Genomic DNA, 144,179 nt, shown 5'->3' on the forward strand with positions numbered 1-144,179 from the left:
CAGTTTAATTATACCAGATTAGAATAATTTTTTCTAACTTAATTTTATTTGTCCTAATTATACAAAGAAGACCGAACGGGACTATACCACGAAAGGGCTGTAAAGATAATATGAGCTATTAAGCCCATCATGGAATCAAGTCTTCGTGGACCATCGGAGCCCAAAACACCAGCACACTAGTTTCATTAGGGTTCTCTTCAGTCCCGAAGTTATTGCATCGATGGACAGTTATTAAATCGTTCGATCTTTGCCTTTTTCGCCGGTGGTGATCGATCACGAGTGCACGATTATCTCCCTAACACCTCAAATTACTCAAAGCAAGTTTTGCTAGAATGTTTGCCACGGCCATGCGACCCCACTTGCTCACAGAAAGAAAAAAAGAAAAAAAAGAAAACATAAAGGACAGAAGTGAAGAGTATTATATACATAAAGTGCGAGAGATGATGAACCAAACATAAATAAAACAAACCATTCGTGCTCATGCACTTTGATTGATTAGCAAAGTTTACAAACGCACTACACACATCATTATGTTTTTATAAAGGAGCTAAAGCAAAAGGTCACACGCACAGTTCTACACACATCATTACAAGCTGCTTAATTGCTTAAGGGGGCCAATACAAAGCGCTTATTCAACATCAGGGAGACTTCCATCCAAAAAGGAGAAAGGCCCCGTGAAATGACAACGCACCAATATTAGAAAAGGAAAGGTAGCATACTTTATACAACTCAATTGTAGGGCGTAGACTTTCGGTCACATCGTCGTATCTCCTCCACACCTTTTTATTCTTCTACTTTTTCGAGCTGTCACCTCAGAATAACTAAAGTCCAAACTGAACGAAGGCAGGGACAATTAGGCCTCATGAGGTGCGTCCTCCTAGCTACTCCTAGCGACGGAAGCTCCTGACCGGGCGCGGTGCTTCAACCTCGTCGTCCCGGAGCTTGACTGCTGTATAGACTCCTGCACCGGTGAGGGCCCCAAGTGTGGGCGCCAACAGGTATATCCACAATGACTTATAGTTGCCTGCTGCAACTGCCGGGCCCAGAGTTCGCACGGGATTCATTGAACCACCAGTTGATGGCCTGCCACACGTTAAAATCTATCGATTATTGCATTCTCTTTCAATTCGGAGGAATTCTTTTTTTCTTCAATTTTAGGTATAAAAGCTAGTAGTAAAATGCGTGCATGTTAACAAATGTCATGTAAAATGCATGCATGTTTACACTCTTGGCCCTAAAGCACAAAAACAAGTTACTCACCCTGCCACAAGAATGTTGAGCAAAACGGTAGCTCCAACTGCTATACCGGCCAACTCTCCCACCTAGCAAAATGAATCCCGCCATGAGAAAAGAAAGATGATGTGTATATATATAAGTATGTATATACGTACCGCTCGGGTATCAGTGGCGACAGCGGTGACAACAAAAAGGAGATTGAAAGTGATAATGAACTCCAGTGCGAAAGCCTGGCCATTGCTTACGGAAGGAACCGTAACTCCGCCGGACATGTAGGGATGGAAAACACCCTTGAGAGCGAAGGAAGCACAAATGGATCCTGAAACCTGTGCTGCGATGTAGGCTGGCACCTGGAGCCAAGGGAAGTGACGCAGCGCCGCAAACGCAATGGTGAGGGATGGGTTTAGGTGTGCCCCGGATATGTGACCGGTCGACAGAATCACGGCCATCACTGCCAGCCCTGCACAAGCCGCATTCCCGAGCAGTGACTCCGCTCCATTGTACTTTTGGTTCACAATGGGTCCTGCTGTCGCCATAAATATCAGGATGAAAGTTCCCACAAACTCTGCTCCAAGCTGCAAATTAACCCACCAGAATAACTTTAATTTACTAAAAACAAATTGTTCATCTCATTAATTGTCGTGCCTACCAGTTCTGACATACTCTTGAAAAATGTGCCAAAACCTCTCATTAATTGCCAAAATTTCAAAATATGAAAATATTTATTTTTTCAAGCTAAAAATAAATAATGAACACCAAAATCCGTTAACAAACCATATATACAACATGTCAAATTCCGCTTAAGCAAGGAAACGTAAAAAGCATTCTAAACTAAATAAATCTACCCTTAAGATCGACTTTTCTCCGAGAAAAAAACAAAAAACAAGTTCTTAAGGGCATCCTCTCATAGTATGACCAATCTACTTGCGACAATCCATAGACAAAATTTACCAATAAGTTCTCATAACACATTATTGTTTCGCTTTTTTATTTTTATTTTTTTTTCTTTTTTTTCTTGTTAGTGTGTTTTGTTAACCCACTTATTATTATTATTATTATTATTATCAAAAAGTTAAAACATTAACAAAATAACTTTGAACACAAAATACTCATTAAAAAAAGAAACACGAATTATCTTTTACATTTATATAGCATCTTAAAAACACACACAAAAAAAAAAAAAAAAAAAAAAACCTTAAAAAAGAAAGAAAGAAGAAGTTATCAAACACAACCGATGTTGCGATACAATTTTACAGCCCAATCATATCACTTTACGATTATCTGCCGTCAGGCATTGTAATAAATAGATAAATTCTCTGAAATTATGAAAAATCTCTATCCGTACAAGGGTATTCGATAGACTTGGTGAAATCTATCCAATAATTACACAAAAAAATTGTGTAGCGCGCATGTGCTCAGGATTCTTTCTTCAAGTTGACTTTGGAGGCGGCTAATTTGATGGCTCTTTGGAAAGAGAGAGAGAGAAAAAAAATTATCTTCTAACAAGATGATACAATAATACGCCGACCAATAATTATAAGAAAACAAGAGTCGATGAGACGTTTCACTAAAATTGTTATTTTTTAGAAATTAGTTTTTGTCTTTTTGTAATTACTGAGCGTTGGATAAAGAAGGATTAAAATACAGATCTTACCGTAATCAGTGTAGAAAAAGGAGGAATCTCTCTCCCACAAGTTACCATTAAGGTGTTGTTTAATGTTTGGCGTGTACTTTTTAAAAAGTGATTATATATATATTATGTTTTTTTTTTCTTTATTTCTGTCATCTTAATTTCTTAGTGTTTTGATTTTAATACCTACGTTAGTTTCTTATATATTCTCATTTAAAACATGGTAAAACTCATTATAGGGAAAAATTTAGATCGAATAGGTTTCTTTTTTAAAGTGATTCTATTGAAAGTATATTTAATGAACTCATTCTTAAATTACTTCTCGATCGGATGAAGGGAGCCTCACAATAATCAATTTTCTTTAACCAAATATTAATAAAAAGAAGAGAATTATTGATTAGAAACTAAACCAAACATCCCACATATTTAATCTTTCTATAGGGGAATATTTAAAGCGTTTGACCAGGTAATTGACTTAATTCGCCAGCACGCATGCACCTATGGATTATTATTTATTTGTCCAATGGTATTTGGGAACAGGTTAACACCATGACGTACGTATCAAATAAATATACTTTCTTTGTTTTCTTTTTTATATGACCGACTAAAGGGAGGCAGATCGGAAAGGGGGTTCGAATAGATGACATTCGTTTTATGAGATATATTTTTATCAAATAATATACTTAAAAAATAGTATGTATGGGGATATTATATATTTTATAATTACCAAACTATTTAAAATCATTTACAGATTGACGTAATAATTTATAATAAAAAAATAAGCTAAATTCTTTATTTAATATCTCATCAATTATCAATTTGTAAGTGCTAGTTGATCAAGTGGAAACCCCGGCCAAATATAGTTGACTCAAATTGGAATTGGGTCCAACGACTCCAACCATCCAAATTCTGAGGCTGAAGTACAAGACTGTTGACATTCATCCAACAGGGGAAAAAAAAAAAAAAAAAAACACAACAACAAAAGGACCAAACAATCAAGATCATGAAGGAAGTGGGTTTAAACTTTAAGCACGATGTGACCATAGTGTTTGCATATATAATTGTACTCTTTGCCATTTCCAACCAGAATATTAACGAGTTTACAGAACCATTAATCATTATGGGAGGACAAACAAATGCAATTAATAAAGACTCATCTTCATTTTTCCTTTGGTTGAGCTAAGATGGGTCAAAAAATAATAAATATTTGCTTTTGCCTCCAATTCATACCCAACTAAATCAAAAGAAGTAAACAAAATGTAGGTAAAAAAAGTCAGACTTCCGGGGAGGAGAAGAGAGAGAGAGAGAGGTACCTTCCGAGTGAGAGAGACATCGGGTGCTGCAAAGTCGGTGAAGCAGGTGTGAGGTTGACCCCAAGTAGGGGCATTAACAGGCAAGCACTTGCATCGCGGCATTGAATTGCGATCGTAGGATAGGGAGTCCACTCGAAGAGCCGTAAAGAGCGGAGCTGGGGTCCCGGGCGTCGGCGGAGCCGACACCGGTGGGGTACCGGCCTCTGATTCCGGCATTTCCTTTTCTTTCTTCTTTTTCTTTTTTCGCTTTGAACTAACAACAACAACAACCTTGATAAATCTTTTTTTTTTTTTTTTTTTTTTTTTTTGGTTTTGATTGGATTCTGGGAACGAGAAGGATAAAAATTACATGATTCAGTAATTTTTATAAAGGTGTGGCTACACGAGGGTTTGAACCTTGGCCAGGATAGGTTACACTAGAGAATACACAGATAACTCAACAATTGTTATGTGGACATAATGAACTAAAAGAAATCGGATGACAGTAAAATGTTTTTTTTTTTTTTTTTTTGGTTTTTTGGAGAAGAGAGAACACAATTACATGCTTTCTAGGCTTTTATGAATGTATTGCTAAGGGATTTGAGGACTGAAGCGAGCCAGGTTAGAGGAGTAGGATCGAAAGAATGGCAGATTAATTCACATGGGTTTTTTTTTTGGAGTTGTGATCAAGGAAGACTAGTGAAAACTGAGGGAAAAAGAAATATAGAAAAGCCGGGGCCGGGGTGGTATCTGATTGCTGATAGAAATTAACCAGAATTCAGTTCGCCGAAGAAGAAACTGAAATGAATGGAGACAATGGAGGGGAACGTGTATATATAGAAAGCAGGCCAGGGAAGTTCTCATTTTCTTATTTGAAGGAAAAAGTCAATGGCCATCGCATCATCGGTGACAGCTACTTCAACTCACATAATGGTAGAGAGCGCAGCTACTTTACACACGTAATGGTAGAGAGCCACGACGTCTGCACCTAGCCCGAGCGCATATGTGATCACATTATACTCTCTCGCACATGCCCCTTGACGCTTTCATTTTCCTTAAAATAATTCCACCACCCACCCATTTGTCTACTGTTAAACATACCATACAACTTTCTTTTCTTTTTCTTTTTTATTTATTTCTTTCTTTTTTTTTAATAAAAAGTACTTTTACCCTCTTTAACCAACAAAATTACAATATTAAAATTTTTTACAATGTCTTTCTCAATTTATTATTGAGATTATAATGTGTTATATATAAAAGTAGAAGAACACAAAAATACGAAAACGAAATGTTCATGAGGGTACGTGTTACAATGTTGTTTTTTTTAATAAATTATTTGCACTCACCATAAATGATATGCAAAGAGTTATAACAAATATTTCTTCATGATATAATGAAACCCAGAAATCCTTTATTGTTTTGTTACGTTTTACAGAAACAAAAAATAAACTTGAATACCTTTATATTTACTATTATAGTGAGAGAAAAAGACTCAAAATTTTAAAATGCTAATCCAACCGTTATAAACTGCTAATTTAACATCTGCTATTTTAATAAACACTTAATCTGACCATCAGATCAAATAATTATCAATGATTATTTAATAATAATCATTATATCGTAATTATTTAATCTCAACCATTAAATCAAAGTTGATTTGATTTTACCGTTCACTTTAGTGATGGTCCAAAAAATTCACCTACTGGACCTATCTAAAAAGAATCATACGGTCTAGATCAAACCACTAGATCGAATGATCCTGTCTGTCCAAAATTGAAAGGTCTAGCGCCCACTGCCATGAGCGTGCGTGTGCATCCGGTGCTTCGCATCATACTAGTGTATACACATAAGTGCATACATGTAAGCATTACTTTATAACATTCCATTTAAAACATTCTCTAAACGCAAAATAATATATATATATATATATATATATATATATATATATATATATATATATATATATATATATTAATTTTGAAGATGCTTTAACACAATGTTCTACATTTCCATGGAAAATGACAAAAATAGTCCTGATATAAAACGAAAAATAAAAATACATTTTCCTGAATTTTACACTTTTAAATGCATTATTTGTAACGACCTATGGAAAAACGCTATCCGCATCTGTACTATCATCTTATCATCCCAAAATAACTAATTAATTTAGAGTTTCTCTTGAATTTCTTATAAAGCCTAATTTCACCTAATAACTAGGCAATGTGGGACTTAGTACTCATGTCTATTTTTATAAACCACTTACTTTATATGGGCTACTCATCTTTCTAATATGGGATAGGAGTGTTACAAACTCTCCCTCTTAAACTCTTGACATTCTCATTAGGGTTACGTTATGCAGTGCTCTACTACCACATAGCCTGACGTTACTAGGAGACGATTTGTAACGACCCAGAAAATGAGTTAGTTAGCAGTAACCACATCTATCATTCCAAAATGACTAGTTAATTTGGAGTTTCTCTAAAATTTCTTATAAAGCTCAGCTTTACCTAATAATTAGGTAATGTGGGACTTATCACTCATGATTATCTTTATAAACCACCCACTTTATATGAATTACTTTTCCTTTTAACATGAGACTATGGTGTTAGATAAGTACGTACGAGTGTTTATAGCATTTGTAAAGACTCAAAGAAAAGTGCTAGTCACATCTGTGCTATCATTCCAAAAGGACAAGTCAATTTGGAGCTTTCCTATAATCTCTTATAAAGCCCAGTTTCACCTAGTAATTAGACAATATGAGACTTAACATCCATAAGTATCTTTGTAAATCACTCACTCTATGTGAGCTATTTATCTCTTCCTAATATGGGACAGGGTGTTACAAACTCCCTCTCTTAAACCTATGACGTCCTCGTCAGGACTACATCATGCGGTGCTCCAATACTACATGATCTGGTGTTACTAGGTGGCTCTGATACCATTTGTAAAGACCTAAGAAAAAGAATTGGCCACATCTGCGCTATCACTCCAAAAAGACTTTGATACCATTTATAACGACTAAGGAAAAAGCACTAGTCACATTTGCGCTATCACCTCAAAATGACTAGTCAATTTGGAGTTACCCTAAAATTTATTATAAAACCCAGTTTCATCTAATAACTAAGCAATGTGGGACTTAGCACTCATAACTATCTTTATAAACCACTCACTCTATGTGGGCTATTGATTATCTTCTTAATATGGGACCAGGGTGTTACAAACTCATCCTTTTAAACTCTTGACGTCCTCATCAATGCCATGTCATGCAGTGCTCCAGTACCACATGGCCTGACATTACTAAGTGGCTCTGATACCATTTGTAACGAAACCCAAGGAAAAGTGCTAGCCACATCTGAGCTATTACCCCAAAAGGACTAGTTAATTTGGAGCTTTCTTAGAACCCTTTATAAAGCCCAATTCACCTAGTAATTAGATAATGTGTGACTTAACACTCATGAATATCTTTATAAACCACTCACTCTATGTGAGCTATTCATCTCTTTCCAATATGGAATCGGGTGTTACAAACTTCTCCCCTTAAACCTCGTACGTTCTCGTAAGAGCCACGTCATGCGATGTACTAAAACAACATGGCTTGGCATTACTAGGTGGCTTTGATACCATTTGTAAAGACTCAATGAAAAGCGTTAGACACATCTGTGCTATCACTTCGGACTAGTCAATTTGGAGCCTTCCTAGAATTCCTTATAAAGTCCAATTTCACATAGTAATTAAATAGACAATGTGAGACTTAGCACTTATGAGTATCTTTGTAAACCACTAAGAGTGCGTTTGAGATTGCGATTTCGTAGACAATAAATGCGATTATAAACCAGAACATAGATCGTTTGGGAACTGCGTTTTTAAAAATTGCGATTTGAAAAAGCAGAAAATCTACTTTTTTAAATCGCAGATAAAATGATGTTTTTTTTTAAAACGCAGAATTTTAAAGGTAAATTCGCGATTTTAAAGGCTAAATTGCGATTTTGCCAAACGCTTAACTACGTTTTTAAAAATTAATTTTTTCAAATCGCACATTTTAAAATTATTATTTTAAATCGCACTTTTTAAAATCGCAAATCTAAACGGACCCTCACTCTGTGTGAACTATTCATTTTTTTTCAATATAGGACTGAGGTCTTACAACATTTCTCATATAAATTTTTTAAAAAGCGAGTATCAACACACATTTCTCATATCGATTTAATTTGCTTTTTCCTGTTACTTCTCATTTTCCTCTGCGTTTATTATTATTTTTTTCCCCACTCGAAGAATCTACTCGCCGTAGCCAACACAACTTAGGGCCGACACCCTCGGCAATTCTTTTCTTTTTATGGGAATGAGAAAGACACTAAGATAGCGGCCGGTAGAATGATTGATAAAGAATAGTAATACTACAGTACAGACAACTCTCCATTTTAATTTGTTCTCTTCTTCTTTATTTGTTTTTTGGTCCAACGCAATTCCTCCAATCGACGTGTGAAAACGGGCTAATCATTAATTGATTTTCAAGTTGAGAAAAAATCGTGTTTGGCACAAATCAACTCAATAAAGCTGAAATGTACGTATCTTTCAACATAAAAATGAATAAAGCTGTGTCATTCCTGGCTTAGAAAATTGAAAACCGCTTGATAAATTTCTCAAGTCGACTTCCATCTACTTTGAATCTTAAACGGTGAATCCAAGATTTACTTCTTGTTCTGGGTTTTTATCATGTAAATGTTCCATCTCATTTGGACGGAAAGAAGACCCAAAAAGAGAAGGAAAAAGAGAACAATGTTGACGTTTTTATAAAGAATGGTTGAGTCATGAGTACCTCTAAAGAAAATATATTACCAACGCTTGATCACGATAATATGATCAAAAGAACCGTAAAAATGTGTGATTTGAAAAAATAATTTTTAAAAACGCAGTTAAACGTTAAACAAAATTGCAGTTTGACCTTTAAAATTACAACTTAACATTTAAAAATTATGCGTTTTGAAAAAAAAAAACAACACATTGCCTTCGATTTGAAAAAACAGTTTTCTACGTTTATAAATCATAATTTTTTAAAAATACAGTTTTCAGACGATTTAGTTTAAAATTACATTTTTTCTTTACAACATTACAATCCCAAATGCAACCTGAGTCTCTTACTCCCTATAAAAGAAAAATAAAATAAAATAAAATAAAATAAAATTAGACAGAAATGACTTGTCGGGTAAACTCCGATGTCTAATTAAGTTAGAGCATTCCTAGCAGCTTCCCTTCCCTTTCCTTTCATTTTCCCTAAATGTAGGGAATAAAACTACTTTTTACTTCCCTATCAAAAAACACCCCACAGCAGCTTCCCTTCATTTTTCCCTATATTATTAAAATATTATTTTGTTACTTCTACTTTAATTAAAAGTAAGAAAAGAAAGAGATAAAGTAAGAGAATGATTATATTTTTAGAATAAACAATTGAATGTGAGGTGAACAGATAATTGTAGGAAAGCTGCTGTGGGATGGTTTTTTTGACTTTCTTAAAATTTTTCCTAAAATTTAGGGAACAGATCCCTTGTAGGGAAGCTGCTAGTAATTTTTATATTACTTCGAATAATTTCGATCGCATCCATACCTTTTCTGAATGTCCATGACGTACTGCGAGCAAAAGCGTTAAATTCAAAAACTATTATAAATAATATAAAGAATGAATTTTGTTAGGAATAATATATTAATATAAAATTGATGGCTTTATCACTAAGGCGGCTCTCTCTGAGCATATAGAGGCAATGAGTGGAGTTCCTGGCACTTAAAGTGGATTTTGTGAGATTCCTCTACCACTCACTTCCGAGGTTCTTTATATATTAAACATGTAGTTAATTAGCAATTAGCTATTCAGCATATGCGGGAATGAGTGGAATTGATGCCACTTAAACTGGATTACCGACTAGTTACGTTTTGATGAGATTCCTTTTCCACTCACTTCTGACTTAATTAATTCGCTTTTTTATAGCTAATGCAGCTTGCATCAGAGAATACTTGACTCCCAAACCTTCTCCATCTCTTTGATTACCGTGTTTACTAACTTGGCCGCATGAAACAAGTATATTTTATGCAGCCTTCAGTACGTACGTGAAATGCTGTTGTTAAGGAATTTTTTGGGGTTGGCCGATGTATGCTTCCTAATTCGTATACATACTCTTTTGGTCTTTCTACATGATTTCCACTAACCCCAAGTTTTTAAATTGACTGTTCTGACAAACATAAATTTAAATAGAATGATATATATATATTATAAGATTCTTAGTACTGCTCCAATTAATTTTGCTTTTCTATTGATTCTGTTTTGTCGCAGATAGATATATATCCGCATGGGTAACTTTCTTGGTCCCATATTATCAATTATCAACAAACAAGTGTCACAATTAGATGAGGAAATCCCAGTTGAGAAGCAATCAATTATTCCCTAGTACTGTACAAGTGAAAAATCTTCAATAACTCATATATGGTTCACTGATGTAAGTCTAGCTAGCTCTTTCTCTCACTCTCTCACACACACACAGACACATGACACACGCCATTGTTTTCAAGCTAATTTATATATGAGAAATTCATATGTCTTTCTTTTTTCCTAGAGCACTTAATTGGGACAACACCTAGTGGAAGTCCTTTTTGAGAGAGTTCAATGATGAAAGTTGAAAGTACTGATTAACGAAGACGGGGGAGTTCCCTGCCTCATTTCTTTTGTTCTCTATTGGGAACCGGGACCCCTTTTTATTGGTGAAAATTCTGTTGAGTGCCACTTCTTATGCAAGCAAGCAAGCAAACAAAAACCAAATTCCCCTCCCGAAAAATATAATTGGTGATTCGTTTTCCATGTAATTCATAAACAAAAAGTTGTTTTTGGCCTGCATAGTTGTGTCCCGCGTATCTTTGTAATTAAATCAGATCGATCGGAACTATAACGTGGATCGTTGCTTTATATATATGTATTACACCCGCAACCACATTATTGGACTAGCTAACTTTTCGATTGGACTATAATGATTGCGCGTAAGAAAGCCAGACTGTTTTCACCATCAAATATTCATGATCACTCTCTATAAAAAGCTACAATATATATGTTGAAGTTTGTGTTGCAGAAACTTTACGTGTTTGTTGAGTAGAAGATACTCCACATGATTCTTACTCGATCCTCTTTTTGCCCATTTTTCTTTACCTCCATTCTTTTTAAGACAGTGGACATGGCCCTATCAACTTTATACACATTAATGCCAGCCATTATCATATGATGAACCCAGCAACACCTACAGTAGTAGGTCACTAGAAGTTTCTGCTCGCTTCAGTGTGAATTTGTTGGCTTTCATTTTCTTGTTAAACTGCAGCCACACACACCCAAATTAATTTGTATCATATGATCGATAGTTTCTGTAAGTCGTAAAAAAATCTAAAAAGATCTAAGCTTTGGTATAGGCGTGAATATGATGAAAGAGAATCACGCATAAGATTTTAATATTATTTTTTGAATAAGATCGGCACAAAGATCTGAAGAAAACAAAATACTATATGAGAGATCTTCTAACTTATGCTTATGACTGTATTGTCGTACTGATGATATACGCAGGCAATTAATTTATAGGTTAGGTTAGGGACCCTCAAATATGGTAAGTACGGTATTGTTCCTCCCATCAAAGAAACAATATTATTAATTAATTTTAAATCAATTAAACGATTCCATCACGGTAATCTAAATTAATAGAAATTACCATAACCATAATACCGTATATTATATTTATAATAAATATAATAAACACCATATATGCGGCATATATGCTATATATGGAGACAGTATCTTACATACAAAAGTTTTGCTTTGACTCCAAATTTAAGGTTATTTTTCTATTTTTATTTATTACTTTTATTTTCTTCAAGTATTTTGCTTGAAAAGTACTTAAACTTACCATGTATGTTTGTATTATTTTGCAATTCAGCTTTTGAGTATCAATCAATAATACTTTTAGTCTTTAGAGTTATTCTCTGTTTGCTTCTTTGGAGCGATTATGGTATCTCTCTTCCATAATTATTATTTTCTCTCTTCCTGAGTTTTTTTTTTTTTAGTCCTCAATCACTACAAAAAAATAATAATAATAATAATAAATAAATAAATAAAAATTTAGGGTTTTAGTATCGCTTGAATAGTGTCATTTTTAGGCAAAAAAAATGACACTTCATTTATCGTCGTTTGCTAAATGGCGCTAAACACAGGGGTAAAAACTATTTTGATACTTTTGTTACATATTCCATCCAAATATTAACGTTCTGTCACATGTTAACCGCTGAGGTTGACATGTGGTACTATATAAAAAAAAAAAAAAAATTAAATGAAAAAATAACTTTAAAAATTAATTCAAAAAGAAAAAGAAAAAGAGGGGTGGCCCTTGGCCGGTCTGGGGTGGCCGAACCACTTTCCATGGGGTGGTTCGGCCACCCCATGCCAGAAAAAAATAAATAAATAAAATAAATTTTTTTTGATGGTTTTGGCCCTTGGGGGTAGTTCGGCCGCCCCCAAGGGCCAAATCCTTTAAAAAATATTTAGAGGGTTTGCCCATTCGGCCACCCCCATGGGCCACGGCAGTGGTTCGGTTACCCCTAAGAGTCAAAACCCATCAATTTTTATTTTTTTTATTTTTTCTGTCATGGGGTGATGATTGAAAACTTGTAGAGGCAAGTTGCGGAGTTGAACCATCGTCTAGCGGTGCAAAACATGGAGATGCATTGCAATATTGACGATCGCAATCCAAAATTCAATTTCGAGAACTCGTATAACAATCTTGTTCTGGTCCAGGAACAATGTGTTCGGGATGAGCGGCATGGAAAATTAGGCTTCAAAGTTGAGCTTCCTTAATTTTCTAGCACTCTCATGCCTTGACTGTTGTTAACAAGTCTCAAGTCCATCTCATGTGGAGGAGGAAGATGAAATTATTGAGGAATATTTTTCTGTAGATTGGGTCTTGATGAGTACCAAATATTGTGTATTTGGACCCCTTAATTTACATTAGTTAAACCTTTAGCTTTGTTATTTTCTAATGCTTTGGTTAGTTTTAGTGTTTTTATATTTTGTAGGACAATAAGAGAGAAATGATATAATTCAAGCAAAATACAAGGAAATTCGGATGCAGCAGACCACTACATTTAGACTGATCATAACAGGACCAAAAAATATCCTTTTTGGGAGTTTCTTAGATCTAAATTGAATTTCAAGATGTCAGCTTTCCAACGCAACAAGTTTCAGCCAATTTGGAGATGCGTGGAAAAAGATATGGCTGTTTGAATTTCAGTCGACGGATCATCCCGAAAATCCGGAACCATCTCTCTTATTATTTTTCTTTTGCCTCATTCCTTGTCTCCCCAAAGCTAGAGCCAATACACGTTTTTCTCCACATTCTCAGCCACTTAATCACTTTTTTTTTCCACTCAACATCATTCCATAAAACACTCACCACTCATTCCATAAAACACTCACCACTCATTCCATAAAACACTCATCACTCATCTCTCCACTCATACACCCACTCACCCATTCCACACAAACCACTTGGCTATAAAAGGAGACCAAGGCTGAAAATCAAGAGGAGAGAGGAGGCATGAGCCTCTTTGTACATAACTTCTTGCTTCTCTTCTTCTTGTAGCTTATTTCTTTCCTTTTGCAACTCTTTGATTTTTATGCTTTTAATGTTTTAAGTTGTAGTTATTTTATCATGTGTAGCTAATATTTTCGTTTGGGGTTGAGGATGAAACCTCACCATTGAAGAGAAACCGAGTTTCTTGCTTGTTCATGCTATTTGAGTTTATGGGTTTGATTTCTCATTGTTCTACTTCGATTTTCTTGAAATGATGTTTTGATATCTCTTGTGGTTTCCGGATACAAGTGATGATGTGGAATAAGTTTCATTAAATCGGTTGCTTGGTTTTTCATCTATCAAAACATTGGACATTCATTGTGCGTCGTTTGACTAATACATTGTTTTATCGGTTCGAATGAAGATATCCATTGTGATTGAATGATACATTGGATGTTTGGATTTCAATTGGTACTCTTTGTGATTTGTGCTATGAACGAAATCATTGAATGATCTAAATGATTTTTGAAGCAATGTAGAGCATACCTAAGATTTATACGTGACAACCTCGAATAAGTGTGATGAGCATGAGATTAGGTTGATATGATTTGGTGAGTGTGGATTCCAAAACCCTAGACCCCTTTATCTTCATTATTTTTGTTCATGTTTTCTTTTATCAAAAACCCCTAAATTTGGAACTAGGTTAAAATAGGATTAGTTTGAATAGAGATTAATTTTCGCAACACAATTGCCTGTGGGATCGACCTCGCACTTGCATAACGCTATATTGCAAAACGATTCGTGCACTTGCGAGTAACTATTTTAAAACACATCAAGTTTTTGGCGCCGTTGCCGGGGAATTGTTTTGTTTGTGGAAATTGATTTTTGTTTGAATTGATTTTATTTTTCTACTAGTTTAGGTAGATTTTTTGTTTTCTTTTTCTTCTTCCAATTTTTGTTTCTTTTTATTTTTATTTGTTTTTGTTTTATTGTCTAACCCAAAAAAAAAAGCAAGGTTTTCTGTTTTATTGTTATTTCAGGTTGTGCGGAATGTTACGAAGTCGATCGATCGAACCAACACTGGAGGTGTTACGTGGAATAGTTCAGTAGCAGAAAGTCTTGCCAAAAAAATTATTTTTTGGTCCAAATTTGTAAGTTTTAATTCTTGCCTTTCTGGTGTCTTTGGTTGTTTTATGCATTCGTGTTAGTCTTCAATTTTTTTTTTTGTGCTATTTTTTTTTTCTTTTAATCTTCAAAAAAAAAAAAAAAGTATATTTTGCTAGTGTGGTCTTACGGCGCTATCTAAGTGTCGAGGCAAGTTCTGGCTAGGAAAGTCTTGGGATTTAAGTGTGTCCGGTGTGACCCCCCTCACTTTCCTGGGAACGAACCTGGGTTCTTAGAAAATTCTGTCTGCCCCACTTGCAATTTCTTTAAAAAAAAAAAAAAAAAAAAAAAAAATTGGTTCATATCTTTGGTGGGATATCTTCTTGCTATAGGGTGTAAGTGAAGCATGACTTCTTATTTTGATAATTATTGTGATTCTTCTGCACAACATGTTTCACCTAGTGGTAGGACACTTGCTCCAACCAACTACATTTACAGTTTCAACCCACATGAACCATGTTCATATTGCTTTGATCCTTATCATAGTGCTAGTAGTTGTCCCTCCTGGGAACAATTCTGCAATCTGTCTTATGAGCAAATGAACACCAATCTCTATAGTCCGGGATTTGATTCAAATTCCAATTTTTACAACCCGGACTGGAGCGACCATCCTGATTTCTCGTGGCAAGCTCAAGCCATGGGAAATTGTGCTCCCCAATTTCAGGATATGCACTATCCTGATTATCCACATTTTGATAACCAATCTTCCCATCCTTCATCCTACGTTTATCCAGCCTCTTCTTCACAGTCCACTTTGGAAGACACTCTTAAGGTCTTCATGGAGCTCACAGGCCAGGCTATTAGTGACGTGAAGAATGCCACTATGGAAAACACTCAGGCGATTGCCAGAATAGAAGGAAAGCTTGAATATCTGGTTGCTGAAGTCATCAGAATAGAGGAAGAAGAGCTTCAGAGTCAGTCGATGGTTGCAGGGCATTACATGATTGATGAGGATGATGCTAGTCATTCTTGTCATGAGCATGTCCCAACCATCACCATGTTTGAGAATGAGGAAATTGTGGATAGCAATGAGGAAGAAAATGAGGAGCACCTTGAGCAAGCAGCGCCCCCGCCAAATCCAAATAGTCCCAATGACAAGGAAATGAGTACTGAAGCTCATTCCTTCATCACCATCCCTCTTGAGACATTTCATGAGCCCCAAGCTTTAATTCTTACATGTCTCAAAGAGCCATCTTATGCCAAAACTGTCAAGGATCTATGCACACAACCGCGCAAATCTAGGAACCATCGTCCTACAAAGATCCTTCGAAGCAAGCAAGTTAGCTACATAAGATGGCGAAACATTTCTCTCGAGGGACATCAATTCTTTAAGAAGAAAGGGTGGAAGGGATTGGTTGGATATCCACATGATCGGGGAAGGCGCTGTAAATTTTCTTTTATCTTTTTGCACAGTTGTTTTTTTTAATTATTTTTGTTAAATATTTTGTTTCTGTTTTACCTTATTTTGTTGTCTGTTTTTGTTTGTTAGTTTATTTTTAATTTTTCAATGGTGGGATAACTTCTTGCTATAGGGTGTAAGTGAAGCATGGATTCTTATTTTGATAATTATTGTGATTCTTCTGTACAACATGTTTCACCTAGTGGTAGGACACTTGCTCCAACCAACTACCCTTACAGTTTCAACCCACATGAACCATGGAAAGCTTGCTAAATGAGAACATGGAAGCCTCGAAGGAGAGGAAGGTGGGGAATGTGAAGAAAGCAAAGAAGGCGAGGCAAGCAATCCGGAAAGGATATGAGTGCGGTACTCATATCGTAGTGCTCTCTCTCTTCTGTCATAGATCGCCATCACCGGATTGAGGATAGATGTGAGGAGCGTCCAGGTTGACAAGACGGAAGAGAAGGTCTTGCATGATCAAGAATAATCTTGCTTCTGGATAGTATGATCAAGAATAGTCTTGCTTCGTTGTTTGTGAATCTGGTTGTGATGCTGCATTTTTTTCCAACTTTGAAATTGGTTATGAACTACATCTTCCCTTCCAGGAAGCGATGATGAGTTCAGATTAGAAGAAAGATTTGGCTCTCGAAGTGTGAAGGGTAGAGAGCTCATAGGTGTGCTTTGCAAGAGAGAAGACGAGTGAATTTATAGAGAAAATTTGAGAGGGGACGGTGCAAGTGGTGCCGACAGTGAATCGTAATATCTCCATCCCTTTCTCGGAACGCTCATCCAGCTCATTCTCGGGATGCCCCTCTACGACTGCTAGTTGCGGAAAGTGCGGCGATGAATCCGAAAAAGTCATTGGGTAAATTCGGAATTCGAGAAGGTGAAAAGGGTGAAAACTTGAAAAAGAAGAGAACTCGTGATTCGAGGGCGGCTGTCTACTAGTGATAGTGGAGGCTGCGCTCAGAAAGAAGAGAACTCGTGATTCGTGGGCGGCTGTCTACTAGTGATAGTGGAGGCTGCGCTCAGAATGACGTTGATTAGACCGCGTCTCGCCCACTGATTAAGTTCTCTTTCCTTCCCTTCAAATATTTCGAATCACCGCTTCATTTCTATCTTTCTCTCCTTCAGATTCTTTGAGGGATATCATCGTTTCCTAAGTTTTCCAGAAAAATGGCTTCTTCCTCTTCCCAAAATAATCTTGATCTGAATGCTACGCCAGTAGTACAACCCGAAATTTGGCGTCCATTATTCTTAACGCAAAAAGGTCCTCTCATGACCAATGACTCTGTAATGCTGAATGATGCAGCAGCTGCATCCGTGGCTCAAGGCATCATAACTCCTCGAGATGATAAGTTGTTGGCGGATAGGACTGATGCTCAAGCCATCAATGACTCTTTGGCTTTCAGTATTCAGAGTGCTTCTTCAGTTACAAACATGGCTCGACGTCTGCAAGTTCGAGGGAATGAAGTCCAAGCGCTAAAAGCTCAAACTTTGGCTTTGCAGCGAATGTACATGGACTTTAGGCGTAGGAATCGGGTCTTACAGCAAGAAAATAAAAAGCTGAAGAAGGTGGTAGATTCGTATGCGAAAGACTTGGAAAAGAGGTATGCTGAGTTGGAACAGAATACCAATCGTTTGCAAGAACAACACCAGGACCTCTTGCGTGTAGTCCAAAACCTCAGGGTTTTCCGCCCAGAAACTTAGTCAGGTATAAGCATACCGAATACTCTGGGGATGTTGCAGGAAAGGTCCGATTCGCAAGTTTATGTTTTCTTAGAAGTACTTCATTTTGTAAGACAATAATTATATTTTTTATTTTTATTTTTATTTTTATTTTTATTTTATTTCTATTTTTTATTTATTTATGGACTGTAATAAAAATAAAAAAAATAAAAAAAATGGCGCTACGAAGATCCTTCGAAGCAAGCAAGTTGGCCACCTGAGAAGGCGACACATTCTTCCAGAGGGATATCAGATTCTAAAGAAGAAAGGGTGGAAGGGATTGGTTGGACATCCACATGATCGGGGAAGGCGCTGTAAATTTTCTCTTACTTTTTTGTACAGTTGATTTCTTTCATTTTTATTTCTTTTCATTTTATTTTCGTTTCTGACAGCAACTAACATTTTGATGTTTGTGTCTATGAGAAATGTTGCTGTTAAGTTTTTGTTGACAGGTGTTTTGGTGTTTAAGTTTGGGGGACGCCTTGACCTTTCACACTTCGATGTTTCCGTATTTCTGGTAATGTATTTCTACACTACACATTGCGGACAATGTGTAATTCAAGTTTGGGGGTATGGAAAAGCACTCTGTCCATTTGTTTGTTTGTTTATTTCATTTGTTTGTTTGTTTAAATTTTCTGTTTGTTTAAGTTTCCATTTGTGTGTTTATTTAATTTTTCTAATTGTTTTTAGTTATTTTTAGTTGTCTTTTTGTTCTTAAAATGTTTTAATTAAAAAAAAAAAAAATTATGTTGTCAAGTTTGAGTTAAGCCATAGCTGTGGTTTGCATTTCATCGGCTTGCTTAAGTTTTTGAACACATCATGTCTTTAGGAATCTGAGTCTTTTGACTTATTTTTGGGCTAGTAAGATTTCACTTGAGTTGAACTATCACGAGCACGTTAGCATGTAATTTGTGGGGTATGAATTTGTGCTTAATTGTGTATTTTGAGAGTTGTTGGATGACTTATTGATAAATAACCTTGGCTTGCAAGATATATATATATTAAAAAAAAAAAAAAAAAAAAGAAAAAAGAAAAAAGAAGATCATTTTGAGTTTTTCACTGAGTAACCGGGCCTCTTGCCTCACTAAGCATTGAGTGTTCGCGTCAAAAGGTGAGAATTTCAATTTGGTTAATTGTATGACTAGTTTGGCTTCGTAGCCTTTTTGACTTGAGTAATTAAGCCCTTAGGGATGTTTCTACATCTAGTGCCCTAAGACCATTTGGTTTGGGAGCCACTGGCCCAACACTCGTTACATGGGTCAATTAGAAAGCTTAAGGGAGCCGAGCATTGCACAACCAACATATTAAAAAAAAAAAAAAACAAAAAAAAAAAAAACAAAAAACAAAAAACAAAAAAAATATATATATATAAATAAAATAAAATAATTTGCATATCTTGCCTTGGTTGTTTCATTTGATAGGGATTCCAATGATTTTTGAAGTACTTATCTTGAGATTAAAATGAAACCTCATAATTGCATGTTGATTTCACTCTACACTTTTGAGGAAATGTGATGTCTTAACTGTCCATTTATGAGTGATTTGATGATTGGATCCCCTGTTGATGTTTATGATGGGGTTTGTCTTTTTAAGCATGCCAATGACGTATGAACCATGGTCTGGGTAAAACTTTTTCTCGTTGACAACGTAGTGTTTGAATGTTTGTGGGTATCATTTCTGGCAAACCCTCACGAGACTTCACTCGTCCACTAGGGAGTCCTAGGGGTTTAAAAGGCTTATTGCATATGCTAAATGCAATCGTGTCTCCCACGAAAGAGGATTTATGTTTCATGCTTTGATTTTGTTTTTCATTTTGTTTTGCTAAGGGACTAGCAAAATGTAAGTTTGGGGGTATTTGATGAGTACCAAATATTGTGTATTTGGACCCCTTAATTTACATTAGTTAAACCTTTAGCTTTGTTATTTTCTAATGCTTTGGTTAGTTTTAGTGTTTTTATATTTTGTAGGACAATAAGAGAGAAATGATATAATTCAAGCAAAATACAAGGAAATTCGGATGCAGCAGACCACTACATTTAGACTGATCATAACAGGACCAAAAAATATCCTTTTTGGGAGTTTTCTTAGGTCTAAATTGAAGTTCAAGATGTCAGCTTTCGAACGCAACAAGTTTCAGCCAATTTGGAGATGCGTGGAAAAAGATATGGCTGTTTGAATTTCAGTCGACGGATCATCCCGAAAATCCGGAACCATCTCTCTTATTATTTTTCTTTTGCCTCATTCCTTGTCTCCCCAAAGCTAGAGCCAATACACGTTTTTCTCCACATTCTCAGCCACTTAATCACTTTTTTTTTCCACTCAACATCATTCCATAAAACACTCACCACTCATTCCATAAAACACTCACCACTCATTCCATAAAACACTCATCACTCATCTCTCCACTCATACACCCACTCACCCATTCCACACAAACCACTTGGCTATAAAAGGAGACCAAGGCTGAAAATCAAGAGGAGAGAGGAGGCATGAGCCTCTTTGTACATAACTTCTTGCTTCTCTTCTTCTTGTAGCTTATTTCTTTCCTTTTGCAACTCTTTGATTTTTATGCTTTTAATGTTTTAAGTTGTAGTTATTTTATCATGTGTAGCTAATATTTTCGTTTGGGGTTGAGGATGAAACCTCACCATTGAAGAGAAACCGAGTTTCTTGCTTGTTCATGCTATTTGAGTTTATGGGTTTGATTTCTCATTGTTCTACTTCGATTTTCTTGAAATGATGTTTTGATATCTCTTGTGGTTTCCGGATACAAGTGATGATGTGGAATAAGTTTCATTAAATCGGTTGCTTGGTTTTTCATCTATCAAAACATTGGACATTCATTGTGCGTCGTTTGACTAATACATTGTTTTATCGGTTCGAATGAAGATATCCATTGTGATTGAATGATACATTGGATGTTTGGATTTCAATTGGTACTCTTTGTGATTTGTGCTATGAACGAAATCATTGAATGATCTAAATGATTTTTGAAGCAATGTAGAGCATACCTAAGATTTATACGTGACAACCTCGAATAAGTGTGATGAGCATGAGATTAGGTTGATATGATTTGGTGAGTGTGGATTCCAAAACCCTAGACCCCTTTATCTTCATTATTTTTGTTCATGTTTTCTTTTATAAAAAACCCCTAAATTTGGAACTAGGTTAAAATAGGATTAGTTTGAATAGAGATTAATTTTCGCAACACAATTCCCTGTGGGATCGACCTCGCACTTGCATAACGCTATATTGCAAAACGATTCGTGCACTTGCGAGTAACTATTTTAAAACACATCAGGTCTCTCCACCAATCTATGACATTTATCCTGACGAAGATGATCTATTGGAGGAGGTAAATTTATTTCTTGATACCATAAAAATAGTTGAAGAGAATGATGTCCGCCTTGTGTTTGATGAAAGTCCAAAGAGTGAAAATATATTAATGGGGCTTGAGAAAAGTAATTATGTTGATTTGCTTGAGATTGAAAATTTTCTGTCAAATTTTCCTAAGCAAAATCTTGATATTGGTATTGGTTTATTTTATTTAGTTTTCCGTTTCAATATTTATGCATATGTTTTTTAGTTTTCATTTTCAATAAAAATTGGGTTTTTCTTTTTCCTTGTTAAATTAGGAGTATATCTTAGTTTATATGTCTTTCCTTCTTCAGTTTGCTTTCCCTCTGGGGTGCTTTCCAATCTATTGGTGATTGGTTAGAAAAGAGTCTTCCCAGGGTACTATAAAGTAAGAGTAGCGAGGAGAAAGACAGAACGAAATAGATTGGATTGTAGCTTTCTTCCTACTGTAAGGTTAGAGGAATAAATAATAAATTATAACCCATTAGCTCTATCCCTTCTCTTAATAGTAGCTCTTATCGGTTTAGAGAAAGCTAGGATGGGTTCTATAAAATAAGCATTTCTATAAGATAAGGCATGTTCACATGCCTTGTGAACTTTCAACCATCAAGAGTGTAAGGTCAAATAAACAGTCTCTTCTTTTTTCATTTTGAACTCGAGCTAATTCTTTTAGATCTTCTTTGTTCGCTGGTTTATAAGAGATACACAGTACTCAAAAGAACAATTCAGTTTTGAAGTATCAATTAAATTTCAGTCTTTTAGAGTTATTTTTCTGTTTGCTTATTTGGGGCAACGAAAGTCTTTCTCTTCCCTATTTGTTATTTCCTCTCTTTCTAAATTTCTTTCTCAATTTTCAATTCTTAGTTTATGCTGCTATCATACGCTATCAAAACAATTTAAGTTTTGCCTTGCATCAGAATAGTAGAATGATCAAAGGAGAAGATACGTGGCATACTTTTCACTTTCTACTTACCCCTACCTGGTAGATACGGATGGGGGAGATAGTTTGGCAGATAATAGTTTCTATGAAGCAATTAAAAAAAAAAATTATAAATAGGATTTATAGTGATATACAATTGTAGTTGCACACATATGGGAAGTAATGGAGGACGTTTAAGGAAAATGTTTTGGGAATATAAAGGGAGATTACACATATATGTATTATGCTGGGAATGATCTAGTTTAGTCTAGCCCCACTCAAAGGTCATGGGCCTCCGCACAGGCATTGGCCCAAAAAGAAGTATGAGCCTAGACCTATGCGATGTGTCTCCTGAAAAAAGAGCCCATTTGGAAAACGCGCAATAAGCTACTCCTAGAAATGGCTACCTCCAGGGATACGTGATTGGCGCTGTACCTAGATCTAACCTCAGGGATGAGCATGCCCCAAGCCCGGAGTCTGACTTCCCATAATGAGTCTCAGGAAGAATGTGCCTTGGAAATTGAGGTGTCAACCCGGCCACTGAGGAAGGAGGCGGTTAGGTTAGAACTTTGAGTAATCCCATATCGTATACAATCCTGAGAAATTTGGTTAAGATATTGCTCTAAGACGAATAAGGAAAGAATCCCAATTCTAGTCCATTTAATATTCCAAGTCCAAATCAAGCTCTGGCGGCGCGGTTAGGCCATGCTGGGGAAGAAATGAACCTTTACACCAGGTATGAAAACTAGACTGAATTATTGTGTATTGGGTGTTTTGTTTCCTCAGAGTTTGACTTAGGCATTGGAGTGAGACCCGCTGGCCTCCCTCCGACGAGTTCTCTGGACCTTGTTTGTTTTGCAATAACTATAGTTTCACAAAGGAGCATAGAAGAACGTGTTGTTCGTACCATATCGAAAACAATTCTAATATATTAGATTTGAATTATTAATGGGAAAATATCTGGAATAATGATGAGACCATTTTGGAATATTAATAAAGTCACTCCCTTTAATAATTATTTATGCACTCAACTTCTTTTTTTGGTTAATTTTTTCACTTTTATATGCTAAGGCACTCCTTAGATACATTGAGTCATCAATTATCGATTAATCAAAACTTTTTTTATGTTTCAAATTTTCTTTCAAGCCTTTTTTATTACTACGTACAACTACAATGAGGAGGGATCCTTTGGTTCTAAGTCTATCGTCAACTATTAAACATATAAACATATGGGTCCATCACACAAACACACACACACTCTCCATTCTCTTTTATGTGGCTCTTGAAGACCAAATGGTCGCTAGGGCTTAAAAAATATGCTTATATAACACCCCTCTTACTTCTGCAACTTTTTGGACTTATCTAAATCAAACGTAGCCTGTGACTGATAGATCGATGCTCGTGCCATTCGATTGCTAGTATTTTTCAATGTATCCTACGTGACTTCGCGCCTTACCGTTCGATAGGTTACTTTATGCCGATTGAACAGTTACTTTTCTCTCCAACTTGCATGGTACTTTCACATAACTATTCGAATGGTTTAACCATTGATTGGACGGTAGGATTTGCTGACTCATTGTAATACCCTAAACACAAATTAGGATTAAGCACTTAAGCATGCTCTAATTATAACTTAAGGATGCTAGGATTGGTTCTCAATTTGTAAAGTGTGAGATTATGGACTTTTAAGAGTTCTTGTGAAGCCCGAATGTTCGAGTGAGACATCAAACACTCGATGACGAACATTCGAGTTGGATCTCGAACAATCGAGTGGAAACTAGAACATTTGAAGTTGGATAGTCAATGTTCGATAGTACAGCCGAACATTGGACTATAGCTCTATACTAGAACGTTCGATAGTACAGCCGAACGTTCCACTATAGCTCTAGACTAGAACGTTTGATAGTGCAGCCGAGCATTCGCTTAAAACCTTAAGACCATATGTCCGATAATACACCAAACGTTCGATGACTGACAATATTGAAAAATAACACCTCAGTTTTATCCTCTGTGATTCTAACCTATAAGTACCCCCACCCTTGCTCCTTCACCCTATTTCTGCCCCTTAAATCAATTTATTCCTAGAGTGAGAGAGAGCGAGAAAGAGAGAAAGAGTGATTTGGAGAGACAAGGAGCTCTCTTAGTCCTTTGTTCTTCAAATGAGGTAAATTTCCTAGCCTAACTTGTTTTTATTAGTGTTATTAGGTTGTAATCTTACTTCTTATATATTGTTTAGTTATTTTTTGTAGCATAGCTTGAGTTTTGAATCCCTAGCTAGGTTTTGGTTTTAATACAAAATTAGAGATGGATTAGTAGCTTAATGATGTTGGACGTATAATGTTCTAAATGTGAGTGTTATTGTGGTTTAGGACTATGTTACAAATCATATAAGGACCTTAGGTCGTGTCGGAATGAAGTCTGGAAGGGAATTTTGGTTTAGAATGGGTTTTTGCTTAGAACCGAACGTTTGACCTCTCCTGGCCGAGTGTTCAAAATCGAGGCAAAACGTTCAACCCCTTCCGGCCGAACGTTCGATAGAAGACAGTAAGCCTCTTTTGAATAGTTTAGGGCTTAAGGGTCTTCTTAGCTCAAGGTTAGAGGCTAATGTTAGCTCTTCTTACCGATTTGGAGGTTGGAGAGTATTTGGAAGATTCCCAGGTGGAAACCTACTACTCAAGTGAGTAAAACTCACACGGATACTTGTGTAAGATAATTATTTTGGAAAATGTTGTCTAAGTTTAATGACATAACCAGGCCTTTAGATGGACTAATTAACATTTCCTCTCTCTTTTTTTTTTTTTTGTTTTAATAGTATTAATATGTAAAAGTAATATATATATATATATATATATATATATATATATATATATATATATATATATATATATATATATATATATATATATATATATATATATATATTATCGTTTTGATGACTCTGGTTCTTTGCTACGACAATTGCAGATGCTGTATGTATGCATTTATACACGTATATATGCGTCTATATATGAATACATCATTATACATGTAATGTCATGTATGCATACATTGGAATCTGTAGTCTACCCGAAGTAGTCGGTGCATGTATTAGACTTTGTTGAGCTTTTCTAAGTTGTTTAATGTTAAATTACATGTGCTCTCAGTTTGTTACGGTTCGTAATTTTAAAAAGTATGACTAAAGAATAGCAATTTAGGTTTTAGGTTTTTAATTAATGAAACTTTTGAAATAAATTTTCAAAATTTTAATTTTGGTTTAATTTTGGAGAGAGGATTTTTGCAGAATTACGGGAGGGCCAAAAATAAGAGAATCTTGAGAGAGATTTGAGTGAAATTTTAAGAGGGAATTAAATTTTTTATTAGGTGGATTTGGTTAATACAATTCCATATTTACATTTGCCAATATCTTTTATAATTCTAAAATTTTAATTTAATATAAACAAATATTTGAAATCAATAATACATTGTATTTACTTTCAAAATGATAATAATAATAATACATTGTATTTATTTTTACGGAATCAACAATAATTTAATTTGGTTAATGTGAGTTTTACGGAATGTAGAAATGTTTTTAATGACATTAAAGAATACGGTTTTAATTTTGGGACTTTAATTCATGCAAATAAAGAATAGAGATTTAGGTTTTAGGTTTTTAATTAATGACATTTTTTAAATAAATTTTCAAAATTTTAATTTTGGTTCAATTTTCAAATGGTATGTGACTTTTGGAGGGAGGATTTTCTCAAAATTAAAGGAGGGCCAAAAATAGGAGAATTTTGAGAGAGATTTGAGTGAAATTTTAAGAGAGAATTTTTTTTAATTTTTATTTGATGGATTTGGTTAGTACAATTCTCATATTTACATTTTCCAAGATCCTTTATAATTTTAAGATTTCAATTTAATATCAACAAATATATATTTGAAATTAATAATACGTTGTATTTACTTTAAAAAAAAAAAACATTGTATTGATTTTTATGGAATCAACAATAATTAAATTTGATTAATGTGATTTTTCCGGAATGTAGGAATATTTTTAATGCCATTAAAAATAAGGTTTTAATTTTGGGACTTAATTCATGCGATTAAAGAATAGGGATTTAGATTTTTAACTAATGCAATTTTTGAAATAAATTTTCAAAATTTTATTTTTGGTTCAATTTTCAAATGGTCTGTGACTTTTAGATGAAGGATTTTTGCAAAATTAAGGGAGGTCCAAAAATAGGAGAATTTTGAGAGAGATTTGAGTGAAATTTTAAGAGGGAAAATGATGGATTTACAACACCACCACAACAATTACACAACACCCCCTCACATGGGGGTGGGACCTAGTGTGTGGAGCTCACCCCCATGTGAGGTGGTGTTGTGCAATTGTTGTACCGGTGAAGTGTAGGAATCAAACCCCTTTTAAGAGACAATTAAATTTTTATTAGGTGAATTTGGTCGATACAATTCCATATTTGCATTTGCCAATATAAAACATGTGCTTTTCCCTCTCATTCTTCTCTCTCTTTATAGCCAAAAACCTCTTTCCAGGACCTACATGATATATTTTGAGACCTTATGCAAGAAGTTTATGTGAGCTATTTTATTTAAAATTAAATATAAAATTCTACTTCTTTTCTGTTTTTTTTTTTTGTTTTTTTTTGTTTTTTTTTGTTTTTTGTTTTTTTTTTTTTTTTCAGTTTTTCATATATCCTTAAGCATATTTTCTAGTAGACATTTATAACTAAAAGTGTTTACAAATTAAAACACGATTTATAATATATTGACTATAATAAAATAAATTAAAAAAATAGAACGATAAAACCTGATTTGTTAAAGTTCGTATTCTCTTTAATCTTTATGGTAGGACTATTTAACACTAACACTTTTAATTTGCACAAGGAAAGGCAAATTACTGTAAAAATATTTCCTAAAACCGAATAAAAAAATTAATGCAATTGATTGATTGAGTTTTTGGGTACTAACCCTCTTTTCTTTTCTTTTTTATCACCGATCAGAAACGGAATGATTTTAAGGACTTGAATAGTAAGTTATAGGGAAAAAACGAAAATGAAGAAGAAGAGAGAAATTCAAATTCGAATAAGATTGACTTAAATAGGAAAATTGAGATATATATATATATAATAAAGAGTAGAATTTGAAATGAAAACTTAATTAGAGACTTTCCATCTTCTTACTTCTTAGCATTTATTTATTTATTTCATTTTATATTGATTCTTGAATGTTGGACTTTAAGTAACGTTGTGGACAGTTGGAGTTAATATTAAGTCTTATTTTTTGAACGAGACTTTCTATCTTTTTACTTCTTAGCATTTATTTATTTATTTTTCATTCTATATTTTTTTTTTCGTTGACATTCATTCACTTCCATTCACGTACAATTACAGATGGCTCTACTAGCGTGCCAAATTTCAACGTTGGGACAGTTGGACTTAATTAATTTTTTTTTTTAACGAGGCTTTCCATCTTCTTACTTTTTAGCATTTATTTAATTTAATTTATTTTTTATTTTTTATTTCTATATTGATTCTTAAACTTTGGTAAAAGGTGTAAGGCCTTCAATTTTTTATTTTTTAGAAATAAATCTTCATTTATTTTGGGCTCTGCATTATATTAATGCATTTATTAATTTTATTTTTACCATATTTTGGGACTTATTAAAGTGTATTGATGGGAATTAAAACCTTTTTTTTAAAAAAAAAAAAACAATAATTTTTTATTAATATTTTTTATTAGAGGCCTTAGCCAGCCGCCTAATTCGCCTAAGGCTTCAATCTGCCCTGACTCTCTCTCTCTCTCTGTCTATACGTGCTTATAGGTCGTCATCATTCATGAGCTTCGTTCAATTCAGTGTTAGTGCCCCTCTCTCTCCCTCTCTCTCTCTCTATATATATATATAATTATTAATATATTATCATTTTGATGAGTTTGGTTCTTTGCTACGACAATTGCTGATGCTGTATGTATGCATTTATGCACGTATATATGCGTCTATGAATACATGTAGGCGTACATTGCAATCTGTAGTCTACCCGAAGTACGTAATTAATTGGTGAATGTATTAGACTTTGTTGATCGAGCTTTTGTAAGTTGTTTAATGTTAAATTGCATGTGCTCTCTCACTTATTTTACTAATAAAGTTGAGGTCATGCTTTTTCTCTCTTTTCATTTATTTTTTTTTCCTAAGCAAGTTGAGGTCTTGCTTGAATGCCCATTTTTATTGATTTGTAATCTCCATTGCTTGGCATATATATGATGATGTTTGGTTTATGATTTTTAGTTATATATTTTTATGCCACGTCCATGCATGATGATCATATATATATATATATATAGATAATGTTCCTTGGTCCCCATCACTCCTTTTTCTTGCTATTTTTTTTTTTAATACACTACATGTTTTTTAAACATTCTTGTAGGTCTTTTGATGTAAATTAAGGTAGTATATATCTGGGTCGCTATTAATTTTCTCAATCCTATGATTGGCACTTTGCTTGTATGATTGAATACTAAAATAATCTTAATAGCTTTCATAAATCTATTTTTGAATATTTTTCTTCCTCTACGTTTTCTTAATAACCAAATGGAGTGTATGTTTGGCAGTGCCAGAAGAGAGTTTTGGTTTGTGATAGAATTTTCTATGTGGTTAATTCCCCTATAGGTTACAATGTCAATTTATTCTAATTAAGAAGTTACAAGTATGCCATGTTGTTTTTGCTTGGAACTCAGATAAGATGAAAAAAATAAAATAAAATATATATATATGCCCAATAATGCAACAAATTAATCATTTATATATGTCATCAGATTTTTCGTACTGATTAGTTTGTTGTCAAATGAATAGAGAATAAGAGTGCTGGATAATCTTTTTTTTTTCTTCAATAATTTGATTAATTAATATACAAGTTATATTGTATATATTTTACTATTTGGAAGTTTAGTAGTTATGGTTCATAGCATGCAGTACAAACTCCGTATGGGGCTCACTCGATCTTGTAGCTGTCAACAATTAGGGATAAAATCTTGTTTTCTTATTCTTCCATTTGATTGAATACTCTTTAAATAGAGTTACATTTGTCTTACTTTTAGTCTATACGCAATTTATGCCTATAATTACGCCTGTAATCACGGCATGTCTATGTCCTAGATTTTCCTGTCTTCTACTTTTGACTCTTTACAACTCACGCTTGTCTTTTACTTTTGACTTTACAACTCACGCCAACACTCCCCCTCAAGTTGGAGCATATAGATCTTTCATGCACAACTTGTTAAGTGAGTTGTAAAACTCTTTACTTGATACCGCCTTAGTGAGGATATCTGCTAATTGATCTTCAGACTTCACAAATGGGAAGCAGATTATCTTCTCTTCCAAGTTTTCTTTGATGAAGTGTCGATCCACTTCAATATGCTTTGTACGGTCATGTTGGACTGGATCGTGAGATATTGCAATGGCAGATTTATTGTCGCAGAAAAGCTCCATTTCTGAAGTAGGATTAAATCCAAGTTCAGTAAGAAGCCTCCTGATCCACAGTAGCTCACACAATCCCTTCACCATTCCACGAAATTCGGCCTCAGCACTAGAAAGTGCTACTACTTTTTGTTTCTTGCTTCTCCAAGTGACTAGGTTTCCGCCTACAAACATAAAATAACCTGAGGTAGATCTTCTGTCTGAGATACTTCCAGCCCAATCTGCATCTGTATAGCCCTTAATTTTCAAATGGCTATTCCTCGAGAACATTAGTCCCTTTCCTGGTGACCCCTTCAAGTATCTTAGTATCCAGATTACTGCATCCATGTGATCTTCACTAGGATTATGCATAAATTGACTGACTACACTCACGGCATAAGCAATGTCAGGACGAGTATGTGTGTAACGCCCCGCCTTTTACAAAAAAGGCGTAAGTGAAAATTTCAATTTTCACGTGACATTACTACATAATCAGAGTATAAACTGGCAGCGGAAAATATAATTTATCTAATAGTCTTGGATTAAATAACACATTAGAGCCTTTAGAATAAATACCTCTAGATTCTCATTAGAAAATACTTGTAACAATTACAAGGAAATAGGTGTCCATAATGACACGAAAGCATACATATAAATTACTAGTAAGCTTGTCAACATAAAACGCTATAAACATAAAAGACTACAAACAAAATATAAACATGCATCCTTAGCTAGTACCTCTCTTGAGCTTTAATCTTTCGTGCCTGCATAATTGCCTAAACCGCCCATATATAAATATATGGGTCAGTCAACTGCTTTCAATAATAAAAGATTGCTGATTTATTTAAATCTATGCGATGCAACAAAATGCAGTGCAACAATATGATGACAATCTGAAATCCTTATCTTTGCTACGGCCATTCACTGAGGATCCTTTTCTTTAAGGCCATCAGTTCCTGGGTTGTCTATCCCTCTCAGAGTACCAAACCCACCTACTAAGGGTTGTCTATCTCTCACAGGGTTTCAAATCCCACTATGGATGTCTATCTCACGCAGAGTCTCAATCCATCCTCACAGAGTTTCAAACCCACCTGCTGGGTTGTCTGTCACTCTCTCGCGGTTTCCTATCTGTTTCTATGCCCTAAAACTAAAACATGGCCTAATACAAACAATATGCTACAAACAAGATGCATAATTATTAAATAAAGCAGGAAATCAAACATTAATGAAAGCTCTACTTGTATCACCCTGAGTGAGTAAGGAATACTCACAGTTCTTTTGTACTGTTTTTCAGTTCGTCATCTGCATAATTATAAATGCATATACACATAAAGTGTTATTCATCATCATTCAGAAATATTACCTATTATATTCACAATGACACAATTATTGTTTTACTTGGAAAATCGTTTATATTATGATTATTAGTTTATCTCATTTCCTATAAAACAATCTATATTTAATAGCTTAGATTATCAATTTTTATCAACACTTATATAATTATATCACAATTATGTATTTTTCCATTTACATAAATATTATAATAATATTTCTTAATAGACATCATTATAAGTAATTATTATATTTAATATAACTTTGCTCTTTATTTTTAAAATGACAGAATAATCATATATATGTATGTAAAAAGCATAGTATAGTACTTGATATGTATATATATATATACATGCATATGTACTGAATATATTTATATAAATATAAATATAAATATATATATATATATATATATATATATATATATATATATATATATATATATATATATATATAGTATAATAAGCTATTTATATATATGTACTGATTATATATTTTTTCAAAATATAATATACATAAATATGTTATAATAAAAATATTCAATTCTATTTTTACTAAATCACTTAATATTATAATTTAAGAATTACTCATAAAATAATATTATGCAAATATATATTTTCTAAATTGACTAAACTCACAAAACACATTCAGAGAACCCACAAAACACACTCCCACACAATGATCATAATTTCAAAGTACCCATAATCATATTTTAAATAAACACTAAAATACCTAGTTAATTAGCCCAGTCAGAATCCATTCTCTGACACTCCTTCAATCATATCCCCTAAACGAAGTCGTTTTCATCCTTGTCTGAGTTATAGGATCCGAACCCACCAGCTTTCTTCAGCTCCACACTCACACAGTGTTCACAAAGTGCAAGCTTGCAACTTGCCAGCCCCTCTCTTTATTGCTCGTGGCTTTACCCAGTACTCCAACCTCGCGGCCCCACTGTGCTCGGCAGCAAATGGGTCTTCACCATCCTCTACTCTCTTCTCGGCAGGTCTGTTAGTTTTCCTTCTTCCATGCCTTCCGATGCGCCACTCAGATCTCGATTTCTCTACAATCGATTGGGAAATGTTCTAGACTCTACTGGACACCACCCTAGCAATCGGACACTAAACGGTCACTGGGTCTGGTTATGCTTGCTAAGGTTCGGCTGCATGGATTCAAGTCCACGGATTGGTTGGGTCATGGTGGATCACGCATGGGTTCGAGCCATTGCAGGAAATCTGGGTCACGCGTCTTGGGTTCTCGGGGTTGCTGCGGGTTCACGGCTGGTTCTGGGTTCACGGGGGTGCCATGGGTCCACTGGGTCGGCTTGGCTGGGTAGTGGTGCTGGGCTGGCTCACGGGTTGATGGTGGCTGGAATCTGCCGAGGGCCGGGCTGCATGGATTCCAGTGGGTCATGCATGGGCTCATGCACGGGTCTAAGGTCCTGGTTCGTTGGTTTCGAGCTTACGGCAATACTGGGTTCAGCGTTATGGGTCAGCTGGGTCTCGGTGGTTCAGCTACAAGCTTGCTGAGATCGCCGAGCAAGGAGGTTTGGATCATGGTTCGTGTTTCCTGGGCTAAAGGCGTTCGACTCGGCTGGGTCACGGTGTTCCAGCCACGGTTGTACACAGATCTTCCTGGCTTCGATGAGGTTAGATCATGGTTTATGGTTCCGAGCTTCAGATTTGGTGGGTTTCGGTAATTGGATTGCTGCCGAGGTTTGCATGGGATGATTGGGTTGAGCTGGGTGCTACTGGTCACAGTCCACGGGTTCAAGCATGTTCTGGGTTTCAGCCTGCTACGGGTTCAGTTGGTTTGGTGGGTTACGGTCTGAGAGAAGAAGAAGAAAGAACAGAAAAAGGAGAAGGAGAAAGAAAATAAGGAAAAGAGGAGGAGAAACTGATTACCTTCTCTGCTGGTCTCTTTTTCTGTCGGTCTTAAAAAGAAGCAAGAAGGATTAAAGAAAGAAGGAATAAAGAGAGAGGGAATAAAGAAAGAGGGAAAGAAAAGAAGGAATAAATTAAGAGGAAGCAGTGCGCCAATATGCTGCAGAAATTATATAACAAATATAATGGAATCAGGTTGGTGAAGTGGTCTTATTTTAAGCAAAGTGCGGGCGACGGCTGAAGAAGAAAAATGTTAAAAACCAGAGTGAAGGGTTTTAATATACTAAGTGGGAAAACCGGAATAATATGCGGTTGTTGAAAATATTTATAAAACAACTAAAATAATTATTTTTATTCTTTAACGTATTTAAAATATGTCTTAAAATCTGGGGCGTTACAATGTGAGAGGTATATTAGTTTCCCAACTAACCTTTGGTATCTTCCTTTGTCCGTTGGAGTTTGGTCTGGATACTCTCCAAGTCGATGATTCTGAACAATTGGAGTATCTGCTGGCTTGCACTCCAACATCCCTACTTCTGATAATACATCCAGTACATATTTCATTTGGGAAAGGAATATTCCTTCCTTAGACCTTGCGACTTCGATTCCCAGAAAATACTTAAGCCCTCCCAGATTTTTTATTTCAAAATCAGTGGCCAGTTCCTCCTGTAGTCTTAATATCTCTTCTTCATCGTCACCTGTAATAATCATGTCATCCACATAGACTATGTCACGCCCCCATTTAGGAAAATAAGGGAAACGCGAACTAAAAGATAAATAAATAAGTAAATAAAGACAAAGAGTTTCTAAACACAAGTAGTATTACTATTTATACCAACTATGATAGCAGTATCAAAATTCTACACTGGGGCTCGAAGTTATTTACAGCTCAAAAGTGAAGTGGTAAAGCAAAAGCTAGCAATCTACATTGCTAGAAAAACCACTACATAAGTTAAAAGACTGAAATTAGTACAGTTTTCATTAACAAAATAAAACTGTACTATCATGATCTATCAGCTCTACAGTCTTTGTCCACAAAGGAGATCCCAGGTGCCAAACTGCTACTATTTACAGGAATCTACATCCTCTACTAGTCCACTGTACAATAAGTCCAAGTTGCCCATGGATGGGGCCAGATCTGGGGGTCACTGACCACCAGGAGTCCTACAGGCACTCCTCCCCTCAATACTATAATGTACACCTTCATCTGAAAATGGTTATAAGGGAAAGGGGTGAGTTCGACAACTCAGTAAGGAAATATCAACACCAAGAAAATAAAACATGCTATAAAATCATTATTTATGCATAATGACAAAATATCATAATGAGCAATTAAACAGAATTTGTAAGTATAATTAACAGAACTTAAAAATAGATGAACAAGAAATATGAATAATGGCATGAATAATTAAATCAATTCTTTTTTATTTCCTATTTTATCCTTTAACTGTGGTTTAACCCTTTATAGACTCTACACCGCCAGTTACCGTGAGCGGCGCACGTTGGCTTTGTCCAAAGGACCTATAGACTCAGCCTGTCGTCACAGGGGAGAGTCACCGGGTTGGGGATCTTCCCTAGGTGAAGGCCAACCCCGGCCGGTAGCACACACCGTATTTTGGTATGCTTGCCTTGCTACCCTATATGGTACCGATCCTAACTGTAGTAGTGCCTCGGGATTTAAATAATTACTGCACAGTTTTCTGTAATACTGAAGGCTCTACTATAACTGTATACTATGCTTTAAAACTGTAAGAGCCGTTTTTATAACTATAGTCATGTGCAGACTTTTAAACTTTAGATTCTCTTTTTTTCATTCAAAACTATGTAAATCATAAACTTTAGAATTCTCTGTAATCATATCTTTGAAATGCTCTTATCACAACTTTGAAATACTCTTATGCATAATTTCATAATTTAAAAATGCTCTTAATCACAATTGTAAAAATGCATAAAATAGCATGAACGAAACATATTAGAAATAACAACTTGGCATTTAAAATTTCACATAATAATGCTTTGTAAAATTCCCCAACATTTTTCTTTATTTCAAAAGATTTATAGTAAAATCTTGTTGGGGGATTTTTAGGTGTTGTATCCCCTTACCTTGATAGCCCTTTTCGTCAGAGTTGCTTTTACCTAAATAAAATGCAAAGGTAAAATTTTATTTAGAGGATATTCCGAAGTTTAGGTAGCCGTTTATAACAGATAACAATAAACTTTAAAATCTAAATTAAAGCTTATAATTACTCTATCATTTTATTTATACTAAATTTAAAGCCTACTGATCCAGCTAATTAAAAATAACCACTTTAAATCAGCCCATCAATAATAACAATTGAACTAGACCAATCATCCAAAAACTATCAAAACAGAATTTCTCCCGTTCACCACATCAAACCACAGAAAATCAAGACCCCAAGAAAACCACCATCCAATCAGTTCCAACCTCCATGGAACCCAACCAAAACTTTAAACAACAGCACACACACAAGCTCTAATATGCAAATCCAAAACAAGAAATCATCTAAAATTGGTTGCTACCCAAATCCATACGGTTCAACCACCAAAACTCACACCCCACTTCACGGCACACCCACCCCTGCTCAACCAAGACAGAATTTTCCCACAACATCAACCGGTTTACCCAAGAAATCAACTCCCTAAATTGAACCAAAATCAACCCAAAAAAACAAAAGCTCAAGAAATTTAACTTACCCATGGAAAAAAAATGGGTTTTCTAAGACATGGGTGCCGGAAAACATCACCGGAAAAAGGCACCAGGAGACGTCGCCGGCGCGGGACCGTGGCCTGCCGGTCCGGCGGCGTCGTCCGCCCAGTCCGGTGGCCCACCCACCGGCTGGGTCTCCCTCCTTTCTCCCCTGCCTCTCACGGTCAACACCCATTTCTCCCTCACTCACTCTTCTCGTCTCCCTCTCTGATTTTGTAAAGAGAAAAACATGCAGAGAAGAAGAAGAAAAGAGGAAGGAAAAGAAGAAGAAAAAAGAAGAAGCAAAAGAAACAGAGGCGGAAGTGGAAAGAAGAAGGAGAAGAAGAAGAAGAAAGAAAAGAAGAAGAGAGAAAAAGAAAGAAAGAAAGAAAAAACAAAAGCTGCAGGTACCGCACGTTTATAGAAGAAGAGAAAACAAAATAAAGAATAAAATACAAAAAGTAATATACACATGCCAAGATTAAGAAAGGACTAAAGAGCAAAACGTAATGTACTGAAACTGAAGACATTACCTGCTGGTTTTTGCTCTGATTTTGCAACCTTTCTCAGTTCAGTGAAGAGGTGATGAAGAAGAAGTAAGAGTCAAGGGTATATATAACTTAGATAAGTTGCGAACGTGGGACGGTGGGAGATAAGGATTAAACAGAAAAAGAAAGCTTGCAGATCCCAGCATTCACGGACAACCATAGATAATATGAAAAAATCTCATGCTAATGTATATCTCATGCTAAACAGAAATAACACACGTCCATCTGACTGTTTTTCTTTTTCTTTTTTTTTTCTTTTTTTTTTTTCTCAACTAATTATCAAATCTTAAAATATTTTAACAATTATTATTATTATTATCAGGGTGTTATAGACTATTAATATCGTTACCTTCTTTCCATTATGCTTTATGAACAGTGTATGATCTGAGTTGCTTTGCTTGAACCCATATTCCCGCATTGCCAAGCTGAATCGCCCAAACCACGCTCGTGGTGATTGTTTTAGACCATATAGAGCCCGTTGTAGTTTACACACAACTTTGACATCCGTGGAGGCTGTGTATCCCGGGGGAAGGTCCATGTAGACTTCTTCTTCAAGTTTGCCGTGTAAGAATGCATTTTTTACGTCAAATTGATGTAGTGGCCAATCAAGGTTAGCTGCAAGAGATAATAAAATCCTTACAGTGCTGAGCTTCGCTACTGGTGAGAAGGTTTCTTGATAATCAACCCCATACGTTTGTGTATAGCCTTTTGCCACCAATCTTGCTTTATATCTCTCCACTGATCCATCTGCCTTGTGTTTGATGGAAAATACCCATTTGCATCCTACTGTTTTCTTCCCTTCAGGTAGTGGAACGAGAGTCCATGTGTCATTTTTAAGGAGTGCCTCCATTTCTTCCTTTATTGCCTGTGTCCATTTTGGATCAGACAAGGTTTCCTGAATTCCAGCTGGAACTTGGATTGAGGAAAGTACGTGCACAAATCCTCTGAGAGTTTCAGGTAATCTCTTGGTTGACATATAGTTGGCAATTGGATACCTTGATCTTCGCTCTTCATCATCAAGGGAGTATCTTTTCGGTGGCTGGCCACGGTTTGTCCTGAAAGGTAGAACATATCCAGCAGAGGGATTCAGGTTACTGTTATCTAAATGTGTGTCAAGTGTGCTTACCTCAGGAATATTCTCAGGAGAAGAGCTTGTGGGTACTGTGGAAGAGGGGGGGCTTGCAGTGTCCTGTTCTGACCCTGAGTGTGCTTCTTCTTCTTCACCATGTGGTTCTTCTCTCATCACTGTATTGCTATTTGGCCAGTCAAAACGCGTCCAATTCTGTTCTTGATCATAGCATCGATACCCCTTCTGATGCGTAGCGTAACCTAAGGAGAGACATTTGAGGGCACAGGGGTCCAACTTAGTTCGTTGGTTCTTGTGAAGGTGTACGTAAGCCACACACCCAAATACTCGGGGAGGGAGCATAAGGATCGTGGGTAGGGAGACATGGGACGCCAAGACCTGGAGTGGGGTCTGAAATTGCAGGACTTTGGAGGGAAGTCTGTTAAGTAGGTAAACAGCGGTGGATACTGCATCGGGCCAATATCGAGTTGGCACATGATTTCCATGGAGTAGGGCTCGGGCAGTCTCAAGAATGTAACGGTTCTTTCGCTCAGCTACACCATTTTGCTGTGGTGTCTGAGGACACGACGTCTCATGAATAAGTCCATGGTGGTCAAAATAGGCGGGGAAGCGCTGATTAACAAATTCACCGCCATTGTCAGAGCGAATGACTCGGAGTTTGGCAGAGAATTGAGTTTGGATCATTGCATGGAATGATTGAAAAACAGAGAACACCTCATCTTTATTTTTCACCAAGTAAAGCCATGTCATGCGGGTACAATCATCAACAAAGAGGACGAACCAACGAATTCCCGAGACAATAGAAACCGGGGAAGGACCCTGATGTGTTTTAAAAATAGTACTCGCAAGTGCACGAATCGTTTTGCAATATAGTGTTATGCAAGTGCGAGGTCGATCCCACGGGGAATTGTGTTGCGAAAATTAATCTCTATTCAAACTAATCCTACTTTAACCTAGTTCCAAATTTAGGGGTTTTTTGATAAAAGAAAACATGAACAAAAATAATGAAGATAAAGGGGTCTAGGGTTTTGGAATCCACACTCACCAAATCACAATAACCTAATCTCATGCTCATCACATATATTTTGAGGTTGTCACATACAAATCTTAGGTATGCTCTACATTGCTTCAAAAATCATTTGAAACATTCAATGATTCCGTTCATAGCACAAATCACAAAGAGTACCAATTGAAATCAAAACATCCAATGTATCATTCAATCACAATGGATATCATCATTCAAACCGATAAAACAATGTATTAGTCGAACGACGCACAATGAATATCCAATGTTTTGATAGATCAAACACCAAGCAACCAATTTTAATGAGACTTATTCCACATCATCACTTGTATCCGGAAACCACAAGAGATATCAAAACATCATCTCATAAAAATCGAAGTAGAACAATGAGAAATCAAACCCATAAACTCAAATAGCATGAACAAGCAAGAAACTCGGTTTCTCTTCAATGGTGAGGTTTCATCCTCAACCCCAAACGAAAATATTAGCTACACATGATAAAATAACTACAACTTAAAACATTAAATTAAAAGCATAAAAATCAAAAAGTTGCAAAAGGAAAGAAATAAGCTACAAGAAGAAGAGAAGCAAGAAGTTATGTACAAAGAGGCTCATGCCTCCTCTCCCTCTCTCTGATTTTCAGCCTTGGTCTCCTTTTATAGCCAAGTAGTTTGTGTGGAATGGGTGAGTGGGTGTATGAGTGGAGAGATGAGTGATGAGTGTTGGGCCAGTGGCTCCCAAACCAAATGGTCTTAGGGCACTAGATGTAGAAACATCCCTAAGGGCTTAATTACTCAAGTCAAAAAGGCTACGAAGCCAAACTAGCCATACAATTAACCAAATTGAAATTCTCACCTTTTGACGCAAACACTCAATGCTTAGTGAGGCAAGAGACCCGGTTACTCAGTGAAAAACTCAAAATGATCTTTTTTTTTTTTTTTTTTTTTTTTAAATATATATATATCTTGCAAGCCAAGGTTATTTATCAATAAGTCATCCAACCACTCTCAAAATACACAATTAAGCACAAATTCATACCCCACAAATTACATGCTAACGTGCTCGTGATAGTTCAAATCAAGTGAAATCTTACTAGCCCAAAAATAAGTCAAAAGACTCAGATTCCTAAAGACATGATGTGTTCAAAAACTTAAGCAAGCCGATGAAATGCAAACCACAGCTATGGCTTAACTCAAACTTGACAACATAATTTTTTTTTTTTTTTATCAAAACATCTTAAGAACAAAAAGACAACTAAAAATAACTTAAAACAATTAGAAAAATTAAACAAACACACAAATGGAAACTTAAACAAACAGAAAATTTAAACAAACAAACAAATGAAATAAACAAACAATTAGAAAAATTAAACAAACACACAAATGGAAACTTAAACAAACAGAAAATTTAAACAAACAAACAAATGAAATAAACAAACAAACAAATGGACAGAGTGCTTTTCCATACCCCCAAACTTGAATTACACATTGTCCGCAATGTGTAGTGTAGAAATACATTACCAGAAATACGGAAACATCGAGGTGTGAAAGGTCAAGGCGTCCCCCAAACTTAAACACCAAAACACCTGTCAACAAAAACTAACAGCAACATTTCTCATAGACACAAACATCAAAATGTTAGTTGCTGTCAGAAACGAAAATAAAATGAAAAGAAATAAAAATGAAAGAAATCAACTGTACAAAAAGGTAAGAGAAAATTTACAGCGCCTTCCCCGATCATGTGGATGTCCAACCAATCCCTTCCACCCTTTCTTCTTTAGAATCTGATATCCCTCTGGAAGAATGTGTCGCCTTCTCAGGTGGCCAACTTGCTTGCTTCGAAGGATCTTCGTAGCGCCATTTTTTTTATTTATTTATTTTTATTACAGTCCATAAAAATAAAAATAAAAATAAAAATAAAAATAAAAATAAAAATAAAAATAAAAATAAAAATATAATTATTGTCTTACAAAACGAAGTACTTCTAAGAAAACATAAACTTGCGAATCGGACCTTTCCTGCAACATCCCCAGAGTATTCGGTATGCTTATACCTGACTAAGTTTCTGGGCGGAAAACCCTGAGGTTTTGGACTACACGCAAGAGGTCCTGGTGTTGTTCTTGCAGACGATTGGTATTCTGTTCCAACTCAGCATACCTCTTTTCCAAGTCTTTCGCATACGAATCTACCACCTTCTTCATCTTTTTATTTTCTTGCTGTAGGACCCGATTCCTACGCCTAAAGTCCATGTACATTCGCTGCAAAGCCAAAGTTTGAGCTTTTAGCGCTTGGACTTCATTCCCTCGAACTTGCAGACGTCGAGCCATGTTTGTAACTGAAGAAGCACTCTGAATACTGAAAGCCAAAGAGTCATTGATGGCTTGAGCATCAGTCCTATCCGCCAACAACTTATCATCTCGAGGAGTTATGATGCCTTGAGCCACGGATGCAGCTGCTGCATCATTCAGCATTACAGAGTCATTGGTCATGAGAGGACCTTTTTGCGTTAAGAATAATGGACGCCAAATTTCGGGTTGTACTACTGGCGTAGTATTCAGATCAAGATTATTTTGGGAAGAGGAAGAAGCCATTTTTCTGGAAAACTTAGGAAACGATGATATCCCTCAAAGAATCTGAAGGAGAGAAAGATAGAAATGAAGCGGTGATTCGAAATATTTGAAGGGAAGGAAAGAGAACTTAATCAGTGGGCGAGACGCGGTCTAATCAACGTCATTCTGAGCGCAGCCTCCACTATCACTAGTAGACAGCCGCCCACGAATCACGAGTTCTCTTCTTTCTGAGCACAGCCTCCACTATCACTAGTAGACAGCCGCCCTCGAATCACGAGTTCTCTTCTTTTTCAAGTTTTCACCCTTTTCACCTTCTCGAATTCCGAATTTACCCAATGACTTTTTCGGATTCATCGCCGCACTTTCCGCAACTAGCAGTCTTAGAGGGGCATCCCGAGAATGAGCTGGATGAGCGTTCCGAGAAAGGGATGGAGATATTACGATTCACTGTCGGCACCACTTGCACCGTCCCCTCTCAAATTTTCTCTATAAATTCACTCGTCTTCTCTCTTGCAAAGCACACCTATGAGCTCTCTACTCTTCACACTTCGAGAGCCAAATCTTTCTTCTAATCTGAACTCATCATCGCTTCCTGGAAGGGAAGATGTAGTTCATAACCAATTTCAAAGTTGGAAAAAAATGCAGCATCACAACCAGATTCACAAACAACGAAGCAAGATTATTCTTGATCATACTATCCAGAAGCAAGATTATTCTTGATCATGCAAGACCTTCTCTTCCGTCTTGTCAACCTGGACGCTCCTCACATCTATCCTCAATCCGGTGATGGCGATCTATGACAGAAGAGAGAGAGCACTACGATATGAGTACCGCACTCATATCCTTTCCGGATTGCTTGCCTCGCCTTCTTTGCTTTCTTCACATTCCCCACCTTCCTCTCCTTCGAGGCTTCCATGTTCTCATTTAGCAAGCTTTCCATGGTTCATGTGGGTTGAAACTGTAAGGGTAGTTGGTTGGAGCAAGTGTCCTACCACTAGGTGAAACATGTTGTACAGAAGAATCACAATAATTATCAAAATAAGAATCCATGCTTCACTTACACCCTATAGCAAGAAGTTATCCCACCATTGAAAAATTAAAAATAAACTAACAAACAAAAACAGACAACAAAATAAGGTAAAACAGAAACAAAATATTTAACAAAAATAATTAAAAAAAACAACTGTGCAAAAAGGTAAAAGAAAATTTACAGCGCCTTCCCCGATCATGTGGATGTCCAACCAATCCCTTCCACCATTTCTTCTTAAAGAATTGATGTCCCTCGAGAGAAATGTTTCGCCATCTTATGTAGCTAACTTGCTTGCTTCGAAGGATCTTTGTAGGACGATGGTTCCTAGATTTGCGCGGTTGTGTGCATAGATCCTTGACAGTTTTGGCATAAGATGGCTCTTTGAGACATGTAAGAATTAAAGCTTGGGGCTCATGAAATGTCTCAAGAGGGATGGTGATGAAAGAATGAGCTTCAGTACTCATTTCCTTGTCATTGGGTGTATTTGGATTTGGCGGGGGCGCTGCTTGCTCAAGGTGCTCCTCCTTTTCTTCCTCATTGTTACCCACAATTTCCTCATTCTCAAACATGGTGATGGTAGGGACATGCTCATGACAAGAATGACTAGCATCATCCTCATCAATCATGTAGTGCCCTGCAACCATCGACTGACTCTGAAGCTCTTCTTCCTCTATTCTGATGACTTCAGCAACCAGATATTCAAGCTTTCCTTCTATCCTGGCAATCGCCTGAGTGTTTTCCGTAGTAGCATTCTTCACGTCACTAATAGCCTGGCCTGTGAGCTCCATGAAGACCTTAAGAGTGTCTTCCAAAGTGGACTGTGAAGAAGGGGCTGGATAAACGTAGGATGAAGGATGGGAAGATTGGAACTGTGGATAATCAGGATAGTGCAGTTCCTGAAATTGGGGAGCACAATTTCCCATGGCTTGAGTTTGCCATGAGAAATCAGGATGGTCGCTCCAGTCTGGGTTGTAAAAATTGGAATTTGAATTGAACCCCGGGCTGGAGGAGTTTGTGTTCATTTGCTCATATGAAAAATTATAGAATTGTCCCCAAGAGGGACAACTACTAGAACTATGATAAGGATCAGAGCAATATGAACATGGTTCATGTGGGTTGAAACTGTAAGGGTAGTTGGTTGGAGCAAGTGTCCTACCACTAGGTGAAACATGTTGTGCAGAAGAATCACAATAATTATCAAAATAAGAAGCCATGCTTCACTTACACCCTATAGCAAGAAGATATCCCACCAAAGATATGAACCAAATTTTTTTTTTTTTTTTAAAGAAATTGCAAGTGGGGCAGACAGAATTTTCTAAGAACCCAGGTTCGTTCCCAGGAAAGTGAGGGGGGTCACACCGGACACACTTAAATCCCAAGACTTTCCTAACCAGAACTTGCCTCGACACTTAGATAGCGCCGTAAGATCACACTTTGCGAAATATACTTTTTTTTTTTTTTTTGAAGATTAAAAGAAAAAAAAATAGCACAAACAAAATAAATAAATAAAAAAAATTGAAGACTAACACGAATGCATAAAACAACCAACGACACCAGAAAGGCAAGAATTAAAACTTACAAATTTGGACCAAAAAATAATTTTTTTTTTGGCAAGAATTTCTGCTACTGAACTATTCCAGGTAACACCTCCAGTGTTGGTTCGATCGATCGACTTCGTAAAATTCCGCACAACCTGAAATAACAATAAAACAGAAAACCTTGCTTTTTTTTTTTTTTTTTTTTGGGGGTTAGACAATAAAACAAAAACAAATAAAAATAAAAAGAAACAAAAATTGGAAGAAGAAAAAGAAAACAAAAATCTACCTAAACTAGTAGAAAAATAAAATCAATTCAAACAAAAATCAACTTCCACAAACAAAACAATTCCCCGGCAACGGCGCCAAAAACTTGATGTGTTTTAAAAATAGTACTCGCAAGTGCACGAATCGTTTTGCAATATAGTGTTATGCAAGTGCGAGGTCGATCCCACGGGGAATTGTGTTGCGAAAATTCATCTCTATTCAAACTAATCCTACTTTAACCTAGTTCCAAATTTAGGGGTTTTTTGATAAAAGAAAACATGAACAAAAATAATGAAGATAAAGGGGTCTAGGGTTTTGGAATCCACACTCACCAAATCACAATAACCTAATCTCATGCTCATCACATATATTTTGAGGTTGTCACATACAAATCTTAGGTATGCTCTACATTGCTTCAAAAATCATTTGAAACATTCAATGATTCTGTTCATAGCACAAATCACAAAGAGTACCAATTGAAATCAAAACATCCAATGTATCATTCAATCACAATGGATATCATCATTCAAACCGATAAAATAATGTATTAGTCGAACGACGCACAATGAATATCCAATGTTTTGATAGATCAAACACCAAGCAACCAATTTTAATGAGACTTATTCCACATCATCACTTGTATCCGGAAACCACAAGAGATATCAAAACATCATCTCATAAAAATCGAAGTAAAACAATGAGAAATCAAACCCATAAACTCAAATAGCATGAACAAGCAAGAAACTCGGTTTCTCTTCAATGGTGAGGTTTCATCCTCAACCCCAAACGAAAATATTAGCTACACATGATAGAATAACTACAACTTAAAACATTAAATTAAAAGCATAAAAATCAAAGAGTTGCAAAAGGAAAGAAATAAGCTACAAGAAGAAGAGAAGCAAGAAGTTATGTACAAAGAGGCTCATGCCTCCTCTCTCCTCTTGATTTTCAGCCTTGGTCTCCTTTTATAGCCAAGTGGTTTGTGTGGAATGGGTGAGTGGGTGTATGAGTGGAGAGATGAGTGATGAGTGTTTTATGGAATGAGTGGTGAGTGTTTTATGGAATGAGTGGTGAGTGTTTTATGGAATGATGTTGAGTGGAAAAAAAAGTGATTAAGTGGCTGAGAATGTGGAGAAAAACGTGTATTGGCTCTAGCTTTGGGGAGACAAGGGATGAAGCAAAAGAAAAATAATAAGAGAGATGGTTCCGGATTTTCGGGATGATCCGACGACTGAAATTCAAACAGCCATATCTTTTTCCACGCATTTCCAAATTGGCTGAAACTTGTTGCGTTGGAAAGCTGACATCTTGAAATTCAATTTAGATTTAAGAAACTCCCAAAAAGGATATATTTTGGTCCTGTTATGATCAGTCTAAATGTAGCAGTCTGCTGCATCCGAATTTCCTTGTATTTTGCTTGAATTGTATCATTTCTCTCTTATTGTCCTACAAAATATAAAAACACTAAAACTAACCAAAGCATTAGAAAATAACAAAGCTAAAGGTTTAACTAATGTAAATTAAGGGGTCCAAATACACAATATTTGGTACTCATCAGACCCCATACATCAGAGTAAACAAGTGTAAACGGGACAGTACTTTTATTCAAACTTGGCAAATAAGAAGTACGATGACTTTTGGCTATAATGCAAGTAGAGCATTTTAATTCAGATACCACTACATTATTGAAAAGTTCAGGAAATACATGTTTCAGATAGCCAAAATTTGGATGCCCCAAACGTTGATGCCATAACCGGATTTGTCGTTCCCGTCCATCACTGCGTACATGACAAACATGACCCGTGCTTACGTCATCCACATAATATAGGCCCCCCCTTTTAGTACCACGCCCAATTATCTCCTTGGTGAGAATATCCTGAAGAAGACAAAAATGAGAGTAGATTAGAACCACACAATTTAGTTCTTCAGTAACTTGGTCAATAGACAGTAACTTATGTGATAGTGATGGAATAAGTAGTGTATGAGATAGTTGGAGAGATGGGGACAAGGACACGGTGCCAGCCCCTGTAACTGGGGAGACCACCCCATTAGCATTTTCAACACAAGTGCGTCGTGGGGTAGATCTCGTAGTAAAATCTGTTGCATCAAAAGTCATATGATCGGTGGCTGCTGAGTCAAGAAGCCAAGTATCGCGGTTACCATCACTGGAGGATGTGGCAAAACCAGAGCCAATTTTACCTATATTTGAGTCTGGGTCCACATTCAGGGGGTTGACTTGAGGTACTAGAGACAGATGAGGCTCAGCTGACATGGCAGCCATGGCAGCCACAGTCCCGGTATTTGTTTCTGCACCCCCAAGAATCTTTTTCTTCTTTACCTGCAAATCATGCCACCAGTCAGGATACCCATTCTTTTTAAAACAAGTAGCAATCGTGTGGTTCGGCTTTCCACAGTGGGAGCATTTAGTCCCATCCGGGACATTTGCGGAATTGCGTGACCTAGAGGTCACGAGAGGCTTGCTCGGGTTTGGGCTGGAAGTCGCACCACGACCGGAACCCACGCAATGGGTCGGCTGCAATCGCAGCCCCTTGGTGGCCAGAACCGCACCAGAGGTGGTGTGAGGTTCGTCCGGGCTCATGACAGCTTGCCGGAGAGACTCCCGACGGACCAGGGCGTAGGCTTGCTCGATGGAGGGGAAGGGTCGCATTTGGAGCACATCACTCCGGATGTGGTCAAGTCGATCGTCGATCCCGTCGAGGAAGGTGTAGACTCGGTCCTCCTGGAGCATGGAGTTGTAGTGGTGGATGTCGGCAGGGCACTCCATCGGATTCGGCCGCCGGAAATTGATCTCGCGCCAGAGACCTTGCAGATCGGTGTAGAACTTCTCAAGGGAGCCGCCGGCTTGTTTCAGACGAGTAACCCGTCGCCGGAGGTCGTAGACCTGAGAGGTATCACTTCCATCAAAAAATGTTGTAGCAATCGCGTCCCAAACTGCTTTAGCAGTGGGAAATCGGATGAAATTTCCGATGAGCGTCGGGTCCATAGAGTTGATCAGCCATCCTTTGACAATGGCGTTATCGGTTTGCCATTTTCGAAAGGATGGGTCTGTCGTCGGCGGTGGTGGATAGTCACCGTTGATAAATCCCAATTTGTCTTTGCCGGAGATATACATCTCGACAATTTGGGACCAAAGGCCATAGTTGGAACTGTCCAACTTGATACCAATCGGGGCAGCAACATTTTCGGTGGAATAGGTCGGGGTCTGCACCTTAGATAGGGCTTCGGTCATTTGGTTGGTGAAGTTGGTAAGGATAGAGGATATTGGTGGTGGGTTATTATCGGTGACAGAGTCGGCCATAGCAGGAAGAATAGGATTAGGTAAGAGCAGCTAAGTTAACAGCCTTCTCCCCTTCACATCCGGGAAAGTGGAACAAAGTGGGGAACAAAGTGGGGAGGAGGACAAAGTGGGGAACAAAGTGGGAAGAAAAAGACAAAGTGGAAAGTCTTTTTCACTTTTTTTGTCCTCTTTTTTTTTTTTTTTTTTTTCGGTTTCTGATTTCTTCTTCCTCTTTTTCTTGGAAACTCCGGCCGGAAGCGCAGGAGAAAAAAAAAACGAAATCTGAAGACCGATCAGAGGAACCCGATCCTTCCGGGGTCCGGTCAACGGTGGGTTGTGGGTTGCGCGGTGCTGCAACGTCGGAGCCTCAGTGTCCCTGGGCTGAGCGCAGGGACGGAAGTTGGTGGTGGCCTGACGGCGTGTTCTCCAGTAGCGCCGTTCTGGTAGCGGTAGTGTGCGGGAGCGGGAGGCAGCCTTGGGTGTGGTGGAACCCGATCCTTTCGGCAGGTGGGTCGTCGGAGGGTGACGTCGATCAGTTCAAGGAAAGGTGGGTCATCTCCCCCTCCCTCATCTCAATCTCCAGCTCTGCCAGCCAGAGAAAAGAAGAAAAAAAAAAAAAAAAAAAACAAGGCAAGATCACAACCGCTCTGATACCATGTCAACAATTAGGGATAAAAACTTGTTTTCTTATTCTTTCATTTGATTGAATACTCTTTAAATAGAGTTACATTTGTCTTACTTTTAGTCTATACGCAATTTATGCCTAGAATTACACCTGTAATCACGGCATGTCTATCTCCTAGATTTTCCTGTCTTCTACTTTTGACTCTTTACAACTCACGCTTGTCTTTTACTTTTGACTTTACAACTCACGCCAACAGTAGCTATATGCAAACTGATTTTTATATTCTGACAGATTCCATTAAGCACATATATACTATGTTCATAAAAGTGCAAACGCATCAAACACTCTTGGGGAAGAAATTGAAACTAGTTTTGTTTTTTAATATTCTATTAGCTAGTTTCAATGACTGCTCGCTTTAATTATAATTTAGTACCATGCACCTACATTCTTCGAGAGAAATGCCACGTAGACTTCAAACTGGATATTCTTAAACACGCACTTTTTGACGTAGCAGTGAAAATTACCATTAAATTTTTAGATGGATCTAATACTAGTAATTTTCATCAAATAATGATTTTTTACTTTTACGTCAATAAATGTGTACTTGAAAGTATGATGTTATGTACGTAGGATTGCATCTAGCATTCTTATTCTTCAAAGGGATTATGTTTAAAAATTTATTTTATGAATTACATTCAAATTCACTTTGGATGATGTTAATTACATTCAGTTCTTGACAGAATCTGGTTTTGAAAATCTTCTTGGGTATTATTTTTTGTACAGTTTGACCAATGGCAAAGCCCAAAGAAGATTTTTCACTCAAGGAGACCAAGCCGAACATCAGTGGCATGAAGAACACGAGCAGTACTTCGCCACAACCTCGTGGAGCAAATGCAGTTCATGTTTGTGAAGATTTTGAAGGCAAAGGATTTGCCTGGTATCTGTGATCCTTATGTAGAATTGATACTTGGGAACTACAAGGGCACCACTAGGTTCATTGAGAAGAAGTCAAATCCGGAATGGAACCAAGTCTTTGCCTTCAAGAAGGAGACGATTCAGTCATATGTTAATGTTGGGATATTTACCCTTTTGATTTCTTGATTGTTGGTACAGTTTCCGGTATGGTGACGTGTCGCCTAAAGATTCGCTGCTGATTCCTGCCGAATACCTCAACCCTGCAAAAAGGAACAAACAACTCGTCGGGGGTGCCGACTACGCCCACTCCGATGCCTAAGTCAGTCTAAAAAGTTTTCTGCAGAGTATTCTGAATCTTAATCTCAAGAGCTTAGAGAATTCGTAATCGTATACCTGGTGTGACGGTCTTTATTTATAGGCCGGACCTTCTTGACACCTAGTTGGATTAGGAGTTTGAGTCCTAGCCTGTTTGAATTTTAACCAGATTTTTAGGGAATTCGGGTAGGAGTGTGAAGTCCGTAGTTGATTGCGTTTGTACTTCTTTAGACTTGATTCCGTGTCAATAACCATTCTATCCCATAAATTAAGGATCTGTAGACTATCCCTGATCTTCTGGGATTTCATCCTTATCGCACTCTAAGACGAGTGTGGCGCATGGCACCTTTTAGAAGATTGTAGCACATTTCAGCCAACCTCCGAGGTGATGATATCCGAGATGTTTTCGCTCCGACCTGGAGATCTCGGAATATATTCGCATCATAACGGGGTTGTGTAAGTCCGAGATGTTTATACTCCGAGATGTTGACACATCCAATGGGTATCACCCCGAGGGGATATCACACTGACTCGATATCATACCGAGGCGTTATTACTCCGAGACACAAATATCCGAGATATGTTCACTTCGTTTCGGCTAGGAGATCTCGGGATATTATATATACCGTAACCTAGAATGTTAAGACCGAGACATTGTCATATCTCCGAGATGTCTTTGGACCTAAACGACCTTCTCTTCGCTGGGCGGAACTGTGCGGAACAAATGTCCGAGACATAACTCCGAGATGTCATTGGATCCACGTATCTTTAGGGTTGATTTTATCCCTAACATTGATGAATGGTTGTTTTTTACTCGAGTATGTAGATGGCATGGGGGCTTCTTTGTTTGTGGTTGTTGGGGTTTTTTATTTGTGCGTTAAAATTTCTCTCATCGATCATACACCTATATAAAAGCTTGAATTTACTTTAAATAGACTGTTATGTCTCGGTCACCTATGTAACTATGTTGATATCCTTTGATCAACTGTAAATTCTACGGTCGAAAGCAACTAAGAGGTATCGCCAACCTTATTTAAGAATTCCATTATAATAAAATGTTACGGGGCTTAATTTCTTAAGAACGTAAAAGATAGATTATGGGTAGTTCAAGGAACCCTTACACCTCTCAAATTAACTCAACAGCTGAATATTAACTCAACTTTGCTTAATTTTATTAATTAACTTATGGTGTCTTTAAATAGATCGAAGTTTATAATGCATAGTAAAAGTAAAAGACTAACTAGAATAAATCATTCTAATGATAATAATTATCTCTAATATTTAAATTATAATCAATAATCTTAATGTTATCAATAAAAATAACTTATTATCTCTAAGATATTTTAATCCTAAAATACCTCTACTAGATTTGTAACAATCAGGCTGGCTTTGACACTTAATCCTCGATCAACTTCTTAAGTTTTCCATTGTTAATATTTTCATCGTCCCAGAGGTTGAAAATATACGTATATTCAATGGCTGAATATACGTATATTACTGAACAACTTTACTAACTTTTGTGATTCACTAATCAATGAGAGTACTACAGCACAAAAAATCTAAGGAAAATACTTGAGGTATTTCAGTTGTGACTACAATTTTCTTACAAGAGTGAAATGATTTGCTACAGTTTTTATTTTATAATTGATGAAATGATTACGAGTATATGGTTGACAAACCAGGTACTAACTAATCATTTCACCAATTATAAACATGAACCTCAATTTGTAAAGAACTTTATAATAAAAGTTGTAGTATCTCTAGCTAGTATTCCTTTTGATCTAGTCACTGATTACATATATAAAGAGTTGTGCATATGTTCACAGCAATGGTCAAAGTTGCGTTTGGAGCTAGCTAGTCCCAATTTACTAACATTTAGGACGACCTCTTCCAACCTAGCCCACTGGTTGATATCCAGATTGCTACTTGATTGAAAACAATCATCATGTGAATGCCCATCAGACATCCTAAATTTTAATTTAGACCTACTAGTTGAAATGATATTATGTTCAGAGATGCTGCATAAAAACTCCCATATACTTTCTCCACAATGTCAATGAACTCTTGCTAGCTTGTCCTAGGGATCCCAGTTAATCTTGTTATTTCCAGCAATAAGGTCAATCATAATCTTGTTGCTTGATTCCGCTGTAGGGAGCTCAACCCAATCAAGCCTGGCCTGTTGGATCGAAACAATGGTGTGCATGGGAATTGAAGGAAATGCTATTTGCAAACATTTACATGATGGGTGTACGTCTCCTCGGTTGGTCTAGTTTCAAGTTTCTTGCTTTTCATCAAGCTTGCTTAGAACCCTTAGAAAGAAACAAGAATAGAACATAACTCTGCCGTTGGTCTCTTAATGGCACGTTTGAGTGTTCGAATTCAGCTATAATTTACTGTGCAAATTCCAAGGCAAAGTAAAGTTGAAAAAGATGTTTGAATGGTTTTATTTCCTGAGACAAAATTAGAAAATGTTGGATAATATCTCATTTGTTTTTGAAAAATTGCGAATACCAATAGAATTTAATTTTTAAAAACAATGCACCCAAACACCTAGTGCTGAAAACTCATTCGTTTTTTTTTTTTATTATTTTTTTTTATTTTTTTATGAGCAATTGTGCTAATCTTTGAGATAACTTGGAAGAAGTGAAATGGGAATTGAAAATTTGGCCTTTGATTACCAAACAGCTTCGAAGACGGGGAGTTCCTGCCTCATTTCTTTTGTTCTTTTTGGGAACCGGGACCCCTTTTTATTGGTGAAAATTCTGTTGAGTGCCACTTCTTATGCAAGCAAGCAAACAAAAACCAAATTCCCCTCCCGAAAAATATAATTAATTGGTGATTCGTTTTCCATGTAATTCATAAACAAAAAGTTGTTTTTGGCCTGCATAGTTGTGTCCCGCGTATCTTTGTAATTAAATCAGATCGATCGGAACTATAACGTGGATCGTTGCTTTATATATATATATATATATATATATATATATATATATATATATATATATATGTATTACACCCGCAACCACATTATTGGACTAGCTAACTTTTCGATTGGACTATAATGATTGCGCGTAAGAACGCCAGACTGTTTTCACCATCAAATATTCATGATCACTCTCTATAAAAAACTACAATATATATGTTGAAGTTTGTGTTACATAAACTTTACGCGTTTGCATGTTGAGTAGAAGATAGTCCACATGATTCTATGACCATTATTTACTCGATCCTCTTTTTGCCCATTTTTCTTTACCTCCATTTCTTTTTAAGAAAGTGGACATGGCCCTATCAACTTTATACAGATTAATGCCAGCCATTATCATATGATGAACCCAGCAACACCTACAGTAGGTCACTAGAAGTTTCTGCTCGCTTCAGTGTGAATTTGTTGGCTTTCATTTTCTTGTTAAACAGCCACACACACCCAAATTTGTATCATACAATCGATAGTTTCTGTAAGTCGTAAAAAAATCTTAAAAGATCTAAGCTTTGGTGTAGGCGTGAATATGATGAAAGAGAATCACGCACAAGATTTTAATATTATTTTTTTGAATAAAATCTGCACAAAAATGAAAAGAATCATACAAAATATTTGCATATAATATTTTTTTTTTCTTTGTCTACAAAAGTTTTGCTTTGACTCCAAATTTAAGGTTATTTTTCTATTTTTATTTATTTCTTTTATTTTCTTCAAGTATTTTGTTTGAAAAGTTCTCAAACTTACCCTATATAAAAGTATGTTTGTATTATTTTGCAATTCAACTTTTGAGTATCGATAAATAATACTTCAGTCTTTAGAGTTATTCTCTGTTTGCTTCTTTGGAGTGATTAGGGTATCTCTCTTCCATAATTATTATTTTCTCTCTTCCTGAGTTTTTTTTTTTAGTCCTCAATCACTACAAAAAAAAAATGAAAAAATAAAAAAATTAGGGTTTTAGTATCGCTTGAATAGTGTCATTTTTAGGCAAAAACAACACTTCATTTATCGTCATTTGCTAAATAGCACTAAACATAGGGGTAAAACCCATTTTGGTACTTCTGTTACATTTTTCGTCTAAATATTAACGTTCTGTCACGTGTTAACTGCTGAGGTTGACATATGACACTATATAAAAATAAAAATAAAAATAAAAATAAAAATAAAAATGATAAAATAACTTTAAAAATTAATTAAAAAAAATTGTTTGATGGTTTTTGGCCCTTGGGGGTAGTTCGGCCACCCCCAAGAGCCAAACCCTTTAAACAAAATTTAGAGGGCACGGGGGTGGTTCGGCTACCCCTAAGGGCCAAAACCCATCAATTTCTTTTTTCTTTTTCTTTTTTTTTTTCTGCCATGGGGTGGCCGAACCACCCTCATGATGGCCAAGGGACCCCTCTTTTTTTGTTTTTTCTTTGTATAAATTATTTTGTTTTTTATTTTTTTATAAATTTTATTATTTTATTATTTTTAATTAATTTTTAAAGATTTTTATTTTTAATTTTTTCTTACATAGTGCCACATGTTAATTTTTTTTTCGACACATGGAAGACCGTTAATATTTGGACAAAAAATATAACAGAAGTATTAAAGTGGTTTTTACCTTAAACTCAGATACCACTTTATGAAACAAATGAAAATTCAGTTACTAAATTTAAAAAAACTGAAAAATCAGGTACCAATAAGGTATTTAATTAACCCTTATTTTTTTAATAAGATCGGCACAAAAATGGAAATGATCATACAAAATATTTGCAAATAATTTTTTTTTTCTTTGTCTACAAAACTTTTGCTTTGACTCCAAATTTAAGGTTATTTTTCTATTTTTATTTATTTCTTTTATTTTCTTCAAGCATTTTGATTGAAAAGTACTCAAACTTACCCTATATAAAGGTATGTTTGTATAATTTTGCATTCAGCTTTTGAGTATCGATCAATAATACTTCAGTCTTCAGAGTTATTCTTTGTTTACTTCTTTGGAGGGATTAGGGTAGCTCTCTTTCATAATCATTATTTTATCTCTTCCTGAGTTTTTTTTTTTAGTCCTCAATCACTACCAAAAAAAAAAAAATTCAGGGTTTTAGTATCGCTTGAATAATGTCATTTTTAGGCAAAAAACGACACTTCATTTATCGTCGTTTGCTAAATGGCGCTAAACATAGTGATGAGATTCAAAATTAGCGTTATTTACCGTTCAAACGACGCTAATTAAAGTCATTTGGGTTCAAACGACACTATATTGTTAGTGTCTTTTGAACAGTAAACGACAGATAGTGTCGTTTTACTATACAAATGACGTTAATCTAAATAATTAATTAAATTAAAAAAAAAATGATGAAGCTCAGGCTACCCCCTCTCTCTCTCTCCTCTATTTGTTTGTTTGTGTTTCTTGTCGTATGGAGCTTGGACATGAGAGGGGAAGAGAATACGAGAAAAAAAAAAATGAGGCGGGGGGGGGGGGGGGGGGGGGGAGATGCAGTACGTACGTTGGTCATGAGAGGAGGAGAGAATAAGAGAGAAGGAGAAGAAGAAGAGGGGGAAAGATGCAATACATACGTTGGTCATTAGAGGGGCAGAGAATAAAAGAAAAGAAGAAGAGAAGAAAAAAGAAAGAAAGAAGGGGGCCGTTGGTCATGAGAGGGGGAGAGAATAAGAGAAAAGAAGAAGAAGAGAAGAAAAAGGAAGAAGGAAAAAAAAAAAAAAAAAAAAAAGTGGGACGTTGGTCATGAGAGGGGGAGAGAATAAGAAAAAGAAGAAGTAGAAGGGGGATGTAGAATAAATAAAGAAGGGGGAGAGAAAAAGTGAGGATTAATGTTGTTTGAATAATAAATCGTTTATTGTTCAAACGATGATAAGTTTAAATCTAGAGTTGTTTGAATGGTAAATGATGCTAAAATGTTAGTATTGTTTACTGTTCAAACGATGCTAAATTTAAATTAACGTCGTTTGAACAGCAAACGATGCTAATTTTAATTTTAGCGCCATTCGAAGAGTAAACGACGCTAAATAGCGTCATTTTGCGTCGTTTCGTACAAACGACACTATCCCAATCAACACTAAATCTATTTTTTTGTTTTTATTTTTTGGTAGTGAATTCTTAACCTCTGCTACTATCTTACATTGTCAAAACAATTTTAGTTTTGCTTGCCATCAATTGGTATTAGAGGTTAGCGTCTTATTAGAGTAATTTTTTCATCAGTTGTCGTGACTGGTGGTCGTGGTTGGCGTGGACAGGTTCCAAATGAGGAAGTCCGGCCCCTAACATGAATGCAGTGTACAAGACGTGATGATTGAAAACTTGCAGAGGCAAGTTGCGGAATTGAACTATCGTCTAACGGTGCAAAACATGGAGATCCATTGCGATATTGACAATCGCGATCCAGAATCCAATTTCGAGAACTCATATCACAATCTTGTTCTAGTCCGGGAACAATGTGTTCGGGATGAGCGGCATGGAGAATTAGGCTTCAAAGTTGAGCTACCTAAATTTTCTAGCATTCTCACTGCCTTGACTGTTGTTAGCAAGTTTCAAGTCTATCTACCAAATCCATCTCATGTGGAGGAGGAAGATGAAATTATTGAGGAATATTTTTCTGTAGATTGGGTCTCTCCACCAATCTATGACATTTATCCTGACGAAAATGATCTATTGGAGGAGATAAATTTATTTCTTGATACCATAAAAATTATTGAAGAGAATAATGTCCACCTTGTGTTTGATGAACGTTCAAAGAGTGAAAATATATTAATGGGGCTTGAGAAAAGTAATTATGTTGATTTGCTTGGGATTGAAAATTTTCTGTCAAATTTTCCTAAGCAAAATCTTGATATTGATATTGGTTTATTTTATTTAGTTTCCCGTTTCGATATTTATGCATATGTTTTTTAGTTTTCATTTTCAATAAGAATTGGGTTTTTCCTTTTCCTTGTTAAATTAGGAGTGTATCTTAGTTTATATGTCTTTCCTTCTTCAATTTGCTTTCCCTCCGAGGTGCTTTCCAATTTAATGGTGATTGGTTAGAAAAGAGTCTTCCCAGGGTACTATAAAGTAAGAGTAGCGAGGAGAAAGACAGAACAGAATAGATTGGATTGTAGCTTTCTTCCTACCGTAAGGTTAGAGGAATAAATAATGAATTATAACCCATTAGCTCTATCCCTTCTCTTGATAGTAGCTCCTATCGGTTTAGAGAAAGCTAGGATGGGTCCTATCAAATAAGCATTTCTATAAGATAAGTCATGTTCACATGTCTTGTGAACTTTCAACCATCAAAAGTGTAAGGTCAAATGAACAGTCTCTTCTTTTTTCATTTTGAACCCGAGCTTATTCTTTTAGATCTTCTCCGTTCTCTGGTTTATAAGGGATACACACTCAATAGAACAATATCGTTTTGAAGTATCAATTAAATTTCAGTCTTTTAGAGTTATTTTTCTGTTTACTTATTTGGGACAACTATGGTATTTCTCTTCCCTATTTGTTATTTTCTCTCTTTCTGAATTCCCTTCTCAATTTTCAATTCTTAGTTTATGCTGCTATCATACACTATCAAAACAATTTGAGTTTTGCCTTGCAACGGAATAGTAGAATGATCAAAGGAGAAGATACGTGGCATACTTTTCACTTTCTACTTACCCCTACTTGGTAGATATGGATGGGGAGATAGTTTGGCAGATAATCGTTTCTATGAAGCGATTAAAAAAAAAATTAGAAATAGAATTTATAGTGATATACAATTGTAGTAGCACACATATGGAAAGTAATGGAGGACGTTTAAGGAAAATGTTTTGGGAATATAAAGGGAGATTACACATATATGTATTATGTTGGGAATAATCCAGTTTAGTCTGGCCCCACTCAAAGGTCATGGGCCTCCAAACAGGCATCGACCCAGAAAGAAGTATGAGCCCCGGACCCATGCGACGTGTCTCCCGAAAAAGAGCCCATTTGGAAAACGCCCAATAAGCTTGCCCTAGAAATGGCTACCTCCAGGGATACGTGATTGGCAGCGTACCTGGATCTAACCCGGAGATGAGCATGCCCCAAGCCCTAGTCTGACTTCCCATAATGAGTCTCAGGAAGAACGTGCCTTGGAAATTGAGGTGTCAACCCAGCCACTGAGGAAGGAGGTGGTTAGTAATGGAGGACGTTTAAGGAAAATGTTTTGGGAATATAAAGGGAGATTACACATATATGTATTATGTTGGGAATGATCTAGTTTAGTCTAGCCCCACTCAAAGGTCATGGGCCTCCGCACAGGCATTGGCCCAAAAAGAAGTATGAGCCTAGACCTATGCGATGTGTCTCCTGAAAAAAGAGCCCATTTGGAAAACGCGCAATAAGCTACTCCTAGAAATGGCTACCTCCAGGGATACGTGATTGGCGCTGTACCTAGATCTAACCCCAGGGATGAGCATGCCCCAAGCCCGGAGTCTGACTTCCCATAATGAGTCTCAGGAAGAATGTGCCTTGGAAATTGAGGTGTCAACCCGGCCACTGAGGAAGGAGGCGGTTAGGTTAGAACTTTGAGTAATCCCATATCGTATACGATCCGGAGAAATTTGGTCAAGATATTGCTCTAAGACGAATAAGGAAAGAATCCCAATTCTGGTCCATTTAATATTCCAAGTCCAAATCAAGCTCTGGCAGCGCGGTTAGGCCATGCTGGGGACGAAATGAACCTTTACACCAGGTATGAAAACTAGACTGAATTATTGTGTATTGGGTGTTTTGTTTCCTCATAGTCTGATTTAGGCATCGAAGTGAGACCCGCCGGCCTCCCTCCGGTGAGTTCTCTTGACCTTGTTTGTTTTGCAGTAACTATAGTTTCACGAAGGAGCATAGAAGAACATGTTGTTCGTGCCATATCAAAAACTGTTCTAACATATTATATTTGAATTATTAATGGGAAAATATCCGGAATAATGATGAGAACATTTTGGAATATTAATAAAGTCACTCCCTTCAATAATTATTTATGCACTCAACTTCTTCTTCTTTTGGTTAATTTTTTCACTTTTATATTCTAAGACACTCCTTAGACACATTGAGCCATCAATTATCGATTAATCAAAACTTTTTTTATATTTCAAATTTTCTTTCAAGCCTTTTTTATTACTACGTACAACTATAATGTTATGTACAATGACGAGGGATCCTTTGGTTCTAAGTCTATAGTCAACTATTAAACATATGGGTCACACACACACTCCCTTCTCTTTTATGTGGTCGCTAGGGCTTAAAAAATATGCTTATATAACACCCCTCTTGCTTCTGCAACTTTTTGGACTTATCTAAATCAAACGCAGCCTATGACTAATAGATCGATGCTCGTGCCATTCAATTGCTAGTGTTTTTCAATGTATCCTATGTGACTTCACACCTTACCGTTCGAAAGGTTACTTTATGCCGATCGAACGGTTACTTTTCTCTCCAACCTGCATGGTACTTTCACCTAACTATTTGAATGGTTTGACCATTGAATGGGCAGAAGGATTTGCTGATTCATTGTAATACCCTAAACACAAATTAGGGTTAAGCACTTAAGCATGCTCTAATTATAACTTAAAGATGCTAGGATTGGTTCTCAATTTGTAAAGTGTGAGATTATGGACTTTTAAGAGTTCCTATGAAGCCCGAACGTTCAAGTGAGACATCAAGCACTCGATGACGAACATTCGAGTTGGATCTTGAACGATTGAGTGGAAACTAGAACGTTTGAAGTTGGATAGTCAACGTTTGATAGTACAGCCGAACATTGGACTATAGCTCTATACTAGAACATTCGATAGTACAGCCGAACGTTCGACTATAGCTATAGACTAGAACGTTCGATAGTACAACTGAGCATTCACTTAAAACCGTAAGACCGTATGTCCGATAATACACCAAACGTTCGATGACTAACAATACTGAAAAATAACACCTAAGTCTTATCCTCTGTGATTCTAACCTATAAGTACCCCTACCCTCGTTCCTTCACCCTATTTCTGCCCCTTCAATCAATTTATTCCTAGAGTGAGAGAGAGCGAGAAAGAGAGAAAGAGTGATTTGGAGAGACAAGGAGCTCTCTTGGTCCTTTGTTCTTCAAATGAGGTAAATTTCCTAGCCTAACTTGTTTTTATTAGTGTTATTATGTTGTAATCTTACTTCTTATATATTGTTTAGTTATTTTTTGTAGCATAACTTGAGTTTTGAATCCCTAGCTAGGTTTTGGTTTTTATACAAAATTAGCGATGGATTAGTAGTTTAATGATGTTGGGCGTATCATGTTCTAAATGTGAGTGTTATTGTGGTTTAGGACTATGTTACAGATCTTATAAGGACCTTAGGTCGTGTCGAAATGAAGTCTGGAAGGGAATTTTGGTTTAGAATGGGTTTCTGCCTAGAAACGAATGTTTGACCTCTTCTGGCCGAGTGTTCAAAATCGAGGCAGAACATTCAACCCCTTCCGGCCGAACATTCGATATGAAAACAATAAGCCTATTTTGAATAGTTTAGGACTTAAGGGTCTTCTTAGCTCAAGGTTAGAGGCTAATGTCAGCTTTTTTCACTGATTTGGAGGTTTGAGAGTATTTGGAAGATTACCAGGTGGAAACCTACTACTCAAGTGAGTAAAACTCACAGGGATACTTGTTATTTACATTTCTATATAGCATGATTATTTTATGTATAAAACTTGCATATTTACAACTCACATGAAATACTTTTTAGAATACTGTAAACTCTATTTTGTGAAAATGATTAATGAATAACAAGATAATGAAAATGATGTATTTGTAAATACATGCATGTAAAAAACTATGAATTAAATTGCATTGTATGATATAGTACACCGTTACGTGTGGGATAACTGCCATGTGCTTACTGTTATACATGTTAACCTTATGGTCAAAGTGATTTACTTTTAATATTTGGCCTAAGATCCAATGGTTGTTTGTGACCGGCACAACCACATTTGATTGGTTGTCACCCAAGGTTTAACTCCAGATGGCATCATATGACATGCTCTGCTGTTGGGTCTTCCGGACAATATTGTATTGAAGGCTAGCATCATGACTGGTATGCATCATTAACGAGTTAATTATTGTCCCTTGGGCTTGGACCTAAAAGATCCATTCTAGGTAAGATTACAGGAGAATTGTTAGTTGCCCAAAGGACAAGAACACTCAAGTAATATAATAACCCGTCACTCCATGGCTTCCAGTAGGCTTCATTATGGCATGGCGGTGATGAGTTTGAATATACAAAGTGTGAGCTTGTATGGTAAAAGATAACAAAAAGAAGCTTACAAAAATAAGAACAATTTTGGTAAAGAAACCTAGAGGCTATAATTGGAGAATTGGAGAATAAATTTGCAAGAAGGAGAAAAGAAACTTAGAGGCTAAAATTAGGCTTCAATTATTTATATTTTATATATATAATTGATTACCGATTATTACTCAGATTTCTAAATCTTTATAACCAGTAACTACAATCGGCCTAGGCGGTTATCCGATTATTCGGTTGTGGGTATTTCTAGTTATGCGGTTAATGGTTGTTGACAATTATTAGTAGTTAGCGGTTAATAACTGTCTCGCTTGTACACCTCTACCTTCAACACTCTAAAAATAAAATTGCACATATTTGGATTGAACTCTGATGTTTGATTTTCATAAAAATATTCCTGGTCCGTGAGAGAGAGAGATGAACTACTGTTTGTAAGTACAGTGAATTTTTGTTGTAGCATTCAAAGGTTGCTTGATATGTGAAGATATCGGCAACATTTTTGTCAAAATACAACTGATGTTGACACTAGAAATCGTGGTTCGGCACAATACGTTGTGACAATCAACGATATTTGAAACACTGCTTAAGGATAGTTACGTTCTAGAGATACTAGTCACATCATGAACAACAAAGTTATACTTCATGCCAACGTTCTTGCGATTAGCTTTCAACATAGGGAATTATTGTAACTTGACAATATTATTCTTCATAAGTATATTGGTTACAAAAAAAAAAAAAAAAAAACTCATAAATTAGGACTTTTATCGAGATACTTCTTTAAGGTAAGATAATTATTTTGGAAAATGTTGTCTAAGTTTAATGACATAACCAGGCCTTTGGATGGACTAACATTTCCTCTCTCTCTCTCTTTTTTTAATAGTATTAATATATAAAAGTATTATATATATATATATAAAGTATTAATAAAATATATATTAAAAGTATGAATATATAAAATTATTAATATATAAAAGTATTAATATATTATCGTTTTGATGACTCTGGTTCTTTGCTACAACAATTGCAGATCTTATATGTATGCATTTATGCACGTATATACAGTGACGGAGCCGAGATATTGGTTCAGATGGGGCAAGCTTTTTTTTTTTTTTTTTTGATAAATAAAAAAAATATAAAATTCATAAAAAATTAATTAAAATTATTAAAAAAATATAGCTAACGCAATATTGTGAGCCCTCACATGGTTTTGTAAATTCTCTTTCTTTTTTTAATTTTTAAACATTTCAGTAACAAATGAGTCACCTCCTACGTACTTGATGTTCAGTGTTTAGTCTGAAAAGATAACAAATTAACAATATAGGCATTACACAACATCTTCTAAAATGTTTTATTCTAATCAATTAGCATATTTTGTGAACCATGCTGGATTAAAATGACGGCATGTTTTTTCATAATTGTGTTTTTGGTAAATCATTATCAGTTGGTTGACAAAGTCTTTTTTGTAGATATGTTCTTTGGATTTGATCTCTATCATTAAAATGATAATCAAAATTTTTTATCTTAAGCAAGGATTTGCCGGCAAATTTGTTAAATCTACCTTGGCACGAGCTCATTTAGAATTTAATTGGAGATTTGGAGTTCAATAAAATCATTATTGTTCTCCATAATCACAGACAACTACAATTATATATTTCATTCAATCAAAATATGAAACAAAATTAGATATATTTATAAATAATTAATTTTTAAAAAGTAGGTGTACCTGCGTGGACTAACCTGGATGTTTATTAAAAAAAAAATGAAAAAAAGAAAAGAAAAGAAGAAGATAGGAACTTGATGTTCAGATTTTTTTTTAAAAAAAAAAAAAAAAATTGTCCTCTCCCAAACAAAGAGACTCACCCTTTAATAATCAATTTATTTTTTTTAGTATGACTCTTCACTCTCTCACCGTACGAGTCATGATATACTCAAATGACAAATCACTTTAATAGTAATATATAATAATAAAAAAGTAACATCCAGACCCTCTCACCAGTCACCTCTCACCTCTCACAGATTAAAGATAAAAAAAAAAAAAAAAAAAAGACCTTCATCGTTTGACGAAATGCAACTCTAGCATCCAGCAAATAAATGAAACTACTTTTGTTTTGCAAACCCTTCCACACACTTAAATATTGTGTTTTACAATTAAATGCACTGTTCATCTTCAACCTTGAGATATTTTGATTTCTGATCGTATACCTGAGCGACCTAATTTAATAAAACGCTATAAATCGTTGGCTAAGCTTAAATGGCTTGAGTCATAAATCTTAATACATCTTAAAGATAATTTGCCCATTAATGAGTGGTTGAGGGGGGGCACTTGGCCCCTCTCAACCCCCCTGACTCTACCCCTGCGCATATATGCGTCTATGAATATATCATTATACATGTAATGTCATGTATGCATACATTGGAATCTTTAGTCTACCTGAAGTAGTTGGTGCACGTATTAGACTTTGTTGAGCTTTGTGCATGTGTTAGACTTTGTTGAGCTTTGTACATGTTGTTTATTGTTAAATGACATGTGCTCTCAGTTAGTTTGCAATTTCAAAAAGTATGACTAAAAAATAGCGATTTAGGTTTTAGGTTTTTAATTAATGAAATTTTTGAAATAAATTTTCAAAAATAAATTTTTGAAATTTTTGAAATAAAATTTTACGTTTAATTTTCAAACGGTCCGTGACTTTTGGAAAGAGGATTTTTACAAAATTATGGGAGGGCCAAAAATAGGAGAATCTTGAGAGAGATTTGAGTGAAATTTTAAGAGAAAATTAAATATTTTATTAGGTGGATTTGGTCAAATACAATTCTCATATTTACATTTGCCAATATCTTTTATAATTTTAAAATTTCAATTTAATATAAACAAATATTTGAAATCAATAATACATTATATTTACTTTCAAAATGATAATAATTAATAATAATATATTGTATTTATTTTTACGGAATCAACAATAATTTAATTTGGTTAATGTGAGTTTTACAGAATGTAGGAATATTTTTAATGACATTAAAGAATACGGTTTTAATTTTCGGACTTTAATTCATGTGATTAAAGAATAGGGATTTAGGTTTTTAATTAATACAATTTTTGAAATAAATTTTCAAAATTCTAATTTTGGTTCAATTTTTAAGGACAGAAATTTCCTACAAACCGGTTTGTAGGAAATTTCCTACAACCCACATATAAGATTAACATGTATCCATTGGCATGTAAGAAGCATATGTTATTTAAATATCATGTGCTTCTTACATGCATTTTTAATAGTATTAATAAAAAAACATGTGTTTTTCACATGTTTAAAGGACACATGATTTTTCTCAAAATTAAGGGAGGGCCAAAAATAGGAGAATCTTGAGAGAGATTTGAGTGAAATTTTAAGAGAGATTTTTTTTTTTTTTTTTTATTTGGTGGATTTGGTTAGTACAATTCTCATATTTACATTTGCCAAGATCTTTTATACTAAGATTTCAATTTAATATCAACAAATATATATTTGAAATCAATAATAAATTGTATTTACTTAAAAAAAAAAAAAAACATAGTATTGATTTTTATGGAATCAACAATTATTAATAATTAATTTTGGTTAATGTGATTTTTCCGGAATGTAGGAATATTTTTAATGCCATTAAAAATACGGTTTTAATTTTGGGACTTTAATTCATGCTATTAAAGAATAGTGATTTAGGTTTTTAATTAATGCAATTTTTGAAATAATTTTCAAAATTCTATTTTTGGTTCAATTTTCAAATAGTCCATGACTTTTAGATGGAGGATTTTCGCAAAATTAAGGGAGAGCCAAAAATAGGAGAATTTTGAGAGAGAATTAAATTTTTTATTAATTAGGTGGATTTGGTCAATACAATTCCATATTTGCATTTGCCAATATCCTTTATAACTCTAAGGACATAAATTTCATACAAACCAGTTTGTAGGAAATTTCATACAACCCACATATAAGATTGACATGTGTTCCTTGGCATGAGAGAAGCACATGTTATTTAAATAGCATGTGCTTCTTACATACTTTTTTAATATATAGCATTGACATGTGAGAAGTACATGTTATTTAAATAGCATTTGATTCTTACATGCATTTTTAATAACATTAATAAAAAAAACATATGCTTTTCCCTCCCATTCTTCTCTCTCTATGTAGCAAAAAACCTCTCTTCAAGGCCGGCTCGATATATTTTGAGGCCTTAGGCGAGAAGTTTATGTAAGCTATTTTATTTAAAATTAAATATAAAATTCTACTTTTCTTTTATTTTTTTAGTTTTTCATATCCTGAAGCATATTTTCTAGTAGACATCTATAACTAAAAGTATTTACAAATTAAATAAACACGATTTATAATATATATATATATATTGACTATAATAAGATAAATTTTAAAAAAAAATAGAACAATAAAACCTGATTTGTCAAAGGTCGAATTATCTTTAATTTTTATGGTAGGATTATCTAACACTAATACTTTTAACCTGCACAAGGAAAGACAAATTAATGTAAAAATATTTCCTAAATCAAATAAAAAATTAATGCAATTGATTGATTGAGTTTTTGGTTACTAACCTTTTTTTTTTTTTAATTGATTGATCAGAAATGGAATGATTTTAAGGACTTGAATAGTAAGTTATAAGGAAATTAAGAACAAAAATTGAGAAGAATTGAGAAATTCAAATTCGAATAAGATTGACTTAAATAGGGAAATTGAGATAAACAAAAAATATATATAAATAAAAAAATAATAAAGAGTAGAATTTGAAATGAAAACTTAATATTTAGAGACTTTCCATCTTCTTACTTCTTAGCATTTATTTGTTTATTTCATTTTATATTGATTCTTGAATGTTGGACTTAAGGAACGTTGTGGACAGTTGGAGTTAATTAATATTAAGTCTTAGTTTTTGAACGAGGCTTTCTATCTTCTTACTTCTTAGCATTTAATTGGGTTTTTTTTTTTTTTTTTTTGTCATTCTATATATTTTTTTTTCGTTGACATTCATTCACGTACAATTACAGATGACTCTACTAGCCAAATTTGAACGTTGGACAGTTGGACTCAATTATTTTTATTTTTTTTTTAACGTGACTTTCCATCTTCTTACTTCTTAGCATTTATTTAATTTTTTTCTTTATTCTATATTGATTCTTGAACTTTGGAAAAAGGTACAAGGCCTTCAATTTTTTGAACGCTGTACAGTTGGACTTAATTAAGGCCTTCAATTTTTTATTTTTTAGAAATAAATCTTCATTTATTTGGGGGCCTGTATTATATTAATGTCTTTATTAGTTTTATTTTTATCATATTTTAGGGCTTATTAAAGAGTATTGATGGGAATTAAAGCCTATTTTTAAAAAAATAAATAAATAATTTTTTATTAATAATTTTTTATTGAGAGCCTTAGGCAGCCGTCTAATCCGCCTAGGGCTCCAGTCCGCCCTGCCCCTCTCTCTCTCTCTATCTGTACGTGCCTGAAAGCCGTCATCATTCATGAGCTTCGTTCAATTCAGTGTTAGTGCCCCCCTCTCTCTCTCTCTCTCTCTATCTCTATATTATTTATATATATAATTATTAATATATTATCATTTTGATGAGTTTGGTTCTTTGCTACGACAATTGCAGATGCTGTATGTATGCATTTATGCACGTATATATGCGTCTATGAATACATGTATGCGTACATTGCAATCTGTAGTCTACCCGAAGTACGTAATTAATTGGTGAATGTATTAGACTTTGTTGATCGAGCTTTTGTAAGTTGTTTAATGTTAAATTGCATGTGCTCTCTCACTTATTTTACTAATAAAGTTGAGGTCATGCTTTTTCTCTCTTTTCATTTATTTTTTTTTCCTAAGCAAGTTGAGGTCTTGCTTGAATGCCCATTTTTATTGATTTGTAATCTCCATTGGTTGGCATATATATGATGATGTTTGGTTTATGATTTTTAGTTATATATTTTTATGCCACGTCCATGCATGATGATCATATATATATATAATGTTCCTTGGTCCCCATCACTCCTTTTTCTTGCTTTTTTTTTTTTAAAAAAATACATTGCGTGTTGCGTATTTTTAAACATTCTTGTAGGTCTTTTGATGTAAATTAAGGTAGTATATATCTGGGTCGCTATTAATTTTCTCAATCCTATGATTGGCACTTTGCTTGTATGATTGAATACTAAAATAATCTTAATAGCTTTCATAAATCTATTTTGAATTATATATATAGTTTTCTTCCACTACGTTTTCGATCTTAATAACCAAATGGAGTGTATGTTTGGCAGTGCCAGAAGAGAGTTTTGGTTTGTGATAGAATTTTCTATGTGGTTAATTCCCCTATAGGTTACAATGTCAATTTATTCCAATTATGCCAGGTTGTTTTTGTTTGGAACTCAGATAAGATAAAATATATATATATATATATATAAACATATATGCCCAATAATGCAACAAATTAATCATTTATATATGTCAACAGATTTTTCGTACTGATTAGTTGGTTGTCAAATGAAAAGAGAATAAGAGAGGCTGGATAATCTTTTTTTTTCTTAAATAATTTGATTAATTAATATTCAAGTTATATTGATATAGTTTACTATTTGGAAGTTGAGTAGTTATGGTTCATAGCATGCAGTACAAACTCCGTATATATGGGGCTCACTCTTGTAGCTATATGCAAACTGATTTTTATATTCTGACAGATTCCATTAAGCGCATATATACTATGTTTATAAAAGTGCAAACGCATCAAACAGTACTCTTGGGGAAGAAATTAGTTTTTTAATATTCTATTAGCTAGTTTCAATGACTGCTTATAATTTAGTACCATGCACCTACATTCTTCGAGAGAAATGCCATGTAGACTTCAAACTGGATACTCTTAAATATGCATTTTTTGACGTAGCAGTGAAAATTACCATTAAAATTTTAAATTGATCTAATACTAGTAATTTTCATCAAATAATGATTTTTACTTTCACGTCAATAAATGTGTACTTGAAAGTATGATGTTAGGATTGCATCTAGCATTTCTTATTCTTCAAAGGGATTATGTTTAAAAATTTATTTTGTGAATTACATTCAAATTCACTTTGGATGATGTTACATTCAATCAGTTCTTGACAGAATCTGGTTTTGAAAATCTTCTTGGTTATTATTTTTTGTACAGTTTGACCAATGGCAAAGCCCAAAGAAGATTTTTCACTCAAGGAGACCAAGCCGAACATCAGTGGCATGAAGAACACGAGCAGTACTTCCATGACACGCCATGACCTCGTGGAGCAAATGCAGTTCATGTTTGTGAAGATTTTGAAGGCAAAGGATTTGCCTGGTATCTGTGATCCTTATGTAGAATTGATACTTGGGAACTACAAGGGCACCACTAGGTTCATTGAGAAGAAGTCAAATCCGGAATGGAACCAAGTCTTTGCCTTCAAGAAGGAGACGATTCAGTCTAGTGCTTTGGAGCTTGTGGTTAGAGATAAGGCTGATGGAAGCAATGACATGATTGGTAAGGTTATGTTCAACATTGGAGACATTCCTATGCGTGTTCAGCCAGATAGTCCTTTGGCTCCGCAGTGGTATAGATTGGAGGATAAGAATGGGTTAAAGCTGATGAGAGGAGGAGAATTGATGCTGGCTGTTTGGATGGGGACTCAAGCAGATGATGCATTTTCTGATGCATGGCATTCGGATGCTGCTACAGCCGTTGTGGGTGATATGTATACACGGTCAAAGATATATCATTCCCCGAAGCTTTGGTATCTAAGGGTCAATGTGATTCAAGCTCAGGATTTGGTGCTTAGAGATAAGAATCGACAGAACCCAGAAATATTTGTTAGGGCCAGTCTTGGGAATTTGGTTTTGAGAAGTAGGGTATCACATACTAAGAATGGGCAGAATCCTATGTGGAATGAGGACATAATGTTTGTTGCAGCAGAACCGTTCGAGGAGCCTTTGGTTTTGAGTGTGGAGGATAAGTTGTATCCGAATAAGGAAGAAAGTGTGAGTTTGGGGAGGATTGTGATTCCTTTAGAGAATAGTATGAAGAGGGTGGATAATTCACCTGCATCTTCTGATTTTTACAATCTTGATAGGCCTGATCAAGTAGGTGATCAGCATCATCTACAGAAGCAGGTGAAGTTTGCTAGTAAGCTTGAGATGAGGATTTCTTTGGATGGTGGGTATCATGTTCTTGATGAGGCTACTAACTACAGCAGTGACCTTAGGTCTACAACAAAGCTGACGTGGAGGCCTGTCATTGGGTTGTTGGAGTTGGGGATCTTGAATGCTACTTGTTTACAAGTAATGAAGGCCAAAAAGAAGTGCACTGATGCCTATTGTGTAGCTAAATATGGAACAAAGTGGGTGAGGACAAGGACTATTCTTGATAGTTTGGCTCCACAGTGGAACCAACAGTTTTCTTGGGATGTTTATGATTTGTGTACTGTCCTTACAATAGGAGTTTTTGACAATGGTCACTTAGAGGAGGCCGGAAAGGGAACAACACATCAAACAATTGGGAAGGTTAGGATCCGTCTATCCACTCTTCAAAGTAATCGGATTTACACGCATTCTTATCCGCTTCTAGTCTTACAACCTTCCGGGTTGAAGAAGATGGGTGAAATCGAATTGGCTGTGAGGTTTTCTTGTGTATCTTTGATTGACATGCTACAAACTTATACGCTACCATTACTTCCCAAGATGCATTACCTTAGCCCATTGTCAGTGTATCAGCTTGATAGCTTGAGGCACCAAGCTACATTTATAACCTCCTTAAGGTTGAGCCGTGCTGAGCCACCGCTAAAGAAGGAGGTCGTTGATTACATGCTAGATGTTGGATCAAATATGTGGAGCATACGAAAAACCAAAGCAAACTTTGATAGGGTCCTTGAGATTTTCAGTGGTATTCATGTTGTTATCAAATGGGTTGAGCATATTCGTAATTGGACTAATACTTATACCACCATTACAATTCATGTCCTATTCCTACTCGTAGTGTTCTTTCCGGAACTAATTCTACCCACGGTGTTTTTATTCTTTTTCCTTCTTGGGGTTTGGCGCTACAGAAATAGGCTGAGACATCCTCCTCACCTGGATACTAAGTTGTCTGGTATTGATTCAACAAATGAAGAAGAACTAGATGAAGAGTTTGATTCATTTCCTTCTAGGAAGACTGGTGAAGTTCTAAGAAGGAGATATGATCGATTGAGAAGCATTGCTGGGAGGATGCAAGTTGTGCTAGGCGACTTGGCAACTCAAGGAGAGAGGGTGCAATCTCTAATTAGTTGGCGGGATCCAAGAGCCACATTTATCTTCGTGTGTTTCTGTTTGATAGCCAGTTTGGTAACTTATATCACTCCTTTCCGATACTTGATCCTTTATACTGGGTTTTATGTGCTAAGGCATCCAAGATTTCGTATTGGTTTTCCCTCATTGTCTCAAAACTTTCTAAGGAGGATGCCTGCAAGAACAGATGGAATGTTCTGATCACTCCACAAATTTTATATGTTAATGTTGGGATATTTATCCTTTCGATTTCTTGATGAATGGTTGTTTTTTACTCGATTATGTAGATGGCATGGGGGCTTCTTAATTTGTTTTCTTTCTTTGTTTGTGGTTGTTGGGGTTATGTGCTTATTATATAAGCAATAGGGCTCCGAATGAAGGACAGGTCTGAATTTTCAATGGCTGAATATACGTATATTACTGGACAACTTTACTAATTATTTTTTATTCACCAATCAATGAAGAGTACTACAGCACAAATCTAAGGAAAATGCTTGAGGTGTTTCAGTTGTTACAAAAAGTTTCTTACAAAACTGAGGTATGGTGAAAGGATTTGCTACAGTTTTTCGGGTGTATGGTTGACAAACCACACACTAACTAATCATTTCACCAATTATAAACAAAAACCTCAATTTGTAAGGAACTTTCTAATAAAAGCTGTAGTATTTCTAGCTATGTATTACTTTCAAACTAATCACTGCTTACATGATCAAGAGTTGTGCATAGGTTCACAGCAATGGCCAAAGTTGCGTTTGCAGCTAGCTAGTCCCAATTTACTAACATTTAGGACGACCTCGTCCAACCTAGCTCACTGTAGGGGTGTTCAAACAGAGCGGTTATAACCGCTTTAAAATCGCTAACCGCTTATAACCGCTAACCGCTTTTATATATATATATATATATATTAAAATAAAATAAAAATAAAAAACCAAAATTTTGTAATTTTTTGGTTTTGAATTTGGTTATTTTGGATTTGTAATGTCTTTGAGTATTTGGTTATTTGGATTTGTTTGGTTTTGAATTTGGTTATTTGGATTTGAAAAATTAGATTTGGATTTGGTTATGTTTGTTTTGGATTTGTAATTTTGTATTTAGATTTGTTAATTTTATACCAAAGGACAAAGGCCCAAAAAGTATTAAATTTTTTTCTTGAAAAAATTAAAATATGTACAAAAACCGGCCCAAAACCGGTGTAAACCTGGCCCAAAACTGGTGTAAACATAGCCCAAAATCGGTCTAAACCCGGCCCAAAACCGGAATTCAAAAGCAGTTTTAAACCGCCGGTTATAACCGCTAACCGGCGGTTATAAAAATAACTGCCTCCACCTATGCGGTTAACGGTTGCGGTTGGTAAAATAAAATAACCGCTAGGCGGTTAGCAGTTTTAGCCAATAACCGCCGGTTATAACCGCTTGAACACCCCTAGCTCACTGGTTGATATCCAGATTGCTACTTGGTTGAAAGCAATTATCATGTGAATGCCCATCAGACATCCTAAATTTTAATTTAGACCTACTAGTTGAAATGATATTATGTTCAGAGATGCTGGATAAAAACTCCCATATACTTTCTCCACAATGTCAATGAACTCTTGCTTGTCCTGGGGATCCCAGTTAATCTGGTTATTTCCAGCAACAAGGTCAATCATAATCTTGTTGCTTGAATCCGCTGTAGGTAGCTCAACCCAGTCAAGCCCTGTTGGATGAAACAATGGTGTGCATGGGAAGGAAATGCTATTTGCAGACATTTACATGATGGGTGTGCATCTCCTCGGTTGGTCTAGTTTCAAGTTTCTTGCTTTCCTAAGGATCAGGCTTGCTTAAGAACCCTTAGAAAGAAACAGGAATAGAACATAACTCTGCTGTTAGTCTCTTAATAGCACGTTTGGGTATTTGATTTTTTAAAATTTAAATTCAACTATAATTTATAGCGCGAATTCCAAGGCAAAGTAAAGTTAAAAAAGATGTTTGAATGGTTTCACTTCCCGAGACAAAATTGGAAAAAAGTTGGATAAAATCTTATTTGTTTTTAAAAAATTGTGAATACTAATAGAATTTGTTTTTTAAAAACAATGCACCCAAACATCTAGTGCTGAAAACTCATTCGTTTTTTTATGAGCAATTGTGCTGATCTTTGAGATAACTTAGGGTTTCAGTAATTGGTGACACAAACATAAATAACCTGAAAGCCTCAAGGATATAAGTGACTAGATTAGGAAAATCAATCCAAATGTATCCAAGTATGCATACAAAGGATGCTACAAAATAAAAATATCATGTTACAATAACAGCAAGAAGGTAATATTAAATTCATCCAAAAAAAGAGGTAATATTAATACCTAAACAAATTCATAATACTGCTATAGATTCTATTAGAGTTCCAGATATGATTTCGTAACAAGTAATGTTGTTCAAGAGAATAACAAAAAACAAGGGGCATCATATGAGAACTACTAGTCAATAATAATAGGAGTGCCTGAGCTCTCACCCTCAAAACTGACTTTGTCTAGAAACTCAGATGGGAGGTCGCCTCTAAGAATTTGGACTCTGAATATGAGTTTCGTATAGCAGCACTCCATAAGTTCAAACACGCATGCATCCCCAACCTTGAGATTGTTGTCATCTACGAATGCTCTCCATCCAGAAACAATTCTTTTATAATGGCCATTATATGACATGTCCCAGTTGTTACCCCGATAGGTCAGAACAGTGGGGATCACAAGAGAAGGAATTATTTTGTGCAATTTGGCTGGAACTGCCTATAAATTAATGTATGATAACAAATTAGGCCAGCTTGATTTCATGAACTGCTGATCTCAGTAAATGGACACCCTTCCAACTAAAACAGAATGTAGCAGCCTTCAATGCCCTTAACTAAAAAGATCAAGGGTTTGGCAGGAAACAATGTTATATTAGCTCAAGAGTATGCCTTTCATGAAAATTGGGTGTATCTAATTTAGTAGCCTTATAAAGTGATTGCCATTTTCAAATCAAAATAATTGTCTCTCAAATGTCTAATGACAATACAATAAGATAGGGATTAAACAGTCTAGTTGTGTGGGATTTGAAGTTTCTGATACATCAAATTGGTCAACATAGATTATGTGGATCTACATACTATATACTAAGCAAACACGCAGTTCAACCCCCCCCCCCCCCCCCCCCCCCCGGTTGAGCTACGATAGTTATACAATAGCTGTCTAAGCTTAATGTTTTAGTTTATGACATCCAAAACTTCAGCATTTCAGTCACCAATCTCACCTAATTTAATGGAGAGTGGGATATAACTAATTAAGCTAGAATGCAAGGTAATGTAAGGAACTGAATCTGGTTGATAGTAAAATGAAGCATGAAATACACCTAGTCCCCCAACCTACCAACAATTTGGCACTTAGACCACTAAGCTTTAAAAATGGCACTTAACCCCCCTTAAACTACCACCCATTACAAGTTATACCCTTCATTAGCATATGGCATTTAAAATTGACCGAAAATGCTATATGTGATGCAGACGAGACATTTTTTTTTAACTGCCCACATTACCCCAAAAAATTATTAAAAATAATAAAAACAAGAAAAAAAAATGAAGAAATAAAGAGGTAGCTGAACCATGAGGGGGTGGTTCGGCCACCCTCGAAAAGTTCAAGGGATGGCCAAACCACCCCCATAGGTGAGCCAACTCCTTGACCAGTGCACAATTGTGGGGGTCGTTCGGCCACGCTTAAAATGGTCTTGGGTGTTGCCAAACTGGTCAAAGGGGGCGGTTGAACCACCCCCCTAGGGGAGGGTGGCCGAACCACTCCCACAGCCTATGAACTACCCCTAAAATGGTCAAGAGGGGTGACTAAATCACCACCAAATGGTCTAGGGGGTGATTTGTCCACCCCTTCAGTTTTTTCCTCTTTTTTTTTTTAATTATTACTATTATTTTAGTAATTTTTGGGATAATTTGGACAGTTCAAGTCAAAACAAGCGCGCATCACATGTGGGCATTTTCCATCAATTGCAAGCTGATAACGAAGGGTGGAACTTGTAATAGTGTGAAAGTTGAAAGGGGTCAAGTGTCACTTTTTAAAGTTTGGTAGTCTAAGTGCCAAAGAGGTGATAATTGGGAGGGCTAAATGTATTTTCCCCTAGAATGGAAGTGGAAGATAGTCTACCTCTTTAATTCCTTTTATATATTTCTTATTTCAGTTTGAAGGTCCAAATAGATGAAATTAGGGGGCAGCTTGCTAATATTGTAAACATTGTAAAAGCTGTTGTGAAGGAATTGACATGCAGAAGCTATGTAGCTTTTCATGTTAAACAAGTGCTTTTGGTAAAGATTTTGTAGTAGTTATATATCAAGGAAATACAATGCGAGAGTGCGGCAAAAAGTTTTGTATAAGTGCTATGAACATTTGAAATGACAGAAATGAATATCATAAGATGATTGAAAAAAACAAAAACATTAAGGATTTTCACAAGAATTTTGAAAAATTAAAAAGGATAATTCTAAGGGTAGGGGCTTGTTATCTGCAAAGGAGCTTTGGAACGCAAACAAGCGACTTTCCAAAGTCTACCGTGGTATAGCAATTGCTTACTATAAAGCAACTTAGCATGGTTTTACCTACATATTCTAGAAGTACAGATAACCAAGGGAGTAATTACCATTTGATACGGGCGTTCGACACATGTTTTTGTAATAATGACATGGGAGTATGGCTTCCCAGAAAGAGGCCAATGTTCATCCCCTTGCAATTCACTCTTCATAGGATTTAGCTCAGGCTGGGCCAGGGATTTACTACTTGAATGCTTGGACTACCTGCCAAAGAGTCCACTGCAGGAATATATTTTAAGCCATCAACTATGTTCCAGTAAAAGTAAACTCAGTTATATTACAACACCTGAAGGCATAAAAAACCGAGAACTATGACAAAAATACTTCCACATTATAGGATTCATACATCAAGAAACAACAATTGAAGGAGAGAATTTGAAATAGAAGGTGAATAACTGAAATGAAATTAGTGGCTTTTGCCCTGTTGACATGGAGAGCAGACGGAGGAGGACTTTGATGAAGACACGGGCAGTTTATTTGTCTGGACAACTTGGTTGACGATTGGAGAAGCAGGATGACCAAGCCTAAGATGCCACTGATCCAGGGAGACTTTTTCACCAAGGAAGGCAGCAAGTGACCAGAAAGAAGCAGCAGCAAAGGATGGCCATGGATAGAGGCCAAGCTTACTCGGGCCTTGAAGGAGCAGCTGACGGGTTCGAAGATCCTTAACACAGAAAAAAGCAGGGTGAAACTCAATGAAAACATGGTTACCACGTGTGAATTGATTTACGGTTATAAGGTTTTTCTGTATTTGAGGAACATGAAAAAGAGGGAATAAATGAAAAGGGAGTGGGTAAGAGTCCACGACCAGAATTTGAAATATCCAAACCTTGCCCATTGCCCACTTGGATATGATCAGTGCCATTTTAGTCCTTAGCATGCATATTGAAGTTCGCTAGCTCATTCGTGAGATGGACATTAGATCCGGTGTCTTGATACCATTGAGAGTCATATGCAGTAGGGATGGAAGCCAAGTTTGCATTCAGGGGAGAGTTTTCAGATTGGTATCCTTGTTCAAAACGGAACCAACAAGTGGCAGCCGTGTGGCCGGGCTTGTGACAGACTTGACATGTAGGGCTGTGGGACGGACCAGAAAAAGAATATTGATGAGGTGGTCCTCGACCACGGCCACACCCCTTGCCACGATAGAAATTAGTGTTGCAGTAGCCCGTATTGGAGCCACGATTGTTCCTCGGATAGCTAGGACTTTAGCCACGATTGTTCCTCGGATAGCTAGGACTTTGACGTTGAGCAGTGTTGGCAGTAGAGATGTTGATTTCAAGAACTGTTTTGTGAGTCTCCAGACGCAGTTCATATGATAACATGTAGCCATAAAGATTAGTAACAGAGATAGAATCTTGCCTTGTTGTGACAGAAGGTAACAAGGGGGTCATAATCAGCACCCAGTCCAGCAAGAATGTTTGAGATTAATTCGGAATCTTCAACAGGCTTGCCAATGGCAGCCAAGAGGTTTGCAATTCCCTATGCTTTTTGGAAATAAGCAGAGACAGTTTGAGCATCTTTCTTCAGATTTGATAGTTGTTGCTTGAGTTGGAGAATTCGGGATTGGGACTGTGCAGCAAATAGAGTTTCCAGAGTGACCCAGACTTCCCGAGATGTTGTAAGGCCAATAACATGGGGCAGTGTTTCCACTGAGAGCGTGGAGATGATGGCACTGAAGATAATGCGATCTTGATGATACCATGGAGAATGATCGGGATTGAGGATGAGGAGACTAGAGGTTCGGTCAGGAATGAGTTTTGGAGGCTGAGGGAAGGTGCCATCAACATAACCGAACAGGTTGTGGCCTTCGAGAAACGGAACCATGAGGAATTGCCATAGGATGTAATTATCCTGGGTTAGTTTTTCAGAGATGTGATGGTGCACATTCTGAATAGGAATAGGAGAAGTAACTGGGATGGAGATAGGAGGTGGGTTTGAGGTGGTGGTAGAATCGGTTTCAGAGGAGGGAGTAGCCATAGACGTTAGTCTTGACTGGCTCTGATACCATATAGGATTTTAGGATATGTACGTAAACTACATACCTCAATCGTATGGCAGTGTTAGTATATATAGAGAATAGATCATCTAGGTTACACTAGATATCTTTTACATGAAGAGTTCTAGTACCGATAACTATCTACTTTATCACAAGACTAAAGAGACCTAGACTAATAGAATATAACTAGTCTAAAGATTATCCATAGAGGAAGAACTTGATCTAACTCTAACACTTTACATTTATCATTATCGGATAACAAGTCTAATCCAATACACATCCAATATTAGCCATGAGAAGAGACAGTATATGTAATTTCAAAAAGTTTAGAGGGTGAAAGCAACTCGATGAATATTGTAAACGACGGCAATAAATCAAGCATTGTATATGGTAGAGAATGCTAGGCAAAAAATACAAACAAAGAAAGAAATATAGGCTAGTTAGTCAATATATTGCATGTACAGAGCATCATGCAGAATGGATTGTCAAACAGATAAGTGGCAGTACAAGGAAATATGTAATCAAATATACATTCACTTAAAGCTGAAAGTTGCGAACATAAGGACTATAAAAAGGTATTAGAGCATTCATATTGGCTTAGCCATTTTGGATTTCTATCCAAAATGACTAATAGAAGCCCAAAAAAGGCCAGTATTAGCTTAGCTATCCACAATGCGCAATGCATTTTAGCTACAGTGCCTCTCCCACCCCTAAAATCACGCGCTCGCCCCTCACGGCCCAGCCCCAGTCCGCCAAGCGCCACCTCCTCAGCCTCATCTCAGAGCAGGACCGAGGCGTAAAGACCCAGAAGGACCCTAAGAGATGTGCTTCAATCGTCGAAGCCATCAACGCCATGGGCGTTCTCGGGCGCAATACAGCCACCACCCGCAGGTACCTCTCAACCACATGGCGGCTACTCTGGACCATGGAGAAGGAACAACTCTTCATCGTCAAGAATGCATGGTTGTTTGGTACTCATGCTGGTGACGTGTTGCAAGTCATCAATGTCGAGAAAATGAGTCTAAATAATGTGATCACTTTCCCTCCTGATGGGGTTTTCTGTATTCATGCCAATATCAAAATCACAATAGAATTTCCGTAAATCGAATAGCCAGAGTGTGGTGTTCGTTTTTTTATAACAAATGCATTAAAATTATTAAAAATAATATTTTAATAGAATAGAGAACGAATTTAGATAAGTGGGGTTGTAGTGTTTTTGAAAAGTGACTAGCTAAAATAGACACAGTAGCTTTTGTTCCCTGTTTTAGATAGAAATTTAGAAAGCCATTGGGAATGCTCCTAACAAGGAAAATGGTACTTGAGTGCATACAAATAGATGTGAATGCTCTTTTTCAAAATGGTTGGTCCAGAACAACAACCAATAACTGCTCCCATGAAAGGAGCTTCGTGATTGATGTGCCTAAGAGTCTTCAAGATAACATATATTTATGCATAAATAGAAGAAACGATTACTTAAGCTCCATAAAACATAGGGGCTTCAAAAGAACAAATTAATCAAATAAATTATAGCGCCCACAAGAGACTGGATAACTCCATAAAACATAGTCAAAACATCAAGCATTGTCATTCTTCTTTTAATTGAAATGCGCAAGTATTTATATAGAAGCGAAAGATGACAAGTAAACCCCAAAAACATGTAGAGTTCTGTATTTTCTTTCCACCATTAGTACTCAGTGGCCAAAGTTTTCTAGATCTTCCCCCATCAAAAATTAAAGGAAAGCATAGGGACATCTCTAGAGTATGGAGTGTGCTTCCATATCCATTTGAGCCCACTGTGAAAAGATTTTCTAATGAAACACATGCTCTGCCTCTTCAAAGTCTGCAGATTTTTCTCTCAAATGGAAGTAAAGTGCAACTGTAGTGACAACAAACCAGCCTCTTTATCATGTTTGCAAGAAAAAATGTCACCAAGTGAATCTCATCAAGCACTCGGTAAGACAAGAAGTTATAGACATCTCAAAACGCCCATATAGTATCACAAGTACCTGTGTGGAACTGGAGTTTTCTGAAATCAATGGACGATCCAACTTTGGCTACCGTATAAGCTATGTCAAGAGATATATCAGCAATATTAGAACTCAAGGTGCAATATCATTTATTAGGACACCAACCTCGATGCTCACAAGTTTCTATTTGGAAAGCTCATATGATCAAGAATGCATATCCTACTAGTCAAATTAAAAGACCATTTCCAACCTACCTAGACTACCCCTCAAAAAAAAAAAAAAAAAAAAGTGCATCGAGTATTATGATTCCTCTCAACGGATGATGACAACAAAGTCAAGAGAATTCTTGCATTACAAACTTTAATTATGGCAAACAAGTGCAATCAACCAAAAGTACCAGTGAAGGTGAATCCTTAGGCAATCAAAAACCTACTCTCGTTTCAAATGACAGTGACAAGTGAACTATTTTATAAACACTTACTGAAACTATAAGTAAACCAAAATACCATTATATAATCTGTATCCTCATTAAAAAGCAAACTTGCTATAGAAATGAATCTGCAACAGGAGGCTTACTAGAAACATTCTAGTAACCTCCACTAGTTTCAGATGCAATGTCAATGGAAGAGAATTCTAATTACAAGGTATCAATTATACAATGTAATCAATGGATGCTATACCCTCATCCAAAACAAGTAAGATGAGAAAAGTTATGCCACAACATCCAAAATGAAACCAACTACCTATTATAGATTGCGAATCAACAGTTACAGTGGCAAAGCAGAGGTATGCTCACTCAGCATTGAGAATACAAGTGGATGTCTGGGATGGCCTTGGGCTTCAACTTATTCATAAACATAACTTACTCTATATACACAGAAAAATAAAAAAAAAAGAAAAGAAAAAAGTCAAACACACAAAGTACACAAACAAAAGCATATATACACACACTACAGCGTCAACCACCCCCTTAGTGCTAGTTGTCTCATCATTTGTTGTATTCCTTTTAGATATAAAATAAATAAATAAAAGAAAAGAAAATGTAGGTTGAAAAAAGTCGCATCCTTTGACAAAAGGCAATTTAAAGCACATAAAGCTTCATAATTCATAAATATGAGACCCATTGATTGACGCAGTTAAGAAAGAATCTTTACCCAGAAAAACTTCTCAATGTGACATTTTTGCGGTGGAACTGGCCTCAGTGTTTGTCATTGATCCCTTGGGTAGCAGAAGCACTTAGATTCCAGTCAATCATTTTAGTGAAAACCCTAGTAGACGACAAGAGCACGAAAGTATAGAAGAGAGAGAGGGAGCAGTTGCTTTTATTGCACGGATTTGCTTCTCTTCTTCTTCTTCTTCTTTACTATTGTTTTCTCTGTTTTTTTTTTTTTTTTTTTTTTTAAGAATAGAGTATTTTTTTTTTCTATTAAATGTACGTGTAAGAGTCGTTTGTGTTTGCGATTTAAAATCGCGATTTTAAAATATGTGATTTGAAAAAATGAATTTTTAAAATCGTAGTTAAGCGTTTGGCAAAATCACAGTTAGCGTTTAAAATCACAAATTAGCCTTTAAAATTCTGCGTTTTCAAAAAAAATCATCTTACCTGCGATTTGAAAAAGCGATTATCTACGTTTTCAAATCGTAATTTTTAAAAACGCAGTTCCCAACGATTTATATTTTGGAATTTAGTTGGAAATCGCACTTATTGTCTATAAAATCACAATTCTAAATGCACCCTAATGCTACTGGTCTCACAGAATTTCTTACAAATTGGTTTGTAAAAAAATTCTCTAAGATTGACATATTTTAATTCGTATGGGCCTTTTACATATGTTTTTTAATAACATTAATAATAATAATAATAATAATAAAAAGTGTGATTCTCACTGGCTTAAATAACACATGTTACTCTTTTTGTCCCTATTGGTCACCTTCCATCTTCTCCTATCCCCGAATCTTACGTGGCTTGATCCCTACAACCAAATGTTATATGGACTATGCCACATGAAATTGGGGGATAAGAGGGGGATGGGTAGTGATGAATAAAATTACTTAGGTGTATTGTGTCCATGGGAGTAAGACTCGTAAGTAATTGTATTTTTTATTTTTTATTTTTTTTTTGGTATTCCACTAAAAATGTTATGGCTTTTAAAATTATCATTTGATCAAAATCTAATAATGGTCTATCACAAATCAAATTATGCTTTTAAAAGCAACATCATTTTTGGACGGACACACGTACAATATGGACTTCTAGCATTACTCAAGACTCATACCACGCACAAAGAATTCAGGTTGTCTGAAGTCTAGAAAACAATCCTCTCCATTTTAAATGAAACTTATATTAAATGATTCATGGTCAATATTTAAAATTGGTGCATCTAACACTGTATATGAAGTTAATGTTGATACATCTTTTAAAATTTAAATAATGTGGAATCATGTAAATCATTAAATGCACCAACTTTAAATCTTGACCATAAATTAGAAACTGTCATTCCATTTAAAGAAGGGAAAAATATATTTTAACCTCCCAAAGTAGTACCAATTTTTTGATTTTGCCTCCAATATTTAAAAATAGGTAATGTCCCTCACTAAAAACTCACGTGTGATGCATGTGGGCCTTCTTCTGTCAAAGAAGACAAAAATTATTAATTGGTGGGTTACATTGAAAATTTCAGAAACTTAGTGGGAGGATATTGCTAGTTTTTAAACATTTGAGGCAAAATCAAAAAAGCGGTGCAACTTTGGAGGAATAAAATGTATTTTCCCCTAAAATAAAAAAGGATCGTGTCGACTAATTATTTATTTTTATTTTTTTATAAACAAAACGAATTATCACAAATTCATAGTGACATGACAATTAGCCATAAACCAACATAAACACAACACATCTCATAACATGTGCATAACATATAAGAGATTATACAAATAGTAACGAAAACTCGTAACATTAACTAAAGGGAAGTAGTTATATCTCTTTTCTCTCTTTCATTTGATTTTCTACCATTTACATGCAAGTTATTCAAATCTACAACCAGTCCAGGGAATCCACTTCCTTAAACCCTAAAATCCACACTACACACAATCCTTTGGCCCATGAAAATATACATCATCACATAAAGCTAAAAATTCGATATCTGTTATTGATCATGCTACTATTCATAGCATCCAAAATTTAGCTTCTATTGCCTATCTGACCCAAAACTGAGAAGCCTTCTACTACATGGCCTAGGGGTGTAAACATGAGCTACTCATGAGCTTATTCGAGATTGGCTCGAATAAACTCGATTCGTGTTCGAATTGATTATTGAATGAGCTATTCGTGAACACGAAATTAGGCTCGATCATTAAACAATGCAAGCTCGTATAAACTCGACTTGACTTGATTAAAGTTCATGAACCCGCTCGTATAAAAATAGCTCGTTTATTAAGGCTCGACTCATGTGTATATATATAAAACTTATTTTTATAATATAGTATATTAACAAACAATATACTTTATGTAAGCATAAATTATGTAACAAATAACAATGGTAATTGGTCAATATATATTAATTGGTTATATGTATATAAAATAGTAAAATGGAATAATATCAATATTTAATTGTTAGTCATATGATATAATGACAATCCAGATACTTAATCATATTATTTATGTAATATAATAGGATTATAGGACTATCTGATCATATAATAATATAACATTGTGGCATATGACATGTAATCACTTTATTATATGTTATAAGTATTATCATTAGATATTTAATAATCATTACATCATTTATTTTTATTTTTTTGTAAGTTATATAGTTTATTTAACATACAATATAAATATATATATTGTTTATATGCTATATAATGTAATATTAATTTTGAAATGAGTTAACCCCTCTTTTTTGTATATTAAATAAACTCTATAACTTATAACAAAATTGGTTGAGCCGAGCTTAATTTTTAAAACTCGTCACGAGCTCGAACTCGGCTCGGGCTCGTAATAAATAAGCTCGAGCTCGACTCGGGCTCGTTATAAATTTTAATAAGCCGAGCTTGCACATGCACTACTCATTCAAGCTCATCTCCTTTACTGCTCTTAAAAACTAAACCTTCTACCAATTTGTAGCCACCAATTAAGCAATAGAACCTAGGCTATTCCTTGAAATGTTGCTGCTTGATTTTTCCCCCTTGAAATCCTGAAACCAATCACCTTCAAACCCTTCCATAAGCCATTCTAACGGTATCCATGCACCTTACTTCCGTAATAAGACAGCCCATTAGCTCAAGGATATGACAGTTGTCCTCCTTCACCTCCTGTACATGTGAGTATTCCAGGACAGCTACTACAGCAACAGCAAAAGCAACATTAATTTGAATTTATGCATTTTTTTTAACTTCAGAAAGCAGGGAAGTTGATCTTGTTAGGGTTGAGAAAATAAAGGTAGTGGTTCCGGGATGGGGCATTGTTACAAACTACTATGAATATAATCAGTCAGGCCAAATTTGGATATGTTGGAATATGGATGATTAATTTGGAGGTAGATGTGTTGAGTAAGAGTGAGCAATAGGTTAGTTGTGAAATCAAGGCTGTGAAGGAAGATTTCAATTGAGTGTGGACTTTTGTGTATGGGGCAAACAAAGTTGTTGATAGAAGACCTTTATGGGATAAACTTAAAGCTATTAAGTTGAGTTACAGCAATAGGCCATGGCTCCTACGGGTGATTTTTATGTGGTTTTAAATGAAAATTAGAAGTGGGGGAATGACAAATTATCTATGACGACCCCTTTTTTTAAAAAAAAAAATTATTGAAAGGTCATTTGGCCCTTCATTTGTTTTTCTCATGTGGGGTGCAAGTTGCCAAACATATATATATTTTTTCCTCTTTTTTTTTTCTTTTCTATTTTATTTTTTATTTTGTTTTATAATTTCTTTTCTTTGGATTTAAAATATTCTCTTACATTTTCTTTTTATGGCTACCATTTACAAGTTCATAGGATAAAAATAAAACACTTTGTTTTAGTTTACCACACTAAATAGACTTATTTTTTATTTAATGCATATATATATAAACCCATTATTATTATTATTCTATTTTAGCTCCGTTATATTATATCTCCATAGTATAAATATTATCACCTAGAATATAATTGTTTGTCTCATCTATTTAATAAACACAATTTATTAATTGTTAAATTCTCTCATTTAATTTCTTGGTCTTTATATTCTCCCATCCTTATAAAAATTCCGTCCTCGAAATTTGCAAACAACACTTTTAATCTCACATGCTTGCAGGAAACTACTCCAATGGTCCTCAAAAATAATTTGCATCAAGCATTATGTCCTTAACCTCAAAGTCATAACTAATCTCAACACTTGGCTAACCAGTACTTCGTTCATTCAAACTTTATTTCATTATCTACAATCATCGATCACCTCTACTAATATGTCACTTTACTACATACCACTTTACTAATATCACTTGTCTTTTCCTATATATTCATCACAAGTCCAAGTCATTTCACTAAGTCTCCCCTCCTTAGTTCTAAACTCATTATTCAAATTATGACTTAAGGTGAATCATACATATTCCTCTATACTGTATACTTTAACTTATCCTTAGTGTTTCAAACTCTTAGTCATTGTGGTAAACTATCCTCAAAACTTTAACCATGAAATTTATTCCTTAAGCAACCTTAATAAAAATTTGTTTGTTTCACATGAATCTCCTCTATCATTTACCTTTTCAACTCCTAAAATCATAATGGAACAACTTCAATTGTCTATAACTGTGACCATTTAGACATTAAAAATCTTGTGTGGGCTTATTAAGTGTCTCCAGTTTTCAAAATTTTACTTAACCACATGTGATATTATGGTCTATTTATCTTTAAATCGTAGGTACTATCATCCTCAAATAGGTAAACCATTAAAATTTTCACACTTAAACTAATATTACAATGCCCTAACTCGCTCTTATTCACGATTGGTGGCTTATCCTTGACGTATTATCGATCCGATCCGTTAACTTCTTACTATTCCACCGTCATCAATACCTTTAAAACATAAATTTTTCTTAAATATCGGTTTCACCACCGCAAATGTGCTATGACACCCTTATTTCATCGAATGTCAAGTAGCAATTTAACTCTTTTCTAACATTTGGACTTAATTCAAAAGGCATTTTCTAACTCGTACCACCCTATTGAAAGTTCATATTTGAACTCTCACTTTTACTTTAATGATCATTTGCGATAAATTCTCTTTACACATAAAGTATGTTTGAACTACTAATTTTTAAGTTAATTATGTTTGAAATCATGTTTTAAAAGTATTTTGGCTTAGCCCGTAAATTTTATTAAAGTCATATTTAATTTAACTACCTATTTTTAATTCATTCTTTAAATCATGGTTTATCAAAATAAGATGTCTTGAAATTTATCATTTTAGTTATTTACTTGTTTAATCTGTTTCACATTAATATCTTTAATATCTTAACTCGTACCTAGTAGTCAAATTCTTAGAGGAAACGTCTCTTGTCGTTGAGTTGTCTTGGTTGTTGGTTGTCTCCTCGCTAGGGTGTCGTCCTCATAGTTGCAGTTAGGATGCTTCCTTGAATTGGTCTCATGCTCTTCCCGTTGTCGCGTAGATGATGACGTTCACTTCTCGTCCAAATGGACTCGTGTAACTATCGAACATATGATCTTCTAGCTGATTCGTCATCTCCTTTGAGGTAGGTGCAACGCCTATGAAGTTTCTGATCCCTATTATGCTGGTTGATCGCGCTCTTCAAGATTCCCACCTCCTTCAATGCGACTTAGGAATACGTCGTCACATCTCAAGAGAACGGTAGTTAGTCTACTCTCACAAGAAACTCTCTCTTACATTGCCTATAGCCTAACACATCCATGCTAGACTCCTCTAAAAGACTAAGCGACTCAACACTTAGACCTACCCATTACAATGTCACCAACGAGGGGCCACGCATCTTTTGACCTAAGGGTTTATCCTCTACCTACACAACTCCACATACGCGGACGAGTCAAAGGGAGGTGTTGCACTTGAATCAATTGAGACGCATGCAACACTTCCGAACAAAGGAAGAGGTCATTGTTTAGGTGGCATGGCTTGTCTATTCAAAACTATGCCACGTAAACAACACAAACTATGACAGATGCATTACAAGAATCATGCAATGCACACAAGAAATTTTGACTAAGTCTTCTTATCTTTGTTGAAGCTTTTAGACTCCTAAGGCTCTTTTGTTATCCATAGACTAACATAAACCTAGACTTCCGCTTTTTCTATCAGCCCTAGAGCTAACTGCTCTGATACCATTTGTTGTGACGACCAATTTTTTTATTATTATTATTATTGAAAGGCCATTTGGCCTTTGCATCTTGTGAAGGGCCATTTGGCCCTTCATTTGTTTTTCTCATGTGGGGTGCAAGTGCCCCACACACACATATATATATATATATTATACTCTTTCTTTCTTTTTTTCTATTTTGTTTTATAATTTCTTTTCTTTGGACCTAAAATATTTTCTTACATTTTCTTTTTATGTCTACCATTTACAAGTTCATAGGATAAAAATAAAACACTTTGTTTTAATTTGCCACACTAAATAGACTTGTTTTTTATTTAATCCATATAAACCCATTATTATTATTATTCTATTTTAGCTTCATTATATTATATCTCTATAGTATAAAGATTACCACCTAGAATATAATTATTTGTCACATCTATTTAATAAACACAATTTATTAATTGCATTTTCCATTTAATTTCTTGATCTTTACATTATCTTCTTATGAGCTTGAGTTTAGGTCTTGTCTTAATGAGCTTGAAGTCGAGGATTTAAATTTTAGTGGAATCCTTTTTAATTACTTGGTCAAATAAACAAGTTAGCCCGGCTTTTGTTGCAAAAAAACTTGATAGAATTTTGGCCAATGAGGTTTGGTTGAGCTTGCATTGGAGAAATTTGGTTGAATTTGTGAAAGGGGGAGTTTCATATCAACCTTATGCCATTGTCTCTATTGGTAGATGACGAGCTGTGGCCCGAAGCCTTTTAATTTTTTTAGCTTCTGGGTTGAAAGTACTTGTTTCTTGGATTGGGATAGGGAGGGATGGAGGCTGGGGCAAGATGGTTATCCAATGTATCGGTTATATACTCGGCTTAAAGCAATGAATAGGATTATGAAAAAACATGATTTTGATACTTTTAGTGACATCAAGCATATATAAAGTTTTCCAAGCTCGTATGAGACTACAACAAGCTCAACAAGAAGTAATTGCTTCAAGTGGGGATGCTGCTTGTATTCTTAAGGAAAATGAAACTTTACATGAACTTGATAACCCATCTAGGTGACCAGAATAACTCATTTCATAAAGTTATCACAGTTAGAGCCTCCAGGAACTTGATAACCCATCTATGGGATGAGCAGGGTAATCATGTTGAAAATGAGGGTCAAATAAAGAGGGTTGCAGTGTCTTTCTACCAACAGCTGCTTTTTTTTTTTAGTTTTGAGTTTAATGATTTAAAAGCTTCTCGGGTGTCTCAGCTTATTCATCGGAAAATTTAATTTCAAACAGTTTGGACAAAACCGTCAGGAATTCCTGATGGTTTGGGCAGAAGCGCTAGGAATTGATTCCTGACGCTTTTGCCCAAACCGTCCAGAATTAATAATTACTTTTTTTTTTTTTTTATATTAATATGATTAATAATATCATTACTTTATATATATATATATATATATCATAGCTTCTACATTCTTCTTTTCATTCTTGTTCACGCCCACCAAAAGATCATCAACGGGACAACCCACCAATTGCAGGAAACCAGGTCCCAACCGCCGAAGGTTGCGTCTCTGCTTCACCAGCGTCAAAAGCATACAAGTTTCTGGGTCTCTCCGATTCACACAAGTTCTCAGGCTCCACTACCGGCGATCGGTGCTTCACTTCTCCAACGGGTTTGGTCTCCTCTTCTTGCGAAACCCAGATAAAAAAGAATCAAATAAACTTGAAAATACATAATAATTTGAAAGATACAAATACGAGACATACCGACCGTGACGAATCTGTGTACCTTACCTGGAAAGAAAATGCGTAAATCACCAAAAAGAACAAAAATTGAATCAGATCGATATTGAAAAACCCATAAAGAATAGAAACCCTAAGTGGGAGATCTGAGTGCATGGTGTATTAGATTAACAATCGCACCCAAAAATTACAAGAAATAGCCAAAAAAAAAAAAAAAATCACCTATCTTGGTCTGAGAAAAAGATCGAAAAGAAAGAAGAAAGAAGAAAAGGGGAGAAGAGAAACAAAAGGGAAGAAGAAAAAGAAAAGAAAATTTGTTTCTTAGGCAACAGTTCTGAGAAAAAGAAAAGAAAAGAAAAGAAAAAATATACGCAAAGACAAGAAAGAAGAAAGAAAAAGCAGGGGAGAAGAGATAGAGAGAGACGGTTTGGGACCAAACCGTCAACAAATTTCACAACGGTTTTAAAAGAAACCGTCATGATTTCTTTTTTTACTGACGGTTTTCATATAACCGTCTATAAATTTTTTAATTCCTGACGCTTTTCTGAAAAGCATTATTAAAAATTTAATTCTAGTCGATTTTTAAAACCATCTAGAAAAAAACCGACAAGAATTAGTCCTTTTGAGTTTAGTAGAGTTGTCACTGAAAAGGAGATAAAACAAATTGTGTTTGCTATGCCTAATAACAAAGCTGAGGGCCTTGATGGGTACCCAGCTAATTTCTACAAGAAGGTTTGGCCTGTAATTGGCACAGATGTGATTAAAGCTATTCAATCCTTTTTTTTGGTCTAATAATCTCTTAAAAGAGGTTAATGCTACCGTTATCATACTAGTGCCCAAGAAGATTAATCTTTCATGGATGGGTGATTTTCAGCTGATCTCTTGTTGAAATCTAGTATTCAAGTGCATTACCTTGCCGAGATGGAATTATTAGTTTGAATCAGACTGCATTTGTGAAGAACAGCTAGGAGCATCTCAGAAAATATTTTATTGGCTGAAGAAGTCCTTCAGAATTATCGTAAAGAGGAGGGTAAACGTCAATGTACACTGAAAGTGGATTTATTGAAGGCCTGTGACTCTGTCAATTGGTCTTTCATCTTACACTGCCTTGATTTCTTTAATAATGATAAGTAACAAGAAGTGAATATGAATGTGGAAAAGAAATAAAGTTCAGAGAGAATTCAGGAAGTTTAGAAACTGGAATGAGAAAAATGATTTGTGTTATTCATTTCTCTGTGATACAAGATATATATAGTGCTCTATTTTGCAGCACGTTTACGATATGTTGAAAACAAACTAACAACTCGCCAACTAAGTTAACAAACTAAGCTAACTAATTAGCAGATGTATCCAGCTGTAAATCCAATTGGCTAATACTCCCCCTCAAGATGAATATATGCTCAAGAAATTCATCTTAAAAATCAAATACTCAAAAGCAACCCAGCCAAGAGGTTTTGTAAACACATCTGCAAGCTGATGTTGGGAAGTAATATGAATGGTGCGAAGAAACCCTTGCTGAATTTTATCACAAATAATATGACAATCAATGTCAATGTGCTTTGTCCTTTCGTGAAAAACTGGATTTGCAGCAATGAACAATGCAGCTTTACTATAACAGAAGAGAAGTGCAAGCTGAGGATGAGAGATACGGAAGTCTTTCAACAAGGAAAACAACCAAATCAGTTCACAAGTGGTAGACGCCATTGACCGATATTCTGCCTCAGCAGAAGAATGAAAAACTGTATGTTGCTTTTTGGACTTCCAAGAGATTAACGAATCACCAAGGAAGATACAAAAACCAGTAATTGAGCAACGAGAATCAAGACATCCAACCCAGTCACTATCACAAAAACCTTTGATTTTAAAGGAAATAATAGACCTTGGCCAAGACTATTCTTAACATATCTAAGAACACGGTGAGCTGCATCCAAATGTGGTTGCCGAGGACAAGACATAAACTGACTAAGAATCTGAACAGAATATGCAATGTCTGGTCGAGTGATTGTCAAATAAATCAATCTTCCAATTAATCTTCTATATTGTGTAGTAGCATCATCAACAAGTAAAACACCTTCGTCCTTAGATGATTTCAGATTAGATTCCATAGGAAACAGAACCTGTTTAGCAGCAAGTAAACCACTATCTTCAAGAATATCAAGTGTATATTTCCGTTGACAAACAGAAATTCCAGCATCAGTGCGAGCAATTTCAAGTTCCAAAAAATACTTCACTTTGCCTATGTCCTTAAGACGGAACTGAGAGTTCAAATAGGCAGAAAGTTGAGAAATAGCAACAACATTGTTACCAACAATGATTATATTGTCAACATATACTAGTAAAGCAATGTAAGAATCTCCTTGCAGACGAGTAAAGAGAGAGTAATCTGATTTAGACTGCTCAAAACCATGATCCAAAAGAGTGTTTGAAAATTTTGAGAACCATTGACGAGATGCTTGTTTTAAGCCATAAAGAGACTTAAGCAACTTGCACACTTTCTGCTCCCCCTTAGCACCAAATCCAGGAGGAACTGACATAAACACTTCTTCATCTAATGAACCATGTAGGAATGCATTATTAACGTCTAACTGTTGCAAATGCCATCCCTTAGCAGCAGCTAAAGCAAGAAAAAGTCTAACAATTGTCAATTTAGCCACGGGTGAAAAGGTCTCATGGTAATCTAACCTTTCACACTGTGTAAACCTTTGGCCACGAGATGCGCATTATACCTCTCAATCTGACCATCAAAACGATATTTAAGTAAACCCATTTACACCCAATGGGTTTCTTGTGAGGTGGCAAATCAACAAGAGCCCAAGTATGATTTTGTTCAAGAGCTTCAGTCTCACTCTGCATAGCTGCTCTCCAGTGAGGGTATTTGACAGCTTGATGATAAAATTTTGGTTCAAAATTGGTGGACACAGATAAACTAAAGTGTTTGTGAGAATTCGAAAGCTTATCATATGTAAACAGAGGAAAGAGGATACTGATTACTTGAAGATACAACACTGGTCGAATGGATTGATGAATTGGAATGAGAAGAATTAGCAATATTACAACGAAAATCTTGCAAGTAACCAGGTGGATGTTTTATTCTAGATGATTTTCGAATAGGAATGGAAGGAACAACACTATCAGAAGTATGTTGAGTAGAAGAAATATCATTAACAAAAGCAGATTCAGAATCTAAAGGAGCAGATTCAGAATTGGAATGGGAAACAGAATCAGAATTTGAATGTGAAACTGACTCAGAGTTCAAATGTGAAACAGATTCAGAATTCATAAATTCAGAATCAGAATGTGGAAGAGGAAGAACAAAACAACCATATGAATTAGTGTGTAACAAGTTGGAAGCATATGGAGATATACTTTCATGAAAAATAACATCGCGGGATATGAATACAGATTTAGTATGTAGATCAAATAAAGTATATCCTTTAACACCTGCAGGATATCCTATGAACAAACATGGTTTAGGTCGAGGGTCAAATTTCATCCGAGAACGAGTAAGTGTGGATGCATAACAAAGACTACCAAACACACGTAAATGAGAGTATGTTGGAGGCCTTGAAAAAAGAATTTCAAAAGGAGATTTGTTTGACAAATTAGGTGTAGGAATTCTATTGATTAAATGGGTGGCTGTAAGAACACATTCTCCAAAACATAAGTGGGAGATGTGCTTGAAAATGTAGAGAACGAGCTACGTTTAATAATTGCTGATGTTTACGTTCGACAATAGCATTCTGTTAAGATGTCTCAACACAGTTACACTGATGAATGGTGCCTTTAGAAGCATAAAAATCAGGCATTGAAAATTCGACACCATTATCAATTCGGAAAACTTTGATTTTATATTTAAACTGAGTTTCAACATAAGAAAAGAAATTTTGAACAAGAATGCGAGCTTGAGACTTGATTTGCATCAAAAAAATCCAAGTGAAACGACTAAATGTATCAACAATAGTGAGAAAATATTTGGAACCATTAGTAGAAGGTACATATAATGGACCCCAAATATCGCAATGAACAAGATCGAAAGGAAAATTGGAAACACTTTTACTAACAACAAAAGGCAAACGCCGTTGCTTAGCAAGTGGACAAATTGTACAAACATGTTTAGTATTTACAAAGATTTCAGGAAATGAAGCATGTAACAAACGAAGTTTTGCTAATGATAAATGGCCTAGCCTATAATGCCAAATATCATCAGAGACATTTTTTATTGAAACATTGAAACAAATAGAATTAACACCGGAAGTAGAATCTGATTGCTGCAAGTAGAAAAGACCATGCCTTTCCTTACCCAATCCAATTATCTTCCATGGAGCCAGACTCTGTATAAAACAGAAACCAGTAATGAAGATAAAGCAACAACGAATATTTCTGAAAAGTTTACTGGCTGAAATAAGGTTGCATGAAAAAGAAGGAACATATAATACATCAGTAAGAATCAATGTATTAGAGAGTTTAACAATTCCGATATGTGTAACTAAGGCTAACTTTCCATTTGGTAATTTGACTTGTGTTGATATCACATTAGTTATAGAAGTAAAATGTATGATAGAATTGACCATATGATCAGTAGCACCGGTATCAATGATCCAAGACTTTGATACATTGATGCCGGATGCTATATTGAAAGAACGAGCAGGATGAAATATAGAATGCTTGGGATCTAAGTTGGAAAGAAATTTTGAACAATACCGACGTGTCATCTTTGAAAAAAGATGATGTTGATGATCATTAGGAACACTAACTTGATGAGCAGCAGGTTGTGAAATTTCAAATGGAGATGTAATTAAAGCCATGAGCTGATGGTATTGATCAAAAATTTCGGCATGATTTGCTGAGTGAGAGGGCACCTTCAACTTAGTAAACTTGTAGCCCAGTGGAAAACCATGTAATCGGTAACATTTGTCAATTGTGTGTTCATTTAACCCGTAGTGACTACAAACTGGCTTGTCTTTGCGCAAGGTCGACTGTTTAGCAAATCGATTCTGGTTCACTTGCACATGAGGCACTATTTTACTCAATAATGCTGCAGAATTATGAGTAAAATAGCCAATGGATGATGATGCCTCTCTCTGGCACTCTTCTTGAAGAATCAACGAAAAGACTTTGTTGATTGGAGGCACAGGATCAATAAGGAGGATTTGACCTCTAATGTACGAAAAAGTATCGTTCAAGCCCATCAAGAACTGGAAAACATATTCATGTTAAAAATAGTCTTGAACTGTCCTCAGTGAACCACACGAACAAAGAGGAATTGGACGATAGCTACTCAACTTGTCCCATAATGCCTTGAGTTTGGTGAAATATGCACCGATGGAGAGATTATCTTGAGATAATGCAGAAATGGACTTTTGAAGGTAATATATAGATAACGCTAGATGCGATATCTTTGGAGATGGAGTTCAGAATCCATGAAAGAACCATGGTATTGCATCTGATCCCTGCACGGTATGCTGATCCAGCAACATTTGATGGTTTCTTGATGGATCCGTCAATGAAACCGAGTTTGTTCTTGGCTGTGAGAGCCATAACTATGAAGCGACTCCAAGTTTGATAATTCTCCCTGTCCAAAAGCTGAGAAACAAGCATGGAGCTTGGACTATCTTCATGATCGAGATAGTAAGGATTTGAAGATTCCTCATTCAAAGAAAAGATGAATTTGGAACTGATTCAGAAGAATTCGGAACAGGTGTAGATGAAGAAGAAGGAATGGATTCAAAAGGAACTGAAAAACTGAATTCGGTAGCCATGAGAGATTGATTAGCAAAAAAAATTGCTCTGATACCATAACAAGAACTGAATATGAATGCGGAAAGAAAGAAAGTTCAGAGAGAATTCAAGAAGTTTAGAAACTAGAATGAGAAAAATGATTCGTGTTATTCATTTCTCTGTGATACAAGATATATATAGTGCTCTGTTTTACAGCACGTTTACAATATATTAAAAACAAATTAACAACTCGCTAACTAAGTTAACAAACTAAGCTAACTAATTAACAGATGTATCCAGCTGGCTAATAATAAGTACATAATTATAGAGGCCATATCAAAAGTGCCACAAGCAGCACATAAAGATTAAATTAGAAAATATAAAATAATTAATACATCACAAAAGTTAGAGTCTAATACAAAATGGAGACAATTCAGCAACCTCATCCATAATGCCCTAGAGGGGCATAAGGATCCTTCAGACCCTTCTTTCTTCTCCTGCATCAGAATCTATGTAATTGTAGGGTTACCACAATTACATAAGCGGATATGTGAGTCTACAGTCTCAATAAGTATAAAAATTATTGACCTTTATTATGAGCCTCATTTTAGAAGATATTTCCGCATGTAATTATAATAACAACTATATGAGGTTTTAAAAAGAAGTGTTCTTCATGTAAAACTACTAAAACATAGCTTATAAAATAAGCACAGCTAACTTGTTTAATAATACCAAAAAAAAAAAAAAAAATCCAATTACCTTTTCTTTGGCATTTTCTTTTACTATGTATAACCTTAGCTATACACATATATATGTTTCATGTCCCACAACTGCAAAACATATACATACAAGTACATCTAAAGCACGAAAGCAATCACAAGCATTAATAAATTCATAAATCTCACGTTATGCAATTTCTTACTCTTATTATACTCTCTCGCTCTCTAGGGCCTTACTCCCCGACGACTTTACGATAGGGCCTTACTCCTCGCGGCTTATAGGGGCTTTATTCCCCTGCTTATAGTTAAAGGGGCCTTGCACCCCAGGGCATTACTCCCTACCGTTTAAATCCCTCACTTATTTTTCAGCACCGGGGCCTCAACCTATCAGTCTGAAGACTTATCTTTCTTAGTTTTACAACCAAGGGGCCTTACTCCCACCTTTATTTAGTGTCTTATCATTCATTTTATGCACATTTATGTAGTATGTCATGATCATGATGCACTTCATATCTTGTTTATTAAATCATAAAACATCTTAAAACATATCATATTCATCAAAAGTAAATAATCATGTTACTCATAAAATAATCAAGCTCCATTTATAAAACAATGTCATTTTTAAAAAACAAGTATCAAGTCTCAATAAGTAGCTAATCCTTACACACACCCCGCAAAGCATTGTCAGATTGCCTATGAAATTTTTTACTAATCATTAGCTTTGAAGTTATTCAAAGTGTTCATAAAAGTAACCAAAAACTTCTAAGAATAACAGTCTTGTTCTAAAAACTCTAAAGATTTGAGAATATAGAACCCAAACCATTTATGTCTAGATTTAGACTATCAGAAAGGTAACATAGAAAACTTCTTGTTTGGTAAAGGTTTTTTTAGATGAGTTTTGATTTTTAATAGTAATAAGAAGTTATTGATGTGATATAAAGTAGAAAGAATTTATATAGAAAAGTGAACAGTTTTGTTTTATAGTGGATATTGTTGTTTGAATGATAATAAAAAGTAATTGATGTGATATAAAAAGTAAAAAAAAGTTATAATAATTTTAGGTCGCTTTTTTTTTTTTTAAGGAAAAGAAAAAGTGGAGGCAAGAATCTTTGCCAAACAAGGGAGAGTTTGTTGTAAATCTCTCTAACTTGAGAGCTTTAAGAAGGGATACCTTGTTTCTGATCACCTCTTATGCACTGTAACATAGTTTCTTCACTCTGCTACAGTCGAGGAATGAATTCGAGAATTCCTCTCAGGCCACGAGTGGTAATTATTCTTTGTTTGGATATTGGAAAATGTACTCTTTCTTCGTAGAGTCCTAGCATGCCTCTTACTTTATTCATTTGATTATCGAGATCAACCAATGGCGGTAGAAAAATGGCACAGTTAGCTGGTTTCAACTACCAAGTCGCCTAAAGCGATAATCTTCTGGGACTGCAACTGGTCGCCTTTTCTGCATACATAAGGCTAGAATTTTGCCACCAGGAACCCAACTTTCAAATTCCCTAGCCAAGAATGCAGCATCCAATTCTATGGATTCACTCAAATTGTTCTGATGCCTTTTAATACACTAATGGTCTGTTTGTTTGAGGGTAATATATATTTTGAAAAATATTTTTAGTAGTTTTTTTTTTATGTTTGCTGCAATTCAAAATGATAGTTAACAGAAATTATTTCCAGTTTGATAAAAAAAAAAAAAAAACCTCTTTAATTTTTGGAAAAAGGCTTTTTGAATTTAAATTCTTCATTCGTACACGCACGTTCGTTAGAATTTGCCACCGCCGGATACTATAGTTTGTTGACGGCCCAAATTTGCTTCAAAGGTTTCCGTATTTTGGGATCCGAGCACTAAAATTCTGCGACACTGGCTACCGAATTCTGGCAACTTTTGCTGGATTCCGGTGACTGTCGTAGGAATCTGACGAATGCGGCCGAAATCCAGCCAACCGATTCCGGAATCTAACCATATGCACTGGATTCCGGCCACCGTAGCCAAATTTTGGCAATTCTGGTTGGAATCTGGCCAGCATAGCCAGATTCAACCCCATCGCTGAAATCTGGCAATAGAAGCTGGATCCCTATGAATCTAGCCAAAATCTGGCAGCTGAAATTTTGTCATCGATGGTTTTTCGACGTTGGTAATTTTTTCGTACGAACCAAACATCGAAAAATATTTTCAGAGAAACCATTATTTCTAAAAAATAATTTCGTTGAAAATATTTTACGATAAAAAACATTTTACGTTGAAACAAACAGAGCATTAGTGTATTCTTTTCTCTCTCTTTATGATAATTTACATCTTAGATGTAATTGCAGTTTGTCGGTCCATGGAAGCTAAACATAATAGCCCTAAATACTAATGTCAAAACAACAAAGAAAAACAATTTTTTTTTTTTTTTTTCCTTTTTCCTCGTTACAAGGAAGAAAGACATGTCAAGATTTCTAGATCACCTGTGGTACATTGTGCTTTTCATAAGAAACATTCTTCAACTTTCGATAAGAAACGTAACAGACGAGTTATGCCAGAAGATTATAAAGTTTATTTAGTCCTCTTTTCCTGTACGTAACATGGATCTGAGCTTCAAATAAAGCTAGCCTTCAGCCTGCCAAATGAGGGTAAATGCAATCATTAGAACACTTCTACACATATGGATGAATGATAAACATCGAAGAGAACAGTTCTAAAACACATTTCTCTCTCTAGCTCAAAAAAGAAAGAAGAAATCAGAGGCACAATTCATTTTCCTCTCCCAGTGCCCGTGTCAGCTAAGTAGCCTACATAAAAATTTTAGGTACCAATTGCCATATTCATCAGATCAAAGTCCTTAACCTCCATTGTTGTTATCTCAAATAAGAACTAGCAGGAGAGTACTCAAGGCTTTGGATGATATCATGCTCTCCTTGTCTAGGGTGACAGCTTGCTACCACTATGCCAAAAGCTCCCAAGAAGTTTGAGATTATTCAAAAAAAGAAAAGAAAAAAAGAACATGTTTATATGACATATCAGCAAAGAAAGACCTTTAGACTGACTATGGTTTATTTGGCAGCAGAGGTTTGTAGGATATTGGGATAGTTAGGGGCTAGGGTTTTGGTGTTAGAGGCCTAGAAAATATGAAGAAATATAGGACTTATGGTGCAAAGGAAGGACAGGATTTGGAAAAGAAAAACAGAAATATAAGCTATGTTTGGCAAACCCTCTTCCCTTTCTCTAAAAAAAAATCAACTTCAAAACATTTTATTTTTTATATCACATCAATTACTTTTTAACCTCCTTTGGGCTCATTCGATAATGTGGCAAGTTTGGGAGCCTTGCTCCCGGCACTAAGTCAATATAGTGCTGGATATCTCTCATGGGCGACAGTCCTTCGGGCATCTCTTCAGGCATGATGTCTTGGAATTCTTCTAACATTGGTCGCATTATCTCGAGAACTTTTTGTGAGATGGAGTTCGGAGTTCCCTCGGTCACCAATGCTATGATGTCTCAGGCCTCCTTAACTTCTTCTATAAATTCTAATCTAGTGGATAGGAGGATTGGCTTACCCTTGAAATGAGTTAAATTTTCGACTTCTTATAAGGGTCGAAATGTTATCTTCCGACCATCTCAAAAAATAGTGTAAACGTTAGCCCCTCCCTATTGCTGGGCATCCATGTCAAACTGCCAAGGTCTTCCCAGGATTAAGTGGCATGCGTTCATATCCACTACATCACACAAAATAGAATCCGAGTAATGCTTACCGATTGAAAATGTGAAACGAAATCTCTAGGTTACTAGTGTCTTGGTTCCCTGCTTGATCCATCCGATCTTGTATGGGGCTGGGTGCTTCTCAATTTTCAAACCCAACTTCAAAACCATCCCCTTAGACACTAAATTCTCCCTGCTACCACCATCAATAATCACATCACATACCCTCTGGTTGATTGTGCAGCGAGTTCGAAAAATCTTGTGCCTTTGAGATTGATCCTCTTGTCTCGGGGTCAAGAGTAAATGTTGAATTACTAATGATCAAGAAAGTGGGATTCCCTCATCAGTGTCAGCCAACTCCTCTTCCTCATACTCGAGTGTATCATCATCTCCATATGGGTTAGAAGTCAAGCTTCAAGGCTTGAGGATCGGATTCTTCCCCTTTCCGTGCTTCAGAGGGTAACGTGAAGGTTCGGGAAGATAAAAGGAAGGTTGTCGTGGCTAATTGCGGATTGCTTTGGGAGTGGAGAGGTCAACTAGAAAATATCAAAGTGGAGGTTTACCGGGCTCTTTTGTGCGTGATTGAAGGGCTGGAAGCTTTTGGGCCAAGTACTACCAAGCCCAGCGGTTCTACCCTAAAGGCTCCTAAGTATACCCAAAAGCCTGGCTGATTTTGTCTAAGCCCACCAAACTTCGCAAGAAAGGAGTGAAGCTGCGGGCTGGGAAAGGCCTTATCCAGCCGTGCAAGCCCTTTGTCAACAGGGTCCCCAAGCTAGGCTTGGACTTGAGACCTACAATCTTTTCGGGCTCTGCTGTGGGTCGTGGTTGTACGAGTCCCTCTGTCTTGGATGGTGGCTCCCCAGAGACATTGTCGACGGTTCAGGTGTGTCTTCCTTTGGTTCAGCTTCCTTCGTTTTCAAGAGGCTCGAAAATGGCAATCATGGGTTTGATTGATGGTGGGAATCTTTCCAAGGTGTCGCCAGTAGTTATGGTTCGTTCCCAGAATTCGTCGGCAACTCTGGTTCATTCCCAGAAATCGCCAGCAACTTTGGTTCACTCCCAGAAATCGCCAGAGATTTCAGTTCAACACCGTCTAGAGGCTTTGGTCCTCCCTCTCCCTTCCGATGGAGTTCTGGATGGAGCGGCTTCCTCTAGGCTTCTCTCTGCGTATGGTTTGGGTAGGCAAGGTGACGGTGAGGTTGGAGAGGCCCTTTATTCCCCTCTGTGTATCTATCCCCCTATTGCATTAGGAGATTCTAGTTACTCAGATTGGGCTTTTCATTGTGTGAAGGAGATTTGTCCTATTGTGGGGATCTCTTGTGTGGGTCATGAGTAGCAGTCTTTGGCTCTTTTGACAGTTATTGAAGAAGAACATCGTGGTGAGGAATTGGCTTCTCTCTCTAATCTTGGTATAAAAGGCAGCAAGAAGCTAAGAAATTTGAAGTGCTCCATCAACTATGATGCCATAGGCGAGTGTTTAAGTTGTGAAAAATGCAAGACTGTTTAAGTTGTGAAAAATGCAAGACTCATGCCTTGTAGCGTTGTGCGCAGTTTATGGGGGCATCATCATGTGGGGCTTCAAGTGGAATTTTTTGATTATGTGGGTCAAACGATGGTGGAGAAGTTAGACAAGTGTGTGGGGGATTTCACCTTGGCTGTAATTCTGATAGGTTAGAAGGCTTCTTTGGGTTGAGATTGCTGGTTTGGGGGTGTATTGGGGTGTTTTTGCTCTTTCTAGTTGGATGTTTCCTTTTGTATACTTCATGTGCATTTAGGGGCGCCTTACACTTTTAATAAAATTTGTCGATTACTTATAAAAATAAAAATAAAAAATAAAAAATTGAAACAGAAATGTTACTAGAAGATTTCTAACATGGTGAGAATGAGAATACCCTTAGGGTTGTGGCCTGGCTGAGGGACCTTACTATAAATACCATAATTTACTACTTTTAGACATTCACCATACTCACCACTATGGTTCAATGAAAATGATCTTCTAATTTGTATAAGACCAACCTGTTAATCAAATAGGACACAAAACATTCTCATTGTGATGAAAAAGAGGTGTAAAGAGAACAACCCTCAGGGTGTACTGCAAAAAGAGAAACTTAATACGGAAAAATGGCCATCGAGTGCAAAGTTTGATGAGCTTAATGAGGTGATAGTATGTCCATATGAACTCCAAAGGATGAAATCAAATCATTCAACGTTTGTCAAGGACTTACAGTTTCATCTTAGCCAATTTTTCTCATATGAAGAATCCAGGAATGTATCATTACTGTTTGCATATTGAAGCAACTATAAGCTCCGTGGCTATTGCGATTCATAGGAAATTACTCCATAGAACTGCAACTAGCACGCTAAACAGTATGGTTGTGGACACCACCACTCCAATGGAATCAAATTTAATGGTTGACGATGAACATAAAGCCCATTGAATATCAACTAAACTGAGCCTCAATCTCAACTAATTACAAGGGTCTCACAATTTTTCTCATATAAAAAATAGACCCAAAATTGGTAACTTGAATTAATAATCTCACTTTCTCCAACTTTTCTTTCTTCATAACAGAATCAGAGTCTAATGGTCGGAACGCCAATGCATATTGTATAAAAGAATAAATAAAATTGGTCATTAATTTGATTAACTGGGAAAAAAAAAAAAAAAGGAGGAAGAATTACTAGGTTACGAAACACGTAAACTAGAGAAATTACCTGACCGGAACTCGATTTCGGATAAGATACTGCCTCGAGGTTAAAGACTCTGGCTTCCAGAGCATCAAATTTCTGCTTCACCTACAAGTAAAAAGAAAATGCAAAACGAAAACAAAACAAGCAAAAGTTTTTATCTTTTTTAAAGTAAAAAAAGAAAAAAAGTGGAGGGAATATGTTTGTTTGATAAGCGGCTACTTACATCAGAGAAGAGAGCGTAGCGATCGATCCCAATGTCTCTCCAGACCAAGCGGGAAACTGCAGTTCCTGCCACCGAAAACCCCACACCGAACCATATCAACCGAGTTCTTATCATCTTCCTCTCCTCTTTTTCTTTTCAAACCACAGGAAGAGAATGCGATTTGATCGGTCCTTGAGAAATCTTTTTTACTTCTCTGGGTTACAATAATATTATTTTGTGTTTTCTCTAATCTCTACTGAGTGTAATAACCCTTGGTTAAACCGGACAGCCCGTTGAACCCGACTAATCTGATTGGATTGGCGTCTGATTGGATCCGCTGATCCAAGATAGCGGGAGAATGAAGTAATTTTATGCGGATTTATAAAATAAAAATGAATTAGCTTTTAAAATTACCATTTATATTTAACGGTGATTTTAAATACCATCTCATTTTTTTATGGTCATTTAATATACATGTAGAATTACTCGATAGAAGGGTATGCTTCTAGAAATAAGAATGGAAACAATCCATTTACCAAAAAAGTAATGCTAAAAATCACATTTTTATCGCATAATTATAGTATAATATTGATATGATAGTGTTAACCAACTTTTAAATCAGTAATTGTTAAAAAAAATAGTTGGTTAAGACTGTCACGTCAGCATTGTGAGATAGTTATGAGATAAAAATGTAAAGATTTGTCTTAGGTACTATTTTTCTATAGTTTTTTCAACGGTCTATATTTAATTTTAAATTTTTCATAAAAAAGAGAGATAATAAAATTAAATCTGAACCGTTAAAAAAATTACATGAGATCTTTTGTAGTTTTTTTTACAACACCTATGCCAAATTCAAAATGTATAGTATTACTCTTAGAAAAGAATAATGTTATGTCCTATATTTTTATCTTATAATTACTCAATAATATTAAAGTGACACTTCAAATCAATCACTTCTTTTTTATTAAAAAAAAAAAATTAATAATGATTCATCCAAAGTTAATTGAAAATCCCACGTAGACCTTGTTGAATAAATATTAAAAAAAATATATAATATTTATCATTTCTCCTTAGCAAAATCATGGACATAAGAATATGTATTTCCATGGACTTTATTTATGTGACCAATTAGAAATAGATAGAAGGTTGAAGGTGTCCAAGGAAACAGGCAAGAGTATGTTTTTTTAAAATAAAATTAAAGATATGATTCCTTGTCTACTTTTCACACAACTAAAAACGTAACTATTCTATGTGGCAGAGAATTATAGGCTAGTTGTGATTTTCTTTTTTTTCAAAGAGCCTGACACATAAAATAGTTGTGTTTTTAGTTGTGTGAAAAGTTGGTAGAGAATTATATCTCATAAAATTATTAGGTCGAGAGAAGTGACTTGTTGGATAGCAGTGACTTAATGAGACTAGCTAGAACTTCACAGAGCTAGGGAGTAGGATTTCCTACCACTCTAAAAACAAAATTGTAGATTCTTAAATTACGAAATTGAAGTAATTTTAAGCATCGAAATGATTGAAAAACGTTAATTATTAAAAATGTGACATGTTACAGTTGATAATTGAGTATATTTTCATCAGATTCTTGCTTTAAATGTTGTAAAAAACTTTGAAATTTTATAATTTTTTAAAAATTACAAGAAATTTCAATCCGAAGTTAAAGATCAAAAAAAAGAAAAGAAAAGTAGCTGGATAGTCAACAAAAGAGCCCAGCTCGTTAGTGGAGGCCAATCAAGAAAAGCCTACAACTTTATCTCCTATTACTAACTCTATGCTATATAGGAACGTATTCTCTTGTTTGGATTACATCATCTATTTTATTCTATTTTATTTTATTTATTTATTTTTTTCAAAGAAGCCAATTTGTGTTTCCTCAATCGAAATAGGAACCTTCGAGAGATGAGAGTCATGAGACAGGAAATTCTCTAATGATTCACTCTCTCTCTCTCTCTCTCTCTCTCTCTCTCTCTCTCTCTCTCTCTCTCTCTCTCTCTCTCTCTCTCTATATATATATATATATATATATAGAAGGAAGTGATCCTTACACTTTTTGTGCACAACAATGTCAGAACATCAAGGCACATTGGCGTGGGAACCAATGTGTAGGTTCCACCCCAATATACCTTGGTGTTGTGCATTGTGAATGTTTTGATCATTTCTCATATATATATAGAGAAATGATCCCTATACTTATTTCTCACAACAGTCCTACAACAAGCTGATGTGGCTGGTAATATTTTATTATTTTTTTTGTTTTGTAAAAGGGATTTGATTCATACACAACATCATCACAACAACTACACAATAACCCCTCACATGAGGATGAGCCCCGGTGTGTGAGGTCTACTCTCATGTGAGGGGTTGTTGTGTGGTTGTTGTGTTGGTGTTGTAAATTTAACATTTTCCTTTGTAAAAAAATAATAAAATATTACCAGCCACATCAGCTTATTGTAGGGCTGTTGTGAGAAATGAGTGTAGAGATCATTTCTCATATATATATATATGATAAATGATTAAAACACACATACTACACAACACTAAGGCACAATGGAGTGTGATTCACACATGGACCCTACTCCATTGTACCTTGGTGTTATGTCATTGTTGTATAGTGTGAGTGTAAGGATCACTCCCATATATATATATATAGGAAAATGTTAAATTTACAACACCAACACAACAACCCCTCACATGAGGGTGGACCCCACTATCCCACATAATGGGGTCCACCCTCATGTGAGGAGTTGTATGGTTGTTGTGATGATGTTGTGTAAGAATCAAATCTCATATATATATATATATATATATATATATATATATATATATATGGAAAATGTTAGATTTACAACACTAATAAAACAACTGTACAACAATCCCTCACATGAGGGTGGGTCCCACATACTGGGGCTCACCCTCATGTGAGGGGTTGTTGTACAGTTGTTGTATTTGTGTTGTACAATAATCAAATCCCTATATATATATATAGAGAAATGATCCCTACAATCATTTCTCACAACAGCCCCACAACAAGCTGACGTGGCCGGTAGTATTTTATTATTTTTTACAAAAAGAAAACAAAACAAAACAAAAAAAGTAATAAAATATTACCAGCCACGTCAGCTTGTTGTGGGGCTGTTGTGAGAAATGAGTGTAGGGATCATTTCTTATATATATATATATATAGGAAAATGTTAGATTTATAACACCAACACAACAACTGCACAACAACCCCTCACATGAGGGTGGAGCCCACACACTGAGCTCTACCCTCATGTGAGAGGTTGTTGTGCACTTGTTGTGATGGTGTAGTGCAAGAATCAAATTCCTAATCAGATTATTTTTATTTCATTTCATTCCATCTTTATTTATTATTTTTTTTTTTTAGATACCATTTCATTCCATCTTAATTAGTTCTTTTAGTTTCATTCCTTTCTTTTTGTTGAAGTATTATTTACGTGTTAACTTTCTATTTTTGCTATTGGTTGGGACTGGCGAAAAAGTGCTAAATGATTATCTTTTTGACATTTTACCCCCTTTTAGAAAAGTTTTACTAATTTAAGTGTCAGAGGGCCTCTGGTCCTTCAGAAATCAAAACCGTAAAATTCCTTTCTGAAAAGCGGCACGAAATCACAGTCGGTTTTCACTTTTTCAGCCCCTATACATTTCTAAGGATTCTCTCTTAGGAAAAGTTCAGCCATGTTTTTTTTTTTTTTTTTTTTGGGCTTTAACAAAACTAATTAGCCAATTCTAAACTTGATTATTTGGGTTAAGAAACGTTTGAGTTTGCGATTTTAAAAAATACGATTTAAAAATAGCGATTTTAAAAATGCAATTTGCGTTTGACAAAATCGAAATTTGATCTTTAAAATAGTAGGTTAGTCTTTAAAATTATGCGTTTTCAAAAAAACACTCACTTGCGTTTTCAAATTGCAATTTTTTAAAAATGCAATTTTCAAATAATTCATTTTTTACGATTTGGTTCAAAATTGCACTTTTTATTTACAAAATCGCAATCTCAAACGCACCCTTAGCTGACCCCATTGCCGAAACTTGCATGTGTTTGGATGTTACATCGAATAATATGAAAATGTGTTAGAATATATATTTTAAATGATTAAATTTACAGTTTTTTTTATCAGTTTAAGTTTTTAGAATAAGTAGTGATTCAATACGAGAGAGTCGTGAGTTCGAATCCTAACTCTATAATTCACATAATATTTTAGTTAAAAAAAAATTCACGGCTTCACTTGTTGAGAGGAAGTATTAAAATATATAATTTAAATAATTAAATTTTTTATTTTCTATTAGCTTAAGCTTTTGGAAGCGATAATTTAACAAAATAAAGAAAAAGTCTTAAGATCAAATTTGAGGCCATACACAAGATAAGATTGGAGAAGTATATATATATATATTTAGGTCGTGGGGTAGCTTTGTGGGTCTCTCATACAAATTATTATCTCCTATTCAATCATTTCTCTTGGTATTGTGAAGTAAATAATAATAATAATAATAGAAAAAAAAAAAAGAGACTATTGTATACCCATTAAAAAACATTACGGATTTGGAACTGCCCCTTAACAGTGTGCATGGCTCTATCTGAAGAAATAGTTGATCTAAATAGCATTCAAGTCTTTGGATTCTCTATTGTAAAACATCCCTTTTCAAGACAAACGCACTCTCATTTTGTCAATCAATCTTTTGTTTCATTGAAACATTGGTGAGTGACATCGACGGAATCTAGATTGAGATTTCTTATGAGAGCCGTGGGGTCGAAGATATTCCGATTGTTACTCGTAGTTATTTTAGATTAAAATCGATAATTTTTTACACGACCGACAAATTTGATACGAATTTATCTTAAAATTAACGGGTAATAAATATATTCTTATCTCTATAAATCGACATGATCTAAACAAAATACTGTACCACAAACTTTGTAATAGTATGTATCACTATCTTAAACCGTCCCCTTCCTATCTCACTCGGCCAGCCAGCATGTTTAGTCGTTTAGCAAAATCAAAGTTTTCGGGTGATAAAATGACAACAAAACTACGTTGTCGATATACGTGTCAGTTTACCAATGGCTTGGTGTAGTCCTCACTAACATCATTGGGAGTCATCCACTCTCCGAAAAGGGTCCCGCCCATCGGCATCGGCGGTCGCCACCAATAATTGGATAACTCTCCTCCTCCTAATCCTCTCTGTACTCAAGCTGGCACCAATTGTCTCCTTCTGCGTCCTCTCTCTCTCCCTCTCTCTCTCTCTCTCTCTCTCTCTCTCTCTCTCGTCCTAAATACTACGTTCCCTATGCATTAACAAAGAAGCACAAATGCAATTAGCAATGCTTCCACTTACATATCTTTGCCTCTCGTTTATGTCGTTTATCACCTTCACATCAATCCCAGACTCGGTCTCCAGTGCAAAAGAATCATTAACGTCGTCGTCGTCGTCGTCGATATATGAAATCCTCGAGGCCCATGGGCTACCGATGGGCCTGCTGCCCAAGGGTGTGAAAGAGTTCGACATTGATGAGACCGGGCGGTTCCAGGTGCACTTGGATCAGGCCTGCAGCGCCAACTTCAAGAGCTCGTTGCATTACGATCGGAACGTTTCGGGGACTCTGACCTTCGGTCAGATCGGGTCCTTGTCGGGGATTTTGTCGCAGGAGTTGTTTCTTTGGTTCCCAGTGAAGGCGATTCGGGTGGACATACCCAGCTCCGGCTTGATTTACTTCGATGTCGGCGTGGTTTATAAGCAATTCTCTTTATCGCTGTTCGAAACGCCGCCGGATTGTTTGGCAGCGAGGACAGTGGAGCCCGAGGTTTGTTTTCGTTTGCCCCATGTTTGTGAATTTTTGAAACTTTAACATCTGGGTTGCTCTGTTTTTTGTCGATAATGAAAATTGTCAGATCAAAAATTTTGATACTTTGGGTATTATGGAACTGAGTTTGGGAAGCTAGGATATCAGTTTGATCAGGAAGATTTTGCGGAGATTGTGACGGAGAGGGTGTCAGTTCAATCGGCTGAAGCCTGATGGGTTCTTCCATTCCCCTTGTAAATTTCGTCGGAGAGTCTGGATTTTGAGGTTCTATGTTTCCATCCAGTGTGCTTCCTTGCTTGCTCTTTCCGTCGGGCCAGCTGCTGTGTATGCAATGATGGTGGGCGAATTGGATTGAGAGGCAGTGGATGTAATAATCGCATTGGCACTTTTCCTGCAGAATATAAAATGAGACAGACAGGGCCATCTGTTTGAGATAAATTCATCTTCTTTTTTCTGTAATATAATTTGTAAACTAATCAAGAATAAAAACCTTTCTTTCTTTATTTTTGTTCCTTCAATTCTTTCTATTATCAGTTTTGACAATTGCTTTTTGCTTCTATTTGACATCTTTGTTATTATTCGTCTGTATCTCTTTTTGGTTTAAAAACTATGACATAATATCAATTTAGATTAGTGGTTTACGGTTGGTGGCTGGGATCAAGGGAGTTAAAGTATGCAAACTTCTCTCTCTCTTTGGTATTGTCAGAGATAATGATCAAGCAAATCACAAACATCAGCATGCTGCAGATAATTGCTTTGCTTGCGATTAATGGTTTAGGGGGTCAATTGCTTTGCTTGTGATTGGAGAAATGGAAGAAAAAGTTTGAATTTTTGTTCTAAAAACCCCCCATGAAAGCCCAAAAATGGAACCCCCTGACTTCCTCAAAGTCAATTTTGACATGGAAATTCGAGAGAAATTGGCTATGCATGATAGCAGCAACATTCCTCCGGTCTACTTCCTACTGCTTGTCTTGTCAAAAAACTTAGTACTTATCTTAGTTATCTGAGTTGTAAGTAAATATCTCTTGCAACAAACTTTGTTATAAATGAAAGTTGAAACAACCTTCACCATATTGATCGAGGTAAGACAGTCAGTTTGAAAATCTTACAGTTATTCACCACTTTTGTTGAGGGACTTAATTATATTTCAATTCTAATGTCAGGTGTAAACCTTGAAGGATTTTGTTATCTTACGTTGTTAGAGAGTTTGAGGAGAAGGCTTGAATAGTGATATGATTATGAGAGTTGATATTCACAATATATTATTTATTTATGATAATTTTTTTTTTTTTTGACAATTTTTACTGTTCTTTTGTGCCCCTTTTCCCCCTAATTAATGGTGTGACACTGTGACTAATCAAGTACTGTACTAAACATTTTGGACACACGGTGCTTTTCTTATGATTAATGATTTAGGGATTTGACTAATTTGCTTGTGATTGGAGAAATGAAAGAAAAATTTGCTATGATAGCACCAAGAATCCTCCCCTCTAGTTCCAACCTCTTGTCTTACCCAAAAAAAACAAATGTCAACCACTCATAAATCCTAAAACAGACTTCTAAAAAATTGGATTTCAAGCTTGCTAAGTGGTGCATATTTCTTTTACATATGCCTTCAATATCATCATCTTATAATTTAGAGATTTTTTATTTTTTTATTTTTATTTTTATTTTTATTTTTCTTTTAAAGATTAGGGTCTAGTGTTCAATTTATTGAGTAGTTTGAAGTTTGTGGTTCATCCATCATTTTATTGTCGAAAAAAAAAATATGAAAGGAGAGAAAACGACTTGTGATTCAATATTTATTTATTTTTTAAATATATTCTGAAACAAAGTATGAAATTATTGGGAATAATCCTACTTTAAGTTGAGTAGGGATAGTAGTCCAAATCCAGGTCCAATAAAGATTCATCGAAGAATTTAGTCAATAGTCCAATTCTTAGTTGAATGGCGATAGGAATTCTAGATCAAATCAAACTGCATGTACTCTTAGCTTTTAAGTGAGAGTAGTAAATCTAATACGGGTTTAACTCCACTTACGTGCAGTTCATACCGTACTGAAAACTGTCATAACAGAAATCATAAACACAAAAATTAATTATATTACTTTCTATTTTCATAATCATTTTTTAGGAGATAGTGACATTTGGATTAACAAATTATATATAAGATAGGCTATGCTTTATTAAAAGATGCTAAATATGATGCTATGGAGAGGATTGTGATAATTGTTGTAATGTTACAAATATTGTCTATTAATTTTCTTTTTACCGTTGGATATTAAGTCATATTCAAGACTTTTTCTCTTACCGTTTGACATTAAGTCAAAATCATGAGTTTTATGAAAAATATCTTCTTACGTTTTTATTACTTACCATTAACTCGTGAGCCTTAAAGTTTTTAACCGTTGGCCATCAAATCATTTTAACCGTTGGTCCTTCATCATCTTTTATTAAAGAGTTGTTCTATTTAATCTTCGTTTTTATAAGTGTGTCATTGACGAAGATAGACACTATAGTTTAATCCTAAGAGGTTGCATGTCAAGAGATCCGATCACATCGAATTATACACTCCGAGAGGCACGAATCAACCTTTAAAGACAATGGCTTTTGCGTGATTCTATAGTATTGTGAGATTTTTCCTTACTTTATTTTTAATCTTTTGTATTGTATTTATTTTATTATTATTACTTTAGATTAATATGGTCTAATATCAACAATAATATTTTCAACAAATTATTTGTAGAACAATTATTTATTTAATTGTAAATTTTCATATTAATATTATTTTATTTCGACAAAAATTTTGTACACTACCCAAATTTATTTCCAACAATAATAAGATGACAATTGCCATTTGAAGGAATAACAATACCTTAATCATATCAAAGTTGTGTGAAAAACAACTTGCAGAAGAGGACTTGTGAGTCCTTCGATCCAACATGCATTCCACCCATGATTGAATTTAGACTCGTGTTAGCTATGGATGGGAATTCATTAAAATGAAGGGTTAAATACTTCACAAATACTTGTAGTTAGACCCGATATCAAATCACTGTCTTGATTTCAAAAAGTGTTATAGGTGGTATTTGTCAGTAATGAAAAAACCCATTTAGTACTTCCGTCAGTTCTCTATTCATTTTTTTAACGGCCCTCCACGCCACCCGCCTTAGAATGTTGACACATGTCTCTCCTTCTATGTGGCTCACGTATCATAAGTGATACTTTGAGTTTCAGTACCACACTGGATGAGAAAAAAAAAAAAAAAAAATTGAAGGAAAAAATATTGGGGGTGGTCGACCACCCCCATTTTGGCCAAAGAGCCACCCCCAAGGGCCAACCCTCTCTATTTTTTCTTTTCTTTTCCTTTTTGGCCTTTTGGGGGTTGCTCGGAACCACCCCCCAAGGGCCATAGGGTGGTTCAGCCAACCCTCCTTTTTTTTTTTTCTTTTCTTTTTTTTGACCTCTTAGGAGTGGTTTAGCTACCTCCAAGGCACATTGTGATGGTTTTGACAACCCATGCATGACCAAAATGGGGTGATCGGCCAACGCCAATATTTTTTCCTTCACTATTTTTTTTCCTCTCATTTCACGTGGCACTAAAACCCCAAGTATCCATGTGATATATGGGTCAGGTGGAAGGAGGGACAAATGTCGCATTTTTAATGTGGGTGACGTGGAGGGCCGTTAAAAAGATGGACGGATAACTGACAAAAGTAACAACTGAGTTTTTTCATTAACAACAGGTACCGTCTGTGACACGTTTTGAAACCAAGGCAACGATTTGATTTCAGGCCTAACCACAAGTATTTGTGAGATATTTAACCCTAAAATTAGATTGTTTGAATTTTGAACCAATTAAGTGGGGATTGTAGAATCTATCTCCAAGTAGGAAGGCCTACACCATTGTCGGAAAAAGACAAGCCCAATAACTCTTTTTCTTATACAGTCCAAATTTCAATGAAAATCAAACAACCTATGAATAAGAAAATGGTTACAGGGGTGGATCATTTCCATGATCCAAAAGAAATAAGAAGTGGACGATCCTATAAACAAAAAAAAAGGATAAATTTTCCAACAATAGACCCATACAAAGCTTAAACAGTGTTGTAATAATTATATAGGATAAGAAATAAGTTAGACAAGTAACTTAATCCTCTCAATAAAACACACAAGGCAGTTCTATAAGTTAAATGAGCACAGAGTAAGACCAACCTATTTGTACACCCACTTAAGAACATCAACAACAACTCGAAGGAGGTTGAAGTGGTAGAAACAATATTATCTAATAAACAAATGACTCCTTGGCACTACTTACTCAAAAGAGAAGCATAATATCAAATAAACAAAGGACTCCTTGGCAAAATAAAGCAAGTGGCTCGATCCCTCTTCAGTCTTCACTCCCATGCCATTCACTCTTTTTTTTTCTTTTTTTTTTGAAGGGATGCCATTCACTCTTTGACTTCCCGTAGATTCTAATTATAAAAGGTCACTCCAAAAGAAAACGATGCCATATGAAAGAACAAATCTCACATGTCCTCATAAAATAATAATTATTTTTTTAAAAAAAAAAAACAAAAAAAATCTCACATGTCAGAAAGCAAAAAAACACAACACAACACATCCCACACATATCTCTGTCTCTATCATATAACATAATCATATGAAAACAGAAAGAAAATCAATTTTGTATATATATATATATATGAGAAACTTTTATATCAACAAAAAATAAAATAAAATCTATTCACTCTATTATCTCATCCTCTTCCTCGCTTCCCCACCACCTCTCCTTTTCCTCCCTCCCTAAAACCTCGCCGGAAATAACCACCGAACGGCGGGGCAACCACAACCACCACCACCACCCTATGTCCACTTCTTCAATGCCCTCAATTCCCCTACTCTGCCTCTCTCCCCCAACCAAGCCAAGCCTCTCCGTTTCATTGAGGCCACCCTCTTCCTCTTCTTCCTCTTCTCCCTTTTCTTCATTTTCTTGCTCTTTGGTTTCCAAGCATTCCAATGAATTCAGCAACAGGACGACTAAGCTTTCGATATTCGCTTGCTCTACGTCGCCGTTCATAGGGAGAGTGGGTCTGCAGTGGCGGGAGGGGAACGTGTCGCTGCTGTCGTTTGGGGTAAACCCATATGCGATGGCCGAAGCTGGGAAGAAGAGCGATTCATCCCAGGCTCTGTCAGCATTGCTTCCCTTTGTGGTCGCTGCCACTGCGATTGCCGCTCTTGCTCAGCCTTCCACTTTTACTTGGTGGGTCTTTTGGGTTTATAAAGTTTTCGAATTCTGCATGTGGCTTTGTGATTAGTTTTTAACTTTTGCATGTGGGTTTGATTGTTCTTCCCTAACTGGGTTTTCAGTGTTTCAGTTTAAAATATTAGTTATTTGTCTGTAAATGGGTTTTTTCTATTCTATTTGTTGTCTTTTTTATTTTTCAATCAATATGTAGTTTCTAGCATTACTCCTAATGGAGCATTTAAGGAAATTGTTCTCAAGATTTTTATTTTTATTGTTCATTTCTTTTATTGGGTTTTCAAACTTTGCTTTCAGATTTTACCTTTCTGATATAAAATTAGTTGTTTTTCATTGAATATTTTTGTATTACTCATTCTTTCTTTTCTCCTGATTTCTTAATCATCAACTTTTGAACTTTCAAATTTTTTTTTTTATTTTTTTTTCTTTTCTTGGAAAAAAGAGAGGTGGAGAATACTTCTCAGACCTGAAAATACCTATTAGTTGTAATCTTATAGACAGAAGGCCGTGGAAGTTGCATATCATAATTCGGGATCGCATGTGTTTGATTTAAGGCTGATAAGGGGCTCCTAGCTTTTCTTGTTCGCAGGTCTTCTAGTTTCTAGTCAGCGTGTGCCATGGCAAAAGAAGCTGTGTTTTTGTTAAGATTTACATGAAAATGTTTAATTCTTCCCAACTAATTTATGGATTTAAATGTTTAAGAGTGGTTTAAAACTAAAGGACCTATGAATTTTTAACATCTGTAGGGTCTCTAAGGAACTATATGCCCCTGCTCTTGGTGGGATCATGTTGTCTATTGGAATCCGACTTTCCATTGATGATTTTGCCCTTGCATTTAAAAGGTGCAACCTTGTTTTATCATTTTTATATTTCATCTGAGAATGAGGTATTGTAACCCATTTGTGGATTTTGAATTGCTTCCAATGTTCTTCAGCTTTCTTCTGTTGCAGACCTTTACCATTGTCTCTTGGGTTCATTACGCAATATGTGCTGAAGCCGGTCCTAGGAGTATTAATTGCAAGAGCATTTGGCATATCCCGGATATTCTATGCAGGCTTTGTGCTCACATCTTGTGTTGCAGGAGCTCAGCTGTCTAGCTACGCCAGCTTTTTGAGCAAAGGGGATGTGGCCTTGAGCATTCTCCTAACCAGCTCTACCACCATTGCATCAGTGCTTTTTACGCCTCTACTGACTGGCCTTCTAATTGGATCTGTTGTTCCAGTTGATGCTGTTGCCATGTCAAAATCAATATTACAGGTAAGAAGAACCGTGTGTTAAATGCTTAAAAGAAAGTTTTTATACATAATTCTACCCCCTTTTACTTTACTAATAGATTTTCTTCACATTTTTTGTCAGGTAGTTCTTGTTCCAATCACCCTTGGACTTGTGCTTAATACTTATGCAAAACCAGTTGTGACTGTCCTTCAACCAGTGATGCCATTTGTTGCAATGATTTGCACTTCTATGTGCATCGGAAGCCCACTTGCTATAAATCGGAGCCAAATTCTGTCCATGGACGGTCTCCGACTGGTTTTACCAGTACTGACATTTCATGCTGTGGCCTTTGCTGTGGGCTATTTGGTCTCCAAAATTCCAATGTTGAGGTAAGTTTATCCTTGCAATGTAATTTATTCTTCCTTTCATGTTGATTTAGTGCCATGGGGAATTCAATGTCGAATGAGTTGGTGTTGAAAGGGCAATGTTGTAAGTGTCAATGTCAAAGGGACAGTTTCGTGAATAATGTTGCTCTGACAGCCAGTACCGTGGCAATGACCAATGTTGTGCCAGCAGCCAATGTTTTGCCATTTGAATGATTATCATTATGGTACGTTTGGAAGTCTTTAGAGTTGCTTGGGAAGATGGTGTTAGTAGACAAGTTGTCTTAGAAGTAAGTATTTATTAAGTATTGTAATTTGTCTAGTAAGTTGTGTTAGTGTTGGACTTGTGTTTTGACTATTTTTGAATTAGTATTTGTGTTGGAAAGTATCAAGGGATAGGAAGTTGTGGTAGTACTAATTTGTTAGTGCAGTGCCTATATAATATAGAGAATTGGAAGCCTAGCTAAGTCATTTTTATTATCTCTTGATTAATGTCTTTGTGGCTGAGCATGAGGTCCCCTTTTGGTCTATCTCCTCTAAATGCTTTAATTCTTTCTCCCTCCCTCTTCCACCCACATCGAATTTCTTGTCCTATAAATAATGGAGATATGAGAAGCTAACCCCCTTTGTCGTTGCCCTTGTATTGTGCATTTGTGCACCTCTCTTTTCTTCATTGAATAGCTTTTTGTCAGCAACATTATGTTGTAGAGGGTCAATTGCTTAAGAGTAAAAAATTCTGGTAAACCTATGCCTTGTTTGTGTGCTTGCTTTGCCAAATCGGTCATGTTCTTTAGTAGGGGCTTGTGATGGATTTAATCTAGCTGTTTCATGCTTTATAGTGTTGTGGGCACTACTTCATTATGCAAGTAGAAGTAGGTGTAATTTATCAAACATGCATCGATAATTACTAGAAGCCAGCTTCTTGGTAGAATCTCTTCCTCTGTGTTTAATTGTATGTTTTAGTTATATAGATTTATGTCTTAGTTCAAGGGGTTGGGGATATCTCAAGTTATTAACCTGCTGTAATGTAGGGGCGTCATACCTTATGTGGAGAATATTGGAGGAACATCACTGAGCTTCCTTCCTTTTTCTCCTGAACATACTTTTTAGGTTTGCACTGTATAACTCAAATTGTTGTCGTAGTCATTAGATTCCAAATATCCAAGCTCGTTTCTCAATCGACATGCAGATAAAAGCACTCCTTTGTATCTTGATAATAGTTGTGACTGCTTGAGGGGCTATTCTTAATGCCCTGCACACAGACTTGCATCCTGACACACAGGAATATTTCACTTTTGGAGATTAGTAATTTTCTGTTGAGGAGTTGGAACTGGTTTTCCTCTAAAATAATTTTGTTTTCGTCACAGGCAAGAAGAAGAAATTAGCAGGACAATTTCATTATGCACAGGAATGCAAAGCTCCACCCTGGCAGGGCTTCTTGCTACCCAGTTCCTTGGGAGCAGTCAGGCAGTTCCACCAGCGTGTTCAGTAGTTGCAATGGCTATCATGGGCCTTTGTCTTGCCTCTTTCTGGGGCAGCGGCTATCGGATCAGAGACCTACCATCCCTTCTAATGCCACAAAGCGGTTCTACGGTCAACATTTGATGAAGCACGGTCGGAGCAACTGCGAGGGCTAGATTGAACTAACCTCGAAGGTTACTGGTCATCGGAGAAACTGATGCGTGGCTCTAACAATTGTCAGTACAAAAGATGGGCCAGTCATGTCATGGTTGAACCATCAGAGATTTAGAACCTGCCATCAAAGATTCAGAAGCAGGTTATGCAGCAATATATATATACAGCAGATTAGGAGCTATATATATATATATATATATATGCGTGTGTATGTAGCCTCAGAAAAGCAAAAGATCATTCAAAAAAAAGAAAAGAAAAACAAGAGAAAAAAAGGAGCCATATACATATATAGCGAGATTTTGCTGGGATACATATGGGGATACAAATGGTTGTATGAAGTAAGATTTTGCTCTCTCTTCACTCTTGCATGCATACAAGTGTTCATAACTTCAAAGCGCGTGTCCGGCCTTATGTGTTTAGTGTCTTTACTCGACTGAATTAAGATGTTTATCTAAGGGAGATTTATGACAAACTTCAAATACTTGTGTAAAAAAACAGGCTCTATATAATGAGATTTGATTCTTGCACTACACCATTGCAACAACTGCACAACAACTCCTCACATGAGGGGTTGTTGTGCAGTTGTTGTATTAGTGTTGTAAATCTAATATTTTCTCTATATAATTTGTAGAATGTAGTTAGAATGTCAGACGATTAAAGAGAGAATTTTTTTAAAAAAATTTATTATTTTTGGCACAATTTTGTTGCTACAGTGTGCATATGAGATAGTAGAGAGGATTGTAACTTCAAATATGCATAATTGTTTTAAAAATTCTATAAATATTTAAGGCGAAGATATAAGTTGAATCACAAAATTAGTTTTAATAAAACAAAAAGAAAAAAAAGAAAAAGAAATTGTACAGTATATGCCAAAACTTAAGGTAAACTTACAAGAAGATAATGAACTCATTCCTTATTCAACTTTCATGCTAGTGGCTGAGGCTGATGTGGCAATGTTTATTATTCATTGGATAAGTTTTTATTAATTTAATGGGATTCAAATGAATTGAAGATTCTTTTTTGTTCTCTTTTTCGCACGTTGGTAGACAACTCCCAACAATATAATAATAATAATAAAAAAAAAACAAAGACTAAGAAAACATTGACATAACAAGCCCACACATTTTTTATTTTTATCTTTATTTTTGTCAAAAACTTTGGGGGAGATTATTTTTTTGTAAAAGTTTTGGGTTTCTTTTTTAATCAAAATTATCAGGGTTTTTTTTATTATTTTTAATTATTATTATTTTCAAAATCTTTGAGGGTAGATGCTTTTTTGCAAAACTTTTGGAGGAATAAAAAAGGAAGTTGGAGAACTTTTTTTTTTTTTTTTTAATATATATATATATATATATATATATATATATAAAGGGGAAATTTACATCAAACTAAAAAAGAAAGAAAGAAAGAAATTTAAAAAAATAAAATAAAATGGATAGGGCACCCAACAAACACCCAATACAACCAAAGAATGCTAGATAATCTAAAAACCATTGGGAATGAGCCAAATAATTAGTTTGGCCCATTGGGTATTTGGTTCACAGGCCAAGAAATGAGCCGCCTTTGATGGCAGTTTGAAATTGCAGTCTAGAAGAAATTTTGTTTGAGATAGCATTGTTATTAATAGGTTGTTATACGACTACCATACAACTGAGATGATGTGGCAATGAAAATCATCCATTGATTTTTTTTTTTTTTTTTAAATATGATACATTTACAACTTTTGTACAATTTCAACAATTTTTTTTTTTTAAAAAAAAAAAAAAAATCAATCATTAAATATGTAAGATCTACATGTAGGAAAACAGATTTAAGAGATTTGATTCTTGTACAACACCAATACAACAACTGTACAAGAACCCCTCACATGAAGGTGGGCCCCAGTATGTGGGACCCATCCTCATGTGAGGGATTGTTGTACAGTTGTTATATTGGTGTTGTAAATCTAACATTTTCCCAGATTTAATGGTTAGTTTAAAAAAAAGTTGTTTGAGTTGTACAAAAATTGAAAACGTATCGTCCCTAAAAAAGTTATTTGTTACCTAGACATGCATACTACTATATTTTTAAACCTTAAGAGATTTGTTAGTGCTACAAAACCCTCAAGACCAATTAGCAATTTTTTCTAAAATAAATTCCTACTATTGCACATATTAATAAAAGTTTAAGGAAAAATAAAAGCCAGAACCTTCATGTACCCCATTAATTAAAAGAGTAATGATTAACTACCACCTAAATATATAATTTTTCACCACCTTGCCTATCTGGTAAGGTGATCACTCACCTTAATTTATTTTTACAAAAAAAATAACTCAAAAGGTAGTGGGGGACCACCTCGCCACATAGGCAAAGCGGTAAAAAGTTGTATCTTGGGGTGGCATTGAATCATTACTCTAATTAAAAAGTCCTAACCCAATTAATCCGATATCCTGAAATATGGACATAAATTTCTTTTAAAATTGGTTAGAAGAAATTTTTTCAATCAAGTAAATAAAATTATCACGTATTTTTTGAACATGTGAGAAATATATTCTTTTTTAATAGTTCCATTAAAAAATTATGTGATTCTTATATGCTAATTAAAAAACCGGGTGCTTCTCACATGTAAAGAGATACTAGACAATTTTACAGATTGAGTCGAAGGAAACTGTTCCAACCCAATTTGAAGGAATTTAGGATCTTCTTCATTTGATTTAAAATTGTCAAAATTTAGAATTAACGCATTTACGATGTACATTATATTACATTATTTATTTAAGCCATTAAACTACTAGCTGTTTTTAAAGTAGCCCTTTAAATTATCAATCATCACACTATGGCCCCCAAACTACTAAATAGTGCCAAAAAGATTACTTTTGTCGAAATATTCTTATAATATCCTTGCATCGTATCATATATTAATTAAAAAATAATAAAAATTAAAAATATTCAAAAAAAAAAATAGTTTGAAAAAAAATTGAAAAAAAAATATATATATGAAAGCCACCCCCATGGCCAGACACCTATATGCAATAACAAGCAAAACCATTGGGCCGGACGCCTATTCATTAGGCCGCCGATGAGTTATTCCACGGTAGCCGTTTTAGGGAACTCATTTTTTCCGGCAAATTCAAAATCCAAAAACTCCCCAGATAGGAAAGAAATCATCTCTCTCTTACAAAGATGCAAACACATGAACCAAATTCAATCACTTCACGCCAAAATCATAAAGAAGGGCCAAGAAAATGACCCCTTTATTGCCTTTGAGCTTATTCGGGTTTGCTCCAACTTCAACTCCATTGACCATGCCTCCAAGATTTTCCAGAACGCTCAAAACCCAAATGTCTACCTCTACACTGCTCTTATTGATGGGTTTGTATTGTCTGGCTCTTACGTCGATGCAATTCGCCTATATTGTCAAATGGTGTATGAATCTATCTTACCCGATGCTTATGCAATCACTTCGGTCTTGAAGGCTTGTGGGTTTCAGTTGGCTTTGGAAGAGGGTAAACAAGTTCATGGGCAGGCTTTAAAACTTAGGTTGAGTTCAAACAGATTGATAAGGATGAAGCTCATGGAATTGTACGGCAAGTGTGGCGAGTTTGAGAATGCACAACAGGTTTATGCAGAAATGCCTGAAGGGGATGTTGTTGCATCAACCGTCATGATAACATGTTATTTGAATTATGGATTCATCAACGAGGCAATTGGTGTATTCAATCGAGTTCTGGTTAGGGACACAGTTTGTTGGACGGCGATGATTGATGGGTTTGTTAGGAATGGCGAATTTAATAGAGCTTTGGAGGTATTTAGGGAAATGCAGGAGGATGATGTGAGGCCGAATGAGGTTACCATGGTTTGTGTTTTATCTGCGTGTTCACAATTGGGAGCTCTTGAGCTGGGGCGGTGGCTTCACTTTTACATAGAAAAGTACGGGATCAAGCTTAATCATGTTGTGGGTGGTGCATTGATAAGTATGTATTCAAGGTGTGGTGATATTGATGAGGCGCAACGAGTTTTTGATGGGATGAAAGAGAGGGATGTCACTACTTATAATTCCATGATTTCAGGACTTGCTATGCATGGGAAGAGCATTGAGGCTATCGAAATGTTTCGGAGAATGATGAAGCAGGGGATTAGTCCAAACAACATTACATTCATTGGTGTATTGAATGCATGTAGTCATGGAGGTCTAGTCGAGTTGGGATATGAGATATATCACTCCATGACTAGAGATTATGGGATTGAACCACAAATAGAGCACTATGGATGCATGGTTGATCTCCTTGGTCGTGTAGGTCGGCTTGAAGAGGCATATAACTTCATCAGAGAAATGAAAATAGCTCCAGATCATATAATTTATGGTGCTCTGCTAAGTGCTTGTAAAATACATGGGAACACTGAAATAGGAGAATCAATTGCAAAAATTCTAGTCGATTGTGGTCGCGCAGATTCCGGTACTTACATTCTTCTATCAAATGTCTATGCTTTGTCTGGGAGATGGAAAGAGGCAGCAAAAGTAAGAGCAAAGATGGAGGAGGGTGGAATGCTAAAGGAACCAGGTTGTAGTTCGATTGAAGTGAATAATGAGATCCATGAGTTCCTTTTAGGAGACATCAGACATCCTCAAAGGGAAGTAATTTACAAAAAGTTAAAGGAGTTAAATCGTGTATTAAAATTGGAAGGATACTTGCCATCAACAGAGATGGTTTTACATGATATGGAGGATGAGCAAAAGGAATGGGCTTTGGCAATACACAGTGAGAGGCTTGCACTGTGCTATGGGCTAATATCAACTGCACCATATACGACGTTAAGGATTGTGAAAAATCTAAGGGTATGCAATGATTGCCACTCCATGATCAAGCTGGTCTCTAAGATTACCAGGAGAAGGATTGTGGTGAGAGATCGCAATAGGTTCCACCATTTCGAAAATGGAGGTTGTTCTTGTGGGGATTATTGGTGAACTAAGCACAAATTCTTCCTTTACTCAAGATTTTCTAGTTGTATTTTTTTCCCTCTCTTCTCAACACTGATGGTCGTTATTGGTACAACAACATCAAAGACATAAAACTGCGATAAATATAAGTGAGTCGGATCAAAATGCTCTTACTTAGATCAAAGTATTCAATTTGTTAGGTTTGAGACCCGAGTTTGAGTCCATTCTAAATTTGAGACTTCTTACACCCGTTAAATAAGTAATAAAAATGAGTTTAGAATATAATAATGTCTCTCACATTAAAATAAAAAATAAAAAACCAACGGGTTGCGACCGCCTTGGTCAGAGGGGGAGGCTGCAGCTCCACCCCCTATCCGGGGTGGCCGTGACCCACCTGTTTTTTTTCTTTTTTTCTTTTTTTTTTTTTTAAAAAAAACTGAGGGTTATAATGATTTTTTTTCATCTTCTTTCTGTAATCTATTTGAAAGAAAGGCTGGCAGGAGGTTTCAAATTTAGAATAGGCCTAAACTCTTATCCCGAATTTATCAAATTGGAAACTTGAGTGTTAAAGTCAAAAGGGCCAAAAACCCACAAAAAATCTTGACCTAATTTCCTAAATATAAATCAATAGAAAATTCAAGGCATTGAGATTTTATCGCCTCCCACCGGCACTTGAATAGTGGAAGCTATTTGAAGGTTGGTATCACTGAATCCTGCCTTTTGAAATTGGGCATCCAGGAATGTTCTTGACTTCTTGTGGGTCAGAGAAAGTATTTCTAAAATTCAAATATTTGGAAATTAAAGAAGTAAGTAACTATTCTTGATATAATAAGCTAACTAAGATCTCAACTTGAGTATGCTAGTGCAATAAGTAGCTTGGTCTATTTGGGTTTATGATTTCAAAAAGTGCGATTTAAAAATAACGTTTTGAAAATGTGCTATTTGAAAATGTGATTTTTAAAAATGCAATTAAGCGTTTAGTAAAATCGCAGTTTGACCTTTAAAATCGCGGTTTAGCCTTTTAAAATTGTGATTTTTCAAAAAAACACTACATTGTTTGTTATTTGAAAAATTAGATTTTTTACGTTTTCAAATCGCAATTCAAAACGATTCATTTTTCACAATTTGATTTAAAATCGCATACCCAAATGAACCCTTAATTTATTATTTATGCTATACATTGCTGCATTGGGCTAGATATTACTTTTGCAGTTTATAATCTTTCTAGTGAATATACCATAGGAAGGCAATGGGCAAAGTCTTTAGATGCCTTAAATCAACATCAATATCTAAATTGATTTTTACAATTGGTGGAAGGGTCACTTATTGTGCTTCTAACAAACATGCATGTATTTCACACTTTAAAAAAAAAAAAAAAAAAAGGAATTCCAAGCATTGACAACAATAGAGAAGAAGAACAATTGATACCGAGTAATATTATTATGATGGAGTAATACTATTCTTCACACCAATTTATCGCACATTTTACATCAGTTGACGTTATCGCCATTATATTTGTTAGGTTAAGCAATAACTTAACTTTTACTAGAGGAGAGAGAGAGAGAGAGAGAGAGAGAGAGAGAGAGAGAGAGAGAGAGAGAGAGAGAGAGAGAGAGAGAGAGAGAGAGAGAGAGATTTGGATTGAGTTTTAAACTTTTCTTCTTAATTTTTTTTTAAGCAACACAAGCAAACTTGCCAAACTGCAACTAAATTAAAAGCTATTATATGAGTTCTTGTTATCTCTCAAAACGTTTTTTTCTCAACAAATCAGCCATGAAGTATTGAAGTCCCAAACCGACTCCCAATGTGATTTAAGATTGAGTAATAATGCTATATACTATACTTTTATTTTATTCTTATTTTATTGGATTATATTAAAATAATAATAATTAAGAACATATGAACACTATCACGGCAGTAAGATGAGAGGGGATGTGAGCATAAGACATTTCATTTCTTTTAATGATTATGGAAAAGTTGGAACTCGTAAATTTTTACCTGACTAGATAAAAATTGAACTGCCTAATCACTTATCCAGTCAGGTAGGTCTCATAAATGATATCTCACAACCACTTGCCAATTCGGACAAAAGATTTGAGAGGATCATGATCCTAAGTCTTGAGTTCGACTAAACAAAAAAACAAAAAGTTTCAAGGGACATGAGTATCTCCTGTGGACTATTTTTAGTAATTTGTGTAGTATATGAGGGAGAATTTATATAAGATCAATCTGTCGAGCAGGTGATTGGGTATTTCAAATTTTATTTAGGACAAATAAATTTTATATAGGCTCTTTTTATGTACTATCTAAATTATTAGCAATTAGACAACGAATTACTCAAAATTCAAAACTGTATTTTTTCTACATGGATTATCATATATTTTGTTTACAACAGATTGCAGGACCTTTAAAGCTAACAAATTATATACAGAGAAAAGTTTACATACCCCACCTCAAATTATTACTCAATTGAAAATGTCATTCTAAACTATTAAAAAATTGTCAATGTCTTCCGAGTTCCGAGGCAAGAAAAAAGACATAAATGACTTTCTAATTTTTTTCAATAAAACAAAAATGCCCCTATAAATTCAAAAAAAAAAAGAAGAAAAAGGAAATTTTTTAATTTCTTTTAATATTTTTTTTTTGAAAAACTTTTTAATATTTCTTTTAATTTTTAAATTTGGCCGTCCTTAATTTTTATGTATTTATTTTATTTTATTTTAATTTTTAGTTTTAGTTTTAGGTTTTTTTTTTTTTTTTTTTTTTTTTTTTTTTCAAATTTTCAGTTTTTTTTTTTTTTTTTTATTAAGGATATTTTTATCATCGAAAGAACATTGATATTTTTGATAATTTAAGAGATATTGTCCAAGTTAAAAATTTAAGGAGACTTTATTTCAACGTAGACTTTACCCTTTTTTTTTTTGACATGTCCATACAAGAGGGGGAGGGGGATTCGAACTAGTAACCTCTACTTCATGAGGCGCGGTTTCCAGCCGATTGAACTACCCTCGTTATAAAGGATCCGGCTTCCATGCGGTAGTTCAAAACTACCGCATGGAGCACATTAAAAAAAATTTGCAAATTTTTTTTTAAATTTAAAAATTATAAAAATAATAATAATTAAAAACAAAAAATATAAAAACCTAAAAAAAATTAAGGGGTGGCCGGCAACCCCCTTGGCAACGCCGGCCACCCCATTATTGGCCAAGGGGGTGGCCGGACCACCCCCTTGGCCGATATGGGGTGGATCGTCCACCCCAGTCGGCTTTGGGGGTGGTCCGGCCACCCCCCAAAAGCCAAAAAACAAAAAAAACAAAAAAAGGTTAGGGGTTTGGGGGTGGCCGGACCACCCCAAAGGCCTTGGGAGCCACCCCCATATCGGCCGTATGGGGTGGTCGAAACCACCCCCAGGCCCTTCGGGGTGGTCCGGCCACCCCTAAAAGGCCTAGAAACCAAAAACAAAAAAAAAATAAGTTTGGGTTTTGGGGGTGGCCGGTGACCGGATCACCCCCAAAGGCCTTGGGGGTGGCTCGGCCACCCCCAGATCTGCCGTATGGGGTGGTCGAAACCACCCCCAGGCCCTTGGGGGTGGTCCGGCCACCCCTAAAAGGCCTAGAAACCAAAACCAAAAACAAAAAAAAAAAGGGTTTTTGGGGGTGGCCGGTGACCGGATCACCCCCAAAGGCCTTGAGCCACCCCCAGATCTGCCGTATGGGGTGGTCGAAACCACCCCCAGGCCCTTGGGGGTGGTCCGGCCACCCCCCAAACCCCTACCTTTTTTTTTTGTTTTCTTTTTTGGCCTTTTGGGGGTGGCCGGACCACCCCCTTGGCCAATAATGGGGTGGCCGGCGTTGCCCAAGGGGGTGGCCGGCCACCCCTTAATTTTTTTTAGGTTTTTATATTTTTTGTTTTTAATTATTATTATTTTTATAATTTTTAAATTTATTAAAAATTTTACAAATTTTTTTAAGTGGAAAATGGTACCGTTTTGTAGAAAACGGTACCGTTTTCCACTACAGCACCCATGCGCATGGAAGCCGGATCCCGTTATAAATATATATAAAGTCAAAACCTTTAATTATTAGTAAATATGGTTGGTTAAATTGGTTTAACGGTTTAAGGGAGCCGGTAGAAGCCAGAAGGTTCAAACTTAAAAAAGTCACTGTCTCAAAAAAAAAAAAAAAAAAAAACTTAAAAGGTTATTTGATCTTTTAAAATACAGAAGGGCGTTCAAGTCATTTTCAGGTTCAGACATTTGATTGTTTCGAAACAAATTCCACGTGTTCCCGATGTTGGAGAGGAGTCCACCCCACCATGACGATTCATACTTTAAAACCAACAAAATAAAGAAAAGAAAAAAGCAAACCTGAAAGAACCAAAAAAGCAAAGCATTACCCTTTCCCTTTCTCTCTCCCTCCTCCCTTTCTTCAGGAAACAACCATAATTCATAAACCCTACGATACAAGCAATAAAACAAGCATCACTCACAAATCACAATAGAAAGATTGTCTCTCTCTCTCTCTCTCCACAGAAAAACAAGACTTGCAAGATTTAACCATGGATGGGTCTTCCTCTCTCTCTCTCTCTCTCTCTCTCTCTCTCTCTCTCTTTTATGCTATGATCTAAATTCAATTCAGTTCTAACCCATATAGTATATAATTTCATTCTGGTTTAAATGTCATTCATTTCTGACAGCCCATATGTATTCTCCGCTTCCCATATCTCTGAAAATCAAAATCTCAATCTGGGTTTTGTTGATTTCACACTCGATTCCATTATTTTTTCTTAAATTCCTTCTCTTTTTCTTGGCAGATCTGAGGCGCCATACCCGAAAGACAACAGCTTCGAGAGAGTGACGTCGGCGTCAACCTCTGCAACGACGACGGGCGTGCACGTGACCGCCCTGGACGGCCTCGTCAACGTGAACTCGCTCTTCACCATCGCCGTCTTCGTGGGGCTCTCCCTTACCACCCCTAATCAGCATAGCCTGGAGAACAAAACGGCCTGCGACGCTGGCATCGACGTGGCGAGGAAGCTGCTAGTCTTCGAGGTTGTCTCCTTCAGCTTCTTCCTCTTCTCCTCCCTTGTCGCCCAGGGCCTGAAGCTGGCAATCAACCTGCTCAACAGCAAGGACGTCGACGAGGTCTTCCGCGCCCACATCAACCTCAAAGTCCTCAGGCTCGGCATGATGGGCTCCGCCATCGGCTCCGTCATGGGCTGCTTGTTCCTCATGCTGTCCATGGTCAACGTCATCCAGATCCGGTTGGGGATGTTGTCGTGCGGGAGTAAATCCACTGTCCATGCCGTGGCGGCGTTGCTTATCTTGGTTTCCTCTGCTCTTTTGGTTTATATTTCTACTGTCATTTATGCTTTTTTGCACTGATTTTGAAATCTCTCTCTCTCTCTCTCTCTATGTGTACGAGTGTCTGATTAAGTCCTCCTTGGTTAATGGAATGAGCATGATGTTGGCCTGATTTTGGTTTGGAAATTTAGCTCTATTGAGCTCATTGTTGAAGTTGCCATCATTTTGATTTGGGTAATTAGCTTACTAATTAGTGTTTGTTAACACACATGAAGGATAAGATTAGTTTGATATGAGTGCTTGACCTGGTTGAGATTTGCTTGAAATTCAAATAGAGGATTATTAGTTTGAGATGAGATTAAAATTTTCCTCAGTTGATTAGGACTTACTACTTAGGGAATGTGCTACCTTAATCGGCTAGATTGCTTATGTTTAGATCTGCCTAGCTAGATTGGATACTACCTTCGGATAATTGATTTTCATGGCATCATATTGAAATGAGGTGCAACCTTACGCATCTCACGTGATAAAATCCATTAAATTTTACTATTTCACAAAAAGCACCTTGAGAGAAGATGTTTGCTCACGGTTTATAAAGCTCACAATCTAAGTATACATTAGCAATTTGGGACTCTTAACACGCTCCTCACGTGTGGCACTATTGTTTAAACACGTGTACAATGGGAGGGAAGACCTAACATTGTCCAATGTCCTAAAGCTTTGATACCATGATAAAGTCCATTGCGTCTTAATCTTTCACAAAAGGCACCTTAAGGAAAGATGTTTGTTCAAGGCTTATAAAACCCACCACCCAAGTGGCCAAGTATACATTGGCAATGTGAGACTCTTAACAACACAAACATCTTACAAAGATGACGTGATAAGGTTTAGTAGCCCTTGGATCAACCCGTAATTGTTTTAAGTGATTTTTCTTTTTGTTTAATATGAGAAGTAACTTAAAACACACAACGTCAGTCGGTGTGCAATAAGTAGCATTGCTCTTGGGAAAAACAATGTAGGCGGACATGGCTAGAAGGCTAGTTGAGTTGTGTTGAAATCTACTTTAAGCAAATACTTTGCCGAACCATTCTGTGTTAAGCTTAATCGGTGAGGGTTGGTTCCAACTGCAGTAACTTGGGAATTGATTGTGCAAAAATATCAGGCTATATAGTTGGCTGAGAATATTTGGTTGCAACCATCTTCCACACAATCCGAACAGGAAAGATTGCAGGAACCCCTATCCACAAAAGAAAACAAAAATTACCAACATTGAATTCTCCCTAGATTTAATACATTGTTGTCTCTTTTGCTTCTTATAGTCAAGTGGATGATTCGTTAATCCAATGCCTGCTGGTCTTCGGGGACACACGTGATGCAGGGGAGTAGATGTGGCTTGGGAAAGAAGCCATATCAATTCAAGGGCACAAAGCCTTGAAGCAAAGAAATAAGTTGTTTACAAGTGAATCCAAGAAAAAAATTAGCATTGGGATGATAGGATCCGGTCCTTTATACACAGGTATTTTTATAGTTTTACACTATGTGAAATTACAAAAATACTTGTGTATAAAGAACCAGCTCCTCTCTAGTTCCTCTCAACTAGAGAGGATTCTGGTTCAAGTTGAGCACGGTCAAGGCAACTTGAGGAGACAAGAGATGGCGTTTTTGTTCTCTGTCAATATTTAATGGCTTCCCGCTCATAATGGAGAGTTTGCAACTATGGAGATGCTCGAAAAGCAACAAGAGAAAAGGGGCCATGGCATTTGTCCTTGTGGAAATAGGATCCTCTTTCACTCTTGAGGATCCAATTCCCGTAACAAAAAGGTAAACCCCTAAACCCATATAGCATAGTTGAAAAATATATAGAGAAAGATTAGTAGAACTTCGTTGAGATGAAATGATGACATACAAATCAAGACTTCGTTAAAAAAGAATTCTCCCACATTCGCACTCCGAATTGCACGTAATTTGGCCAATTATATAGAAAGGGCAAGTGCCCTGATTTTGCACCTATTTTCTTTGTGGAACTATCTAAATTACATACAATTCGGATGGCTAATTTGAAAGCACTTCATTCGATTTTTTTTTTTTTAACCCAAGACGGAATTCAGATCTAAGTAATTTGCAATTCTGTAATAAATGTGACTCTATTCTCACATGCTTGAGCAAGGAGGCGATATATCTGAGATTTCTTACTGTTCAAATTGTTAACGATCTCAACAACCATATTTCTAAAATTATCTATCCATAAAGTCGGTTGCTTTAATACAAAAATTGATTGAAAAAATGTCACATCAAGCTTTAATACAAAAATTGATTGAAAAAAAATGAAACGATAGAACACAGATCTCACAGGAAATATCCTAGGGATGTAATATATGTGGCCCTCCCACAGGAAAACAACACTTGGATGCTAGTTTAGAGATTTAACTACCAATACTTGTGGTTTCAACTAACATTATCTTCGACCTTCTACTTTCCTTAGACCTTCTTCCAGTTGTTTCCCATCATCTCAATTACACTTTTATACCCTTTAAAAAGAATGTCTACCATTATCCAATCAGACCATTAGGTCTGACTTAACTATGTTTAATAGGATTCATAAATTTGACATCAACGTGACAAAAAATTAGAGGATTAAGTTTATGTAAAACTTTTAGATTAAGTTTAATTTGCAGATAAAATTTGTAGATGTTTTTCACATTGGATTTTTCTCATTTTAATTTATCTCATTAAGGGTATAATCTAAACCCATTTTAACTCTAATTCATCTCATAATTAATCTTATTCCATTAATAATATTATTGTACTAATAATATTATTATATAAATAATGTTATCAGCAAGTTTTACTAAAACTTACGAGTTAAGTTTAATTTGCAGATAAAATTTGTAGATGTTTTTCACATCGGGTGTTTTTCATTTTAGTTTATCTCATTAAGGGTATAATCTAAACCCATTTTAACTCTAATTCGTCTCATAATTAAACTTATTCCATTAATAATATTATTGTACTAATAATATTATTATATAAATAATGTTATAATACTGATAATATTATAACACAACAAATATTATAATATATATATATATTATACTAAATGATATTATTATAGTCTAATAAAGATTTCTATATTTATAAAATCAGAGTTTATAAACTAATAAGATTAGCGAATATTTATTTTCATAAATATTCATGTAATCTCATTAATTTCTTGGGATTAATATTGTGTCAAAAAACATATAATTTTATCAGTTGCTAGACGTGAATACTGTTTCCTACAGTTGTGGATTGAGTACAACTATGATCGATAGCCATAATTAGTGGATCGATCGCCGATTTGGATCGAGAGTCAAGAGTTGAGGATCGAGCGCCACTCTAGACTAATGATTTTATTCAGTCTTAAATCTTAATTTAAGATGTCATATTTTATGATTTAAAATCTAGGGCGCTATACTATTTATTATTGTGAATTCTATATTTGTGAAAATGAGTGATGAATAACAAGATAATAAAAATGACGAGTTTATAAAAGCATGCATGTAGAAGACGGTGAATATTAAATTGCATCGTATGACATGGTACACGGGTACGTTTGAGATAATAGCCATGGGTTTACTATACCGATTAACCCTATGGTAGTATGGTTAAAAGTTTATTTATTTTTATATTTGGCATTGGATCCAATGGTTATTTTGTGACCTGCGCAAAATGTTTGAATGAGGGTTACAGTTATGGACATTATTAGTAGTGTGGGCCATTCGAGATCAGACTCGGTCGCTCATGATGGACGGTAGAGTACATATCCGGGGCACCAGTGTTGTATTACAGGTCCCTCGGGACAACCCCAACCCTGTTAGAAATATGTTAAAATCCAAGGTAGACCATATGGCATTGAGCTATGACATTATTCTCTTATTACAACATATATTATATTTATATTACATTCGAAATGACATTGTCAATGAATAAGCTGTAACGTTGCATTTCTGCAGCGCCCCAAATTTTATGATATAAAATATAACATCTTAAATAGAAATTTAAGACCGAATAATAAAGAAAATATATATGATTAAATATTCATTAATATTTGAGGCACGTCTATAATTCTAAATTGATTAGGTAAGATTATTGGACCTTAAGCTATAAAATCGAAATAGAGATAAATAAATTTGGACATGGCAATCGATTCCTGCAATCAAGCGCTCGATTGTAGTGGCGCTCAATCGCCTAGAAATGGCGATTGATAGACATAGTGTTGCAGAGGGCAGATTGCATCGCACCGAACACATGTCCTCTCATAGTTTGCTAAACAAAATATCCCACGATCAGCTTGCTGCCCAAGATGATGTTCTCAGCCGTTGGATCAGATCAACTCCAAGCAATCTCCACCGTCCAATCGACTATATATTGAAGCACCACCTCACGTTCATTCTGACGCTTTCCCCCTCTTCTTCTTCTCTCTGTTCTTCTCTCAAAGGCAGCATCTCTCTCTCTCTCTCTCTTTGTTGCTCTTTCTCAGCTAACAAGACAACAAGAAGAGGAAGCAAACCAGAAAGCTCTCTCTTCCTTCTTCTTTCTCTGCATCTCTTTCGCTGTTCTTTGTAGGCCAGTAGCAGAAAAACCATAACCAAACTCTCCCTTTCTCTTCTCTGTTTTTGTTTTCTGCTGAAACTCACCCGAGCTCTCTTTCCTTCTCTTGCTCTTCTATTTTAAGGGCAGAAAATCTCTCTCACCCATTGTTTCTCTAGCTCGGGCAGCAAAGAAAGAAAGCGCCCTTTTCTCTCTATGGGTTTTGGTCAATAACAGCAGTCAGCAGGTTTTTAAACAAAAACTCTCTTTCACCCTTCCTCTCTCTTCCGGTCCTTAAAGCAAGAAACAAGAAAATAAAGTTCAAAAACTCTCCTTATTTCTCTTAGTTTTCAACAAAAGTCTCTCACTCCGTTTCTCTCTAAATTCAAGCTACCCACTCGGCCAAAACTGTAGGAAAATCCCCCTCTCCAACTTTTCCTCTCTTAGCTTGCAAGCAAAAAACAGAAAAGAAGGAAAGGCAAGCAGAACTCTTCTTCTTTCCCTCTCTGTCTCTCGGTTACAAAAGAAAAGGGAAAAGAAAGAAATAAAAAGAAAAGGACCTCTCTCTCTCTCTCCCTCCCTCCCTCTCTCTCTCGGCTTAGGTGCAGTAAAAGGAAAACAGAACCCCTCTCTCTCGAGCGATCCTTTGATGAGTGGGTATTTTCACAAAAATATCCCACATAAGATATTTTTGGTGAAGGCTTAAAGCTCAAGCTTTAGTTTATTAGTTTATAGTGATTTTGTAAGTTATAGGTGTTTAATGTTTTAAGTTATGTTTAAACAGGATTTTTAATGTGATTTATTTAAAGGGTTAAATACAAAAAAGTCCCCCAAACTACCACACATTCTTTGGATGGCCCCCCAAACTACCAACGCTTGCAGTCAGGCCCCCTAAACTACCAATTGCTTATTTTTTGGCTCCATCCGTCACTTTTTGCCGTTTAAGTGGATGGAAACTGAGTCACGTGCACAGCACGTGACTCTTTTAGCTCAAAAGCCCGGAAATACCCCTCTCCCTAACGTTGAAACTCCACCCGTTTATTTGAGTTAAAACTTGAATTTCCCTTTATTTTGGCCTTTCTTCACGACTCGACTTCGTTGTTGGTCACACGCCTGGAACTCCATACAACCCGGCGACTCCATCCACTGAATCGGGGCAGCAGGTCGACGCTCCACCTAGTGCGACGTCGTCTTTCAGCAGCCCATCGGCAATTCTAGATATTTTGGCTTCCGTCGACAAATCCTGAGTGTGAGTGTGAAGTTCTCCGTCGACCAAGCCCGAGCACTTCGATCCAAATCCCACCACTGGAAAAGCGAAATAAAGGTACTAAATCTCCCATATGTTTAGTTTTTAGGGTATATTTCTTTCCTGTGATAAACGTGGACTGCTGAGGATCAAGAAGCCTCTTTGGAGAGGTTTTAGGAAAAAGTATAAGGGAAGGGACTAGTTTGGTTGTTGCTAGTTGGGTTGTAGCTGCAGAAATGCTGGTGGTTTACCAGTTATGGTTTGCTAGTTTTGTATGTTTTGTCTCTCAGAGTTTTTGTTCTGTTTGGTTGTGTTTTGTTGGCAACTAGTTTGTAGCTGCTGGGTTGTGTTTTGTTGTTTTGATTGTATTTTAAGGAACAATTGTATGGTTTGATTCTGGTTTTAATATAGTTCAAATTATTATATAAAAAAAAGGGACTATGTATAGATTGTAGAGAACCGATTATGCCAAAAGGTAAAATAAGTTAAGGGACTATGTATACTTCAAATGGTTACCTAGTTATCAATGTATAATACATAATTTGGTGATAATTCAGTTCTATTGAAAAAGTTTGTTGCTACAGCTGTTACTGTTGACTCTGTATTTGATGATAATTCAATTCTAATATTGATGCTAAGTCTTTTAAAATGATGTAGAATGGTTAACTCATGGAATTTTCCATTCTTGTTAATAAATGCTGGATTTATTTGAATATAGATTATGCTCTAGGGGTAAGGATTATGAATGAGAATTTGAAGTATTTCTTTAATATGTAATATGCTATATGTTGGTTTGTATTAGGTCAAAATAATGGTTACGTATTATTAGTGCCGCATGTGGCACATATGTTAATGCTTTGTGTGTATTTCTTAAATGAGAACATCAAATTATATTTATATATATTGAGGTAATCCAGTCAGCTTTGATGTGCTACATTCCTAAGTTTTTGAAAAAAAAAAAAAAATTTTGCTACCAAATCTCCACTCTGATGATGTCGTAACGTCACATGAAAATAAAAAATTTTCACTTATGCATTTTCGTAAAAGGTAGGGCGTCACAATTTTTGTATGTGATTTATAAATAACTAAATTCACTACATGATAACCTCTCACCAAGTGTATTATTACTCATTAAGTCGTGGAATTACGCTTGTATCTTTTTCACCTATGAAACATGTGTTCTTTTATAGTTGTATTACCTTTAGATGTTGGATTCGAGATGGACCTCGGAGTAGTGTCATCCGTTTGGCATAGTGATATCGATCTGGTTATGCTTGAGGACTGATTGCAGGATTATGAAGATCACTCATGGTACTTAGTACTTTTGGGTGATGTTGTAGGCTTAGCATCTGAGGCTTGATTGTGTATTAAGGTTTAGTTTTGATCTTTTATATCAACGATATGTATAGTATGATTTCAGTTAATGTGATGACTCTTGGTAGATTCTCTGGTTGTAATTAATGTTGGTAGAATCTTTTATGTTTCTGCTACGTAGTATTCTCGTTTTGAGGAGTAGAAAATCCCTGAGTCTTATTCTTGTTGAATGACACTGGGAGATAAACCGTGAAGTTAATTAATTTCTCAAGGCGTTAAACATAGAGCCCTCTATTTCTCTCTTGAAATATCAAACTTTAACCTAGATCGTCTGATAATCTAAATGTTTGAGTCATCCATGGACAAGATACTTTTATAGTTAGATTACCTTTAGATGTTGGATTCGAGATGGAGAAGAAAATAGACATTTTCGGTGAAGAAGAACAAGGAGGATGATGGGCATGGGATGGACGGTCAAAACAGTTGTAACGTCCAATATATTAATTAATTGTTTAAAACACAAATTAGACTAATTAAGTAAGTAATTAAGTAAAAAATGGAGTAGAACACTTAGGGAGTTGTTTTAGTCTTAATTTCTAGGTTGGTGTCTGGACGAGCCATTATCGTGTTTCCAGGCAGTAGGTTTATGTTTATCGGCGTGTGCGAATGACTTACTTACCTGTCTTGACAGTTGGGAGATAAAATGGCCGAAAGCATTTTCAGCTAACTTTTCTTCCCTCGTCTCCTCTTCCACGCGATTTTTTACATCTTCTCTCCTAAGGTTTGCACCTAAACCCTAGATTATAGTATTTTGATGCTTCCAAAGCCAAACAAGACTAAAGCATCGTAACTGTCACGAGGCTCCTACTTAATTACTTTAAATTTCACAAAAAAATGTAATTGAACTCTAGTATTTATCCTTGCTATAGTCACTGCTATGCTCCAACAACCAAAACTTAAATTAAAGAATGTAAGAAAAGTGAAACATGATAAAAATAGAAGTAAGAAGAAGCCTAAGAAGAAGGGGAAAAAGTGCCGATGACTCCCTAAAGCAACCCGGGATTTAGAGTTGGAAGAGGACCCCTTTAGTATCTTTTCTCTGTAAGATGGTTTAATAGGTTATTTCCAAAATACTTACATTTTCAAGATCGACTCTTTCAACCACTTAGACATCCATCCCCTTCACGCTTCACCCGTCCTATCTATCCACGCGCGAGCAAGTAAGAGCTTATCTATGTGATTCGGTACGCTTTGGTGGGGGTTCAGTTCGTTAACTGGTATTTGTTTAGGCATTCAAATAGTGATTGGCTTTTTTTAGGCATGCATCACACTCCTCATGTGGATCTAGCTTTCAATAGCATAGAACAGGTTATGAGAAAATCCCTTAGACTTACTTAATATTGACTTTTGATTCTTCCATGAAATCCTCTGTAGCAGAATTAAAGCCAAAGATACAGGCACTTAATTCACTGATTTTTTAAGAAAGCTTTCTTACAATGTTATATGTGATCACCTAATGCATCGAGAATGTTGACCATAATAAAGATATTACTCACAAACGCATCAAAGTGATCTACACTTAACATCTTAGTACACAAATCTCTCAGGATTTAGAATCAATATCATAGGAAATCTCGGGAGTTACAGTCTTTCCCATTGACAATATTTATGTGGAAAAAAACATCTCACATGGTCCATTCAGTGCATAACACCTACACATCAACCCAAAGCCTCTAACTTCACTTGATCAAGGTAAATCATCAAGATTCGATGTGTAACAGTCTTCCAAAATGGAATTCTCAATTCCATTACCGATTACGAACTACTCAAAGCTTAAAACTACAACTCTACAAGGTTTATAGACTAAGATCTTGTGTGATAATCTCTTTATTCACATTATAGACCATATTCAATGTAATCGAATGGCCTTTCACATGCACAATATACATAATCATTATTAAGCATGTAAAATATAATATGTCATATGCTCAAAAATAGATAAATGAATAACATCATTTATTCATAACAAACTTGAATGTCAATCATACATTAGGATTTATGGCATAATCCCCAATAGTAGTCCTAACAATAACCACACAGCAAACAAAAGAAAAAAAGAAAAGAAAAAAAAAAAAGGCAAGTAAAAGAGAGAAAGCAACAACAAGTAAAAGAATGAAAGCAACAATAGTTAAATCATGTCCTCATAGAAGAACTTCTTAAAAGAGTCCATGCATTGCGTTTGCAAACAGAGTGCTATTATCAGGGATCCATCATTAGCAGCACTTGACATGATGAATGACTTGCCTTCAACAGTTAGCATCCCTGGACCACCGTAAAGAGGCTTTCCCCACCCAAAATCTGCAACATGAAAAGGAAGCTTTATCCAGCTCGCAATGACAAGGTTGGGGTTCCCTGGGAAAGATGCTTCTGCGTTTCCCTGGATGACGACGTTGATCCTCAATGAACTCGCTTTCTCTTGACTTGTAACGAAATCAAGGGCAGACCTTATGTACTCATCTGTCATTCTATCGCTTGCTTCCTTAATAACTCCAGCAGCATAACTCAATGGCTTGGACAAGAGCTCGCCATAAAGATGTGTCGATGTCACAGTAGGAAAAATTGCATTGCCAAAGTATCCTCGAGGAAGAGGTGGCTTCAACCGGTTGCGGATATCGACTACAATGCGAACTCTTGTCGGTTGACGGTCATCGCCTGCACGCGCCTTACAGGCACACCTCCATATGTGGCTGGCAATGGCCTCGTATTGAGTATAGGGTATTGGTTTCTGTAGAAATATGTGATGGGATGAATAATATGAAAGAGAAAGAATAGAGCGGAAGCAGAAAAAGAGATTGATGAAGCGTTAGGGCTACATTTGTACTGTATTGAAGCTTCTTGTTTGTATTGCAATAGATGATATTTATAAAGAGATTATGAGTAATGACCCAAAAACTTTAAAATAAAAAAGAAAGGGAATAAATCATAATATAAAGAATATTTTCAAAGTATTCTAATAGTATCACCACCATGTTTGTCTCATCATTTGATATCTTGGCCTTCTTCCGTAGTCCATCGACTTGCGCTCTAGTGACTTTCAACAAGGCAACACTAGTTTTCTTCTTTTGCTCTGCCTTCGTGTCCAAAGATCCTGTTAAAAGATAAATTAAATGATCAAATTCATCAATTTTTTTTTTAATTTAAACGTTTGAGATAAGTAGTGATTTAACAGAACCTATTAAGAGCGGAGGCTTAGAAAACTCTATATGATCAAAGCGCGGAGGCGTAAGCGGTTGACGTGATTGTAAGAGAGTTCGATCTTCAAACGGAATCTCTTCGGGCCTCAGATTGACTCCTCGAGCCAACTTGGCCCACGAGCTAATAAAGCTAGCTACAGACGATCCGTCGACCACAGTGTGGGATATGGCTATTCCAACACAAATGCCACCACAACGAAATCTTGTCACTTGCACCAACAACAACGGCCACTCCTCAATTGGAGTAGTATAATCAACCTTGGGAACAAGATCATGGATTGCCTCGGTTGGTGCAAAATCGCCAAGATCATCCATTTCTGATTCAGAGTATGCTTCCAATAGGATCGCTCCCTTGGCATTGCAATCGAGTTCAAACCGGTCGCCTTGGGCCCACCGCAGCCGGCCGGCTAGTGGGTAGTAGTGAACCAATGCACGGCTTAGAGAAGTTTTCATTGTCTCATATGAAAATGGTAGGATGCTATCATCGTTATTGTTGTTGGGTTTGTACATAAAGATGAGGGGTTCGTGATTGCACTGCATCATTTGGTCGCTCTCTGATAACCATAATATCCGGCTTGGGGTAGGCTCGCTTGGAACGATTATGGAAGAAGACTTGATGGTTATCATTTTGGAATTTCTATGCTCTGATAACTCTAACTCGGTTGCTTCTTAAATGGTTATATTTAAGATTAGGAATGCTGAATGCTGAATGCATGCAGAGAAAAATAATCCAGGAATTGCTCGGAAAAGAAGGTTTAACTCACTTTAGGATCAGATTTCGAGATAAATTTGGATCATAAATGTATATAATTTATTTTTTCTAAGCAAGCATTCAAATCTTATATTTATGATTTGAAGCATCCATATCATAAGTACATGATTTCATGTGCTGTTTGCAATCAAATCCGATTTTCAACAAATTTTATATTTATGATTTGAAGCATTCAAATCATAAATAAATATATACAATTAAGTTCATGTGCTGTTTGCAATCAGATCCGATTTTCAACAAAACATATATTTATGATTTGAAGCATTTAAATCATAAATATATGATTTGATCATGTGCTGCATGTTTGTAGATTTTCAATCCTATTTTGGTAGTTTTTTTTTTTTTTTTTGGCCTTCTCCTATTTTTATTTTTTAGAAATGTTTGATTTCCATCTTGTGCCAATCTCTTGTCCATTTCCATACAAGAAAATGGGAAATCTACCATTGAATATGTGTGACCAATATGTGTTTCCACAAATTCAATGATGGATTTACGAAATTGATGAGTAAGAGATGAATATGTGTCATCCCTCTATTTTTTTCCCCATAGCTTCAATAGTTGTTTACCAGGTTCCAGTAATTATAGGATTAGAAATGGGTTTGTTTAAAATTATTGATGCTTGGGATTTGGTTTAAAGGGTTGTGGTTTTGTTCTTGAAAGTTGAGATTATTTTTTTCGCTGATTTTGGTCTGTTAGGGCAGTTCTTCCTCGAGTTTTGATATCAGATAAGAATATGCTAATGGGTCTGTGTTTTACATTAATTAATTTATGTCTTCATCACTTGGTGTGTGCCTTGGGTTTCTGATTTTATTTATAAAACTCGGGATTTTTTTTTTTTTTTTTTTCTGAAGTTTTGGTTTTCACCTGGATGTGAAGATCAAATGGTCATGGTGGTTTCTTGCATATTTGCAGGTGTTCAGCTTAGGATTTTGTTCTGAAATTGAGTGTTAGCTGAACTACAAGGTGTTGTTCAGCCATTATTTTTGTTCTTTAGTTCAAGAGTGGTTCTCTGGTTATCATAAGTACAACATAGTGAATTGTTCTTTAGTTCAAGGTGTTAGCTTAACTACAAGTAGAGACCATTGACTTTTGTTTTTTTTAGTAACTATTTTTATATATTTAGGTCAATAACAACATAGTGAATTGTTTTAGCCTTTTGATTAATTTGTTAAAATGGTGAGAAACAGCATGAAACCTGCCCATTTAACACGGAATAGGATCTTCAAGTGAACTGGAGAGGAGTCGGTCAATTGAATTGAGAGGGCAAAATTGTCTTTTTATATTTTTTTGGACAATTTTGCCATCTCAATTCAACTGATCGGCTCCTTTCCAGTTCTTAAACTGGAGAGGATTCAAATACATTTAACACTAGCTACCTTCTGCCAACATATTTAATGGTTGTTTTGAACTCTTGACCTTTTGGATTCAGGTTCCCTTTTATGCTCTTTCTGATTTTTTTTCTTTCTTTTGTGCGCTAATGACTTATTTGTTAGTAAATGAAGATGAGTGAAAGAGTTTTGGACCAGTTGAAGGAGAAATACATGTGCATACAAGATGAAAAAGAAAGGCTAGAGGCTGCAGTTATGAAGAGTGGCACATACAAACTCAACTTTCCTAACAATTAAGACTCCTATACCATTAACAACACCAAGACTCTTGGGTAGCATAGACCCGTGAGAAGACTAAAAACTAAATACTAACAATAATAACAATGATAAAATACTAACAGACCACATAATGACTCATATTCCTGCATTGCAACTCTACCTGCCCAGCTTCTACTCTCCCATACATAACATTCCTGCCCTTGTCCTCAAGGGTAAAATATGGAAAACGTTGCTGAATTTCATCCAAAATCTCCCATGTTGCATCAGCTAGAGAAAGACCATCTCAATGGATTAAAACCTCTGTAATACCCTTTTTGGTGCGATGTTCCAGTGCAGCTCTAGGCCTTGGCAACAACAGCTTCTACCCAAATACGATTGTGATCATGCAACACCCAATTTTGCAAGCTGATGTGCAGCGGAATCCCCCCCCTCCTGTTTGATATGGCAGAACATTCAAAAACATTCAAATTAAACTGACAAGCCAAAGAACATGCTTGATAACACCCAATAAACTTTATGGGGGAAAAGCTTTTTGGACAACAGTTGTGCACCAATGGTCTCTCACTTTCTATAGGCATCATTGGAATTCATTGGGCTAAAAAAAAGGGCCCAAAAATATTTAAGTCTCTTGCACAAATGAATAAATAAGTAAATATAATAAGTAATAACAATTAAAAAAAAAAACAAATAGTATGCACCCAGTGGCGAGGACATGCACCTCACGGGCATCAGGATTCTCTCCAGATGATATTCAATGGACGAGGAGCTGGCCCTTATATATAGAGGTATTTTTGTAATTTTACATGTAATTTTGTAAAATTACAAAAATATCCCTATATATAAAGGACTGGCTCGTATCCCATTTCTCTCGGCTGAAGAGGATCCTGGTCCACCTTGTAGCTGGTGTTGCATGTTGTAATTATGTAAAATTAAAAAAATTACTCCTATATATAAAGAACTGGCTCCTTTTTCATTTCTCTCAACTAGAGAGGATCCTGGTCGACCTCATAGCTGGTGTTACGTGTTGTAATTGGACACACAGAGAGAGAGAGAGAGAGGCCCAATTACAAGAAGAGACGTGGGGCCTCACTTAGACGGCCCACTGTCGTTAGTTTTTGAGAGAAGAGGATTTTCCCCCTTCTCTGTTTTCCTGAAAGTAACAGAGAGAGAGAGAGAGAGAGAGAGAGAGAGAGTAACGCACGACTGAAACTACCAAACTCCAGAGAATAGAAAATCCAAGACGTCAGGTATTCCTCTCCTCCTCCCTCTTCTACTCTCTCTCTCTCTCTCTCTCTCTCTCTCTCTCTTAAATTTCGTTTCTATGTACCCATTTAGATGATTCTGCTGATTTCTGTTGAATTTAGGGATTCCCAGTGAGTATCTCTAATTTATACCTTGGTAATTAAGGCACTCAATGACTAATCTCGAGTTTTTGTAGGTTCTTGCATTCAATGTGGAAATTATTGGTTGTAAAATTTGTATAGATTCTCATGTTAAGATTGCATCATCGTGTACATGCTATGAACACGTACAGTTACACACAGACAGAGTATATCATGTAATTTAGTTATAGGCAAGTCATGCACACGGTTGCATTAGTTTATGTATAGCATTTCACACATACCATTTTACCTTGTTACTCATGTATGCGTAGAATTTCACTTGTATGCCGACATAACATCATACATGCATGCATGCCTATACAGAAATTTTGCAAAACAAGACGTTTACAGTCAATGACTTGGGATTGTGTGTGCTTGAGTGTTTTATATGTATTCCTCAAATTGGTTGAAACTTGAAAGAAAAGAATTGACATAAACATGCAGATTTTTGAGAAACAAAATTTGTAGAGTATCATGGTTGGTAGAGATGACAAGTTTTTCCCTTGTCTATTTTATATCCTGTTGAACCTGATTCATGGGAAAATGTAATTTGTAGCTTATTTTCATTTATAATGAAGTATATGCAAAATTTTCTGGAATCAACTAAATGAAGCTGAAGGAGAATTTGTGGGTTGGCTCCTGTGATTATGTTTTAAAAACCAGCTGGTCTACTTACTGATAGTTGGTAATTAGTTGCTGAAGTATCATCATAAGCATTAATCTTATCCTGGGAGTTCAAAGCTGGTATATATATATATATATATATATATATACACTAACCTCTAGAAGTTCTATTGCTGCTTGATTGCTGGTTCTTGGGAACTTAAGACAATATGGATTGTATCTTGATAGTTTAACAACTTGTTATCTGCTAATTGTTTATAAAAGGTTCTAGATGGTTAGGGTGCAAATCTTTTGTGTTTTAACTGTACAGATTCTTTGTTCAATAAAAATTCATTCATTTATCTAAAAGGAAAAAGTGGTTAAATCTAATTTTGTTCTAAAAAAAAAATTAAATTACGAATTCCAAGAATCGACAACAATAAAGAAGAAGCACAATTGATATTGGTGACATTATTATGATCAGGTAATGGGTTAAATACATATTTGCCCCATGCATGTGTATTATGACCTTTATTTTTTGCCCCCTCAGTTTTACTTTTTATCAAATTTGGTACCTGTGGTATATGAAAAGACGGAAATGGTACCTCCGTCTGATTTTCCGTCCAAAACTAACGTCCACCCACGTCATAACAAGGAACACCGTCGTATCAGCTCAATAAAAATAAGAGGAGATGGGAGCAGAGGACATTTCATTTCTGTTAATGATTATGGAAAAATTGGAACTCGTAAAATCAGAAAACATATTGGCCCTGCGGCTGGAAGATTGTTAGGTATTAGGTGGGCTGATTTGTGATCATGCCACCATCTTTTGTATGCCATGATGCCCTCCAATTATTCACATCCATGTCTTCTTTTGGCCGAAATTTTAATATTTTTCCTGGACTCTATACACCCCTTATTTATAGTAAGTCGGCGGAAAGCTCAAACCATCAAAGAGCGAAAATCTTGGGATTAGGATCCTCATAAATTATTTACTCGAATTTGAGAGATTGTGAGAGGCCATATATGAGACTCTGACTAGATAAAAATTGAGTTACCTAATTATTTATCCGATTAAGTAAGTCTTATAAGTAATCTCTCACAATCACATGCCCGAATTATTTTAAATTCAGACAAATAATTTGACAGATCCTGATCCAAAGTCTTGAGTTTGAATAAAAAAAAAAGAAGAAGAAAAGTTTCAAGCGACATGAGTCACTTTTGTGGACTACTTTTAGTAATTTTGGTAGTATATGTGAGAGAATTTATATAAGATCAATATGTCGAGTAGGTGATTAAGTATTTCAAAATTTATTTAGACAAATAAATTTTATATAGGCTCTTTCATAATGTATTGTCTAAATTATTAGCTATTAGACAACAAATTACTCAAAATTCAAAACCATATTTGTTTTACAAAGATTATCGTATATTTTGTTTACTACATATTGCAGAAGGACCTCTAAAGCTAACAAATTATATACAGGGAAAAGTCTACATACCCCCCCTTAAACTATCACTTAATTGAAAATATCTTTCATATCTATCAAAAAATTGTCAATGTCTCCCACGACAAACAAAAAGACAAAAATGACTTTATAATTTTTTTCAATAAAACAAAAATATCCCTATAAATTCGAGAAAAAGAAATTAAAAAACGAAAATTTTTAATTTCTTTTATAAAACAAAAAAAATGAGTTTTTTTTTTTTAAAAAAAAAAAAGACCTTTTTAATATTTCTTTTAATTTTAAATTTGGCCCTCCTTGGTTTCTACATGTATTTATTTATTTTAGTTTTTAGTTTAGTTTCTGTTTTTTATTTATTTATTTATTTATTTTATTTTATTAAGGGTATTTTCGCTATTGAAAAAATATTGACATTTTTGATAATTTATGAGACATTGTCCAAATTAAAAATTTTAAAAGATATTGTCAATTGAACGATAGGATGAGGACACAGACTTTACCGGATTATATATATATATAAAGTCAAAACGTTTAATTATTAGCAAATATGGTTTGGTTTAAGGTGGCCATCAAAAGGTCACAATATTCTTATTTGATAATTTTGATCTTTGAAATACAGAATGGCGTTCCCGATGTTGGAGTACACCCAACCTTGACGATTGACAACATATACTTTAAAACCAAACGCAAAAGCAAACATGAAACAAACAATGAAGCAAGAGTAATGTTACACACAATCAGACTTTTATATATTCATTTTTTTACACATTTAGGTGACCTTTAAAATCACCATTAATTTTGATATAGATCTTTATTAAATTTTAATTTAATGATGATTTTAAAAATCATCTAAAGATGTGAAGAAATGAGTGTGAAAAAGTGAAAGTACGTGTAACATTATTTAAAAAGCAAAGCATTACTCTTCTCCTTTCTTTCTCCCTCCTCCCTTTCTTCCGGGGAAACAATCATAAACCCTACGATACAAGCTATAAAATGAGCATCACTGAACACTCTCAATAGAAAGATTGTCTCTCTCTCCACAGAAAAACAACAAGACTTGCAAGATTTAACCATGGATGGGTCTTCCTCTCTCTCTCTCTCTCTCTCTTTCTCTTTTTTATGCTATGATCTAAGTTCAATTCAGTTCAAACCCATAGAGTATATAATTTCATTCTGATGCTGGGTTTTGTTGATTTTACACTCAATTCTATAATTTTTCTTAACTTCCTTCTCTTTTTTTCTTGCCAGATCTGAGTCGCCATACTCGAAAGACGATAACTTTGAGAGAGTGACATCAGCATCAACCTCTACAACGACGACGACAAGCGTGCACGTGACCGCCCTGGACGGCATCGTCACCGCGAACTCGCTCTTCACCATCGCCGTCTTCGTGGGGCTCTCCCTAGACACCCCTGACCAGAATAGCATGGAGAACAACACGGCCTGCGACGTCGGCATCGACATGTTCAGGAACCTGGTAGTCTTCGAGGTTGTCTCCTTCAGCTTCTTCCTCTACTCCTCCCTTGTCGCCCAGGGCCTGAAGCTGGCAATCAACCTGCTCAATAGCAACGAAGTCAACGAGGCCTTCCGCGCCCAGATCAACAAAAAAGTCCTCAGGCTCGGCATGATGGCCTCCGCCATCGGCTCCGTCATGGGCTGCTTGTTCCTCATGCTGTCCATAGTCAACGTCATCCAAATCCGGTTGGGGTTATTGTCGTGCGGGAGTAAATCCGCTATCCATGCGGTGGCGGCATTGCTTATCTTGGTTTCCTCCGCTCTTTTACTTTATATTTATACTTCCTTTTATGCTTTTTTGCACTGATTTTGAAATCTCTCTCTGTGTATGAAGACTCGTTAAGGACAACTGAATAAATGAACACCGGCTGTGACAAAATAAATTGTATGCTACATTGATATATTTTAAGCAATAATTAAATTTTGTTGAATTTTAATATTTTTATTTATGCACCTAAAGAAAAAAAAAAAAAATTGACCCCCTTCAACTAAAATCCTCGCTCCACCACTATGTGTGTGTGTGTGTGAGATTAAGTCCTCCTTGGTTGTGTGTGTGTGTGTGATTAAGTCCTCCTTGGTTAATGGAATGAGCTTAATGTTGGCCTGATTTTCCTCCTTGGTTAATGGAATGAGCATAATGTTGGCCTGATTTTGGTTTGGAAAATTAGCTCAATTGAGCTCATTGTTGAAGTTGCCATCATTTTGATTTGGTAATTAGCCTACTAATTAATGTTTGTTAACACACGTTGAGGATAAGATTAGTTTGATATGAGTGCTTGACCTGGTTGAGATTTGGTTGAAATTCAAATAGAGGATTAGTTTGAGATGAGATTAAAATTTTCGCAGTTGATTATGACCTACTACTTAGGTAATGTGTTAGCTTAATCGGCTAGATTGCTATGTTTAGATCTGCCTTGATGAGTAATTTTAAATGTCATAAAAGTGTCTATCAAATGAGGTGGCTTTTAAGATCACTATTTGATAAAAAAAAATCATCATTTGATCAATCACATGCCCAATGGTGATTTTAAATGTCACCTTATTTTTTTATGGACACTTAATGTATATTTAGAATTACTCGCGTGTGATTGATCAAATAATGATTTTGATCAAATGGTAATTTTAAAAGTCACATCATTTTTTAATTAATATTTGATGAACACTTATATGACATTTAGAATTACTCTCCCTAGCTAGATTGGATACTTTGGTGACCTTCAGATAATTGATTTTCGTGGCATCATATTGAAATGAGGTACAACGCTACGTATCACACAAACATCCTACAAAACTGACGTGGCAAAGTTTAATAGTCATTGAGATCAACTCATTTATCGCGTCTATTTCACACCAGCTAACGTGACTGTTTTAAGTGATTTTTCTTTTGTTTAATATGATAATTCACTTAAAACACACAATGTCAATTGGTGTGCAATAGGTAGCATTGCCCTTGGGAAAAAAACAAGGGAGAGTCTGCAACTATGGAGATGCTCGAAAAGCAACAAGGGAAAAGGCGCCATGGCATTTGTCCTTGTGGGAATAGGATTCTCTTGACTCTTGAGGATTCTATTCCCATAACAAAAAGTTGAACCCCTAAACCCAAATAGCATGGTTGAAAATAATATAGTGAAAGATTAGCAAAACTCCGTTGAGATTGAAGGATAACATATAAATCAAGATTTCGTTAAGATAGAATTCATTCACATTCACTCTCCAAATTGCACGTAATTTGGCTAATTCTATAGAAATGGCAAGTGCGCTTGATTCTGCACCTATTTTCTTTGGGAAGCAGTCTGAATTACATATAATTCGGATAACTAATTTGATGGCACCTCACTCAAATTTTTTAATCCA

The 144,179-nt window shown here is 35.7% G+C and overlaps 10 protein-coding genes across 16 annotated transcripts; 6 read left to right on the top strand and 4 right to left on the bottom strand.

The window, feature by feature from the left end:
* Positions 1-455: 455 nt before the first annotated feature.
* LOC133879613 (probable aquaporin NIP5-1) lies at positions 456-4,963 on the bottom strand. Its single transcript, XM_062318243.1, has 4 exons — positions 4,180-4,963; positions 1,392-1,811; positions 1,261-1,322; positions 456-1,083 (listed from the first exon to the last, which is right to left on the bottom strand). Exons 1-4 carry the CDS (start codon positions 4,393-4,395, stop codon positions 888-890), a joined length of 894 nt encoding a protein of 297 aa, XP_062174227.1. The 5' UTR covers positions 4,396-4,963; the 3' UTR covers positions 456-887.
* A 7,879-nt stretch (positions 4,964-12,842) lies between these two features.
* On the top strand, positions 12,843-69,745 carry LOC133880437 (FT-interacting protein 3-like). 6 transcript variants are annotated; one of them, XR_009902285.1, is made up of 4 exons: positions 12,843-13,133; positions 21,338-21,391; positions 28,137-28,170; positions 48,451-48,538. XR_009902285.1 is itself a non-coding variant. In XM_062319383.1 (4 exons), the coding sequence occupies exon 4, from the start codon at positions 67,327-67,329 to the stop codon at positions 69,637-69,639; it is 2,313 nt and encodes a 770-aa protein (XP_062175367.1). In that variant the 5' UTR covers positions 12,859-13,133; positions 21,338-21,391; positions 28,137-28,170; positions 67,319-67,326; the 3' UTR covers positions 69,640-69,745. The 6 variants fall into 6 exon arrangements, 3 of the variants coding, with proteins under 3 accessions (XP_062175367.1, XP_062175368.1, XP_062175369.1); XM_062319383.1 differs by lacking the exon at positions 48,451-48,538 and adding an exon at positions 67,319-69,745 and having other exon boundaries at positions 12,859-13,133; XR_009902286.1 differs by lacking the exon at positions 28,137-28,170 and having other exon boundaries at positions 12,845-13,133.
* Positions 69,746-71,622: 1,877 nt separating this feature from the next.
* Positions 71,623-74,237, bottom strand: LOC133879787 (B3 domain-containing protein Os04g0386900-like; the record flags this gene model as incomplete). The annotated part of the gene is made up of 2 exons (XM_062318559.1): positions 71,623-72,196; positions 74,088-74,237. Coding segments are annotated over 2 exons (456 nt in total), but the record flags the coding sequence as incomplete, so codon positions are not given.
* A 21,600-nt stretch (positions 74,238-95,837) lies between these two features.
* LOC133880384 (uncharacterized) lies at positions 95,838-100,272 on the bottom strand. The gene is made up of 3 exons (XM_062319337.1): positions 100,077-100,272; positions 99,878-99,958; positions 95,838-96,083 (listed from the first exon to the last, which is right to left on the bottom strand). The coding sequence occupies exons 1-3, from the start codon at positions 100,188-100,190 to the stop codon at positions 96,072-96,074; spliced, it is 207 nt and encodes a 68-aa protein (XP_062175321.1). The 5' UTR covers positions 100,191-100,272; the 3' UTR covers positions 95,838-96,071.
* A 4,999-nt stretch (positions 100,273-105,271) lies between these two features.
* Positions 105,272-106,385, top strand: LOC133880132 (uncharacterized). 2 transcript variants are annotated; one of them, XM_062319013.1, is made up of 2 exons: positions 105,272-105,882; positions 106,009-106,385. In XM_062319013.1, exons 1-2 carry the CDS (start codon positions 105,391-105,393, stop codon positions 106,093-106,095), a joined length of 579 nt encoding a protein of 192 aa, XP_062174997.1. In that variant the 5' UTR covers positions 105,272-105,390; the 3' UTR covers positions 106,096-106,385. The 2 variants fall into 2 exon arrangements, with proteins under 2 accessions (XP_062174997.1, XP_062174998.1); XM_062319014.1 differs by having other exon boundaries at positions 106,018-106,385.
* A 4,217-nt stretch (positions 106,386-110,602) lies between these two features.
* On the top strand, positions 110,603-114,909 carry LOC133880666 (probable sodium/metabolite cotransporter BASS3, chloroplastic). The gene is made up of 5 exons (XM_062319650.1): positions 110,603-111,144; positions 111,891-111,986; positions 112,095-112,401; positions 112,501-112,748; positions 114,110-114,909. Exons 1-5 carry the CDS (start codon positions 110,750-110,752, stop codon positions 114,345-114,347), a joined length of 1,284 nt encoding a protein of 427 aa, XP_062175634.1. The 5' UTR covers positions 110,603-110,749; the 3' UTR covers positions 114,348-114,909.
* A 2,486-nt stretch (positions 114,910-117,395) lies between these two features.
* On the top strand, positions 117,396-119,449 carry LOC133880258 (putative pentatricopeptide repeat-containing protein At5g59200, chloroplastic). Its single transcript, XM_062319174.1, has one exon. The coding sequence runs from the start codon at positions 117,436-117,438 to the stop codon at positions 119,320-119,322; it is 1,887 nt and encodes a 628-aa protein (XP_062175158.1). The 5' UTR covers positions 117,396-117,435; the 3' UTR covers positions 119,323-119,449.
* Positions 119,450-123,646: 4,197 nt separating this feature from the next.
* Positions 123,647-124,769, top strand: LOC133879727 (uncharacterized). The gene is made up of 2 exons (XM_062318441.1): positions 123,647-123,860; positions 124,108-124,769. The coding sequence occupies exons 1-2, from the start codon at positions 123,853-123,855 to the stop codon at positions 124,676-124,678; spliced, it is 579 nt and encodes a 192-aa protein (XP_062174425.1). The 5' UTR covers positions 123,647-123,852; the 3' UTR covers positions 124,679-124,769.
* A 9,145-nt stretch (positions 124,770-133,914) lies between these two features.
* Positions 133,915-135,607, bottom strand: LOC133879791 (hydroxycinnamoyl-CoA:piscidic acid hydroxycinnamoyltransferase-like). Its single transcript, XM_062318566.1, has 3 exons — positions 134,959-135,607; positions 134,750-134,874; positions 133,915-134,511 (listed from the first exon to the last, which is right to left on the bottom strand). The coding sequence occupies exons 1-3, from the start codon at positions 135,605-135,607 to the stop codon at positions 133,915-133,917; spliced, it is 1,371 nt and encodes a 456-aa protein (XP_062174550.1).
* Positions 135,608-141,630: 6,023 nt separating this feature from the next.
* LOC133880616 (uncharacterized) lies at positions 141,631-142,730 on the top strand. The gene is made up of 2 exons (XM_062319600.1): positions 141,631-141,890; positions 142,059-142,730. The coding sequence occupies exons 1-2, from the start codon at positions 141,883-141,885 to the stop codon at positions 142,630-142,632; spliced, it is 582 nt and encodes a 193-aa protein (XP_062175584.1). The 5' UTR covers positions 141,631-141,882; the 3' UTR covers positions 142,633-142,730.
* The last annotated feature ends 1,449 nt before the right edge of the window (positions 142,731-144,179 follow it).

Source organism: Alnus glutinosa, chromosome 10, assembly GCF_958979055.1.
Source record: "Alnus glutinosa chromosome 10, dhAlnGlut1.1, whole genome shotgun sequence".
Lineage (NCBI taxonomy): Eukaryota > Viridiplantae > Streptophyta > Magnoliopsida > Fagales > Betulaceae > Alnus > Alnus glutinosa.

Coding starts and splice junctions, on each gene's coding strand:
- LOC133880666 (XM_062319650.1), top strand. CDS start 110,750: ATGTCCACTTCTTCAATGCCCTCAATTCCCCTACTCTGCCTCTCTCCC. Junction 111,987..112,094: donor TTTGCCCTTGCATTTAAAAG/GTGCAACCTTGT, acceptor CTTCTGTTGCAG/ACCTTTACCATTGTCTCTTG. Junction 112,402..112,500: donor TGTCAAAATCAATATTACAG/GTAAGAAGAACC, acceptor ATTTTTTGTCAG/GTAGTTCTTGTTCCAATCAC.
- LOC133879613 (XM_062318243.1), bottom strand. CDS start 4,395: ATGCCGGAATCAGAGGCCGGTACCCCACCGGTGTCGGCTCCGCCGACG. Junction 1,812..4,179: donor ATGTCTCTCTCACTCGGAAG/GTACCTCTCTCT, acceptor GTTAATTTGCAG/CTTGGAGCAGAGTTTGTGGG. Junction 1,084..1,260: donor CTCAACATTCTTGTGGCAGG/GTGAGTAACTTG, acceptor AACGTGTGGCAG/GCCATCAACTGGTGGTTCAA.
- LOC133880258 (XM_062319174.1), top strand. CDS start 117,436: ATGAGTTATTCCACGGTAGCCGTTTTAGGGAACTCATTTTTTCCGGCA.
- LOC133880132 (XM_062319013.1), top strand. CDS start 105,391: ATGCAATTAGCAATGCTTCCACTTACATATCTTTGCCTCTCGTTTATG. Junction 105,883..106,008: donor CGAGGACAGTGGAGCCCGAG/GTTTGTTTTCGT, acceptor TATGGAACTGAG/TTTGGGAAGCTAGGATATCA.
- LOC133879791 (XM_062318566.1), bottom strand. CDS start 135,607: ATGATAACCATCAAGTCTTCTTCCATAATCGTTCCAAGCGAGCCTACC. Junction 134,875..134,958: donor TAAGCCTCCGCTCTTAATAG/GTTCTGTTAAAT, acceptor ATCTTTTAACAG/GATCTTTGGACACGAAGGCA. Junction 134,512..134,749: donor ATGATGAGACAAACATGGTG/GTGATACTATTA, acceptor ATATTTCTACAG/AAACCAATACCCTATACTCA.
- LOC133880384 (XM_062319337.1), bottom strand. CDS start 100,190: ATGATAAGAACTCGGTTGATATGGTTCGGTGTGGGGTTTTCGGTGGCA. Junction 99,959..100,076: donor GCTACGCTCTCTTCTCTGAT/GTAAGTAGCCGC, acceptor TTTTACTTGTAG/GTGAAGCAGAAATTTGATGC.
- LOC133880437 (XM_062319383.1), top strand. CDS start 67,327: ATGGCAAAGCCCAAAGAAGATTTTTCACTCAAGGAGACCAAGCCGAAC.